A 144,179-nucleotide genomic window follows, 5' to 3' on the forward strand; every position below is an offset into this window, starting at 1 on the left:
AGTGCTTCCTAAAATCCGTTGATGCAATCGTCGATGATAATATTTAACAAATCAAATGATGTTTCACTCTTCATCAAATTGCAAGGCCATAAAAAGTGCGCTCATGTGAGAAAAAAGCTATGTAGACACAATCGGGTGATCTCTTCTTAAGCTCGTTACGTTAGCCAAATTTGTATATCTATAGCAAACACCAGAACTAAAAGATCGCACAACTATAAAGAATGAAATAAACCTTTGGCTCAATCAAAATCTCATGAATAAAATTCACAAGAATATGACACAATCAGGCAAGAATGACTACACTCCAAATGCGAACACCAAAAGCATTATTTTATTGCATAATAATAGCAACCCTTGTTACATTTTACAATGGGGTATTTATAAGAAATCATCTCCTCAATTTGTGTTGAGAGTGAGAGGTATCTTCGTGCAATAAAATGCTTTTAAAACATTAAAACAAACTAAATATATACAAACTAACAATCTAATTGGTGCTTAGAGGGACTCCATCCATATTTTATTCATTAATTGGATGCATGAGCCCTTTACATGTCAAAAATAATGAAAGCATGAAAGAGAAAGTAGGACGAAGCCATCCGTCAAAGTGGAAGTGAATGGAGGCACCAAAAATAGAAGCTGGCCCTTTACTAGGCATGTGTCGGAGTTAACTTGCCATAAAAATGTGCTCTTGATGCATGGAAAGTGCTATTTTTGGAACTGGCAGTCAACTGTTGGTGCACCTCTGAATTATGGAGCTACAGACCTATGGAGCTGTGGACTTGTAGAGCTATATGAAAATGAAAAGCTATAGACCTCGACTGTGTCAAAAACTCAAAATTTTGCTAAGTGTCAAAATTGAAATTCTGGCTTCTGGGTTTTGTTCATCTTCATGCCAAAGCTATGTTTGGATGTTTGCCCTTGAATTTCTCTATCATCTCGATAATTTTAGCAGCATCTAGAAGATCTAAAGCCTCATACATGTCTTTGACCTTCTGTCTATAGTTGTCCACCTCAATTCAAGTTTCTACAAAATCTTTGAGTTTGGTGTCCAACTCTAACAATGCTTCCTCTATTTTGAAGGCTTGTCTGATGTCTTCATTACTAGAAGCTTCCTCTAAAGTCTTCTTGAAATTATCCACTGCTACCTTGACTAGCAACAACTTCTCCCACTCTTCATCTTCAAAGATGTCCAAGCATGCATCACTATACAACTTTTTTGCTTCCAAAATTCGCTCTTAGGCTTGGTCCTTAAGTCTATGTATCTCATCATGCAATGTTTCCATCACTTTATTTCCATCTGCTATCTTCTCTATCCAATCATCTATCATGTCTAACTCTTCTCTGGTATATACATCAATTAGAATGCGGTACCTTTTCCCTTTTATGGCTTGTAGAGTTTGCAAATATTTGCTCCATGCCTGTACGTCATCCATGATACTGAAGTCCTACCTCAAAATTGCCATGATCTTATCCATGTTCTCTTGCATAGTATGCAACAACTTCAAACTTCCTGTGATTATAGTGACACCTTTATCCTTAAGGTTGTCTTTCCATTCCTAACAAGTTTTCAAAAATGGATTGAGCCATACACCTTCCCCTTCTCTAAGAATGGTATTTAGAGTCTCCTTGGGGTGCTCAGGATCAAGAGGACCAACAACTTTGGCTAGATATCCCTTTTAGGATCTCAACTTGCCTTTGAAGTGATCTAATTTCAATCTCATCCTATTCCATGTGCCTGAGAACCTCTTTGACTCCCATAGTTATCATCTATTTAGATGTACCTCACGTAGGCTTTCCTAACATAATATCTTTCACTTCATAGTCCTCAAGACTAAAAGCTTCTGCATCTGTACCTTCAAGAGGGTGAGCCACTTGTGTAAATAAGTCCTAGTTCCATATGGTAGTGATGAACACAAATGGTGTTGCATCATGTAATGGAGACTTAGGCTTGTTCAAGATCTCTACAATGTCACAAGTGTCATCCTCTAAAGCACGGAATAGAGGCTTAGCACTCCTCATTATCTCCTTTCAGAACCATCTCATGATATGTTTTTCCTGCGCATCTAGCTCTTAATAATGAAGGGGTGTATTCAACTACCTCCTTCCCTTTATCACTCTTGCTTAGAGTCTCCTACTATGAGGAATATTCTTCTGTAGTCTTAATATCTATAGATCTTATAGTTTGATCCTCAACTTCTTGAGAAGGTTGTTTCATATATTCTGCTATCTGTGCCTCTTTTGATGCCTCATCAGTAACCCTTAATTATGGTTGCTCTTATGATGATGGTTCATTTTGTACATGTTCCTCTTCTAAACTTGGAGGTGGGGGAGTTACTAAACCCTTATCTACCACCGTGACCTATGGTGGAGATGGGGAGTGAGATGAAGACCTTGTGTCTTTGGTGGCATCTGCGTCTAGTCTTTTTGTTGGAGTTCACCTATAGGGGTGTCCATGATCTTACCTCCAACTAACTCCATACCTATGGGCATGAAATCAAAATCCAAGATGGAGAGAACATCTTCACTTTTCTCCCTTTTCTCATTCACCCACTGCTGCACTTCGTCCTCCAAAGAAGAGAGCTCTAATGGTTCTACTTGGGTGGGTGGCAGGGTACTCGTAACACTCTTTCTTCTTTCCAACTCTGTGGCTTTTGCTAACTGAGTTCTCCTTTGTAGGGGCACTTTTTCTTCCTCCTCATCTGATTCTATTTCTTCCTCATTTGTTTCTTCCTCTGGAATGGTTTCAGGAACTAATGGATTAGGCACTAATCTCTTATTGACTCTTTTTCTTTTATTCATCCTAACCTTGATCCTCTTTTGTCTCTTTGAAACTGCAGGAGAAGTAGACTCTTCTAGCACAAGAGGAATATAGATCTCTAGAATTTCTCCCTCTTTAGGTTGTCTTGGAAAAATAGGAGGCAACTAAGGTTCATCCTACATTTGAGAGGCTCCAATACCTTGGGATTCTTGTGAGCTTTGTTCATGCCGCCAAGAAGACACATGTTCTATAACCTATTCTATCTGAATCCTTTGAGGAGAGGTTCTTTTCCTCTTTCCCTTCCTTGTAGGAGGGTGATAATATCCTACTAGGCAATCAAGATGGTAGACTATCTCTAGCCTAATAGGAGACTGGAGGGCAAAGATAGGAACTATGACTTTCCTTCCCTTATCCCTTTCTGGGCGAGCATGTGCATGGAAGATTATAGTATCAGGAATTGGATCAAGTGAAAAGAGTTTCTTAATCCAACTCTTTATCATTCAAAAGACATGTCTAGCTCAATGATTACTATCATCTCCTTCCTCTCTATCAACTTCTATATTCAGAATGGGTCTCTCACCAACTTTATCTATATTGAATAGGGGATCCAATAGTTCCTTGGAGTCCTGTAGCCTTATCTCATCAGGGATGGTCAAATGGAGAGCCTTTTCTACTAGATACAAAGTCATCCTACAATAGTCTCCGATGCAGACGTCGTAGTCTTTGGTGGTGTTCATCTAATGATCTTCAATGGCATCCTCATCATAGAAATTCTTCCCGACCAAGCTTTCCACTTTGCCCACATTGTCAAAATATGGTTGAGGAGAGTTGTACTCTTAAAAAGGATAGTTCTCCCATTCCCATTCAAATGTTAGAATATCCTATTTTCTCTTCACTTGATATGCTCCTATGACAAAATGCTAATCCCAAAAAGGTCTCCATTGTTTTTTGATCCTCTCATAAGCTGACTCAATCTGTCGAGATATTTCCATTAGGACCAACTTGTCACTTGGGTACCTCGAGAGTTTCTTTAGATTGATAGATGCACCACCTACCCAAATATATGTAAATGTCCTAAACTAGATGAAATATGCTCCAAGAGCTATGATTTGTGCCTTGGCTTCCTCAAAAAATCTCTTCCCATAGTCCCCTTCGATGAATCAAATGATCGCAAAGATGAAAGCATCATTTACAATTCTATACTCTTTGCTCTGTGGTGAGAGCTTCTTCTTCACCAACTAAGGATAGACTATGTATGGCCAAGCATTGAGGTCCTACATACTGCCTTGTATAACCCAAGATAGTTTGTTGCCCTTGCTACAAGTAGGTACACCACATAAGAAGTCATATAGAACTTCTTCTTGTCCTTTACCGTCCTCAACTACTCACACAAGTTTTCACTAAGTGTGGTGGCCCAATCCAGTGGTATCTTTGCATGCCTGATGGTCTTAATGAAGTTGACCATGAATGGATTGAGATGACTTGATCCAGGTAAGCCCATGACTCTACTTAGGAGAATAATAGAGTATTCAATGTCATCCTTCATATCTCCCCGAGTCATATCCACTTTGCTGATTATCTTTCCCCAAGGTGGCTTCTCAATGAAGTATAAGGAATGTATGATGTTGATGGCTTCTTGGTGATGATCTTTATACCATCTTTCAGCTACTTCATAAGAGAGTCAGATTAATTGATCGACTCTGGGAAGATGGAAGACCCTCTCAATGTTGTTAGAATGTAGATCTAAGACCACTTCTCCAATGATGCTCTTAACTACCCTTTCATTAGGAAGGACAAGGTCATGACCAATTTAGCTGATTGTGCTGACACAAGATGTGATGCTACATTCACTAATCCAGATCAAATCAATGCAAACACCAAGGTTGACCTTTGTGTTAGATTGTTGCAAACTCTAAAGAATTCTCCCAAGTTTATGTGTTCGAGGTCAGTATCTTTGATATCAGCGTACTTATCATGTAATATCAACTTTGGGGGTATGCCTTGGAATGTGAAAACAACTAGTTTCACTACTGCTCAGGATGTAGACACCATCTGATCATGTTACCTACACATTACTAGAGAAAAAAATATCATTAGTCACTAGATAGCGAGAAAAGAAAATAAATGATGTAAGAAAAAAAATGTCCCCCTTGGGGACTTATTTATTTATTTTTTTGAATTGTTTGGTTTTATTTTTTTTAAAAAATATTTATTATTATTATTTTTTAAACATTTTAATTTTTAAAACCCTTTTCAAAATAATAATAATAATAATAAAAAAGAATTTTAAAATGCAACATGTGGGCACATGCACCGAGGCATGCACGCACGAGCAACATGCAGTGCGAAAGCAACTAGCACTGTCACAGCGTGGGTCACGCACTTGCGCATGTAGCGCAAGCGATGACCAATGCTACTGCAATGTGGGCCATGCACTTGTGCACGTGGTGCGAGCGGTGTGCAATGCCACAAAATAGGCCATAGTGTAGCAGTCGGTGGCATGAGTAGTGCCTAATGCCACAGCATAGGCTGTAGCACCTGACGTGTGACATGGGCCAAAGAGCGTGCACTACTCTAGCACACAAGTGTGGGAGCATGAAAGAAAGGGGGGTGGAGTAGAAGCTCACCTCTCCCTTGGGTGAATGGAAAAAAAAAAAAGAAAAGGAGAGGGAGGAAGAAGGGGTTTTATAACCCCTCCTCCCTTGCGTGCAAAAAATAAAATGCTTCGCACCTCTGTGTGTGTGTGTGTGTGGGTGAGGGGAGGGATTTTTTTTCTTGCAAATTTGACTCTATGATGCAAACTCCTAAACAAATTATCCTCTCTTGACTCTCAAATTGTAGGTTTAGGAGTCAAAAAAAAGTAGGGGGTCCCTATTCCTAGTGAGGAATGGGGCATGTGTTGTGGACACCTCAATAAATAGCCTCAAAAAAAGGAAGAAATGACCAAGGCATTTCTTCACTATCAAACATTCATCCAACCTGTGTCAAACACCAACTAGAATTTGAACATTTTGAGCATCTTTTAGATGACTCTTCAATCAAAATGTCGTAACTTGAAACCTTCTAGCTCAGTGTGTGCATTATGTACTCATTCCTTTTGACATGCCAGAATGCAGTCAATCAAAGTTTTCTAACAAATTGAGATAATCTTCTGCTCCTCCTAGTCCATTCATTCAAAAACTCCATGAAGGCTTTTGTTAATCAATTGCTTGACCAAATGAGAGAATTGGTTTGAGGGCTCTTGGTGAGATGACCATGTTCTTTTTTATTTTTGGCTTTTGAATAATTGCTCCATGTCGTTCAAAATGTTACTTTTGATGGAACAATACTTTGAAAACAAGATACCTTATTTTAAGAGTGTATCTTTTGCCATTTTATATATCTTAGAATCCTTTAGACTTAACACCATCCCTTTTCTCTCTTTATTTTAATTTTTTTTTGTATCCTAACTATGCTTAGACTGTGTAGTCAGAACATCGGTGTCATTTCTCAGATTTGATGTCTTGTGAACATCCCTTGCATTCCTCTTTTAGAACTTTCAAAAAACTCTCATGGCAAATCATTGACCTTAGTAACCTTTCGAGGAGACCCCTCTTGTTTGAACTAGTTGAAATTTGGATCATCTCTCACCATCTTTGACTAAAAATCAACCACACCTAAAACAATCAAACCTTTAAATTTGCAAAGTGTTGAGAACTTGGTGGTTTAGGCCTTTGATTTCCAAACTGAGAGCTCCCTATTTCCATAAGAAATATCCATTGCTTAGTTGGTATAAGACACACAATCATATGAATGTTTTGACAAAGAAATACCTCTTCCTAAAAATGGAACCAAGAAGTGGTTAGTGAAATCTTAACAAAAAATCTCAAGTATCCCTTACCCCCTTAGGACTGACACAACTTTGAAAGGAAACACATGACTAAAAGCAAACACACAACATGAAAGAAAAGACACTTGCAAAAATAAACACACTTGCAGGAATGAAAATATAAGCTAAATGCAGAAATGAAATCTAACTTTTTTTTTCTTTTTTTATGTGTCTTTTAGGCCTCAAAATAATGCTTTAGAAATTGGCCATTTACAAGCAAAGGGAGAAATCCCCCCTGTAAGGAACTGAGCCTAAAAGTGTTTTCTTGCAAGATCTCTATGATTTGATAAGGACACATCCGCAAGTGTTGAAAATTGGTATGATTGCCCAGCTTTTCTTTTGCCTTATCATAGAGTAGAACAAGGTCAAAAATCCTGAATGATTTGTTCATGGCCCTCTTGTTGAACCATCTTTTCACAAAAGCTTGATGTTTAGCCATATGCTCCAATGCAACTTTTTGTTTCTCATCCATTTCTAGGAGATTCATCAATGTGATTTGAACTTTGTTAGCATCTTCAACATACCCACTCATGAATTTCAAAATCAAAATTTTGAGATTGAGTGGGAACACTGGTTCTTGTGCATAAAAAAGAAAATATGGAGAAGTCCCCAAGGTTTTTTTGACTCTCACTCGATTCGTCCACAAGGTGTATTTGAGTTGTGTATGCTAATCCCTAGGATTTTCCTTTATCAATCATTTTATCACTATGATCAAGTTCTTGTTTGTAGATTGTGCTACTCCATTTCCTTGCGGGTAGTAATTTGAAGAGAACTTGATAATGAATTTGTTTTCAAATGCCCATTAGTTCAAGAATGCAGATGCAAAAGTAGATCCATTATCACACACAAGGGCAAATGGCATTCCAAACTTGGTAACAATGTGTTCTTCTAGAAAGTCAGTCACTACCTTAGCAGTGCAATTTTTGAATGTCTCTACCTCCATCCATCGTGTACAATAATCTATAGCTGTAAGGATGAATGCATGTCCAGTTGATGAGGGTGGATTGACTGGACCTATGAAATCTAGTCCCCACTTTGCAAAGGGGTGCACCTTGTACATCGATTGTAGGGGCATTGCTGGGTGCCTTTCTTTGTTGGCGCTAGTTTGACATATATGGCAAGGACATACATGCTCAAAAGTATCCTTGAATATCGAGGGCTAAAAATAACTTGATCTTAAAATCATATGAGCTCTTGCTTCTGATGAACCATGTCCTATAGCATACTTTTCATGGATATGTTCCAAAAAATCCTTAGCTTCTTCACATCCTAAGCATTTCAAATAGATTGCTTTGTTGTTCCTTTTATACAACTTGTTATCAAGTAACATGTAAGACTCACATTTCATCTTAAGTCCCCTAAATTGTGACCTACTCATCCATTTGGGGCATTGGTCTTGTAAGAGATAATAAACAATGTCTTGGTACCACACATTTGTCACCACACCTTGGTTGATATCAACTTGTGATACAACCATCTTCTTTTGATCATCTTCATCTATCTCCTTATCGAACTTGAATTCCTTTTCATTTCCATCTTGGTTATCTGCTATCATTTTTGACAACCCTTTTCCTCTGACTAATCGCATAGATTGAATTTTGAGATCAAATTCTTGAAGTATGGCCATCCACTTTCTTCTCCTTTCACCAAGTTCATTCTGTATCAAAAGAATCTCTATTGCTAGATCAAGAACAATTGCATAGACCTTACTTCTAAGTATGTAGTGATGGAACTTCTTTACTACCTTGATCAATGCAAAGGACTATTTATCAAGGTTTGAATATTTCAACTCTGCATTCTTCAAAGGGAAACTCATAAAAGCAATTGGTTTCTCATCTTCCTTCTCTCTTTTTTGTGTTAGGATCCCTGCACAAGAATGTTTGGAAGCAAAGGAATAGATCTTGAAAGGTAATTCATAATATAGACTTACCAAAATTGGGGCTATGGAAATGGCAACCTTAATATCTTTGAAATATTTCTTTATTTCTAGTACCCATTATGTCTTAGCCCCCTTTTTGAGTAAATCATTGAGGGGACGAACTATCTTTGCAAATCCAAGTATGAATTTTCATACAAAGTTTATCTTTTTGAAGAAAGACTTCAATTCCTTTCGACTATGTGGAGGTGCTAACTTCAAAATAGATTCAACTCTATCTAGATCAATAAAGATTCTGACTTTAGAAATGACATGCCCCAGGAGCTTTCCTTTAGCAACGCAAAATGAAAATTTCTTGGGATTGAGGGATATGCTGTATTTACAACATCTATTGAATACTTGCCTTAGATCAGCAATATGGGTACTTCAATCTTTTGAGAAGATAGTTGAGTCATCCATGTAGATAACTATATGCCTATTAATCAATCCTTTTAAAGCTTCATCCATTAAATGTTGAAATGTAGCTCCTACATTAATTAGTTTGAAAGACATCCTTCTATAAGCAAAAGTTCCTCACTTGGTTGTGAAAGCAGTCTTTAGCCTATCTTCTTTGTCAACCATCACCTAATTATATCTCGAGTAACCATCCAAGAATGACATCATTTTTGAGCCATTAACAATTTGCAATACCTCATCTAGTGAGGGTAGAGGATAGTTATCCTTTTGAGATGCTAGATTCAAGTTACAAAAGTTGACACAAAGACAAATCTCTCCTATCTTCTTCTACATAGGAACCAAATTGGCCACCCATGTGGAATGACAGATAGGAAATATGATCTTAGCATCCAGTAACTTTTTTACTTCTTTCATGATCAATGGTTCAATGAGAGGATTTACCGGTCTTTGTCTTTGTCAGAATGGCTTTGCATCGGGTTTCAGTGGGATGTCATGTGTAATAATCTTTGGATCATAAGTCTTCAACTCTTCATAGCTCTAGGCAATGACATCCTTATACTCGATGATTAATTTGAGCATGCCCTCCCTTTCCTATTGGTTACATTCTTTTCCTATTTATACCATTTTTGATTCTTTGTCAGTACCCAAATTGTACAAATCACATTCTTTGATTCACTTTTCTTGAGTTTCCCTTCTATTGAGTGTCAATTCATCACAATCAAAGATGTGTTCAAGTTCAACCATCCTTTTTGGGATAGTGTTAGTTTTTAAATTTAGAATCCCATCTTCATCTTCAAGTCCATCATCTTTAGGTCTGTCATCTGGTGGTGCATCAATTTCTTGTCCCTCAAAATGATGACTACACATGATAAAATCATGTGAGTATATGTTGATCATCTTGAAAGACCTGAAAGTTTGTGATATTATTAGGGATGGATAAGATAGTGACCAATTCTACCAAAAATATTTTAAACTTGGCTCTTTCAACTGGTTGTAATGCACTAGCTAAGATGGCAAGAACATTTGCTACCATGTTCTTTCTTCTTGGAATGGACTTGATGTTTAAGGCCTCAATGTCATCCAATATGTCCCATACCCTTTTCCTATAAGCAAGTAATCTTTTGTCATTGCAAGAATATATGGATTTTACTTGTCGTATGACTAATTGGGAATCCCCTACAATTTTAAGAGCTGTGACTCCCTTTTTGAGTGCAAAGAGGAGTCCTTAGATTAATGCCTCATATTTCACACCATTGTTAGTGCATCTAAATTCCAATTGATATGCAGCATAGAAAGATCTACCTTTTGGGTTGATTAATTCAATACCTACACTGGCTCCCATCTTACACCTAGAACCATCAAAGTAGAATGTCCAAATTGCATTTTCCTTGGGTTTTCTAACTTTATGCTTATTCATCCTTAATTTCTCTTTCACTTGAGCCTTGAATGATTGTTTCTTAGGAACCCATTGTAACTTTCCTTACACAGGACTTGATGAGTCCCCTTCATAACTTGTAGATAGAGGAAGTGTGTGTTTTTCTTGTTTATCTTGAATTTCCCCTATTAGCTCTTTGATTTACTTAACTTTAGGTTTAGGATGAATGACTACTGAAGTCCATCCTTTAACTTTCACATATCATATTCTTCTTTGGACTTTGATCATCCTTGGAGGAGAAGAAGACAAACCTCCACCATCTAAAGAGGTATCACTATACGACACATTTAGATCTTCACTTTCCTCTTCAACCTTTTCAACAAGGTTGGATGAATTCATTGAATTTTGACTTTCAGTGAGTTCATCTATTGAGGTATTTTTACCCTTGTTTTCCATCATATGCGTCAATACCTTCGCAACTACTTCTTGACATAAGGAACATTTGAATTCTTAATGACTAATTTTGTGCAACCGAAAAAATCCTAGAAGAAGGAACATGATAGGATCAGCTTCTTCTCCTTAACATTGTAAATTAGTCACCATACTGTCTATGAACTATGTCATGGTTTCACTTTTGGGTACTAGCACCTTAGGTTCTTCATTCTGATCTTGAACCATATCCAATACCATCACTTTGTAAGAACCCAAATTCAATTGTAAGAATGTTATCTCATTCGGGGCATTGTAATTTGTGATCATTGCTTTCAATTTGGGCTCAACATCTATCTTGATTTGATTGTTCAATCCATTCCATGGCAACCATAGTTGAGTGAAGTCTGTAGAAAACCATCCTTTCAGACATTTTGTCCATTCTCTACTTAGAAGTAATCCATGTCTCCAGGATGTCAACCACATGTATGTCAATAATATCTTGGATTTGAGGATCAACTATTAACTGTATCTGCACATCTTTCAATAATCCAATGACTTTTACCTCTATTTTATCCAACTATATCACCACTCGATTAGAGGGTTGAGGACTAACTAGTAGCCTTTGGGCTATTAATAATGGCATTATGTTACATGAAGCTCCTGAATCAATGAACCAATTGTGAAGATTCTTCCCATATATCCTTATGCTCAGCGAAAATAAGGGTACCTCAACTTTGTCTTTGAACATAGTCGGCATCGCTTTTATAGTATTGTGGCACCATCTTCTGAGGGACAAAATTTGTATTGTGGGAAACCTTTGTATTATCCAATTTCTTCATGAGTGATTCTCTTTGTTGTGGACAATTCTGCAACATGTCAAACATGGACATATTGGCTTTAGTTTTCTTCAGATCTTCTACTGCATTGTACTTTTCAGTAGACCACGCGGGGTTCTTCAATATTGTTGGTATGTTCACTTGATTCTCATACTATCGTCCTCCCTGGGCTGGTCTCATTGGTGGTAGATTGTTACTTGCTCTTGGATTAGGTGAATTTGGTTGCAGACTTGGAGGAATCCCATCCATCAAGGGATCCTTTCTATTTTTGAGATTGTATGTATTCTACTTGTAATTTCGAAAGGCAAACATCTCATCATCTTGAAAGTTGGGTTCTTGACTAAATGGGAATGAGAATTCTTCACTTTCTTGTTGTTCCATTTGTGTATTCTGTGTAGAATCATAAGATTCTAATAGCATCACATTGAATTGAAGAGAAGGAGGGTTGTCATTTTCTTGTGAGTTTTGATTCACCTCATGATTACTATTGTAGTACGAACCATCATTGCTAGGCACATTTTGGCTACCATCATACTGATTGATAACAACATATTGAACATTGTTGTTGTTGTTATCAATAGGAATGCTTCCATTATTTAGTTGAGTGTTCCATTGTTAATTTTTCCTTTGGAAGCCATTATTGTGATCAGGAGGATTGAAGTTGTTTCCTCTGCCATTGTTTCCTACATTATTATTGTTACTATTATTGTTGAAGTTCCTATTGTAATTTTGACCAAAATTGTTGTTGTAGGGGCCATCATTATTTCTTTGGAAGTTTTTATTTTGTCCTTATGACAACCTAAGACATGTCAGCTCATTGTTCATTTGTGACATGGTCTTCTTCATTTGACCAACTTTCAAAAGAAGATTGTTATTTGTTTCCACAGGAACCGTTGCTTTCTATGCAAAGAAAGCTATTTTTGGAGGCTCATAACCTGGATATGTTATCGCTTGAGTTTGTAGAGTAGGCACCTGCTGCAATGGAATTGGGTTCAAAGGTATGAACTAGCTAGGCACGGTGGGTGCTCCCACAAGGTATGTTGGCATTGTAGGTACTGCTTGTGCTAGAAGCATCATTCCTCCTCCATTAGGATTGGCTTGCTTCATGAACATGATCGCTTTTGCAAAGACTTTGTCCAATGTGACAATATTTGCTGTAGGAAGTCTTCTCAGAAAGATCACAGTAAGAGGGTCCATAGCATTCAAATAAATTTGAAGGGTACCTTTAAATGGTATGGTGTATGGCATTTCCAACATGCGATAGGCCATATGAAAGTGATGGTTGAAGCATGAAATTATCTCAGCTGGGTCCCTTTTTATTGATATGAATTTTTGATGTATTATAGCTGGATTGATGAATGTTTTGAATTGTTCTAAAAATAATTTTTTGAATGTATCCCAATCTCCAATGCATCTAGGTGGCAAATTGACGTACCAATTGAAGGCAATTACCCCCAAAGAGTAGGGAAATAAATGAAGAACCATGTCCTCACTAGCCACTTGCTTTTGATTGCAAATTTCTTTGAAAACCTTGACATGATCTTTGGTAGTTTGTGTTTCACCATAGATGAATCTTGGGCAAAACTTCTCATGATTCTTTGGGAGGTTGTGGAGTGCACCTCTCAAGTTTATTGATAAGCCTACAACATTTGTGAAAAAGGCCATTGGAGGATTTGGTGGACCTAACGGTGGTTGTTAGGGAGTAGCTATCAGAGTATGTGGTGGTTCACCAGGTGGTTGAAGTGGAGGTGGAGTTGAAAAAGATGATGAAAGTTTGAAAGGAAGTGTTTGAACTTAGGATGTTCCCTTATCACTATGTGGTTTATGGAAGTGGGTAAGCTCGAGAAACTTGTGTGTACTTGGTGTAGATCTTAATGCTTGCTGAAATGGAGATTTTGGATCAATATCCTCTAGCTTGCATAAATTTTTGGAAAAAGCACACCTCTATAGAAGTACACTTTCTCACCTCTCTGAATTTTGTGCACCATAGAGTTTTGCGAACCTGTGGACCTGTGGATCTGTCAACCTGCATACTTGTAGACTTGTGGACCTGCGCACCTAAATTTTTGAAAATTTTAGAAGTACTTTCTAAACTTATACAAAGTGTAGATTATTGCAAGGGTGCAAATTTTTTGAAACTTTGTCAAATTTTCTTCATTTCTGGGAGTATGTTCTTTAGTTTGTGACCCTCCTTCTAGTGTCACTTCTACTGGGCATTCATTTTGCATGAGGTCAATGGTAGGAATCCATTGTGTAATTCCTTCTTGAAAAGAAAATATTTTTTAAGGATCCACTCCAAGGTTCAATGTTTGTCTTGTGACGTACCAAAATTTGCTCAATAGAAGATAAATGTGAGTGTTCATAAGGAGGCCTTTGCTAGTTCTTAAAACACTTTTGTCTCAAAATTGAAGCAAATCTATTCATTGTCTCAAAATAACACACCAAAGAGAACAATATTTTTGTATTTTCTATTTTTTTGATGAATGCAACCTTAACAATGTAGCTAATATGAGGTCCTATTATAACAAAGGGTTAGCAAAGAAAATAACGAAACTAAAAGCAAATAACATGAAATCAAATGACTTGAAATTGAAATTCCTAAATGGACATAAGCTATAAAACACAACACGTTGTGAGTTAAACCTTCAAAGAAATCGATAGGAAACTAATGAAAACAAGAGCAACGCTTCCTAGAACCCACTGATGCAATGATTGGTGAGAATCTTTAACAAATCGAATGATGTTTCACTCTTCATCAAACTACAAGGCCATGAAAAGTGCACTTATGTGAGATGAAAATCTATGTAGACACAATTGAGTGATCTCTTCTCAAGCTCATTACGTCAGTGGAATTCACATATTTATAGTAAACACTATAACTAAAAGATCACACAACTAGAAACAAGGAAATAAACCTTTGGCTCAATCACAATCTCATGAATAAAATTCATAAGAATATGACACATTTATTCAAGAATGACTACACTCCAAATGCAAACACCAAAAGCATAATTTTATTGCATAATAATAGTGGCCCTTGTTACATTTTAAAATGGGGTATTTATAAGAAATCATCTCCTCAATTTGTGTTGAGAGTGAGAGATATCTTTATGCAATAAAATGCTTTTAAAAAATTAAAACAAACTAAATATATACAAACTAACAATCTAACTGGTGCTTAGAGGGAGTCCATCCATATTTTATTCATTAATTGGATGCATGAGCCTTTTACATGTCAAAAAAAATGAAAGCATAAAAGAGAAAGTAGGAGGAAGCCATTAGTCAAAGTGGAAGTGCATGGAGGCACCAAAAATAGAAGCTAGCCCTTCACTAGGCATGTGTCAGAGTTAACTTGCCATCAAAACATGCTCCCGATGCATGGAAAGTGCTATTTTTGGAATTGGTAGTCAACTATTGGTGCACCTCTAAGTTAAGAGGTACAAACCTATAGAGGTGTGGACTTGTGGAGCTGCATGAAAATGCAGAGCTAGGGACATGCAGACCTCAATTAGGTCAAAAACTCAAAATTTTGCTAAGTGTCAAAATTGAAATTCTAGCAACTAGGTTTTGTTCATCTTCATCCCAAAGCTATGTTTGGATGTTTTCCCTTGAATTTATCTATCATCTCAATAATTTTAGCAGCATATAGAAGATCTAAAGCCTCATACTTGTCTTTGACCTTCTGTCTATAGTTGTCCACCTCAATTTGAGTTTCTACAAAATCTTTGAGTTTGGTGTTCAACTCTAATAATGCTTCCTCTGTCCTAACGGCTTGTCTGATGTCTTCATCACTGGAAGCTTCCTCTAAAGTCTTCTTGAAATTATCCACTACCTCAACTGGCAACAACTTCTCCTACTCTTCATCTTCAAAGATGTCCAAGCATGCATCATTGTACAATTTTTCTACTTCCAAAATTTGCTCTTGGGCTTGGTCCTTGAGTCTATGTATCTCATCATGCAATGTTTCCATCACTTTATTTCCATTTTCTATCTTCTCTATCCAATCATCTATCATTTCTAAGTCTTATCCAGTATATACATCAATCAGAATGTGGTACCTTTGCCCTTTTATGGCTTGTAGAGTTTGCAAATCTTTGCTCCATGCCCATACCTCATCCATGATACTAAAGTCCTACCTCAAAATTGCCATGATTTTATCCATATTCTCTTGTGCATCATGTAACAACTTCAAACTTCCTATGATTATAGTGACACCTTTATCCTCAAGGCTATCTCACCATTCTTGACAAGTTTTCAAAAATGGATGGAGCCGTACACCTTCCCTTTCTCTAAGAATGATATTTAGAGTCTCCTTAGGGTGCTCAGGATCAAGAGGACCAACAACTTCAGCTAGGTATCCCTTTAGGATCTCAAATTTCCTTTGAGGTGTTTTTATTTCAATCTCATCTTGTTCCATGTGTCGAAGAACCTCTTCGACTCCCATAGTCATCATCTATCGGGATGTATCTCATGTAGGCTTTCCTAACATAATATCTTTCACTTCATAGTCCTTGAGGCTAACAACTTTTTCATTTGTACCTTCAAGAGGGTGAGCCACTTGTGTAAATAAGTCCTAGTTCTATATGGTAGTAATGAATGCAAATGGTGTTGCATCATGTAACGGAGACTCAGGCTTGTTCAATATCTTTGCAATATCACAAATGTCATCCTCTAAAGCATGAAACTGAGGCTTAACACTCCTCATTATATCCTTTTAGAACCATCTCAAGATATGTTTTCCTATGCATTTGGCTCTTGATGACGAAGGGGTGTGTTCAACTACATCCTTCCCTTTATCGCTCTTGCTCAGAGTCTCCTACTGTGAGGACTCTTATTCTGTAGTCTCGATCTTTGTAGATCCTATATTTTGATCCTCAACTTCCTAAGAAGGTTGTTGCACATATTTTTCTATCTATGCCTATTTTGATGCCTCATTAGTAACCCTCAGTTCTAGTTACTCTTATGATGATGGTTTCTTTTCAACATGTTCCTCTTCTAAACTTGGAGGTGGGGGAGTTATTGAACAAATTTTCCTCTCCCAACTCTCAAATTATGAGTCTGGGAGTCAAAAAAAAGTAGAGGGTCCCCATTCCTAGCAAAAAATTGGGGCAAGTGTTGTGGACACCACTTGAACAGAAGGAATCAAAAAGATTATTAGAAAGATTTGTCAAATAAGAAGGATCTACCACAATTTCACTAGGATACAACAAGAAAATTAGAACTAGTTTTTGGGAGAGGGGCAATCAGTTTAGATGAAACCACAAGGGTAAATCCAATGTCAGAGATTAGTAATAGCTTCTCTCTAGCTCCCAAGGAATTGCAGAAGGAAGTACCAGAGGCTATGCTAGAAGATAAAATAAAAGAAAGACAAAGCATAGAAAAGGGAAAATATGCATTATGTGAAATCAACAAAGGAAATATTGATGGATTAGATACAAAGGAATCTAAAGGAATCAATCCTTTTTCAAAATTGTAGACTTCATGTGAAAATCAAAGCTCCAAAGTCCTTTGCAAGGATAAAAGAAATAATAATCAAGTTCTGGTCACTACAAGGCAACAAGGATTAGCTACTAACAACAAATTTTTTAAGGAAAATTCAATAATAGTCAAGAAGAATAAGAAAATTCATATATCAATGGAAGATGAAGAGTCACCAGAGAAATTGGAGAAACAATGAATTAAGAAGCCATTCAATAATGTTATTAACAATCTATAAGAAAATGAAAATAACCTTTTATTTGTGGGAGAAGATACATAATATGGGGAAGTTAAGAATACAAAAGAGGAATTGGGATCTCCACAGTATCAAGCAACAAATCATGTGAAAGAAATCAGAACCATTAGCAGAGAGTCAATCAGTGGGTTTACCAAATTTTGGTAGATGCCACCATCTAAGTCAGAAACCTGGGTTCCTTTTGATAGTAATCATAAGGATAAGTGCAACAAATAGAGTAAAATAAAAAGATCACTAACTCAAGACTTTCAAGAATTTTTGCACAATGATATGGTATGGGGTGAAGACTTGGAAAAGCTAAACCTAAATAAGAATGAAGTAGACAATCTAGAGTTATTGACTAAGGAATTAATCCAAGTTTTTAGCTTTAAGAATATTGATAGGAGTAGTGAAGCATAGAAAGTGAATCTAATTTAGAGAGTCTTAAAATTAGGAGGAGATAACTATACTTGTGAAGGTTTAAAAGAGATTTGCGTACTATAGAAGGGAATGATAAAGACAAGAAAAATTCATATCTAATAAAAAATGAACTAGTGGTAGGTCGGGGGAGGACTTGGAGGGGATTGATTTCAAGAAACCACCATCCATAGAGGATAGATCTATAAAAAACTAGTTAAGCATTGCAGACCAGATTCTACAAGAACTAGAAAGCAAAGATAATTTAGAAAAAGATTGTAAGCAATCTGAAATCATCTTAAATGTGTAGAAGAATCTTGAACAACTAGGCATCTAGATGAATCAAGAAGGAATTATGTCTCCTAAGTATGGCAAAGTGAAATCTAAAAGAGGAAGGAAATCCCTTAAGTTACTTAGAGAAGTAGATAGGCAAGCTAAAGCCACTTGGGATGCTACGTGAAGGGAAATGAGAGCATCCCAGAAATTCATCTGAGATCAGTATGAACATCTTGTATACAATAGTTTCTGGTACAACTTCTGATCAACAAATACAAGTGCATACTACTATGCCATAAAAGCAGAAACAAACATAGTTGATTTCCCACAATTAAAAACTTTAAAGGAAAGTGATTACAATTTACCAATCTAAACAAAATTCAGCAACATTACGACATACAGATTATTACTCTACAATCATAGAACTAGAAGAATTAGACAGAATAGAGAACACAGATATATGTGGGGAAAACCTTTCTAGGTAAAAAACCCCACCCTCCAAACCATCAAGCTAATGTATTATTCAGTAACAAGTTACAATACATTTTCAGCCTTCACATGGAGATTTACATCTTGCTCCATTCCGGTAGCATAAGCCTATGCAAATACAACATACAATACTACTTTTATGAACATCTTAAGACCCAACAAAATGCCCACAAAGGATTTGGGCATTTTTCATGGCTCAACCACCAAGAACCATGCACAATGCCACATGTACATGAAATACCAAGAAAAGGGCTTCCATCCCTTGAATAGGCAATGACAACTTGTCATAGAATCCACCAAAAATAGTGGTCACAAGAGAAGTGTAGGGAATCTGTCATACCAACCTATTTTTGGCATATTCTCTTACACACACCAACCACTCATTCTTGGGTGCCCAAATAGGCCTCATGTCATAAGATGCTCTTACACATGTCATAGCTCATTCCTTAAATAGCTCTTATGCGTCATAGGAATCTGTCATAACCATTTCAGTCATGATCTCCTTCACACACTTCAAGATGCTGACACATGTAAGTGATCAACATGCCAACTAGACATGTACACTCACATTTACATATTATTTGCAAAAATACATTTACAAAAAATAATAATAATAAGAATAGGAATTATACAAGGTTGAGACACCTTATTCCTAACATTCTCCCACTTGTTGAACACCTTGTAAGAGCAATATAACAGGAACTAACCGCTATAGGCCAAAAAGGCCCATAGACTCCAAACACCATTTGAACTTCTCAGTACCCACTGGTTTTGTTAATGCATCTAAAAAATTCTTCATAGTATCTACCTTCTCCAAATTTACCTTTCCATCTTCCACCATATCTCTCAGAAAGTGAAACTGCACATCAATGTGCTTCGTTCTAGCATGGAAAGTTGGATTCTTCACAAGGCAAATAGTACTCTGACTGTCACACCAAATAGTAATCTGTTTTGCATCAACACCAACATCAGAACACAATCTCTTAAGCCAAATGGCTTCCTTACAAGCATGAGTAGCAGCCATGTACTCAGCTTCTGTAGTGGACAAAGAAACCACAGGTTGTTGTTTACTCATCCAACTGATGGCACCACCAAACATAGTGAACACATAAGCACTAGTGGATCTCCTGCAGTCAATATCACCTGCCCAATCTAAATCCACAAACCCATGAATACAAACTAAATGCAGAGATCTAAAAGAGTTACCATGATAACATATGGAGTAGTCTGATGTACCCCTCAAATATCTGAATACTCGCTTAACTGCATACCAATGTACCCATCTAGGATTAGCCATAAACTGACTCAGGACTCCCACTGCTTGGGCAATGTCTGGTCTAGTACAGACCATAGCATACATAAGACTACCACCACTCAACTGTGCTCATGAGCTACACAGAAGCATCAAAAATATCAACTTCTTAGCCCAACAAAATTGTGAAGTCATCCTCCAGAAAACAAGATAAAACATCAGCCAGAACAATAACCAAACTGATTTGTCCAATCCAACTGATAAACCCACAAGATTGAAAATAGCATCCACAATAAATGCTAACTCATCCAATCACCCATACCTCAAAGGTATCGAACACCAAAAAACTCATGCCAACAACATAGCCAACCCATAACCTGCAACCTCAAATTCTATGTGCAAACCAATCGATGAAGACCAAACACATACAAGAACTCCCATTGCATGGATAATGTTGAATTTGAAAAATCAAAAGTATACTGAGTCTACTGATAAGAACAAAAATAAAGTAAAACCATGTAGTACCAAGGACCATCCACAAAGATATGCAAAACCTGTAGCAAAAACACTGCAAGAAACATCTCTCTCATCCAGTCTCCACAAATCTCCTATGTTCTCCACATCCAACAAAGACAAGAGATAAAGGAACTAGCTTGTCATCACCAAAAAATACTGAAGTACAAGTGATAAAAATTTACCACAAAGGAGTGACCACATAGCTCCAACAAATCTCAAAAAACAATGTTATGTGAATCCAAACATTCAAGAAGATAACCAAGACCAAAGAAAGAAGCTGCAAACCATAAGCATGTAGCATGTCCTTCTACAAACACTTCTAAGTGTCAACTGTGCCATGTATGATCCCCTTCAAAACCCTAATAGAAAAGCCACAACAACATCCAAAACCGTTCAACCTCAAGAGATCAAACATAACATGATATCATGAATCTACATGGATGTAAGCCTCTCAAAGAAGATCAATCAACTCTATTTCCCATTTTAGGAAATCAGCCCACTAACATCTCCTATTGTCATCATAAAGGAAAGTACACCTCAAGGAGATAATCATGTTATCCATCTCTCATAATGAATCCTCCAGAACCATCTAACTGCAGCTCAAGATCCAAAAATATGAAAGAAAAGATAAAGCACCTGAAAGTAACATTGGGCAATACCTCTCAAGTGATAAACTACCAAGTAGACCAAGAGTGGGGAATGAGAAAGCTCCTCCAAGATATGCAAGTCACCCTATGACTTATCAAAGAACAATCTCCTCATTGGTCTCTATTGAACTCACGTCCAACACAAGTGTAGGCTCCTCGGACTTTCTGCTGAAATCTCATCAAGAGTATACATCTCAACAACATGTCTCTCATCTCAAGAGAACTCTAGCCTCACCTAAGTCTCCAAGTATCCAAAAGCACCTGTAATCAATCACTCCATGCAAAACTCCACTAAAACATAGCATTGTCATGAAGTATCAAGAAAATGATCAAAGTACTTAATACTAAGAAACCAAAACAAGATCAATCTCAAAGCTCCAACCATGGAATCAGGAACATAATCATGACATCATGATCTAAACCATCTCCTCCAAAGAGATAACATGCTTCATGTGATCATATCAAATAATTGTATCATGTCACAACTCTAAACTAGTAATAAAGAAAGAACCATGATATAAAAGCTACCATGATAACATATCAAATAAAAGCATAAACAACATCTATACCAAGGACCCCTTGAATCCTAAAGATGTCAACATCTCCAATCGCATGAAGATACCATCTCCAACTAGTGAACCAAAAAATATGAAAGACCCTTTTGCAACAATAGGATCTAAGGCATCCTCCAACATCTGCAACACTAAAGAAGGTCATCCAGCACCATATGATGGAAAAAATACAGCCACTGCTAAAGCTCCCACTGATGCGTGATACCAAGCTCTCCAAGCATATGACACACCATCCTCCAAAACTAAAAATCATCCAGGTCCACACATCACATTGGGTGAAACCAAGATCTCCACACTAAGGAAATTCACCATGCTTTAGGACTCCATAACTGACTATCCAAGTATTCAAATATCATCCATCCTCTCATCTCAAATCAACCACACAAATGCACAAGTGACCACAAACAAGGTTAGCTAACAAGTCTGTACCAACACTGAATCAAATCTAGTGGATATAGATATTCCACATCCAAGTTATCCCACTACAACTAAATGGGTGACCTACCCACCTAACTGCATAACTTGTAGATCCAATCATTGCAACATGCAAAACCACTATCACATTAGTGACATATACAAATGAGATTAAAGAGAATAATCACGTAGAAAACATGACTTAAACACCAGATCAAGCAAAAATCTGATTTGCCAATTATGTCCACATCAAGCACCATAGTCCAGGAATCCAACAAAGAATCACCACAGAAATGCTGAGTGACTAATCACGTACCATCATCTCTATGCAGAGAAAGAAAAACATCTCCTCTCACCATGCACAAAGAATGCATGCATGTAGAACTAGAAACCATCTCATTTGGTACCACTCTAAAGGAACAAGAGTCCAGGAAATAGCTCTTTAGTAGATCTACAAAAAACCACAAGCTTTTTATTTCAGCATGCAAAACTTGAAAAAAACATTGTGTTTAAGAACACCTCTGCACATCCACACCCACTTCTCACCTAGAAGACTCAAAGTTTGAATAAAATACAAAACAACTAAACCTAGAATAATGGATTATCATAGATGAACATCACCATAGATTTTTTTAGGAAAATCTATAAACCCGTCGAATCCAATGAACAAGAATCCAAGACATGCATGTATAAACATTCAAGAGGAAAACATAGTACTAGAACTTCAGGCCCACTTGTAGACCAATCCCACAACCACTACTAATACATGCATCTGAGAGAGAGAGACTATCCAGAAGCTTCCAAATCATCCAATGATCAACTCCATAGTCTCAATGCATTCTAGGTAACAAAAGAGACACCTTCAAATACCCATGCATCAAGAGTTATTTTGCTATCAACCAAGAGCTCCAGATCAATGTCATTTCAACATGACCAACTCTATTTTCTCTATCTTCACCATCCTTCGAGAAATGTCTACTGTCTCCTGAAAGAATAAATCAACTGCAAGACTTCCACTCATCAAAGGATTAATTATCAGTTAATTTCTTCAAAACAAACTTCTTCAAGCTTTGCAAGCTAAGAAATCTTAAAAGAAGAAATACCCAGAACCAAAAAAATCTGTGAATCCTCCCATGCAAACAACATGCAATTCACAAAAATGGGCTCTGATACCAATTGAAGGGAAATGAGAGCATCCCAAAAATTCATCTGAGATCAGTATGCACATCTTGTATACAATAGTTTCTAGTACAACTTCTAATCAGCAAATACAAGTGCATACTACTATGCCATAAAAGCGAAAACAAACATAGTTGATTTCCCACAATTAAAAACTTTAAAGGAAAGTGATTGCAATTTACTGATCTAAATAAAATTCAGTAGCATTATGACATACAAATTATTACTCTACAATCATAGAACTAGAATAATTAGACAGAATAGAGAACACAAATATACGTGGGGAAAACCTTTTCAGGTAAAAAACCCCACCCTCCAAACCATCAAGCTAATGTATTATTCAGTAACAAGTTACAATACATTTTTAGCCTTCACATGGAGATTTACATCTTGCTCCATTCTGGCAGCATAACCCTATGCAAATAACTTCTCATCTCTCTCTTCCACTCTATTGCATTTACAACATGCAATACTACTTTTATGAACATCTTAAGACCCAACAAAATGCCCACAAGGGATTTGGGTATTTTTCATGGCTCAACTACAAAGAACCATGCACAATGACACATGTACATGCAATACCAAGAAAAGGGCTTCCATCCCTAAAATAGGCAATGACAGCTTGTCATAGAATTTGCCAAAAATAGTGGTCACAAGAGAAGTGTAAGGGAATCCGTCATACCAACCTATTTTTGGCATATTCTCTTACACACACCAACCACTCATTCTTGGGCACCCAAATAGGTCTCATGTCATAAGATGCTCTTACACCTGTCATAGCTCATTCCTTAAATAGCTCTTACGCATCATAGGAATTTGTCATAACCATTTCAGTCATGATCTCCTTTACATACTTCAAGATGCCGACACATGTAAGTGATCAACATGCCAACAAGACATGTACACTAACATTTACATATTATTTGAAAAAATACATTTACAAAAAATAATAATAATAAGAATAGGAATTATACAAGGTTGAGACACCTTATTCCTAACACTACGGGCTTGAATGCCCCTAGCAAAAAAAGATTACTAAAAAAAATATAAAAGTGTTTGAATCTAAAATAATTCTATTACAAGAAACAAAGTTAAATAAGGAAGAACGAACCAAGCTAGAAAAGAAATTAGGTAGCTAGAATATTAATCTGCATGAATCTAGAGGAGCATCGAGAGGTTTAGGCCTCATATGGAACCCTAGGAAATTATCTTTAGATATTTTAAACTCAAATAACAATTGCATTAGCAATATAGTCAAAAGCATTAAAACCAATCTTTAGTTTATTTTAGTAAACATATATGGGCCAATTTATAATTCAGATAAAAAATTTTTATGGAAAAAAATTAGTTTATTCATCAACAATCATACAAATGATCTTATCCTATTAGGTGGAGACTTTAACACTATATTAGACATAAATGAAAAATTTGGAGGTATCCAACAGTCCTCCCAAGCAACTAAAGACTTTAAAAATTGGTGTGATCTTAACAACTTGATTGACATCCCACTTAATAATGGGAATTACACATGGAACAATAAAAGGAAGGATTTTGCTTATATAGCTGAGAAACTGATGGGACACAACCCAACAACCAGAATAGACACAATAGAAAGGGGAAATTATATTAACTGAGAAAATAAGCTGGTACAAATAGTGCAGAGAAAATAAACTCAAAACATGCCCTGCGGGCTTACAATAGCATAAATCTGGAGAATATTTCTCCTTTTAGCACCCCCTCTCAAGCTCCAATCCGAACTGCCTTTTACAATGCCATAAACCTCCTTAAATAGACCCCGGAGGGTTAAGGACTAGGAGTACATTCTAGAAAGTGCTAGTGGGCATCCACCGACAAAATAGAAGGTTCCGGAAGCTGCGTTAGAAGTCGGTGCAATTCTAGAAGAATCCAGAAACGGTAGCCGAAGTTCCGGGAGGCATAACTTTTGAACTGTAACTCCGATTGACGAACCGTTTACATTTTCGGAAAGCTCTCGAAGCGCTCTATAGCCCTATGGACCAGCTTCGCTCGTCCCCCATTTTTCGACCCTTTTCGAGGCCATTTAATGCCCCAAACTTGACTCTGAAGCATTCTTAGGGGGTCTCCAAAACCCGAAAAATTGCAATAACTTTCAAACCGTGGGGCCTTTTGACCTGATTCTTTTTCTGGAATGCTCTAAATTTTGATTACATTCATCTGGCCAAGTCACACCTTCTAGGTCACCAAAATGATGGTCAAATTGCATGCTCCTATTTTTTCGGGATTTTTAAATGAACTGATAGTTGAAGTATGAGAGTTGGAACCTTTATTTGAGCCAAATGGGTATCCAAAAATGCAAAGACATAAAATAGAAACTAAGTCTAAGTACATTTTTTTGGGTGACACAGGATTGCCCTTATACCTCTGGATGCTCCTGCATCAGACACCCAGGGTAGATTGAAAAGTGACCCTGTCACTTTATGGATGGTAGAGGAAATCCCAAATGGGAAACCTCAGCTGCTGAAATCCAAGTTGAGTCTTCGATTGGTCGTCCTTTCCATTTGACCAAATACTCTTCATACTGCCTGTTTCTGGTACTCCTACCCACATGATGATCTAGAATGTCTTCTATCTCCTCCTTCTTAGAAGCAGGAATTGGACATGGCTCTAAAACCAGCTCCTCATCTGCACCATCATCATGATACTCTGTCAAGTCTGCAATGTTGAAAATGGGAGAAATGTGAATACCATCTGGCAGCTCCACCTCATATGCATTTCCTGAGTTATGTTTCTTCAAAATTTTGCAGGGGCCAAATTTCTTCATTTTCAGCTTGTTGTAGGTACCAACTGGAAATCTTTCTTTTCGTAAGTGCACCATGACAAGATCCCCTACTTGGAATTCCTTATGTCTTCTCCTTTGATCAGCCCTAGCTTTATACTCTTGATTCATCTTGATAATGTGTGCCTGAACCTCCTCATGTAGACGCTTGATGTGTTCAGAAAATTCCTCAGCTTCAGCACTTGTTCTCTCCCCTTGTTCTATCTTCCTCAATTCTGGTGCAGTCCTTGGGCTATTCCCATATACAATTTGAAATGGTGATTTTCCAGTACTCCTATTTACAGAGTTATTAAAAGCAAACTCTGCCTGTGGTAGAATCAAATCCCATCCCTTAGGCTTATCTCCAACTAAACATCTCAGCAAATTGCCCAGACTTCTATTTACCACTTCTGTTTGGCCATCAGTCTGTGGGTGATGCGTGGAACTGAATTTCAAGTCTGTTCTCAACTTCTTCCACAATGTCCTCCAGAAATACCCCACAAATTTAGTATCTCGGTCAGAAACTATACTTCTTGGAAGACCATGTAGTCTCACCACCTCTTTGAAAAACAAGTCTGCAATATGGACAGCATCATGAGTTTTATGGCATGGAATGAAATGTGCCATTTTGGAGAACCTATCAACCACCACAAATATTGAGTCATTACCCCTTTGTGTCCTTGGCAATCCAAGAACAAAATCCATACTTATGTCCTCCCATGGCCTTGATGGAACAGGCAATGGCTGATATAGGCCAGTATTTTGACTAAACCCCTTGGCAACTTGACAAACCTGGCAACTCTGTACAAACTTCTTCACATCCTGTGTAATTTGAGGCCAAAAATAATGTTCTCTAAGAATGGCAATGGTCTTATCCCGACCAAAATGTCCTGCCATCCCTCCACTGTGTTTCTCCTTAATCAGATTTTCCCTCATGGAACTCCTTGGAATGCACAATTGACTTCCTTTGAACAACATGCCATCCTGAATCAAATAGTCTAACCACTTGGTTCTATCTACAGCAACAGGTTCTTTACAAGCTTTCCATGCTTCAGCAAAATCAGGATCCTCAAGGTACAAATTCTTGAGTTCATCAAACCCAACTACTTCAACCTGCATTGTTGTAAGCAACAACTGTCTCCTACTTAATGCATCTGCAACCCTGTTAGATTTTCCACTTCTATGCTTTAACACAAATGTATAACTCTGCAAGAATTCTACCCACTTCATATGCCTCTGATTCAATTTACCTTGGCTATTTAGGTACTGTAATGCCTGATGATCGGTATACAAAACAAATTCCTTTGGCAACAAATAATGCCTCCATTTCTTTAAGGCCTGAACTATCGCATAGAACTCTTGATCATAAACAGAATACTTCTTCTTTGCATCATTCAATTTTTCGCTAAAATATGCAATAGGCTTACCTTCTTGGCTTAATATAGCCCCAATAGCACTACCACTAGCATCATAGTCCACCTGGAATACTTTTCTGAAATCTGGAAGTGCCAACACAGGCTGTTCAGTCACCTTCTTCTTTAGCAATTCAAAACTTGTCGCAGATGCTGCAGTCCATTTGAACTCTTTTCTATCCCCTCTTATTGTATCAGTTAGGGGTGCACATATGCCACTGAAATTCTTAATAAACTTCCTGTAAAAACTAACCAGACCATGAAATGATCTTACCTCAGTAGCAGACCTTGGAGTAGGCCATTCCAAGATGGCTTTTACCTTCTTTGGATCCATTTTGAGACCTTCAGGTGATATAACAAATCCCAAATAGACTAACTCCCTTTTTGCAAAGACACACTTCTTTAGATTAATTAACAATTTCTCTTCCCTTAGCCTTTCAAGGACACTACGAATGTGCAGTAAATGTTCTTCCAAAGTCTTGCTGAAAATTAAAATATCATCCAAATAGACAATAACAAATTTTCCCAAGAACTTCTTAAGTACCTCATTCATGAGCCGCATGAAGGTGCTTGGGGCGTTCGTCAATCCAAAGGGCATGACTAACCACTCATAAAGACCTTCCTTGGTCTTGAAGGCTGTTTTCCACTCATCTCCTTCTCGAATCCGTATCTGATGATAGCCACTCTTCAGATCTATCTTTGTGAAGTACTGAGCTCCACTCAAGCAGTCCATAAGATCATCCATCCTTGGTAAAGGAAACCGGTACTTGATGGTTATCCTATTTATAGCTCGAGAATCTGTACACATCCTCCACTCTCCATCCTTCTTTGGTGCAAGTACTGCAGGTACTGCACATGGACTCAGGCTCTCTCGAATCAAGCCCTTCCTCAACAGCTCCTGAACCTGTCTATTTAGCTCCTCTGTTTCAGTAGGAGTCATCCTGTGAGCAGCCTTATTAGGCAAACTAGCTCCTGGAATCAGATCTATTTGATGACTGATTTGCCTTACTGGTGGCAATCCATCTGGAACATTATCAGAGATAATATCTCCAAATTCTCCTAGTAAATCTGAAACTTCAAATGGTATTTCACTACTACCTTCTTTATCTTTTCTAGGAATCAAAGCATAGCACATGCGCTGATGTTTCATGCCATCTAAAAACTTCCTTCCATCAACAAGACAAATCCTAGCACTGCTACATACCTTTTCACCTTCCTTTTTCATGGGCTTCAATTTGTGGCGAACTCCATCCTTTGTCAGAGAGTATGTGTTTGCATGTCCATCATGTATTGCATGTCTATCAAACTGCCATGGTCTACCCAACAATAGATGGCAAACATCCATCGAAATAACATCACAGAGGACTTCATCATGGTAACTACCAATTTTGAATTTTACTAAACATTGTTCACTTACCAGGACCTTATGATCATCTTTTATCCAAGAAATTCGATAGGGCTGGGGATGTTTCTCCCTCTTGAGCTTCAGCTTAGAGACCATCTCTTCGGATACCAAGTTATCAGTGCTACCACCATCAATGATCACATCACAACATTTATCCTCACACTTGCACCTGGTATGGAACAAACTCCTTCGTTGTCCTGGTTCATTTTCACCACTTAGTAGGACTCTTTCATTTACCAAGGTCTCTCCTCTTTCTGCATCCTCTGAATGTGATGATTGTGCATCCTCATCCACATGAGCAACCCTAGCTTGGCCCTCAGTTCTCCTATCTGTCCTTCCTTGTCGTTGAGGGCATTCAAAGGCACGATGACCTTCTTCATTGCAATGGAAACAGGTACCACGGAAGCCTCCTCTTCCTTGCCCACGTCCTCTACCTCTTCCTCTTTGATTTCCAAAATCTTGATCACGGGAGCGATTGAAACCCTCATTCCTTTGGTTCCTGCTAGTACCCTCATCTTCATTTTTCTTTTGAGTTTCATTGCGGCCTCCAGATGATCTACCGCTTCCCCTTCCTCCTTGACCGCGCCCTCTTTGTCTTCCTTCAAACCTTTTACTCAGCTTCTCTTCAACTCGTAGGGCAAACTGGTATGCTTCTTCAACGCTGGTCATTCTTACCAGACTTAATTCCTCCTGGATGCTAGGTCGTAACCCACTAATATAACGAGCAACCTTCTCCTTATTTGCTTCTGCATGCCCCGCTCTAATCAGGAGTCGGTAAAACTCCTCTGTATATTCTTGGACGGATCTTCCTGCTTGCTTTAACCCATGCATTTTCTTAAACAGATCAAGCTCGTAGTCCACAGGAATGAACTGCTTCTTCAATTTGTCCACCATGCGATCCCATCTTGTGATCTTCTCCTTTCCTCTTCTAAGTCTTTCCAGTTGAACCTCTTGCCACCAGATTTTGGCATGGCCTTTTAGTTTGGCCTTTGCAAACTTAACCCTATCTGGGTCCCTTATATCCTCATATTCAAAGTATTCGTCCAGTTCATTGATCCAATCGATCAACTCATCTGGTTTCAAATTTCCCGAAAATATACCCACTTCAATTGTAGGTCTTTTCCCAAACCTAGAAATGGCCCTAAAAAGCCTTTCCTCTACAGGATTCAGAACTTCCCCATCAACTTCCATTACTTCCTCTTCATTGTCATCCTCACTATTGTCATCTGCGGCAATATTTGCTCCTCTACAAAGCTCCTCTTGCAATGCTTGTACCTGTCTCTGGAGGGCTCTAACCTCCTAAGGATCAACAGCTCTGGCCCTTCCACCATGCTCTCTTCGTGGAGGCATCTTCTAACTCGAACCCACAACCACACAGTCCTGGTGCAAACTGCCTCACAGTCGGCGCTCTGTCTACACACTCAGGAAAACTCGCTCTGATACCACTTGATGGGACACAAACCAACAACCAGAATAGACACAATAGAAAGGGGAAATTATATTAACTGAGAAAATAAGCTGGTACAAATAGTGCAGAGAAAATAAACTCAAAACATGCCCTGCGGGCTTACAATAGCATAAATCTGGAGAATATTTCTCCTTTTAGCACCCCCTCTCAAGCTCCAATCCGAACTGCCTTTTACAATGCCATAAACCTCCTTAAATAGACCCCGGAGGGTTAAGGACTAGGAGTACATTCTAGAAAGTGCTAGTGGGCATCCACCGACAAAATAGAAGGTTCCGGAAGCTGCGTTAGAAGTCGGTGCAATTCTAGAAGAATCCAGAAACGGTAGCCGAACTTTCGGGAGGCATAACTTTTGAACCGTAACTCCGATTGACGAACCGTTTACATTTTCGGAAAGCTCTCGAAGCGCTCTATAGCCCTATGGACAAGCTTCACTCGTCCCCCATTTTTCGACCCTTTTTGAGGCCATTTAATGCCCCAAACTTGACTCTGAAGCATTCTTAGGGGGTCTCCAAAACCTGAAAAATTGCAATAAATTTCAAACCGTGGGGCCTTTTGACCTGATTCTTTTTCTGGAATGCTCTAAATCTTGATTACATTCATCTGGCCAAGTCACACCTTCTAGGTCACCAAAATGATAGTCAAATTGCATGCTCCTATTTTTTCGGGATTTTTAAATGAACTGATAGTTGAAGTATGAGAGTTGGAACCTTTATTTGAGCCAAATGGGTATCCAAAAATGCAAAGACATAAAATAGAAACTAAGTCTAAGTACATTTTTTTGGGTGACACAGGATTGCCCTTATACCTCTGGATGCTCCTGCATCAGAAACTGGATAGGCTTTTCCTCAAAGGAGACTTAGGTGAAATCAATATTAATATTCAATCTTCTATTCTTCCAATAGTTGGATCTGATCATTTCCCAGTTAGAATTGAATTCTCTAAACCTTGTAAACTAGTGAGAAATCCTTTCAAGTGCAAAAAAATGTGGTCTTTAGACTCAATTTTTTTAGAATGCATTTAAGAGTGGTGGAATCAAGGCAATTTTAAAGGATCTAGAATGTTTTTTTTGTCTCAAAAATGAAAATGCTCAAAGAAAACATACTCAAATGAAATAATGAACACTTCAATAATAAATTCAAAGAAAAATTAGAAATTGAGGAAAGACTAAAGGAACTAAATGTAGAAGTAATTAAGAAGGGTATGAATAATGATAGCTTTCTTCTAGAAAAAGAATTACTTGCTAAACAAGAGAATATATTGGCTAAAGAAGAAGTCTTTTGGAGACAATAGTCAAGAGAGAAATGGATAGATGAGGAAGATTAGAATATGAAATTCTTCAACAATTCCACCCTCCACAACAGAGCTAAAAGAAAAATAGTTAAAATTAAGGATCCTCTGGGCACTACCACTGAAAATACAGATAAAATATCTGAGATTTTTGTGAGTCATTTTTAAAATAAATTAAATAACTATAACTATACGAATAGGGTATCTTAGTCTAAAATGCTTGAAGTTATTCCTAAAATAGTCTCATTAGAAGATAATATATCTCTAAATTGGAAGAAGTCAGATTGATGCTATTCAATATGAATCTTGACAAGTCTCTAGGTCTCGATGGATTCTAGACTTTTTTAATTTAAAGTGTTGGGACATTATTGGTATAGATCTTTGGAAAGTGATTGAAGCATCAAGAAATGGTGGTTCATTGTTATCTAAAACCAACTATACCTTTCTCTCTTTGATCCCTAAAAAGGAGGATCCTGAAAACCTAGGGATTTTAGACCTATGGCTTTATGTAACACTATTTATAAAATCTTATATAAAATTTCAGCAAATAGACTCAAATTAATTCTCCCTAAACTTATATCTGAAGAACGAACTAGTTTTGTTCCAAGTAGATCAATTCTAGATGGAATACTTATTATCCAAGAAACAATACATTCAACTTACAAGAACAAAGGGGCAAGCATGTTCATGAAATTAGACATCCAAAAAGCATATGCCATGGTTGATTAGAGGGTCCTATGCAAAACCTTAGAAGCTTTTGGTTTTTTCCATCAATGGATCAACCTCATATATCAATGCATTTCTACAAGAAAAAAAATTCAGTTCTTATTAATGGGACCCCCAAAGGCTTCTTCAAAACATCAAGAGGTATTAGATAGGGAGACCCCTTATCCCCATTTCTTTATATCATTATGGTAGAATCCTTTGGGAGAGCACTCAATGAGGCTTACAATAAAAGGAAAATAAAAGGTATAACTGTAATAGAAAACATTCCCAACATTACCCACCCACAATATGAAAATGACACCATTCTGCCTAGTGAAAGTACAGCTAAAGAGGTGCTAAACATCAGGACTATCATCTAGCAATATATGGCAGCATCGGGTCAAAAAGTAAATGCAACAAAATTAGAGATCTTTTTTATTAACACTAAACTGGAAATGGAAAAGTAGATTTGTCATATCATGGGGTATAATAAAGGTACATTTCCATGTAAATACCTTGGTATTGAGTTAGAAAAAGGTAGTAAATCCAATAAGGCATGGCAGAGTATTCTGAATAGATTGGAAGCCAGGATAGGTGCTGGAAAGATAAATGGCTCACACAAGCTGGTAAAATCACCAAGATAAAATTGGTATTGTTTTCTATTCCAACTTATCCACTTTCCTATCTTTCCCATCTGTGCATATCAATAAGAAGCTTGAGGAAAAACTCAGAAACTTCCACTAGAATGATTGTGAGGATTCTAAAATATTGGCCCACATAAGATGGGAAAAAATTTGTAAACCTATGGACTCTGGAGAATTAGGTATAAAAAACTTATATTGGCAAAATTAAGCATTAGGGGCCAAGCTAATATGGTGCCTCTTTGTTGAAAGGGATAACAAATGGGCTAAAATTATGTATAACAAGTACCTTAATAGTAGAGATCCTTTCTCCATTTTTGAGATGAAGTCTCTTACCAAAGGTTTTGAGAGTTGGAATTTTATTGTTAGATGTCATTCCCTAGTTAGTAAATATCTTTCTTGGGACATTGGTAAGGGTGATAAAGCCTTATTTTGGGAAGATTCATGGGATGGGCATCTCCCAATACATAACTTGGAGATTCCTACAAATTTCAAAGAGAAATTAGTCAAACTATGGGGTAGCAAGGTCAATGATTATTAAACAAAAACAATGTTGAATGGAAGCATCAGTTGGGAATGGAAACCTTTGAATGATATAGAAGTGGAACCAACAGAAAAAAAAAAAGGTATATGAAAAGATAATCCAAAATAGGAAAATTAAGTAGTTAGAAAGAAACGATAAGCTCATTTGGGCTACATAAAAAGATGGCAAGTATAGTGTGAAAAATGGATATAAAGCTCCCATTTATTCTGAAAGATGGGATGAAATGGAAATCCCACTTAAAATTTGTTGGGATCCCCCTTGTCTACCAAAGGTAGGTTTCTTTTTATGGATGAAATTTCAAAATATGATCCGGACGACTGACAGATTCCACAAATTGGGTTTTGAAGGCCCCTCCAAATGTGTGTTATGCAAAAAAAATAGTGAAGATTTTAATCACATCTTATATAGATGTCCCTATACTCAATATTATTGGGATTGGCTCAGAAAGATGTTAGGTTGGAACTCCCCCATGCCTAATTCATTAGCTAATCTTCTCAAAAGTTGGCCCACAAATATTTATAAAGGTATCTACAGTAGAATTTGGAACATTTTCCCATCTATCCTCATGTGGGAGGTTTGGAAAGAAAGGAATAGAAGAATATTCTATGACCAGGATATGCAGCTAGAAGAGATAGTTAAAAAAAATGGAAGCAAGTATAGTTGAGACTTTAAATTCCCACCTTAGGAATTCCAAGAAAGAAGAAGGATCATTCTCAAGATGTGATGGATATAGTAAAAAGAAATGGACTAACCTGATTAATCCCCCTCTTACCTATAACAAGAGGAATAAAGAGGCAAGGGAAAGCTATAGATGGATTCCCCCTCCGAAGGGATGGGCTAAGCTAAACTTTGATGGAGAAACTAAAGGCAATCTAGGTGTAGTAGGTATCGGTTGCATCATTACCAATAAGTCAAGTAATTGGATTGCTAAAAGGGATAAATCTATTAACCCAACAACTAATAATTTGGGCAAGGCAGAAGCCTTGGAAGAAGGACTTTAACTTTGCCTAAATTTAGGATTATCCAAAATCATCATTGAAGGAGACTCTCAGATTGTATTAAACACAATAAGAAAAAAAACAATGCCCACTTGGGTTTTAAACTCAATGTTAGAAGAAGTTCTCAGTATTCTAGATTGGTTTGTGAATACCCAGATTTGTCATATTTTTTGGGAAGGTAATAGGAAGATAGACTAGCTGGAAAATAAGGGGACTGATGGTGGAAATTCTTTGGTTATTAATGATTGATAGTCATAAAAAGAGCCATCAACATTTATGATATATATCTTTAATTTAAAGTTTCTAAAATCAACTCTATTAAGTTGTCGGTTATTACTGGATTATGTTTTATTCCAACCTCTAGGAAGTGTCGGCCTCTTGGATCCTATTTTAAGTATCACTGGGCTAGTATATTTTTTTAGAAAGCAATATATCCTATGGGGAAATGTTTGCCCCTATTGTAAGACTAGAAGGAGTAAGAACACTACTTGCATATGCTGCTTACAAAGGTTTCAAAGTTTACCAAATGGATGTAAAGTCTACTTTTTTGAATGGTATATTGGAAGAGGAAGTCTACATAGAACAACTAGAGGGATTTGTTGATGAAAAAAACAAGGATATGGTTTTCAAACTGCACAAAGCACTCTATGGTTTGAAGCAAGCACCTAGAGCATGGTATAAAAGACTGCACAAATATCTTCTGAAGATACGATTTGAGAGAATAGATGACAACAACAAGCTATATATCAAGATGGAAAAAGGTAAAGAAATTTTGATATCTAAGATCTTGGTTTATGATATAATATTTGGAGGAAAAGATGTCCTATGCAAAGATTTTGCTGACCAAATGAAGCATGAGTTTGAGATTTCAATGTCTGGAGAAATCAAATTCTTTGTTGGATTGCAAGTACATCAACTGAAGCATGATATATTTGTGACTCAATCAAAATATATCAAGGATACACTCAAGACATTTGGTTTAGAAGACTCAAAACTAGTTAGTACACCAAGAATAATGAATCTACTAAAGTGAAACAAACAGTGTATAGATCAATGATTGGAAAGTTGCAGTATGTTGTGCATAGTAGACTAGACATTGCATTAGCTATTGGAATAGTGGCAAGATTTTCTTCAAATCCAAGAGAAAATCATCTTATGGCAATGAAAAGAATATTGAGGTACTTAAAATGAACTGATGAGTTTGGCTTATACTAAATAAGGAGTAAAAAGTTTGAGTTGAAAGCCTACGCTAATGTAGACTAGGGAGGTAATGTTGATGACAGAAAGAGCACTAGTGGAGGAGCACCTTCCTTAGGCAAAAGATTGGTCATTTGGACCAGCAAAAAGAAGAGTTGCACCTCACAGTCCACAATAGAAGCTGAGTATGTTGTTGCTACTATCAACTGCACCAATATTGTATGGATCAAACATCTACTACAAGGTATGAAGGAAGAGGTAACTAAACCTATGATACTCTATTGTGATAACAAAAGTGCCATCAACATATCAAAGAATCTTGTGATGCATGCAAAAACAAAGCATATTGCAATTAAGTATCACTATGTACGATAATTGGTGGAAGACAAGAAATTGACAATGGAATATGTCAGTTCAAAGGAACAAATTACTGACATCTTCACCAAAGCATTACCTAAATATGCATTTGAGTATCTTAGGGGTAAGTTAGGGGTGATACTCCTATCCAAGGCTATTTGAACAACAACAAAGTTTTCCTTGCATCAAATGAATTGATTGTTGAAATGTTGTGAATTGATGTAGATAATACTTACTTTAAGATTTTTTCCTAAAGTATTCAAAGTGCTGAAGTTCCAAATTAGTCACAAAGCAAGGTGATAGAGGGAGAAATTGAAAGTTCTAGAAAATTCTATACTTGCATAATAAGATGCTAAAATAATATGTCTTTGGCATTGTTGTCAAAGGGGGAGAAGTAGCAAGAAACTGATCAACAACATTCAATTGGATAAAGGGAGAAGTAGCAAGAAACTGATCAAATCTATAGGATCAAAGGGAGTAGTTGATACCAAAATAGTAGAACATGATCAATGCATATGAAGGGAGAATAGTAGTTAAAAAGAGAAGAATGATCACATAGATAAGCTATAGAAAAGAAGGAGTCATATAGGAATTGACCAGACAAGTAGAAGGATAAGTAGTAGAAAGGAAAAAGTAAGAAAACAATAGCTAAGAGGGAGAAGTAGAAGTAAAGTAATTAGGATAACATATCAGAGAGGGAGATGTGAAAATTGATGGTAACACATTTTTCTTTTTTGCATTTGATTTACTATTTTAACCTAGTTAGCATTTTGATAAGTTGGTTGATTAGTTTGGTCTGCCATCAATGCCAAAGAGGGAGATTATTGAAAATTTGATTGAAAAAGAGTACTATCAAAGAGGGAGATTGTTGGAAATCTGATTGAAAAGATCATTGTTGAAGAAGATTGATTGCAGAAAAGGAGATTGTTGATGAAGAACATTTTCAATCATTATTTTGTCACTGATGTCAAACCTGCTATTTGTTGGAATGTCATTTCCTTATAAGATCCAAGTACTATCACTTAGTTGATTGATGAAGAGGATTTAATCAAAAAGATGTAACAAAAGTACCTAAGGGAAAGGCTAAGTTATGGTTTTGTAATGAAGTACAAGGATTAGTTAAGACAATGGTAAAATGATGTATTGATAATATACTTGAATATACAGATGTTGGCCACACTTAGAAACATTGGAAGAATAATTTGTAACAAGGCTATCTGCAAGGCTTAACTAAGTTCATTAGTGAGTGCCGAGTAAGCTAGTTCATGTAGAGTAGATTTTCAATAAGTGCCAAGAAAATGAAAAATCTAGTGTGTGCCAAGTGATACAGAAGGAGCCAAGAAAATTTTAGGTGCTAAGCATCAGAAAAACCTAGTGTGTTCCGAGCATCAGAAAAATTTAGTTGGTGCCGAGCAACACGGTATGTGTCAAGCACTAGAATTTCAATAGTGTTAAGCTGCTGCATTATGTGAAAAGTCAAAGATTTTCCAAATTTGAGCTGACAAGGCATAGTAGGTGCCAAGCATTAGTAAAATTTAGTTGGTGTTGAGCAACAAAATATGCATTGAGCACCAAAATTTCAATAGTGTTGACCTGTTGCATTATGTGAAAAGTCAAAGATTTACCAAATCTGAGCTGACAAGGTTGTTACCTTGAATTTTGTGAACCAAATGGAGGATAAGGATGATGAGCTGGAGGCATAGAATTTTAGATAAACTATTTTTAGGATAATTCAAGAGGATTCTTCATGATATTTCTAGAAGGAACAAGATATGGGTTAGATTCAATGAATTCTACCTAATCCATTAGAACTAAAATTAAGGGAAGCAATAATCAAGTGGAAAGAGGAATTTTAGACTTCTATTTAAGGAGTCACAAGCTAAGGATCTAGAGTTGCTGGTGTGCCAAACCATGAAGTGGTTGAAGGGTGTCAAGAGGAGGGTATCAAGGTGAAGAAAGAACAGATCACAAAGACTTTGCTTCAATAAGTGGTCATATAGGATATTGTATTGGTATATCAAGCATAGAGATTCAAGGAGACAAAGCTTGAAAGGAGGACAAGCTATCAGAGCTACAAAGATTGAAAGCCAATAAATGTTATGAGCTAAACAGAGATCTAAAATCTACAAGATAAGTTGTGAGTTGTATCAGGTCAAAAGCCCTTGTTGTTACTCTCTAATAATTGTGTCAGCTAAGGTAAAATCCTATGGACTTAGTTGGTTTGATAGCCATTTGTAAATCCTTTAACAAGGTGGTATTTCAAGTGAATGTTGTAAATTCCTCTAACTAGGCCCACTTCTAACAAGGTGTTTAAATCCTTTAACCAGGTCACATTTAACAGTGTGTTGTAGCCTTTAACATGGCAGGCCTTTCACAGGGCATCACTTCAGAAGAATGAGAATTGAGTAGCATGTTACTAGTGGTTTTTCCCAAATCGGGTTTCCACATAAATCATTGTGTTATGTGTTGATTCTTCATGTTATTCTTACATGTTGATTTTCAGTAACTTGCTAAGTAGGAAAGTTTAAGCTTGGATGAATGAATAGTTTAATGGACTTATTTTACTTGTTAAAAGTTTTATTAAGACATTTGGACCTTGAATAATTGATTCACCCCCCCTCTCAATTATTCTAAAGCATTTCTAACATTCCATGCTTTCAAACTACATACTATGGCTTTCCATAATAATGTGAAGCCAGAAAGGTGGAATCATGTGTTAGAACTAGTAGATAGCTTGAAAAGAATTATGGTGAGCCATGCCCAAGGTGAAGGATTTTTTAAATATGATTTTACATGGAGGACAAAAAACAATATTATAAGGTTATTTATTGGGTGTATGGCTAGAGCTAGAATAGACAAATGGGATATGGTAAGACTCTATCGAAATATATTTGACCCTGTTTGGTGTGGAGGCCTGGAAGAAGCCATCATGAGCTTAGATGAGAAGCTTAGAGTCCCCCTCCCTAAAATGTATATGGATCATCTCCTAGGAAGCTTTGATTTGGTTATAGTACCAAGGGGACCTTCACTAATAATTCATGATCTTATAGCTTTTAACCTAGTGTGGAAAAAAATTGAATCGAGCATACAATTCATCATTAGATGGAGATGGATAGTGGTAGATGATGAAAAGGAATAACTCAAAAATTATCTTGGTTTGTTCAAATCTTACATTCACCTGAGTGTGGAACTAGGTAATTTGGATGCTCTAGATTTTGGTACCCCCAAAATTGAAAAGTTAAGTAAGGAAAAGAATTATTTTGAATTCCCTCCACACTTCTAGTCTAAAAACCCCAATGATATCGCCAAGGTGATTATGGTCTTTTAGAAATAGCAGTGTGTGTAAGGATCTTGGTTCTTATTTTCCTGCAATCTAGTCGATGCTTTCCCTTATTCTGCCTATGGCTTGGTGTCCTTGCTCAAGTTCTTCTTGTCTCTTTCTATAGTTGATGTTGAGCCATCATTTTGCATGATGCTTAATGACAATAATCCTTTTGAACTCCTCTCTTGAAAAGTTGATCTTTGTGGATCAACTCCAAGGTTCTAGGTGATCTTCCAACCTACTAGAATCCACTCAGTTGAAGATAAATGTGAATGTTCACAAGGAGGCCTTTGCTAGTTCTAATAACTTTAGATAAGATGTGAAATTTGTATGCCGCTTCAAAAAGAATGAAACATACAAATGAAAACTATGTTTTTTTAATTTTGTTTTTGTTTTTTAATGAATGCAATCTAAAAATGCAACTAATATGAATTCCTAATCTAAAAATGGGTTAATAAAGCAAATAAAAAAGATAAGGTAACTAAAAACTTTAAGAAAATAATATGAAAGTAAAATCCTAATAGACATAAGCTACATAAACAACATGTCTATGAGTTAAGCTTTCAAAGAAATCGGTGGCTAACTAACGAAAGTAGGAGTAGTGCTTCCTTAATTCCACTAATGCAATTGTTGATGGGAAGTTTAGTAATAGTATGATGTTTCACTTTTCATCAAATCACAAGGCCAAAGAAAGTTCACTCATGCAAGACAAAAAGTTATGTAGGAACAATTTGGTGACCTCTTCTCGAGCTAGATACATTAGTGAAATTTGTCAAACCATAACAAACACCAGAATTAAAAGATTGCACAACTAGAAATAATGCAATAAAGTTTTAGCTCAATCACAATTCCATGAAAATATATTCACAAAAATATGACACATTTAGGAAAGAATCACTAGACTCCAAATGTGAGCACCAATAGTATATATTATTGCAAAATAACGGTGGCCTTGATTGCACATTACAATCTAGTATTTATAATAAATCTTCTCCTCAATTTTTTTTGAGAGTGAGAGATATCTTCATGCAATCATATTCTTTTAATTTAATAAAAAAAACTAATTATGTACAAATTAACTATCTAACTAGTGCTTAGTAGGACTTGCTCCATTTTTATATCATTAATTGGATGGATGAGCCTTTACATGTCATAAAATAAAGAAAATATGAGAAACTAAGAAGAAGATAGCCTTCAGTCAATGTGGAAGTGTCAAAAATAGAAGCTAATCCTTCACTGAGCATCTATCAAAGTTAAGCTATAGTTAGAATGCATTTTTGATGCATGGAAAGCTCTAATTTTGGGAATTGGCAGTCAACTGTTAGCACATCTTTAGAAAAGTACACACTGAAAGAAAGTGCATCAACACACCTATGCACCTGTGACTTCTTGAAAATTCTTCCTACACTTTGTGACAAAAAGTGCACCAGTGCACTAGTGCACCTTAAGGGTCCAAAATTGCAAAAGTTTACTGAGTGTCAAAAATGAAGTTCTGGCTCCTGGGTTTTGTTCCCCTTCATACTAGAGCTATGTCTAGATGTTTTCCCTTGAGCTTCTTAATAATCTCAGTGACCTTTTCTACATACAATAAATCTAAGGAATTAAATTTATCTTTGACCTTTTTCCTATAATTATCTACCTCTATATGGGTCTTAGTAAAATCCCCGAGTTTGGTATCCAACTCTAGCAAGGCTTATTCTATTCTAAAGGCCTGCCGAATGTCTTCATCATTAGAAAATTCTTCAAAATCCTTCCTAAATTTCTGCACTACTACCTCTACCAATATGAATTTCTCCCATGCATTGTCTTCAAAAATGTCTAGACATGCATCACTATAATATTTCTTTGCTTCCAAAATTTTCTCTCAGGCTTGGTCCTTGAGTTGGTGGATCTCTGTGTGTAATAATTCCATTACTTTATTGCTGTTTGGTATCTTTTCTATCCAATCATCAATAAAATCTAACTCTTTTTTAGTATATACATCCATAAGCATTCTATACCTCTGGCCTTTTATCACTTGTAACACCTATAGATCTTTCTGCCAGGTATGTACCTCATCCATAAGAGTGAAATCTTGTTTCAAAATTGCTACCATTTTATCCACATTCTCCTACATAACATGAAGTAGCTTCAGATTTCCTTGGACGATAAGAATGCCCTTCTCCTCAAAAATTTCCCACCACTGCTGACGTGCATTCAAAAATGGATCCAAATGTACCCCTCCCCTATCTCTTCTTTTAATCACTACACTTGAAGTATCTTCAGGGTGTTCAAGATCTAAGGGACCAACAAATTTGGCTAAATATCCTTTTAGGATTTCATTTTGCCTTCAAAGTGTTATTAGTTCTACCCCTTCTTATTCCAAACTTCTAAATACCTGCTTCATCCCCATTGTAACCATTAACTTAGCAGCCTCTAATGTAGGCTTCCCAAGCATAACTTCTCTGATTTGATGATCTTGTGGATCCAAATCTTTTATTTCTGAGTCAGGAGGATGGATAACCACTTATGCAAATAAATCCTAGTTCTAATCACTGTTAATAAATGTTAATGCTCTTGCCTCTTTTGATGGGGACATAGGTTTCCTTAGAACCTCAATCAATTCTATCATGTCCTCTTCATTGACATTGAATTATTGCTTTTTACTCCTTATCATTTCTTTTCACAACCATCTTGGGATTTGCTCCACTGAAGGCTTTCCTTTTGATGATGAAGGATTTGCTCTACTACCCCTTTCCCTTATGACTCTTTTCTAGGGTTTTCTCTCTTTGTGATGGCTCTTCTCCTATAGTCTTTGTTTTAGTGGAGCCCACAGTTCTCACCTCTATGTCTTGGGAGGCTTGCTAAGGATATTTAACCATTTTTCCTTCTCCAAACACTTCATCAGTCGATACTTGTTGAGGCTGTTCCTCCTACTCCTTTTGAACTTTCTTCTTCCATACCTAGTGGCAAAGGAGTAGCAGTCTTTATCTACAACAATCATGACTTATAATGGGGATAAAGGAGGAATCTCAAGACCTTGTGACTTTGGGGGCATCTGAGTCCAATCTTCTTGTTGGGGCTCGTTAGTTGGTGTATCCCTAATTTTATCCCCAATTAATTCAGTTCCTAAAAGCATGAAATCAAAATCCAACATCTTAAATATGTTAGTGCCCTCTACATCCTTCTCATCAATCCATTTTTGCATTTCATCCTCTGATGTGGTTTTTTGCAGAGGTTCTTCTAGGATTGGTAGTGGTGTAGCAATAGAACTTCTTCTCTTTTCCTACTCCATGGCTCTTGCTAGTTGAGTCCTCCCACTCAAAGATACATTGTACTCATCATCCTCTTCTTCATCTTCCTTAGGAATAGGTTTTGAGATTGATGGGACAGGGACTACTTTCCTGATCACCCTTTGCCTCTTCTTGACCGGAGTCTTGACCTTTCTTCCCTTTTTAGGTGCTAAAGGGGATGCTCATTTTGTTTGCTAAGGTGGATATACCTCTTGAATCTCAACTTCTATCTCCATTTGATTAGGTTTAATAGTTGGTGGTAGTTGAGAGTCAATCTAGACTTGTGATGCCCCAGTATCCTCTAGTCCTTGTACATTAACTTTTGCTTGCTGTGTAGGTGCTAAGATTTCACCCTCTTTTGGTTCAATTCTCTAGGGAGAACTTCTTTTCCTCTTACCTTGACCTCCACCCTTTTGAGCTAAATAATAACTCACTGGCCTATCAAGTTCATGTACTATTTTTGGCCTCACCAATGATTGAGCTGCAAAGGTAGGGATAATGACTTTCTTCCCTCTACCTTTGGTTGAGCAAGCTTGTGCATGGAAGATCACTATTTTTGGTATTGGATCAAGTTCAAATGGTTTCTTGATCTAATTCTATGTCATTTTAATGACATGCCTCACCCTATGGTTGATATTTGAATTTTCCTCCCTATCAACCTCAACAATCATAATAGGCCTATTGCCTATCTTATCCCTATTGAATAGAGGATCAAACAACTTCTCAAATCTTGTTGCCATATATTCATTTGAATTTTTATCTTTAGGGTCTTCTCTACCAAGTACAAAGTCATCCTACAATAATCCCTTATTTGGACATCATAGTCATTTGTAGCATTTATCCAATGATCCTCGATGGCTTCTTCATGGGTGAATGTTTTGCCTACTAAATATTGTACTCTCTCGATGTTGTCAAAACATGGCCATGGAGAGTTGTATTCTTCTAAGGGATATTGATCTCATTCAAATTCAAAAGAGGGGATTCCTTGTCTCTGATCTACTAGAAAGGGTCCTATACCCAATGGCCAAGTCCAACATTTTTTTATGTTATTTCCTTACTCTGTCATAAGCAGACAAGATTTGTCGAGAGATTTCCAAGAGAACAAGTCTATCACAAGGATACCTTGGGATCTTCTTGGGGTTAACTATTGTACTTGCTACCCTAGATATGTAAATGTTCTGAATTGACTATAGTATGCTCTGAGTACTAATATTTGTACCATTGCATCATCTGATAACCTCTTTCCATAATCCCCTTCTATGAATTAGATTATGGTAGATATGAAAGCATCATTCACAATTCTGTACTCTTTGATCTACTCTGAGAGTCTCTTGTTCACCAATTGAGGATAAAAAATATAGGGCCATGCATTAGGATCTTCCATGTTGCCTCTCTTGTATAGCCCTAGATAGTCAGTTGCTCTTGCAACTAAAAAGTATACTAGGTATGATGTTATATAAAACTTCCTTTTTCTTTTTGCCACTACCAGCTGCTCACACAAATTTTGACTCAAAGTGGAAGCCAAATCTAATGGTATCTCCACTTTCCTAATTATTTCAATAAAGTGTACCATGAAGATGTTTAGGTGCGTAGCTGCCGATAGACCCATGACTTTGCTCAAAAGTATGATTGAGTACCCAATGTCTTCAATCATATACCCTCTAGTAATGTACAATTTACCAGTCTTCTCTCCTAAAGGAGTCTTCTCTATGAGTTAGGATGACTAAATGAACTCAGAGGCCTCCTTGATATGTTCCCAGTACCACCTTTCTGCTTGTTCATAGGTGAGCCTGATGAACTGGTCTACCCATGATAGATGAAATAATTTCTCAATATTCTTTGGGCATAGATCAAGGACAATTTCTCCTTTTAATACTCTTCACCACCCTTTCCTCAAGGACTAAGTGTTATGCAAGTGTCATAACAAGCTCTAAAGATTGCACTGACACTAGGTGTGAAGTTGTGTTGACCAACCTAGATCAGATGAGCATTGAGACCATTTGTGACCTCTCAGTAGGTTTGTTGCAAATCTTCAAGAATTCCCCCAAATTAGTATGCTCCAAATTTGTATCTTCAATCTCCAAGTAGTCATCTTGGAATGCCAATTTTGTTGGAACACCTTGGAACTTGAAGACTATGGGTTTCAATGCCATTTTCTCACCCAAGGACGTTGAAGAGGATGCCATTATATCTGCACAATAGGACACTTATTAGTTCAAAATTGAGGGAAGGTCATACAACAAAACTAAACATTTGATTGCTTGAAAAATTCAAAAAATACTTAAAACCCTAAGAATGAGGATTAGTGCACTAGGTGCACCTAATAGGTATGCTTGATGTGCAACCTTTTTCAAAATTTATTTATGTTTTTAAAATGTGTAGTAGTGCACCTTACTAGGTGTAATTCTATGCACCAAAAGACAGTTATTTTTCGGAGATACGGGTGCACATCAACGCACCCAAGAAGATACACTTGGTTCCCACCTGTCCCTAGGTGAAAATCATAAAGTTCTAATTATTTTTAAAGGCTTGAGTGAAAGGATTGGTGTGCATCAATGCATCCAAGAAGGTGCACTAGTGTGCACCATCCTTTATATTGATTTTGCTTGCCATGTGTAGGGTTTTCTAAGGAGAGGAAGGTGAAAGAGCTGCACCTTTCTTGGTGCAATGCAATGCTTGAAGGGTGTGGAGAGTAGCACCTATTTAAGTGTAGATCTATGTGAAGGATGCTGGTGTAGAGTGAAGGTGAGATGATGCAAATGAAAGAAGTAAGGAATGGAGACCCCACTCCCATTTAAATAGGTTGCCAAACCTTTAGCACAACTACGTAGGTGCACTAGTTGTGCTACTATGTAGCTGTGCATTGATAATGCATAAAAGCCCTCTTCAAATTTTGGGTGCACTAGCGCACCTTGAGAGGTGTGCCTAGTGTGCCAAATTCTTTAATTCTAAGCTTTTCTTTGAATTCTCTTAAATTTTTGACCTCTAGGCTCTTCTGTCAAGACCTGTACACAACTTTGGGGACTAGGGGAGACCTCAAAATGGCTCAGATCCTAAATTAGGAGTCCAAAAGGCCAAAATTCAAAGTAGGGGGTCCCCATTTCTATTAGAAAATGGGGCATGCATTGTGGAACCACAAAAAATAGCTCCAAAAAAGGAAGAAATGATAAAGGAATTTCTTCATCAGCGAAAATTCCTTCAACATGTATCAAACACCAACTAAATCTTGAACATTCCAAGCATATTTTGGGTCACTCTGCAGTCAAAAATTCAAGATCAAAGACCTTCAAGCTTAGTGTGTGCTTCATGTATTCATTCCCTTTGACATCTCAGGATGTAGTCTATCAAAATTTTCTAACAACATGTAAACAATCTTCCACCCCATTTGGCTCATCCATTGGGAATCTCCATGAAGGTCATTTATTGATATTTTGCCTGACCAGATGAGAGAATTAGTTCGAGGACTCTTAGCAGGTTGTCACTTTTCTTTTAAATTTCTTGGCAATCCTTTGAATAATTTCTCCATATAGCTCATAATGTCACCACTTGATTCTTCAATGAAGCAATTTTTTGGTACTAGATAACTAATTTTGTATCTATTTATCAGATTATGATTTTAGATCTTTTAGAATCCTTCATTCTTAACACCATTCTTTCCTTTTATTTTTCTTCTATATCCTAACTATGCTTAGACTGTGTAGCAAAGACATCGGCGTCATTTCTTAGATTTGATCTTTTGTGAACATCCCTTGTGTTCCTCTTTTAGAAATTTTGGAAACTCTCATGTCAAATAATGATCTTAGCAACCCCTTCAAGAAGACCCTTCTATTTGAACTAATTGGGGTTTGGATCTTCCTTTGCTATCTTCAACCTTAATTCGATAATACTTGAGACAATCGATCATTAAATTTGCAAAGTGTTGAGGACTTGTTGATATACAATCCTAAATTCAAGATTGTAACTAATTTTTTTTGGTTCTTCTAGGCTTCAAAAAAATGTCTCAAAAATTTCCCATTGCTTGGCAATAGAACTAATTCCCCCTGTAAGGAACTGAGCCTAAAAGTATTTTCTTTGAGAATCTTCACAATCTAATAAGGACCAATCCACAAGCGTTGAAACTTAGTGTGGTTTCTTGGCTTTTCTTTTGCCTTATCTCAAAGTAGAACAAGGTCAGAAATTCTAAAGGATTTTTATCATGGCCCTCTTGTCAAACCATCTCTTTATGATAGCTTGATGTTTAGCCATGTGTTCCAATGCAACTATTCATTTCTCATCCATCTCTAAAAGATTTATCTATCTGTTCTGTACTTTGTCAGCATCTTCAACGTACCCATTCATGAATTTCAAAATAGGAATACTGAGATTAAGTGGAAATACTAGCTCTTGTCCATAGATAAGTAGATATGAAGATGTCCCCAAAGCATTCTTGACCCTTACTCAGTCTATCCATAGAACATATTTGAGTTGCACATGCCAATCTTTAGGATTCTCCTTTAGTAAGCACCTTATTATTGTGATCAAGTTCTTGTTTGTTGATTTAGCTATCCCATTTCCTTGCGGGTAATAATTCAAAGAGAACTTGATAAAAACCTAATTTTCAAATTCCCATTGGGTCAAGAATATTGATGCAAAAGTTGATCCATTATCACATACTAAGTTGAATGGCATCTCGAGTCTTCTAACAATGTGTTCCTCCAAGAAGTCTATTACTACCTTAGCAATGCAATTTCTAAAAGTTTCTACTTTAGTCCATCATGTAAAGCAATCATTGGGTATGAGAATAAAATTGTGTCTAGTTGACAATGTTGGATTGATAGGACCAATGAAATCTAGCCCCCACTTTGTGAAGGGGCACACCTCATACACTAGTTGTAACAACATTGCTAGGTGTCTTTCTTTGCTAGCACTAGTTTGACAAATATGATATGAATGTACCTGCTTAGAAGTATCTTTGAATATCATGGGCCAAAAATAACCTGATCTTAAAATTAGATGAGCAGTTGCTTCTATTGAACCATGCCATGTAACATACTTATTGTGAAAATGTTCCAAAACTTCCTTTGCTTCCTCATGTCCTAAGCACTTTAGTTAGATTCCTTCATAGTTCCTTTTGTACAACTTGCTATCATATAGCATATAGGATTCACACTTCATTTTAAGTCCTTTACATTGTGAACTATTCATCTAGTTGGGGAATTAATAGTAAACAATATCCTGGTACCATACATCTATTACTACACCTTAACAAATCTCAACTTGAGATACTATTAGTTTCTTTTGGTCATTGTCATTTGTTTCACTGTCAAACTTGAATTTCTTTTCATCTCCAATTTGGACATCAGCTATCATTCTTGATAACCTTTGATCCCTGACTAACTTCATGGGTTGGATCTCTAAATCAAATTCTTGTAACATCGCCATCCATTTACCTTGTCTTTTGTTGAGTTCATTTTGCATCAATAATGTCTTTATTGCTAGATTAGGAACAATAGAATACACCTTGCTTCTTAGTATGTAATGGTAGAACTTCTTTACTACTTTAATCAAAGAAAAAGATTGTTTATCAAGGTTGGAATAATTCAACTCAGCATTTCTTAGGGGGCAGCTCATAAAAGCAATAGGTCTTTCATCTTCCTTTTCTTTCTTATGTGTTAGGATCCCAACACATGAATGTTCTAAAGAAAAGGAATATATCTTAAAGGGAAGCTCATAATCAGGACTATAGTTCTTCATAAGCCGTTTAGCCTATAGATACATCTAATAGGTAACACATTTTTGTGGTATGTTCTCTTCTTGACACCTCTTTTTTGGTATGTCAAAGTTAACACATTTAATCCAATTATACACGATCTTGTAGGTCTTCAGACAAAGAGTAAATTTGCATGTCTAGTTTGTGGTCCAAAGATGAAATCTCATCATTCAAAAAGTTTAAGAAAGTAGGTGTTTGATGAGAATAGACACTTTCTGTACAAAAAATCATAAGTACCAAATTATCGAAAAGCATCTTTTCAATGGTCTAGAAGAGACTACGTCAAAGCCACAGAGAATGACACCTCACCTATGGAAGTTGGCATACAATAAAACAAATTGTCGAGGTAATGTCATTCCATTTGATGGTTTTTGTTTCAAATTTATATTTTGATATTGTGTTTTGTTTACTGATGATGTGATTGATGCTTGTGAAGGTCATCAAGACATCAATGACCAACTTCCAAAAGGACTAAAAATTTATGCTACGCAATTTACTAGGTTTTTGTACTATGAGAAACTCCGAATTGTGCATTTGTTTAATCCTATGCATATTGGAAAGAATGTAGCAGAGACATTATGGAAAATCTTGGATGGAAGGTGTGACAAAGATCAAATTGTCAAAACTTGTAGTGACATTGAAGAATCCAACCATGCAATGAAAAATGGCATTCGATCAAATAACAATGGAGACCAGATTAATACAAGTGCCCTTAGTTGGTTATTGTCAGAGCAATGCTATAAAAGAAGTCATAAAAAAAATACGATTTCCCACAGGATTTGCTGCGAACATAAACAATGTCATATCAAATAAAAGTGAATTTGGGCTAGGGTTGAAAACACACAATTAGCATACATTTATTAAGGTAATTCATGTTATTTTGTATTCACTATATATTTATATACTGTATGTAGTTTCAATTGCATTCTTTTATAAAATATTGACAAGATCCTTTTACAAATATTGTAGTACATTCTACCTCTATCTCTCCCACGCCACTTTGCCAACAATGTCAAATAGGTTATATATGATCTTGGAAAATACATGAGGTGGTTGTCATCTAAAGAAATCAATAAAGAAGATATAAAATATTGGAAGAGAAAAATTCCTCTTCTGATGTGTGAAATGCAAAAGTGGCTACCTCCAAGTTTTTTCAATGCACAAGAACACTACCTCATACATCAAGTTGAGGAGATTGAATTGTGTGGACCTATACCAACCAGGTCAATGTGGATGGTTGAAAGGCACTTGAAATTTTTGAAAGCCTTGTTTTGATAGAGAGCACATCCTGAGGGTTCTATGATGGAGGGATATATGGTATACCAAACCATGGTGTACATTAGTGAATATCTTCTTAAGTTTGCAGCAAAGATCCATGTAGATCGTATTTGGGATCCCAACTCAATTAACAAATTTGAAGGGGAGTACTTGATGGGAAAAGGTAGATCAAGGAAAGTGAGAGGTAAATCTAAGATGTTATTGTAATTAATTAATTCTTATAAATCTTCAATATTAGTTATTTTTAATTGGTGTATTTTTTTGAAACAGGTGGTCGAGAATGGGATGCAATACAATTGTATATTGTGAACAATCTTGATTGGATGATGGAATGGATTGAACAATAACAAAAAAATGGTTTCTCATTAACATGGGAAGGTGTTGCTTCATTGGCTACAGAAGCTCATCATAATAGAGATTCCAATGTTATGCCGATGGTAGTTGATCTAGTAAAGGGTTTAAGAGGTGGAGAGGTACATAGAAATTTATTAATGATCATAACTCGACGTATGTTTTGTATCAACTCACGATGCAAATAATTTACACACACTTCAAAAATTATAGGTCAAGCACCACAAAGCTATGTACTATCATGGCCAAAAATTTTGCACAAAAAGGTTGGATGACACAAAGAAAGCCTATGATTCTGGGATAACTGCAGTCTTTGAGGTCACCAATATATCATCTAGAAATGACATACATCCTCAACAATCTCAAAATAAATACTATGGCATCTTGGATGATATAATTGAGTGTGAATTTAACACCTTAAAAGTAGTTCTATTCGTCGTCAAATGGTATAGGTTATGATTAAATCAAAATGATCCAGATAGAAGGGTTATTCAACATGATAATGGATTTACAATGATCAATACAAGGTCATTTGAGCCAGTTGGAGATGAGCCCTATGTTCTTCCAAGCCAATGTGAGCAAGTATTTTCCTTAGAGGTTCCACATAAACAGGGTTGGTCATTTGTTGTTAGACATGATCCAACAGGAAGGCCGATAAAGTATAATGTTATGGAAGAAGAAGATATTGAAGATGATGAAGAAGCAGATGATGAAGATCAAGATGATGATGATGACGATCATGGTGATGGTGATGATGACGATGACGATGATGGTGATGATGATGATGATGATGATGATGATGATGATGGTGATGGTGATGATGGTGATGATGATGGTGATGGTGATGATGGTGATGATGATGGTGATGATGGCGATGATGGCGATGATGATGGTGATGATGGCGATGAAGAAGAAGAAGAAGAAGATAATCAATGACTACAAACATCGTCACCCCTTCTATTGATGATCTTGCATTCCATATATAAGGTAAATTTGTTCATGTTTACGATGTTGCATATTATTCATGTTGTCTTCTAAGTTATTTGTAGCATACACGTATCATGTAATTTTTAGCTAACTTAAGATAAATGATTAACATATGCAGGAAATTTGATTACATATTTATTGTATTCATTTCTAATGATTACAACATATGCTATTTATAGTTACCAATGTTTATGTTGTGTTTGATTATGACCCTTTTTGCAAATAGTCAATTGACTACAAGTACATCATCACCCCTTCTGTTGATGATCTTGCATTCCATATATAAGGGAAATTTGTTCATGTTTGAGATGTTGCCTATTGTTCATGTTGTTTTCTAAGTTATTTGTAGCAAACGTGTATCATGTAACTTTTAGCTAACTTAAAGTAAATGATTAACATATTCAGGAAATTTGATTACATATTTATTGTGTTCATTTCTAATGATTACAACATATGTTATTTATAATTACCAATGTTTATATTGTGTCTGATTGTCACCCTTTTTGCAAACATTCAATTGACTACAGGAAATTTGACCTGTTTGGCGTGGATTGTGCACAGTGACATGGATCAACAGGTATAAGTCAATAAATAGACATAATTTTCTTATATTTTTCTTGTTTATCATTGAGCATGTATGTTATAAATAGACATATTATATAACCATATAATGTATATATAGACAAAGAAGCTCCGTATAGAAATATAATTGTATAATCACTTTCAACTTACTACATTTTATATTTGTCACTTTCACTTTCCATTTGATGGATTGCAAGACCCACCAAATAGGGAGATCAACTAGGGAAATGAGGGAAATGAGGAACTGGTAGATGAAATCTCTACATGTAGTATGGCTAAAATAGGGAGATCAACTAGAGGTCAAAAGAATAGAAAAAAAATTGATAAACACATGCAATTTTTCCTTGCTAATGGGGGGTCATGTTCTTATGATGATGAGACCAAAGGCGACATTAAGGTGCCCTTTCAGTACTCACACATTGAGAAAGAATAGGTACCCAATGAGCTACCTCCAATTAACACAGATTTTTATGTTAATGAGAGGATATATTGCATTGCTCCATCCTCATTACATGGTTTGGGCCTATTTTCCATGTATGGGATAAAGGTAGGTTACAAAAAAGTTGTCGAATTGTTCAAGTATGTCGGTCCATGTTACAATTACAATGATTGGATGCAGATTGTTTGGTATAAAAAAGTATGTGTAGCTATGGGATATCAGCTAATTATATACAACGGAAAGAAAATGATCAAAGTAAAAGATTTGCTATGTACATTGATGGGAGACCAAAAGCAATAGGTAATATTGCAAGTTTTATAAATAGTATGTGACCTTCTTCAACTAGTAAGCAACCCAATTGCATATTTGAGGCGCGTGAGGGGAATAAAGTTTTTGTTTGTGCAATAAAATCAATAAGTGCAGGGGAAGAACTGCTAATTGATTACCATTTAAATCATATAGATACAAACAAAGTTACTATCACGAGGGCTGTAAGTACTCTTTACCATTTTGTTAATAAGTTTTTTTTTTGCTATCTATTGCTTTCAGTTAGCTGAATTTTTTATGTTTAATCTTTATGACAGGATGATATGGATCTGACAGATGATAGAGGTCACCAGGATGCTACTTCCACCCCTTCTTCAGCAAGGGTAAACCTTTTTGAAATTGTACAAATTAGATAGTTGAAAAATGTTATATTATTACATTATTTTATTTATGGTGTAAGTACTATTTACCATTTTTTTAATAAGTTTTTTTTGGCTGTCTATTGCTTTCAGTTAGCTGAATTTTTTATGTTTAATCTTTGTGACAGGACAATATGGATCTGACAGATGATAGAGGTCACCAAGATGCTACTCCCACCCTTTCTTCAGCAAGGGTAAACCTTTTTGAAATTGTACAAATTAGATAGTTGAAAAATGTTATATTATTATGTTATTTTATTTATGGTTTTTTAGTTTTTATGATAGTTTTACTGATATTTCTCTCACAATTTGATGTTCAAGATAAGGGTAAAGCAACATCAATAAGTGCCAAGCCACTAGCTACACCTTCTAATGAGGATATTGCTGAAACTCCCGATTTCATAAAAATGTTGAAGAAAAAATTTAAAAAAATTAATTTAGAAGCAATGAAAATTTTGGATGAGGCAAATATGGAATCTGAGGAGATGATGAAGAGGCTATCAGATTTGAGAGCGCAAGCTCATCATTATGAAGTAAGCTCCAATGAATATTTAGTTATAAGAAAAGTTTAATAAAGATTTGTATTTTATAATCTTTTATGTTGTGAAGTAAAATATGTAATGTTGGCAAAAATACTTTATTGATGAAATTTTTTTAAAGAGTTGTAAGAAACTTTAACTACTAAATTCTTGTTATACAGGAATTTTTGGCAACCGGTCCACAAGTTGGTCAAGGACAATGCGGTGAGGCTGGTAGTAGCAGAGCTCCGACTGCTACTGGTAAAATAATCTTTTAGTTGACAAGTTAGAAGGAATTTTTTATTTCAAACATTCAAAACTTCTTAACTCTTACTTTTATTATTTCAGAATGTCTTTGCTAACAATGTATTGTTCAAGTCATCCAGTGCAAGAGACTCCTAAGAGGTTGACAGATGCTTGTACGAGATTCTTGACTGCAATGTTGGCAACAAGTTGACGTCTAGCTAGTAAATCCTTGCTTTTCTATATTTGGTTTTGTGTTAATTATGAGTTGATAATATGTACTTTAATCTTGGGTGCATCACATAGTGTATTATTTTTTTGTGGTAGGAGATGCACCATCTGGTACTCTGCCAAATGCAGATCATAGTGCATGTATTGGTGATAATTCACCATCATTTCTTAGAGCTACCTGTATTTCTAGCATGAGAGCTATGCAGACATCATTGTTGATTGACAATGATGAATCAATGCCTTTGAAATGTCCTAAGATTCTAGGCACTTTAAATAATATTGTTTTATATTGTAATAAGGATTTTCTTGCAAGACGTAAACATGATAGGAAGTGGTTTGGTAGGATCATCTGAATTATTAATGACCTTTTGTCTATACTAGTAATTCTCTAGTTTAGTAATTTGGTACATTTCAATTTCATGCTTTCAGTAGAAGATACTAACCAATTTTTGTATAGAGAACCAAAAGTGGGAGTCTTCTTTCATATTCAATGTTCAGTTTTCAATGATTTCCCACATCATTGCTATTGCCTGTTAGAGTTTTAGAGTGCTCACTTTTAGCTTCACTATCTATTTTAGCAATATTTTTTTTCCATAATATCCAAGTATGATCAGTGACAATATCAATTAAGAATGACAAAAAATGAAGGTCATGGCAAGTTATATGTATTATGCACTATATTTTTTTTTCAAGGTATACAAATTAATATAGTCACAGTACATTTTTTAGTTTTAGAACATCAGCAACATAACCCTGGTAGAGTTTGACTAGTTTTAGACATTTTAAATTTTTTTGCAAACTTCTTTTTTGGTTAATTTTGGTCAAGTTGATCCTCCAACCCTGAAATAGATCACTAAAAAGATGAAATGTATCTCATTTTATGTATTTATTATTCACTATAAAAAGTATTCTTCGAATGATTCATTTTAATGGTTCTTACTATTAATTATCCCATGACATTTTTTGCAAGAAACGATACATTTTATAAGAGGCTTTATGACCTCACGTTGCGAAGATTTGGGCCCACCATATGTAAAAGGTGGAACATCATAACTGAACTAATTTTATCCCACTATTTTTTTCATATCATTAATTGGTGCAACATTTTTCCTTTCATTTGGGTCTTTTCTTATACTAGCTATATCTAACAATCTTGTGTTTTTTCTTAAAAGGTGGAACTACCAAGATCAAAAATTAAAAGATGAGCTCATCAAAGATATAGAGCATGAGTTTGGTAGTAATATTTTTGATCATAATAAATTGTTACAAAAAGCTTCCAAACATCTTAATGTTGTGAGGGACACATATAGAAAGAGCCTCGTCCTAAACTCGAAGTACGAGCATCCTCCCTTTGTTTCAGTGAGGGACTAGAATGAGTTCATTTTGGATGCAAAGGAGAAAAGGGAAAGTCAAAAGAAAGTACACCAACAAATCTAGAAGAAAGTACACCAACAAATCCAAAAAGGTATGCAATAGTATTAACTACTAGTACATTAATGAGAAAATTTAGGGTTCAACTTTAGTATCAACAATTTCAACTAGCTCAATTTAATCTATCTATTGATGAAAGGTATGTAATTCATATGCTAACACAATTACTTATAAATATCATCTCAATCTGGGCATAAATAATATACAAGATATAATTGACACAACTGCTTATAAATCCTAAATTCATATGCTGACACAATTGCTTATAAATCTCAATCTCAATGCTAACACAACTGTATGTATCTCAATCTAGGCATAAATCCTACATAAGATATAAATAGTGCACTTATAACTTCACATATAGCTATATTATGTCTTGAAAATATAGTAATTCTCAATATCATTTACCATAGTTGTATGTGTTAGTAGTATAGGTGATAAATGATATTTAGTAATTGTAATGACAAGTACAATTTTTTTGAAAAACTTTGCAAGAATTTTACTAATGGTTAGTCTCATAAAAGTAATAAGCATCATGTTCAATGACAAAAATACAAGTTAATGACAACAATCACATTCCTATCCTTGAGGACTGACAACAACCCTTGTAGATTTATATTTATTGGTATTGTGGAGAGATGATCCAGCCTACACTAGGTAAGACAAACTATTTGAGACTTCATTTGGATGACATGATGTATGTTACCTATAGACCATGGCTAGGCATAGAGCCATAAGATGATGTCTTCTCCTAGCTAGGATTCATGTTGGTATCTTAGCCACTGAATGGCAATTCTTCATTGAAGATAGAGAGATTTCCACTAACCCATGTCTAGAGATAGTTCAACTATCAATACAATATATCACATGAGTACTATAGTTACAACTGCTTCACCAAGGAGGTAAAGAAAGGTTGTTCTCCTAGATTGGACCCAATTAGATGTATGGAAGATGTTAGTGGCCTTACCATTTATAGGTGGGACTACTTTCTAGATGTAGTGAATGATGGTGTCACTCCCTAGTACATAGAGCATTTAGCCACACATTCATTTCCTCATTTAACTGATCCTATAGGGGTAGTTAGTTAGGCACCACACCTTGATGTTTAGCAACCACAAGAACATCCTTTGAGGGAGGAGAGCCCATTATAATGGCCACTGGTAGTTCTTGTTACAATTCCTTCTCATACTATTAGATTGGATCTTAGATTGAGCAACAATGAATACACACATAGGCCTACTCATGTGAGAACTCACATAGAGATGAGCACCATGGGTGTAGTAGGAGGTGATGCTAGGAGACATAGGGTAGAGGAGCCACCACAATAGGATGTGGGTGGAGGAGGGGATGATGACATGCCAAATTAGCCTCCAAAAGTTTCACCCATAGGAGATGTATTAGCACAAACTCAAGATTCTCTATGACATGTGAGGGAGAGATTAAGGACTTCTCAGAGGTAGGTGGGCAAGTTACAGGTGCAAGTTATAGTTAGAGATGCATGACTAGCTAGAAGACGGGAACTGTGAGATAGTAGATCTATGGTCTAAGATCATAGAGCTAAAGAGATAGATAGAGTTAGAGCAATATGAGACCTATCATCATACCTCTTGGGCTGCTCATGTCAATGATATATATATGACACTGGATGTGAATTTTCAATGATATATAACTTCACATATAGCTATATTATGTCTTGAAAATATAGTAATGCTCAACTACGTGTACCATAGTTGTATGTGTTAGTAGTATAGGTGATAAATGATATTCAGTAATTGTAATATATAATGATATATAATAATTGTAATATAATATAGTAATCATACCTAAGACCTATAGTTAGAGCGAGATGAGACCTGCCATCATACCTCTCGGGCTGCTCATTATTATGTAGTATATGAAAATGCAGTACCTCTAGCTCAACATGTCTCAAGGTTCTTTGATTATGCTTGAGCTTCTAATGGTGTAGTGCCTCCTGCACATGTAGATGTTACTCCTCCTCCTCCTCCTTGTGATGAGGGGGAAGGCTATAGTTAGGTCCATGCTATCTTTTTTTCCTTTTTGTATCTTTATATTGATCATGAGATTCATTGTATATTTGATGTATCATTTTGAGACTTGAGATATTGATAGTGCTTTGATTAGCACTTAGTTTTGATCTTTTAATTGTATCACCCCTTCGACACGTCAATGATATATATATGACACTAGATATGAATTGTCCATTCTTAGAAAGCATTAGAATTATTGATTTCAGTTTGCCTAGTAAGATAATGGTGAGCTTTTGTTTACCTAAATGTCTCTATTTGGAAACTAACACTCAACTTTTGGAACATTTTGAAAAAGTGAAATCGATCAAGAAAATCACCTGTTTTAATGATGAAGATTTTGCTAATGACAAAGTTCTACAATGCTTTCCTTATTTGGAGGAGTTGTGCATGTATTCTCCATTATTGGCCGTGTCCGCTACAAGTGTAAGCATTTATGTTATTTTAATCTGTATGAAAGCATTTGTTTGCAAGCATTTAAAGTTATGAATTTTTTTTTGGAAAACTCTAACCCAAATTTCATTCTTATAAATAATGCTGATAATGTTTGCTATTTCTTTCCACTCTATGAAATTTACTATTTCTTAAACTCTTATACCTTATTTATAGGATCAAAATTATGTGGCATTATTAAAGAGAATGGTTTAAACATGATCACATACTAGTTTTCTTAATTTCTACAATAAAAGTGTTAAAGTTGAATTTTTATTTTTTTCTATCCTTAATTCTTCTTTTACTGTGTGACTTTTAAGAATACTTGAAGCTTATCTAAACAATTTTCTATCCAAGTGTCAGCTTTGAAATTGTTTGTTGTGGATGTAGACTATATGAAACATCCTCCAAACTATGATGTAATGTTTCTAATCTTCTCAAACATTCTGAATGGTGCTCCACTACTAGAAGCAATCAAAATGAACATAGATTAAGACAAATCTTAAGTCGTGAGTCTTCTATTGGAACAATGCTAGGTAGTTCCTGTTAGTTGCTAGTTATCTTAGCAAATTAGTGGGGATTTTGTTTTAGTTACAACCACCATTTATAAAATCAGTTCCATGCAGTGTGGAGGCTAAAGAAGCACTTGATGCACAAAGGCGATGTCTTTTAAATTGAAAACAAAAAAATACTTACTTTTTAGCTACGGGTAAAAAGGAATGCTACTAAAACAATCTAAAATATGACATTTGCCCTGAAGTTTATACCTATTGCAGCCTTGGGGATAAAAACACTTTGAGTGTGGAATGTAGGGATACAAATTTAATCTATAAAATCTACTACCTATTTCAACTTTTGGCTTATCATTTACTTTGTGTGACAATGGATAATATAGATTGTCAAAATTGATGTGTAATTTTATGGAGAGGCATGTCAGAATATGGATAAATACTTAGCATGAACTCCATGGATAAATAGCATGATTACACATGTCAATTAAAGGTATGATGCTATAATTTCTTCCCTTTTTTCATATTTTTGGTGGAACATGCTACTTTATGCTAAAACCTTCATACCATATAATAATCCACTATTTAGTACTGATATTTATATCTATATCATCTAACATATTTCACACTTTTCATAGGTTGTAGGACACATCAAAGGCAACAAAGGTGAGGCTGGAAAAGGTTGGGTAGCACAGACTTGGCTCTAGGGGATATTCAAAAATCAAAGCACGCATTGTAAGTAGCAATAAATAAATTGCAAAGAAAAATGATTTATAAAATAAAAATAATTTTGTTAATTAATAAAAACATGTAGGGAGATGATTTTAATTTGGAGGCCACAGAAGAACACAAAAAAAATTGCCTTCAAGCAAGGCTATGCAGCGGTGGCTAAATGCCTACGGAAAACTTCCATTGCCCCAATCGAACAGTCTCCTGCATCATGTGCATAGGTAAATATTCCAACATATATATTAGAAATTGAATACTTGAGCAACAATTTATTTGATAATAATGTGCATGACATTGCAATGTAGCCTGTTAATCGTGACATAGATCATATGCAGCATCATGAAGCCCCTGATGTGCATTGTACTATTGATGGAGGTGCTCATTTGTTATTTAAAACTAATTATATAATTATTAATACAATTTAACATCTTTAATTGAACTTGGTGTAACCTTTTTGTGTTGAGGATATAGAATCATGTCATGTTGAATGAGTGCCGGAGGATGTTCAGACTGATCATCAGGTAGATCATGTCGCACATTCAGGTAAAAAAAATCTATCTTTTGTTCTTTTAAATTAATTTATTGATTTATAGTTCTTTTACTTAAATAAAAAATTGTAATTCACTAATATAAAATGGTGCGAATTTAACTCATGGAATACTTGTTATTGCAATGGACCCCCCTGTGGTACAACAGCCTCATGATGTTCCTGAACGGATGAGGAGGAGACATGTGTTAGAACCAATATAGGAGGGGGATGACGAGGACATTGATATTCCTCTTAGAAATTTTACGAAAAAAAGAAATGGCAAGAGAGAAAAAAAGAAATGATTATTCATGAATGACTTACTCTTGAATATTGTTAATGAATATTATTCATTAATGTTGGGTGCTAATGAATTATTTAGGAATGACTTACTCTTGAATGTTGCGTGTTAATGAATTATTCATGAATGTTACGTGTTTATGAATTTTATGTGTTAATGAATGCTATCATGTGATTATAATGATTGAATGTTATATTTCAAAAATGGATGAATTGAATGTTATTAAATGTTAATGGGGATGACGAGGACATTGATAATGTTATGAAAAAAAGAAACGACAAGAAAGCAAAAAAGATATGATTATTCATGAATGACTTACTTTTGAATATTGTTAATGAATATTGTGTTAATGAATATTATTCATTAATATCAGGTGTTAATGAATATTGTGTTAATGAATTATTCATGAATGACTTACTTTTGAATTATTCATGAATGTTGTGTGTTTATGAATTTTACGTGTTAATGAATGTTATCATGTGATTATAATGATTGAATGTTATATTTAAAAAATGGATGAATTTAATGTTATTAAATGTTAATAGGGAATTTAGAGTGATGTTGGGGGGGGGGGAGGGGGAAAATGAGCTTCCACCTTCACGTGGTTGGCCCTATTAAGTAGAGAATATTTAACTATTCTCGAAACCAAGTGAAGCTCAAACTTTAAAGATAAGCTTATAGTTAATAGTGACAACAATTAGCAAGTCAAAATGAAGTTTTTTGTTACAGGTGTAACACTACCACTATCCACAAAACCAATAAAAAGGAATTCCAAAAATAAGTACAAAGTACACAATATTTTTATTATTTAACTCCTCTTATTACAAGTACAAGTACATAGATTGAAACATTCTCAAACTGAAAACCTCAAAATACATGAAAACATCATCCAAATATGATTCCATAAAGATTCTAAAACATATTGAGTTTAGTACAATCTCATCCTTAAATGCCTATGTCTAAATATGGACCCTACAAGAAAATGAATAATGATTCAGGAAGAACTTCATTAAGCATCTTTAGCTACTTATAAACTCAAAGCACCTGGAAACACACAGGAAGCAACACAAAAAAAAAGAGGGCTTAGTACACACAGAGTTGAATAGCGTAATCCACCTGCATGCATGTTAGACCAAACATATACATAACCATAATGCAAATATCCATTTTACTACAACATAGTGTAGTTCCAAAATTAATATGCAAGAAGTAAACCTTTACTTATTATTGCAAAATTAAACTCGCACTAAGAATAACACATAAATGAAACATATATATACTGAGGTGTCATCGTTATGGCACTAAGATACTGCATCCCTGTATGGTATGCTCATAGTCAACACATAATGGGTTTCTCTATTATACTTGTCAATGAAAGAATAGAGATATGCCTTGTTCTCCGTACTTAACCATAAAGGTCTAAGTCATAGGTAAGGCCAACTATCTTTTATATATGTAATTAACCCACCCAATTCATTTTATAGTTATCACTGAATTAATTAACTGAATAAGATAAACCAAATCCAGCCACCTCGATATACGTTCATCACAACTATTCTTAAAATACACATCAAATTGATTTTCTAAGAATGTTCATGTTACAAATATAATTCAGTATTCAACATGTTACTACATCCTTTAATCTATTCGAACATATCTTAACATTGCCTAATTCCAAGGTAAATTTAGACTACTACAAAAGATACCTTTGTTTTGAAACTGAATTCCATCAACATATTTCATAATTGAAACTTAAAATGAATCAACTTTCCATTTCAATAAAATCTAGAAAACAGCTCTGACTCTCATTAAAATAGAGTATAAACTTTAATATAAATTATTTTTTTTGTGTTTCAACATTATGATTGAATTGTAATACAACATTCTAATACCATTGACAATTTTCTTACAAGTTCAGATCCCATCATTGTTTGAACAAATGACCAATAACAATGTTGTCATTACGTTTTTGGCTATCCAATGAAAACAATATGACTTCTTTTCTAATCATAGTCAAATTTCTAAGTTTATAAAAACTGTTATTGCAGTATTCTAAGCAATTGTCAACTAAGACCATATTTTCCAAATATAAAAAATGATCTCTTTTGACATTTACAACTCCATTATTCAACAATACCTGCTGATTCTCAAAATCTAATTTATATTATTTTATTTTTTTGTTCTGTCTTTTACAATACTATCCAATCTACTGTGAATAAAAGAATAAAATAAAAATATCCAAAGAATTGCTAATATTAAATTAAACAAAATCTATTGTTTTATCAAAGTGAATCGATTATCAACTTATTATCATTTGTTCTCAAAAATTCGCAGTCAACTTGGGGTTTTCCCATTATGATACGACAATCATTTATGAACATAAACTGTTTTCTATCTTATCTAATATAGATAATGTTTGGCTATCAGCTCATGATTGAAGAACAAAGAAACACTACAGATAAGCTATTACGACAGCAAGTTCAAACAATTAAATCGATAGTTTCTTGCATCTATCACAACCAAATCACAAGTTTCCTTATTACAGAGATAAACTATAAATCCTAATTTAAAACCTCATATATCGAATGAGATTGAACTGTTCATCAAAACCCAAGAACTTACAATATATGCCAACTGTTTAACAAAATGACAACGACAAGTCCTTACTATCGACTGTCAACTTTCTATGAATTAATGCAACCAAAAATTGATAGTATGCTGTTAACCATCCAAAGTATGGATTATGACAATCAAAAGATTGAAAACTTAAGATATTCCAAATTTTCCAAATTTGACATCTCTATGTTGCCCCCTATACTTTACTTCACGCAAACTGTTTGACAAAAAGACTACGCCCCAAATTTTATAGACATCCCTTTTGAATTAAATCTTAACCCTCGGTCAAGAAAGGTTATACATTCACAAGTATAAAACATACAAAAAAACTCAAAATATAGCACCATACCTCACATTTAAGTATGGATACATACAGAGCTGCAAGATGCATATAACCCAACTTTGTATATACCCATGCTTAAGTGTTAGATACTCAACATATCGCTGTTAATCCATATTTAAACAAACATATTGAAATACATGCAATTATAAAGAGAGGGAGATTAGGGTAAGAAATCGCCCCTACTTGAGAAATAGTAGAGGGTAATTGCTCAGCTCCAAGAACTTTAGCAACTCACTGAGAAAGCCAAAGCTTAAAATAAATACCACACTTCCAAAATGTAGAGACCCAAATACTGGCTTGCAATGGTGGATACGATGATCAACAACATAATCCAAGAGAAGTTTATCAAAATAATAGGCTAAGAGCAACACCACAATGCTCGACCTTAAAAACTCAAGATCATTTTCAACAAATTCCTCCATGAACCTGATTACATAGCATCAAGGGTTACAAATGTTCTTCAATCAAAGCAATGCGGCCAAATTTCTGGCCCTTACTCAACAGATAACTCAACTATCAACACGAAATGGCTGACTATACTAACAGTGCCATAAAACCCCATAACTTCTGCATTCAATGATCTTTCATTCAAAACAGGGCCATGTATACGGCAAGTCCACTACCTCTGCCATATTTTGGCTAAGATAAAAGAAAATATCCCTTGGATAAATAAGCATGTGAATCCCATTATGTTTGTGTTATTCAAACCTCATTTCAAACATCTATAAAACCATATGATGTGAGCTAATCCACTAGAGAATGTTAATAGCCACGGGTTAAAGCCCTAAACAAAGAAAAAACATCACATATACATATTGATGCCTCTTATTAAAACCTGATAAAAACAAAAGAATGTATAAATATATATGCAAGTTACTCTTCTAAGATAAAATTACAAACATATAAGATGAATACCCCCACCTTTTTCATAAGTCATCAATAATTTAAACCCAAGGTTATAATCCCCAAACAATATCAATTGAATGATTGCTCAGCGGTAACATAAAAAGCTAAATAAGAATATATATATGTTTCCTTAAGCTGGTAACATTAAATAGAACTTTTTTATTTTAAAACAATTATACCTAGGCAAAGAAAATTGATATATCATAACCTGAATATAACATTGGCCAATAAATAGCTCACAATGTTCACAAATTTGTTTCACCAAAACAACTGAAATATACTTTCTAATATTAATCCAAAAGTATAGTGCATCACAAAATCAAAGAATTCAAATATAGAATCCTGAAACAAGCTAAATGTTCAGACATAAAACACATGTCCCAAGGACATTATCACCAAGTTCAACAGATGAAATGAACATAATATCAGAGAAAAAAACTTATAACCACAATTTCCTAATATGCAGTAAAACCAGAGAAGTGGTCAGGCATGACATCCTTCCCCACTAGGATTCGACTTTCTCCTGGAAGTCAGCAAACAAGTGCGGATGAGCTACTCTCATCTTTTCAGTGTCCTCCTAGGTAGCAGATGTTTCATCATTGGGGTCACATAGGACCTTTACCTGCTTTATTTCTCTTCCTCTTAAACTCAAAGTTCTACTTTGCATGATCTGCTGGTTCCAGCATGATTTGATCATCCAAAATTTGCAAATTTTTCCAATCAAGCATGTGAGCAATATCAGATATATACTTACATAATACTAAAATATGAAATACATTATGTACACGTGAAAGACTCGGTGGCAAGGCAAGTTTGTAGGCAACAGGTCCAATCCGTTCTAGAATTTCAAATGGACCTACAAATCGTGGTGCTAACTTGGATCCATTTCCATAATGAATTGGACTCTTACGTGGCCTTACTCAAAGAAACACTTTCTCACCAACCAAGAATTGATGGTCAATCCTATGCTTATCAACATATTTCTTTTGTCGGTCCTAAGCAGTAATAAGGTGTTCTCAGATCCTCTTCACTTGCTGCTCCAAATCTTGCAAGATATTAGGTCCTAAAAGAATCCTGTTATCCAAATTGTCCCAACTGAGAGGTGTCCTACAAGGTCTACCATACAATGCTTGGAATGGTGCCATACATATGGAACTATGATATCCATTATTATAAGTGAATTCTACCAAATGTAGATACTCCTCCCACTTATTCTGTCTGCCCATTACGTACATCCTAAGCATGTCTTCCAGAATCTAGTTGACACATTCAGTTTGTCCGTCTGTTTCTGGATGATAAGCTGAACTGAAATTCAGCTGAGTACCTAACTCTCACTGCATGGATCTCCAAAGAGATGAAGTAAACACTAGATCCCTATTGAAAATAATCTTTTTAGGAATTTCATATAACTTAACTATCTGTTCCATATATACTTTGGCAACCGTTGCTGCATTATAGGATGATCTAACCGGAACAAAATGAGCAACCTTTGAAAAATGATCTACTACCACCATAATAGCATCATGCCTACGAGTTGTAATAGGAAATCTAGTCATAACATCTATAGAAATGGTTTCCTATTTCCATTCTGGAATATTATGTGGCTGCAATAGTCCCGCAGGGTGCTAATGTTTAGCTTTAACTCGCTGACACTCCAAACATCGAGCCACAAAATCTACTATGTCTCTTTTCATTCTAGGCCAATAATAATGTTGCTTAAGGTTAGCAAGAATTTTCTTGACACTCGAATGAGCTGAATATGGTGCTTTGTGAGCCTCCAACATAACTAGATTTCTCAAATCACCCAACTCAAGAACGTACACACTGCCTCTATATAGCAGAAAACCTTTAGGGATTCACTAAATACCCCTCAAAATTCCCTTCTAAGATGCTACCGCTATCAATAACAGCCTTAACATCCTGAAACCAATGATCCACAGAAAGATTCTAAAGAATCTTATCCCTAAGATCCACTATTAAGATCAAAGAAGATAATTCATGTCGCCTTCTGCTAAGTGCATCAGCAACCGTTTTCTCCTTCCCTTGCACATACTGAATCTCAAAGTCATATTCACACAGGAACTCCATCCATCTTTGCTTCCTAGCATTGAGGTCTAGTTGTGTGAAAAGATACTAAAGGATTTGATGGTCAGAATGTAACTCAAAACATTGACCCAGAAGAAAATGCCGCCACTTAGTCAAAGCATGCATAATCAAAGCAAGTTCAAGATCATGAGTAGGGTAATTCACCTCATGACTCTTTAGTTTTCTAGATTCATAAGCAATAACATGTCCATCCTACAACAACACTACCCCTATGCCATCCAAAGATGCATCAGTGCAAACCACAAACTCCTTAGTAGAATTTGGAATTGCCAGAACTGGTGCACTAGTCAAACATTCCTTAAGTTTCTGAAATGCTACCTCGCACTCTTTTTTCCACACAAATTTCTTCCCTTTTCTCTAAAGGGATGTGATTGGATGCACTATTTTGGAGAAGTTTGACACAAATCTATAGTAATAGCTTGCTGAACCCATGAAAATTTGAACCTCAGACACATTCATAGGTACTGGCCAATCAACAATAGCCTGAATCTTGGATAGATCTACAGAAATTCCATCACCTGAAATGATATGTCCTAAGAAGCAAATCTCCAATATGAAGAATTCACACTTCTCAGGATTGGCATATAGTCTATTCCTACAAAGACATTCCAAAAATTTTCCTAAGTGCTGCTCATGCTCCCCAACAGAGTTAGAATACACCAAAATGTCATCCAAAAATACCACTATGAACTTGTCAAAGTAAGTTCTAAACACACCATTCATTAGGCTCATGAAGACAGAAGGTGCATTTGTCAACCCAAAAGGCACTACTGTGAATTTGTAGTGTCCATACCTGGTACAAAAAGCTATCTTATGAATATCAGCTTCTTGGATTCTAAGTTGATGATACTCAAATTTTAGATCAATCTTCGAAAAGACTTGGGCACCCTTGACCTGGTCAAACAAATCATCAATTCTTGGCAAAGGATACCTGTTCTTAACAGTGACCTTGTTCAACTGTCTATAATCTATACAAAGTCTTAAAGAACCATCTTTCGTCTTGAAAAAAATTATCGGAGCACCCCAAGGTGATACACTAGGATGAATCAAACCTTTCTCCAAAAGCTCCTCCAACTAAAATTTAAGTTCAACCAGCTCTTGAGCTATCATTCTGTAAGGAGTCTTGGAAATTGGTTCCGTTCCTAGCACTAAATTGATCTGAAAATCAATTTCTCTTCTCAGTGGTATTCCTGGAATCTCTTCAACAAATACATTCGAAAAACTCTGCAAGACTGGATGATCGTGAGAAGAACCCTTATCCATGGAATCATTTAAGTCGTTTACCGATATGGAAAACAAACTATAGCCTTTTCAAGCACACTTTGCTAGTTGCTTGGCAGAAATTGTCCACAAAGAGATGGGTCTCTTGATTCCCACAATAACTCTAGCAAAACCAAGATCATCTACACAACTGATTGATTTAACCTTGCAATCCAAAATGGCTTGATGCTATTCTAACCAATCCATACCCAAAACTATATCATACGATCCTAAAGGTATAACCCTAAGGTTCACTAAAGTAGTGAAAGTTTTCATATGGATCTTATAGTTAGGAGCAACAATATCAACGTTCACCTTGGATCCTGATGCTAACTCCACTTGCCATCTGTCCCTTGCCCTAACCACAAGAATACCACTATTTGTGACTAAAGTAGAAGAAATAAATGAGTCTATAGCTCCAGAGTCAAATAAAATAGATACTTTCTTACCTTGAGTATTACCTTGAGCTTCAATAACCATGTTCTGGTGTTCGGCCTACTTCTGATCCAGGGTTGCAAAGATACGGTGGTTCCTGGTAGAATCACCAACTGTTACTTCAGACCTAGCTGGCTTAGGTCCTACCTTTAGCTTGTCCCAATTAGGACACTAAGATTGGTAATCACCCAACTAACCACAATGAAAGCACTCAACAAATTTCTTGAATCCCATATTCTGACCAGAAGGATTAGGAAATGGCTTATTACTCTGCACACTCTAAGATGGTTGACATGGTTTAGGCTGTTCTGAACTCTTGGAGTTCTTACCAAACTTTATCTTCTTGAATTTCCCACCTAAAAATCCTGATTTTGAACTGCCTTGAGGAGGCTTTTGATTCCTACTGACATCCAGAGTAGGTGGATTCATGCTGGTTTTGTATGAAGCCCCATGATATCCAGACTTTATCTCAATCAACTTTTCTCGTTCTGAAGCTTACTACATAGTCAAAGGTCGAAAAGTTCTCACTTCCTCCCCAATCTTGGGCAAAAGTCCTCTGATGAAGTGCTATATCATGGCCTTATCATTTTCAGCCCACCCAAAAAACTTCTTAAGCTCGTAGAATCTATGTTCATAAGCTTCCACTGTAGAGCCATATTGCACAATCTAAAAGAACTCATCTACACTAGCATGACGCCAATATTCAGACATAAACCTCTCCTCAAAGAGCTCCCAAGTAACTAGAGAGATATCAATGCCCAACTTCTCCAACTCCTACTCCCACCACAAGGAACCAAATCCTGTCAAATGCATAACTGTCTATCTTACCTTCACATTACTCAAGTAACGATGTAAGACAAAGCATCGCTCAATGTTTAGCAACCAAGCTTCTACTGCTATACCCTATTTTGTACCATAGAATAATGGTCCTTTCATCTTGGAAAGATCCTTGAGCTAAGCTCTTGCCACTGGATCTTCCTCGATAGGAAGGTTAATACCAAGCACAAGAGGTCTCCTATCATTCACTTCCCCACCAGGAATCTGGTTATTAGCCTCAATATTATCAAGACATTCCAAAATCCTCTGAAGTACCATAGCTTGATCTACTTGATTTTTTTGGTTGTTTCCAACACCAACATTCTGATCAAACTGATCATTCCCAGCAAAATTTTGGTGCCTAGGACCTCTACCACAACCCTTGCCCCTACCTCGGCCTCTACTAGCAAGGTTATCCTCAGGAATACTGCATCCTCAAGTTCCTCTAGTGACAGGAGGCATGATAGCAACCTACAAACAAAAATTATTAATACGCAACAATGAGGGGTTGAACCCTAAAACCCAAGAGTCCTGGTTATTCAAACCATGCTCTGATACCAAATGTAACACTACCACTATCCACAAAACCAATAAAAAGGAATTCCAAAAACAAGTACAAAGTACACAATATTTTTTATTATTTAACTCCTCTTATTACAAGTACAAGTACACAGATTGAACCATTCTCAAACTGAAAACCTCAAAATACATGAAAACATCATGCAAATATGATTCCATAGAGATTCTAAAACATATTGAGTTTAGTACAATAATGAAGTACAATCTCATCCTTACACACCTATGTCCAAATGTGGACCCTACAAGCAAATGAATAATGATTCAGGAAGAACTTCATTAAGCATCTTTAGCTACTTATAAACTTGAAGCACCTGGAAACACACAGGAAGCAACAAAAACAAAAGAGGGCTCAATACACACTGAGTTGAATAGCGTAATCCACCTGCATGCATGTTAGACCAAACATATACATAACCATAATGCAAATATCCATTTTACTACAACATAGTGTAGTTCCAAAATTAATATGCAAGAAGTATACCTTTACTTATTATTGCAAAATTAAACTCGCACTAAGAATAACACATAAATGAAACATATATATACTGAGGTGTCATCATTATGGCACTAAGATATTACATCCTTGTATGGTATGCTCATAGTCAACACATAACGGGTTTCTCTATTATACTTGTCAATGAAAGAATAGAGATATGCCTTGTTCTCCGTACTTAACCATAAAGGTCTAAGTCATAGGTAAGGCCAACTGTCTTTTATATATGTAATTAACCCACCCAATTCATTTTATAGTTATCACTGAATTAATTAACTGAATAAGATAAACCAAATTCAGCCACCCCAATATACGTTCATCACAACTATTCTTAAAATACACATCAAATTGATTTTCTAAGAATGTTCATGTTACAAATATAATTCAGTATTCAACATGTTACTACATCCTTTAATCTATTCGAACATATCTTAACATTGCCTATTTCCAAGGTAAATTTAGACTACTACAAAAGATACCTTTATTTTGAAAATTAATTCCATCAACATATTTCATAATTGAAACTTAAAATGAATCAACTTTCCATTTCAATAAAATCCAGAAAATAGCTCTGACTCTCATTAAAATAGAGTATAACCTTTAATATAAATAAATTCTTTTTGTGTTTCAACATTATGATTGAATTGTAATACAACATTCTAATACCATTGATAGTTTTCTTACAAGTTTAGATACCATCATTGTTTGAACAGATGACCAATAACAATGTTGTCATTACATTTTTGGCTATCTAGTCAAAACAATATGACTTATTTTCTAATCATAGTCAAATTTCTAAGTTTATAAAATTTGTTATTGCAGTATTCTAAGCAATTGTCAACTAAGACCATATTTTCCAAATATAAAAATGATCTCTTTTGACATTTACAACTCCATTATTCAACAATACTTGCTGATTCTCAAAATCTAATTTATATTATTTTATTTTTTTGTTCTGTCTTTTACAATACTATCCAATCTACCATGAATAAAAGAATAAAATAAAAATATCAAAAGAATTGCTAATATTCAATTAAACAAAATCTATTATTTTATCAAAGTGAATCGATTATCTACTTATTATCATCTATTCTCAAAAATTCGTAGTCAACTTGGGGTTTTCTCATTATCATACGACAATCATTTATGAATGTAAACTGTTTTCTATCTTATCTAATATAGATAATGTTCGGCTGTCAGCTCATGATTCAAGAACAGAGAAATAGTATAGATAAGCTATTACGATAGCAAGTTCAAACAATTAAATCGATAGTTTCTTGCATCTATCACAACCAAATCACAAGTTTCCTTATGAGATACACTATAAATCTTAATTTAAAATCTCATATCTCGAATGAGATTGAACTGTTCATCAAAACCAAAGAACTTGCAATATATGCCAACTATTTAAAAAAATAACAATGACAAGTCCTTACTACTGACTATCAACTTTCTATGAATTAATGCAACCAAAAATTGATACTATGTTGTTAACCATCCGAAGTATGGATTATGACAATCAAAAGATTGAAAACTTAAGATATTCCAAATTTTCCAAATCTGACATCTCTATGTTGCCCCCTATACTTTACTTCATGCAAACTATTTGACAAAAAGACTACGCCTCGAATTTCATAGACATCCCTTTCAAATTAAATCTTAACCCTCGATCAAGAAAGGTTATACATTCACAAGTATACATCATACAACAAAACTCAAAATATAGTACCATACCTCACATTTAAGTATGGATACATATAGAGCTGCAAGATACATATAACCCAACTTTGCATATACCCATGCTTAAGTGTTAGATACTCAACATATCGCTGTTAATCCATATTTAAACAAACATATTGAAATACATGCAGTTATAGAGAGAGGGAGATTAGGGTAAGAAATTACCCCTACTTGAGAAATAGTAGAGGGTAATTGCTCAGCTCCAAGAACTTTAGCAACTCGCCGAGAAAGCCAAAGCCCAAAATAAATACCACACTTCCAAAATGCAGAGACCCAAATACTAGCTTGCAACAGTAGATATGATGATCAACAACATAATCCAAGAGAAGTTTATCAAAATAACTAGCTGAGAGCAACACCACAATGCTCGGCCTTAAAAACTCAAGATCATTTTCAACAAATTCCTCCATGAACCTAATTACACAGCATCAAGGGTTACAAATGTTCTTCAATCAGAGTAATGCGAACGAATTTTTGGCCCTTACTCAATAGATAACCAAACTATCAACACAAAATGGCCGACTGTACTAACAGTGCCATAAAACCCCATAACTTCTGCATTCAATGATCTTTCATTCAAAACAGGGCCATGTATATGGCAAGTCCACTACCTCTACCATATTTTGGCTAAGATAAAAGAAAATATCCCTTTGATAAATAAGCATGCAAATCCCATTAGGTTTGTGTTATTCAAACCTCATTTCAAACATCTATAAAACCATATGATGTGACCTAATCCACTAGAGAATGTTAATAGCCATGGGTTAAAGCCCTAAACAAAAAAAAAAAAAAACATCACATATACATATTGATGCCTCTTATTAAAACCTTATAAAAACAAAAGAATGTATAAATATATATGCAAGTTACTCTTCTAAGATAAAATTACAAACATATAAGATGAATACCCCCACCTTTTTCATAAGTCACCAATAATTTAAACCCAAGGTTATAATCCTCAAACAATATCAATTGAATGATTGCTCAGTGGTAACAGAAAAAGCTGAATAAGAATATATATATGTTTCCTTAAGCTGGTAACATTAAATAGAACTTTTTTTTTAAAACAATTATACCTAGGCAAAGAAAATTCATATATCATAACCTGAATATAACATTGGCCAATAAATAGCTCGCAATATTCACAAATTTTTTTCACCAAAACAACTGAAATATACTTTCTAATATTAATCCAAAAGTATAGTGCATCGCAAAATCAGAGAATTCAAATATAGAATCCTGAAACAATCTGAATGTTCAGACATAAAACACATGTCCCAAGGACATTATCACCAAGTTCAACAGATGAAATGAACATAATATCAGAGAAAAAAACTTATAACCACAAATTCCTAATATGCAGTAAAACTAGAGAACTGGTCAAGCATGACAATAGGTACCTTTTTAGTTTTTAGAGCACAATATCACTTTTAATATTGTATAGGTTTTTTTCTTAAGTTAAAGTATTCTTTTACTATAAAAACATAATTTATGACCATTTTAGTAACTATTCTAACATCGCTTTATGAAAAATCCTATTTTGGCAAAGATGGCAATACGTGGTGCTATCTATTCCTTGGGAGATTGGATTGCATAGGTCTGTATCTCAACATCAACATGGCAAATGGTGTGAAATTGCACTTTCCTTAGTTGTGGTTGCATACCTACTACACTCTTTCATTTGAAAAATGAATACAAATACCATATCTAGCAGCTTCTCTATGTTGTATTCATTTATTGGTAATGATTCAATGACATGCCATTTGATGGTAGCTTCTAGAGTTTCATTTAGTTGTAAGGTGTGTCTTATCTTTTCAAGTTTGTATACTCCATTTGGTAGTTTGGTATTAATTGATGATGTCTAGGATCTTCTACCTTCACTGTAGTCTTCATCATCATCTAACTTGTTGTTTGGTATTTTCCATGTTATCCTCTATTTCCATGGTCTTTAGCACGGTTGTGTATTTTATCTATCTAGTTCAAAGACTCTATGCACCTAAGGTGGAAGCAATTTAGAACTAACAGTTGGAGAGATCATGTTCCCCCATATAAAACTAGAAAATGTCACGAGTTTAAGGTCAAGAAGGAAGAAGTCATAACATTTTGAGTAGAAAAATATGCTTAAAATTACATATTTAGTTGATTCTTTGGTGAAGTTTCTTATTTTAATTCAATTGATTTTGGCTGTCAACCAAGTTCCTAACTCCAATGTATATTGTATTTCAGTGCTACATTTTCATAGGGATCTAAGTAAATTGATAGTTGACTATTATTTATATTTGAGAATTTGTGTTGTGCCTTACTATGATCCTCTAATAACAGAGGACAAATCAATTTGAATTTGTTTCTCATGTCCCATGTTCGATGCTTCTTCTTGTGTAACTAACCACTTTTGATGTGGGTTATGAACTCTGATGCTAGTATGCTATTACACTTCCATTTATTATAGAGTAGATATAATAAATATCTCTGAATATACTGTAAGGGTCTCTAAACATGAGTAAAGTAGTATTACATAACATAGATGCGAACTCAAAATTCATGATGTTTTCCACTCTAGAGAAAGAGGGGAACTTAATATACTCATAACACACCCCATCAGAAGAGATCCATTGGATGGTTTTTGTTGGGGTTTGACTCTCTCGGTCTAGCACTAAGCTAGGCTTCTAGGTGCTAGGATATTTGCTATTGTTGGTGGTTCTAGACCCGTTGAATGCTCTAGATAATTGTCTGTCAAATTTTTGTTGAAGGAGCTATGCTTGGGCTGTCAAATCTTATGCAAAGTTTGTCCTATTTTGTGCTGATAACATGGGCTTTTATCAGTGCAAAAGTATGGTCTATAAATTCTTAGAGTCTCTAGTGCCTCTAAGATTTACATCGTTGGGTGACTAATTCTTTGAAGTCCCTAATGTTTGGTACATTGAGCTATACCTATGTGAGTTATTTTTGGGTTTTCCTTCCTCATCTTCATTTCACTTGTGTGAGTTGTTTTGCCCGAGGCCATTGGAAATTCCCTTTGCGAGTTCCTAAAATTAGATTGATCTAGTACAAATTTGGGCTATTCTATGTTTGTATTCTAGTTGAAATAAAGATCTCTTCACTTCAATCATGGTTGATGAGAGGCCATGGTTGAAGCATTGAATATGAGGGTCTTCCATTTTGTTGTAGAGATTGCATCTCTATAGGATACATGCCTAATGATTGCCATTTTGTGTTGGAAAGGTGCTGTCACTTGATGGAGGGTCGTGAAAAATGACCATTTGAAAATTAGAGCTTCTAATTTTGTTTTAGATCTTCCTTTTGAGGACTTGTTTTCTAATGAAGAAGAAACTTTTTTTGATTATATTGATGCTTCTCATGCTGTTGGTCTGAGCTAGACTTCTATCACTTCCATTCTTGTTACAATTTTGGATGTTAGATTGTATTTCAGGTGCGATGCTCGCTAGCCTTGTGGCCTATGTTGTTGAAGTTACTACTCCCACTTCTATTTTGAACAAAATTCTACTAATAATGCTGAATGTTAAATAATCACTCTTGGGCCTTGTTGATAGGTTGTAGTGGGGTTTCCTTTGTTACAATCCTAACAATAGCGTTGCTTAGACTTTTGTCCAAGTGCATAGGAAAAAGGTTTATTTTTGTGTGTTGTTGATGCCCTATGTTTATGCTTTCATCCCTTGTTTGTGTAAAGGTTAACAACCCCTTGTTTTGGCTGTTATAGAAAAACAACATATCAATATCATCCTTTTAGATTGAACAATACTAGATGAGTAATGATACTATCTTGAAAAATACAAGAAGCCAAGACTACAATATAAACTCATTTGATGAAGCAAATAAAATCCTTCCAAAAATAATTAGTCAGAACTATAAAAGTGAATTTTTAGGATTGTATAAACACAATTGGAAAATGGATAAAGAAGATTTCATGTCTTTCTCATGGCAACTTCAGTTATTATGTGTAAAATCGGCCTCATTCTTTTAACAATTATTTTCATGTTATCCGTAGATTTTTTTTTTATCATTTAAGTTTCTTGTTCTTGCAAGATGAACTACGAGATGTAGTGTTACTGGTGTTTGCAAATAAGTAGGATATTCCCAATGCAATGAATGCTGCAGAGATCATGTTAAACTTGGGTTGCATTCTCTTAGGTAGCGACACTTGTGAGTATTACATTATTTATAATTTTCAGTATTAAAAATTGTAGATACTAATCATCTATTATGTTGCACTATTTCTACATTGCATATAGTTTATCATCACTCTAGTAAACAAGAAACAAATTGGAATGTTTAGTGTTTCTTGTGAAACAGCTTGTATCGTTTCCTAAGGTATATACAAAGCATCTGTGATAGTTTGTTAGAAATAAATCCTTCTATTTTAGTTCTTATGGCTTTTGTTTTATTTTGCAGGTTTGAAAGATAACAGTCGAATAGGGTTCAAGAATTTTGTATTACAAAAATGTCTTATTTCTTTATTGATACAGATAGATTGAGGAGGTAAAAATTCAGTTTTGATGCATACTCATATGTAGGATGCAAACTTATTTTGATGTGACATTATGTGTGTTCTCTTTCACATTTTACTATCAATTTTCTATCCAATTTAATGACCCAAAACTACTGAGAAAAACTGTGAAGGTCACAATTGCTATTAAAATCTTGTACTACCTTTTTATGTTTATCACTTACCTATCTGCAACTCCACAATCAATATTGACAGTCTCTTGTCCTCTCCATGCAACTGAATTACTTTAGTTTTATTGATGCAGCTAAACTATGAGTGCCTTTTGTGTTCTTGACAAATAGTAAGCTTTCAACTTTTGTGAAGCCATTAGAACAACTGGTGAGGTGTCAATTTTAAGGCAATTTTTTGTTTCTATAATGTACATTTCAATTGCTAGAAATATTTCATCTAGATTGTTAATTGATAGATTGTTAACTTTTCATGTCATTTTCTACTTTGGTTGGGTAGTTCTCCTTGCATTTGTAAATCGTAAATCTTGTTGCAGTCTTTAGCCTAATGACAGTTTGGTATGAAATCCAAGGCGATAACATAGTTGACTTAAAACTTTGCATTAAAGAAAACATCAAAGGATAATATTTGAATTGTGGATATTTTTAAATTATGTTGGTTTTAGACATAGTTATAGTTATCTATGCACTCTTATGATGATGTGATTGGGACTGTAAGTTTTTTTGTCACATTTATCTGTTTGAAAAATAGATGAAATTATTCGCTTTCATTCCTGATAAATAATTCTTTCCTAATTTTATTCTTCCTTGTAGGAACCAAAATTTAGACATGTTGTGCCAATTATTGCAAAGGCTTTGCTCTCATAGGAGCCTTTTAAACTGCACAAAATTTGAGTTGTAAAGCATAATTGCTTGTGGAGACTCAGGATATCATGCACATTTCTTCCTCCTTCCCATTGTTTTGTATGAAATAAATCATGTGAGAAACAAAACAATGGTGTGGAGGTAGAAATGTGCACAATACCCTGACTCTCATGCAACGAGAAATTATGCTTTAGAATCAAGTTTTGTGCAGTTTAGAAGGCTCCTATGAGAGAAAATCTTTTACAATAAATGGGATAGCTCATTAAAATTTCTACATATCTTGGTCTCAATTTTGACACAAATGCAATATTTTGGTCAAAATTTTGATGCAAAACTGGTTGATTTTGGCATCACTTATATGGCACCAATGGAGAAATGTAAATTGCTTTCATCACAATTTTGACGCAAATGCAATATTTTGGTCAAAATTTTGACACAAAACTGGTCCACATTGGAGTTGTGTGTATGCCACTATAGAGAAATGTAAATTGGATTTGTCACAATTTTGATGCAAAATTCTAAAGGTTTAGGTCAAAATTTCGATGAGCACCGTTGGCAAATGAGGAAATACCACTTCAGCTTGGACCAGGGAAATTGACGAAATTCGCATCGGTAAGTCCACCTTTATGTAGTCAAAATTTTGATGCAGAATGTATGTGGCAAAAAATTGACCAAAAAAGACTGACAACAAGCTTGGTTGCCTTATCGACCTACTCTTGTCAAAATTTTGACCTTTTTGCATCAAAATTTAAGCCTAAATTTACTAGTGTCTAGACACCTACATAGAGACACCACTGGTGAGGCCTAGAAATAGCAATGGTGGAGAGAGTAGTCACTCCATACCCCCACCATCTAGAACTTTTAGTGACGTCCAAGAGGGAGAACAAGGTATGAAATATGAGATTTTATTAAATATGTAATTTTATTTGAAAAAAGTGCTAAATTGATAAATGTAATTTTTATTCTATAGCTAGTGTAGTAGAGTGGAGAAGCTTTGTATCTAAGATTCTAAAAGATACATGCATATCCTACTGACTAGTAGCAAGCAAGTGAGAATCCTCTCTTGGCAATAGAGATCATGATAGACATACCAATATCTTTGCATGTGTCTAATGAGAGCTAAGGATGTGTAGAGAGAGGGAGGAGAAGTTGATAGTATAGTTACAAAGTGCCCAAGGGTGTTCACATAGTATAAGCATATTAAGGAGCCATACAAAAACACACAAACCTACATCTTCCTATTATAGGCTAGATAGATCTAGAAGCCATTGGCCATCAAAGCACAATGATAGATGTAGGGATAAATATGTTGGAATTTACAAGTGGGAAGATTTACTTTTGAGAGGGGGGTGAATCAGAAGTAACTAACTTTAACCTTTTCAAAACCTTTTAACTAAAATTATTCACATGCATCTAATCCATCTAATAAACATGAAAGTAAAGACATGCATGAAAACAAATAAAACCAGAATTTGGTAACCCAGAAAACCCTCCAGAATGAGAAGGTAAAACTGGGGTGTGGATGACACCCACAAAGTATCACTGCAACAATATGTAACTATTCAAGTTTACAAAGTTTGACCACTTCCAATGGTCTACCCTATGGAAGGCCTATCCTATTAAAGACTTTACACCCTGTTAAAAGTGACTTGTTTAAAGGATTTACAAGAATTCACTTGGAATTCTACCCTATTAAAGGATTTACAATCTTGTTATGGATCTACAATATGGCTATTAAACCTATCTAGCTGTTAAGCCAACCTATCATCATAGGATTTCAATTCTTGCAATACAATGGTTAGAAAGTATAGTAGAATTTCTTGACCTGATGACTTGCAATCTTCAATTTTTGATTCCAAATCCTTGTTATGCTCTTTCTACTCTGATCCTTATTGATTTGATAAGTCTCTTTTCAAAACTCTGATTGCTCTATTCTAATCAACTAAATTCTGCAATGTTGTTCTGTTCTTTCTAAGTCTTTACACCCCTCTACACTTTTCTATAATTCACCCATACACTTCTCTCATTCTTACATATAATGGGGTCTCATCCTCCTTTTAAATGTTTTAAAGACTTAGGGTTAGGTATGAATCTAAGATCCATATTCACTCTTCATTTCTTGCTCAATGCATTCAAATTTCCTATTGGTTGCATGCTTTCTCCATTTTTCTTATTGGCTACATTTAGATTTTATAGGAAATGCAAAAGATTTGATCTTATCTTCAAGATCCTTTGAGATTCATCTTAAGTCAGCTTCAAAAATGGTTTACATATGAGTTTGTGAAGGCATAAACTCATGTGCTGATTTTGTGTTACTCGTCACTTACTATTTGCTGATGCTCGACATATATAGGAATTTTGTTTCACTTGGTTCCTATAGTAACTCTATTTCAATCAACATCTATACTTTGCTCGACACCTATATTTTTCTCAACACTTATTATTTTCTCAACACCTATAGTGAATTAGCATCACTTATCACTTGGCACTTGAATCTTCACTTGGCACTTGAAGTTCACTCGACACCTATTGAATCTCTAGCTCATCACACACTATAGCTTGACATCTATAATATACTTGACATCAACTAAGAATTGATTAAGTGTGTTGACACTCAATTGTCAAAACCAATCTGAGACCATCAATCTCCCCCTTTGACATGAGTGGCAAAAAAACTTAACCAAACATTATTAATTTGATCTCCATGAGTATATTACACATTCTGTTCAGCATTTGTACAAAACTTCAAAAACTTGTTCAAATTTTTGTAGAAGTTTATATACCTCAAAATTTTTGTAACTCCCCCTGAGATGATGTGCCAATTCTGTTACCAAAATTCCATTCCTGTAACCAAAGAATGTTGTGCTAAATTTGTCTCATGCTAAAGTGTTTGATACTCTTTGCCTCCATTTTTGTGTACCCTGTTTCTAGTTTGTGTGTACTCTCCTTTTTTTGTTTCTACTTTGTGTCTGCTCCTCCTTTCATATCTTTTTGCAATTTTTTCATCCTTTATCAAAGAATTTAGTATCTCCCCCATTCTTATTATATGCACAATGTTTATATCTCCACCTTTTATTCACGTAATGCAATATCTTCTCCTATCCAAAAATGAATATCTCCCCCTTTTTGAAACTTATGTCAAAGGGTCTAAGAATGAATGAAATATTTTGCCAAAAATGTTTTATTTACCTCTAATATCATCTTTAGAGAAGCATCCCAGTTGTCTAGGGAAATTTCTAGTGATTTGAGTTGGATGGTTGTCTCTGCTACTAGATGTACTAGGCCTTCTAAGGTAGAAAGATTAGGGTCTTTCTTTAGAAAATTTTCTAAATAGGCCACCTCTTTATGTATTACTTCTAGGTGTGGGGTAATAGTAGATTGAATTTGCATCAATTTGGCCTTAATATTAGTTTCTTCTACTATTAATACAACTAACTCCTTCTGAGTGTGAAGCGTTGTGGTAAAATGCTTCTCACTTTGAGCTGGATCTTTGTGTAGTTGTGTGCTGGATATCTTAAGATTTCTCTCCAAGCTCATTATTCTCCAGCTAGTTTCTTGTGTGAAGTTTGATGAGTCACACAATTTAAATTACAATGAGAATATGCTCCCATGTACAATTTTCACCTTCTCTATTTTCTTAGCCAGTTCAACTTGTGAAAGTGCTATCTCACTAGATATTTTCTCATTGAATTTCATTTGAAATTTCTTTTTAGACCATTGTAATAATTTAACATTATTGTCAAGTTCTTCATTTTGTACCCGGTCCACTATATTTGACAATTTCTCCATGATGGGCATTGTTTCATCAAGTACAGGCAAGCTGAATGTATCAAGGAATATGTCTTTTATTTCCACCAATGCTTGCTTCTATCTATACTCATTTCTAAGTATCTTCTACTTCTTCTTCTCTCTAGTGCCTCTTGCACTTCATTTATCTATGCTAGGTTCATTGTCTTGGAGTCATAACTTGGAATGAATATTTCCTCATCAAGTTAGGGTCTCCATAGTGAAGTACCCTTGCTACCTTGGTGGAGCCTGAGCTTGGTGCTAAAACTTATAGTGGTACTGCATTAGTGCTCAACTATTTGGTAGGAGTCCCTGTAGTAGGCAAGTTCACCAATTTTTGTATTGCCTCTTGCTCCTTTTCCTTTGGGGTTTTCTCCTCTTCATTATCCTCTTCTCTTCTACCTTGATCAATGATAATGATTTGAGGAGGTGTACCTTGGCTTTGTCTAGTAGGAACATCTTGTCCTGTTTGCTCCTTTGTTGACTCCTCGGTAGCTGTTGTCACTTATACTGTAAAATCAACCTTAGTTATTGTATCATGTGTTGATTGTTCTTTTGGTTGATTATATATAGCTATGAGAGGTTGTGAAGGTGGTTCTTATGTATTCACCTTCTCCTTTTTTATTTTAGCTACAACTTTCTACAAATCTTCCACACTCACCAAAATAGGATTTATACACAATTGTGATTGCAATGTGGTTTGGTGAAGGATCTTTTTGAGATCCTTTGTAGTTAGTGGATTGATGTTCTAACATTAGATGTTAGGAAAATCCTTGATAATTACAGTTTCTATAGGTGTAGATGCTATATGTGGAGGACTTGGTGGTGGTAATTGGGTGTCTTGGACACTCTGTTTTGGCTGTTGCTCCTCAGCTGTTGCCTCTTAACCTTGCTATGTCTTCTCCACTATTTCCTCTTCTTTTTCTTTCTCTCCTTCCTCCTCTTTTTCATTTTTCTCTTCTTCTTGTTCATTATTCCTTCCTTGAAAGGGATCTTCTTGCCTTTCCTTAATATTTCTTAGCCCATAAATCAATTTCCACATTTGTGTGGACTTTTGCACAACATCTTCAATTTGATTTTTCAAAATTCTAAAGGCTTTGTATTTGGGTGCAAATTTTCTCCCATGTTTCTTATTAGCCTTGCTAATTTGACCTTTTGTTAGGTTAGGCATTACATGAGCCAATGTTAACTCTCTTATTTCCTTTTCCATTTTAAGGCAATAATGCCATTTATTTTCTATAATGGAGCTTAGCTGCTTAGGCATTGAATTGTCTAGTTCAAGTGGGGTAGTCTTGAACTTAGCCATCATAGTGTAGATAGATTCTTCCACCATGTTCTATTCTTCTCTTGAAAATTTATTGAAATCAATGGTCTTTAAACTAGTTAGATTTGCATTATCTCTAATATTATTACAGATATTTTCTAATTTAGACTTGGCAGAAGTTTTACCAATTTGTATTATTCATTATCAGACTCTGTCTTTTCTTTGTTTGACTCTGGAGGTGCAACATATTTTCTTCTCTTCTTTTATTCTATAGGCCCTACTTGCTTTGTGGCCTTTTGTTTCCCTTGTTCCTTTGCCACTTGGGTTGTTGCCCTAGTATTTTCCCTTGTAGTTGGCTTGGCTTGACTTAGCTTTGCTACAATTTGCTTCTTTCCCTTTTGCTGTGCAACTAGCTATTTCTGTGCCTTTTTCTTCTTTGGCTCTAGCTTTTTCTTTGGTGCTTCTTTCTGAGCACCTTCTTCTTGTTCTACATCTTCTCCCATGCCTTGGGTTAAAGCAAATGTTTCCTATCCTTGTTCTTCTTCATCATCTTTAGCTTCTTCGTCTTCTTCTTCTACAGTGCCCTCACCACATTTGGCTTTTAACTTCTTTACAAATTTATCCTTCTGTTTCAATGAAGATGTTGTCTTCAACTCCATGTCAACTTTTGATCTGATCACATCAAATGGACCAAAATGTGGTGCACTTTTGTCCACTTCCTTAGCTAATAGTGTAGTTATAGCTGTTGATGCCTCATCTATATTTATTTCATATCCAAGAGGTCTTAGCCATCTAACTCTTGGTGTGGCTTCTTTTATACAAGTATAATCAATATCTAAAAGAAAAAAAGCATCAATTACATTCTTTTCTACTAATGAAACTGGTATTCTTAGCCTTTACTTCATAGTCTTCTTGAAGTCTTCAAAATAGCTAGTCATTAGGGTTTCAAAATTAGCTTCCATTTGTTCAATGTACTCATTAACTTGAGCTATAATATACCTATTTATCTTCTAATCAACTTTACCAAAAGATGGAAATTCATTCTGCACATAGAAAATATGCAAATCAAAATTGTACCAAACTTGCATTGGGCTCCGTTGGTTCTCCTTATTGCTACTAGATTCTCATTGATTTGTTGCAATTGTAGTTCTGCAAGATCATAAGTATGATCCTTCTTCACCAATTTGTAACCCATATCTACTACAATGCATGGTACACTATTAAGTTTGTTGGATTGGTAGAATTTTTTTGCAATGACTCTAATAGCAAAGTCAACAAGAGGGTCTTGAATGGTGTCAATTTTCATTCCTCTCTTGTTCAACTTAGCACTAGTATTCTTTTCAATAGCTTCCTTAGAATCACTCCTATGGGTCTTTGGCTGATCTAGGGTTGGGTACCTATTACTCTATGCACAATTCTTTTGGTTATCCTCACTAGACCATCCTCCAACCATAAGCTTCCATCATGAATTTTGCTTAGTACTATCCTGATCCATTTAGTTTTGAAAACTATGGGGGATTCTAGGGCATGTGTCAAACCCTTCCTTTTAACAAATTGATATTCCTATTTCAAAGTTCCATTATTACACAATCTCTCATAAGCTTCCCTCATCTCCATGTCTCCTATGGCTCCAATTTTATAGTTGTAACACTTCCTAACATCTTGAACCATAACTACCTTAGGGGGTATGATAGATAGGGCTCTAACTGGGGCATTTTTATATGCCACTTCAGGGATTGGCCTAAAATTAGGTTGTTTTAATTCATTGGATACTAGTTGAACCTCAAATCATTCTTTCCCTTGTGATTTCCTAGATCTAGAAGCCATTTGTGTAATCTAGGGTTTTAACATGAAGAAAATGTGAAACTGTGTAGCTTAGCACAAATGTAAATACCTTGAATTTGATGAAAACTATGTTGACTCATTGTCAAAGCTGGCTCAAATGCTAGATTCTCTGCTTTTAAGTTGTTCTACACTCTTCTTCATCTTTTCTCTTTGTTCATGATGAGGAAAAATGATTTAAAATGCTATAATATACCCTATTTTCATTGCATTTACAACTATTCACTCAACTTCTTAAGCATTTTTGCATTACTCAGCTTCCATAAAAGTATCCTTTACCCAGCTTCTGCTACCAACTTGGCTCCAACTAGTCATTTGGCTTCTACTATCTTTGGCAATCAACTCGGCTTGTATAGAAATAACTCAACATCTGAGGGAGACTCAGCAACACTTATGAAATCTTGAAATTTTATCTTTGCATCTCTCTTCATGCTAATCACTTTGTTTTAATACTTGCTTGTTTAGGAACTGATGTATGATAAAGCTTTATTTATCAATTCCTCATGCCTTCTCTTTGCTTAGTTTGATGAAGTGTGATCACTTGACCTTTTAGGTGAAGTGATCCCTATATTTGATGTGCTACTTCCATCTTTCTTCTTCCATGTCTTACTCATTTCTCCTCTGATGTGTTCAACATCCACCTTTTCTTTTCCTTTGCTAATCTCTGAGTTGGGTACCTTTGACCTTGTTGGGCAATTCTTGCTGATATGAGTAGTCCTTAAACAACTGAAGCATGTGGTTTGATTGATCCATTTGCTGTAGTTTTCATTGAAATGTGTTCTTATGCAATTTTTAGGAATGTGTCCATATTCTTGATAGTAATGACAGCTATACCTAGTGTTGTAGTCCCAATTTAGTGATGTCCATGGTTATTTCCTCTTGCTGGATGATGAGATGTCCACATAGGCTTTGATCTGCACTCAAAAGCTCTATGTCTATACTTCTTGCAGTTGTAGTAGTAACCTTCAAATCTTGGTGTTTTGATAGTCTTAGTCCTATAGTTATGTGCTTGATGTCCTTGCTTTTTGCAATTGTGATAGTAACCCATATTCTTATGTTTCTCATGTTGATGGGCATTCTTGCTTCTACATACATTAGAGGGATGTTCCTTTTTACCACATAAATGATAGGTAGGTTTAGTGTTCATACCTTTGTTACTCCTTTCTTCTGTAGTCTTGGATGACTCTCCATGTTTAGTGCTGATGTATCCTAGTCCTGAAGTATCATTCTTCACCCTTGGCGATTTCAATAGCTACTCAAAATACTTGATGGCTTCATTGGGTTTGTTGAAGCTCTGTGCAATCTCCTTTTCTCTTTTTAGGTCATTTTGCAATTGTTCATTTTGCATCATTAGTGTAGAGATCTCAATATCCTTGACATTCAATTCATGATGTGCACTCATCATCTAGCTTAGAGTGTCTAGCTGCATGTTTGAAATTCTTGCAAGCCCAATTGATTTTTCTCCCAATCTATTGGCAAGGTTTCTCTTGTCTTCTTCTAGCATAGCCTTATCTTCAATGGCTCTTTTCTTCTATTTAGTCACTTTCCAAAGCATCATGGCTTGTGATTCTTGTTCAAGCTTGAGTGTTCTAATTTCTTCTACTTGAGATCTATTATTCTCCATTAGGTCTGCTATTACTACATGAAACTCTTTGAAATGTCCATTTGTAAACAATTTTGTGGTGTCAATATCCTTGTATTGTGTATCATTTTCAACTAAGGCAATCTCTATCTTCTCTTTAAGGATTTTCTCAGTTCCTCCCTAGCTTCTTCCAAAGTGTGTAGAGAAAGTTGTATATCAATTTCCTAATTCTCTATGATCTTCCCAAGCTTGTAGACTTCCATTTCCAAATCTTTTGTCCAAGCTATAAGGCTCCTTCTTGTGAGAACTTGGCTCTGATACCAATTGTTGGAATTTACAAGTGGGAAGATTTACTTCTGAGAGGGGGGGGGGGGGGGGGGGGGGTGGGGGTGAATCAGAAGTAACTAAAATTAACCTTTTCAAAACCTTTTAACTAAAATAATTCACATGCATCTAATCCATCTAATAAACATGAAAGTAAAGACATGCATGAAAATATATAACACAAGAATTTGGTAACTTAGAAAACCCTCCAAAATGAAAAGGTAAAACTTGTCTGGGGATGACACCCACAAAGTATCACTGTAGCAATACGTAATTGTTCAAGGTTACATATTTTGACCACTTCCAATGGTCTACCTTGTGAAAGGCCTATCTTGTTAAAGACTTTACACCCTGTTAAAAGTTTCATGTTTAAAGGATTTACAAGCATTCACTTGGAATGCTACCTTATTATGGATCTACAATATGGCTATTAAACCTATCTAGTTGTTAAGCCAACCTATCAACATAGGATTTCCATTCTTGCAATACAATGGTTAGAAAGTATAATAGAATATCTTGACCTGATGACTTGCAATCTTCAATTGTTGATTCCAGATGCTCGTTATGCTTTCTCTACTCTGATCCTTGCTGATCTGATATATCTCTCTTTGAAACTCTGATTGCTCTATTCTAATCAATTGAATTCTACTATGCTATTATGTTCTTTTTAAGTCTTTACACCCCTCTACACTTTGCTATAATTCACCCATACACTTCTTACATACAATGGGGTTTTGTCCTCCTTTTAAAGGTTTCAAAGATTTAGGGTTAGGTATGAATCTAAGATCCATATTCACTCTTCATTTCTCGCTCAATTCATTCACTTTTCCTATTGGTTGCATGACTTCTCCATTTTTATTATTGGTTGCATTTAGATTTTACATGAAATGCAAAAGATTTAATCTTATCTTCAAGATCCTTCGAGATTCATCTTAAGTCAGTTTCAAAAATGGTTTACATTTGAGTTTGTGAATGCACAAACTCATATGCTGATTCTATGTTACTCGACACTTACTATTTGCTGATGCTCAACACATATAGGAATTCTATCTCACTCGACTCCTATAGTAACTCTGTTTCACTCGACATCTATACTTTTTTCAGCACCTATATTTTTCTCTACACTTATTATTTTCTTGGCACCTATAGTGACTTGACATCACTTATCACTCAGCACTTGAATCTTCACTTGGCACCTGAAGTTCACCCGACACCTATTGAATCTCTGGCTTGACACACACTATAGCTTGGGATCTATATTATACACAACATCAACTAAGAATTGGTTAAGTGTGTTGACACTCAATTGTTAAAACTAATCTGAGACCAAAAAAATAGGGTCATTGGCCACATATGTATCAAAACTTGAAACAACTTTGATGAATGAAAAAAATTCTCTACTAATTAGTTCTATGTTTGATTAATATAAAACTTAATAGAAAGAAAGAAGGTGCATAAATATATTCAACATGTAATTTTTCTAGAACTACATAACCCATAAAACAAATTTTATAAGGAATACATAAATGCACAAGAAAATAAAGAATGAACTTAAGGATAAAAATGTTTGAGATGAATAATATTAATAGGTTTCTTAAAAGAAACACCATCCATATCAACAAGGTGCTTATCAACAAGTTTATAAGCACCTAAACCAAAGTCTTCAATGACAACAAAATGTTCAAAGTCAATTAGGGCTAAACCTTCATTTTTAGCCAGGCAAATCATTCACATTTTGTTGATTCTCATATAGGACTAAATCACCAACCAAAAATATTTGTTCAATTACCTTATGATTATATTTCTTATGTATAGATTTATGATAAGCTTTTATATGTTCTAACACATGTATTCATTGTTCATCCAACATTTCTAACTCTTGTAAGTGTTGTTCTTGAAAAGTATGTTGGATATAACAATGGAAAAGTAAACTCTGAGAGGTGGGGGTGAATTAGTACTTTAAAATTTTAACTATAAAACATTCACCACACAACCATCTCAAAATTTTCATATAAGCTAAAATAGCTAACTACACATGTTGATCCATCTCATGAAACAAGTAACACATAACACAATAATTTTGTTACCCAGAAACCCTCAAATGAGAAGGTAAAACTAGAGTGGAGATGACATCAATAAATCTTCAATACTATAGTTGTAAAGTGTATCCAATTAAGGTTACAATTTTTTGATCATAAACTATGATCTACCCTATGAAAGGTCTACCCATTTAAAGGCTTACAAAGAATGTTAAATCTTACCCTATTAAAGGATTTCAACACCTTGCTAAAAGTGTGCCTTGTTAGAGGACTTAAACTTGCAATAAAACAAGCACTCAGTTAAGAGATTTACACAAGCCAGTTAAGACTACTCTATTAGGATATTTTCTCTACATCACTTGTTAGAATGATTCAACACCATGATCCTTTAGTTAGCACTCTAATACTAGATATCAAATCTTCTCTTTCTAAGTATATCCTTGATCCTCTTGATTAGATATGTCTCCTCTATCCTTTAGCTACTTTTCTCTATTCTCTCTAACTAATTCTAAAATTCATATCTTTTCCATAAACTCCATAGTCACCATGAATGCTATCTCTTTGCACTTAACATTCATTCTTCTCCTCTCATACACACATGCAAACTCTTTAGGTTTTTCTGTCCTTAAGAAGACTTAGGTGAGCTAGGGTTAGGTAGGAATCAAGGATTGTGATTCATCCTTTTTTCTACTTAATACATCCCTTATTCTAATTGGTTGTATGTATTGCATAAGAATTCTCAATATACCTTTGTATATATCTTCTAGAATTGTAAAATAATCCTTAAGTCAGCCCAAAAATGGTTTACATAGGAATTTGTGCCATTAGAAACAACTATGCAAAAAATATTTACTTGAAACTTGAAAGCTATGATGCTTGACATTTATTATATTCTTAATGTTGCAACTTGACTCCTAGAGGCCTCAACATCCACCATTTTACTGAGCTCCTAACTAAATTGGAATATATGACTTGCTTGATGCTTGAGTTACTTGAATATACCATCTACTCTACACATGCTGGTGCTCGACACTATGTATATTTCTTGACCTACACTACTTACTTGACACATACTGCGTTCTATTAAGTAATGACTTAAGTGTTTTTTCATTGCCTTGTCTAAACCAAAATGAGATTAGAAATCTCCCCCCTTTGACATGAGTGGAAAAAACACTTTGTAATGCATATACAACCTACCTTATGTACATAAATTAGATAATGTATATACATTACTTGGATCTCATACAAAATTACAAAATTTGCAAAACTAATGACATAACTATCATACTTTATTACACTAAAATTTTATAACTCCTCTAGAGTTGATATTTCATTTTTGTAACTAAATTTTTTCCTCCTATTGAGTATTTGTGTGATCTTTTGTTGTTCCCTATTTCTACATGAGTAACCCTCCTAACTCAAAACTATACTCCCCTGCAAAAACCTTTATAATCCCCCTTTTTTGACACTTAGCAACATGGACTAGATACTAATCAAGGTAGCTCTTATGTTTGTATCTTTTGTTTGTAGCTTGGATAGCTTACCTTGAGTAGATAGTAGTATCTAAAAATGAGTTTGGCTTTGACTAGGAGATAGTTTCAATGTTGTACCTATGGACTGTAGATCTCCTTATAGTTATAGTGTATTTGTCCAAAAATGTTTTTTGGACCTCCATTATTATTTTCAATGGTACATTCTAATTATTGCATGTTACCTTTGGGGAGTGGTATTGAACTTCTAGCTGGGCAACAAGGTTAACTAGGTCATCATTTATTGGAATTTGAGTATCTTTCTTCATCAATGTTTTAGTGAAGGCTAGTTCCTTATGCAATACTTCCATTTGTGGGGCAACATGGACTAGATACTAATCAAGGTAGCTCTTATGTTTGTATCTTTTGTTTGTAGCTTGGATAGCTTACCTTGAGTAGATAGTAGTATCTAAAAATGAGTTTGGCTTTGACTAGGAGATAGTTTCAATGTTGTACCTATGGACTGTAGATCTCCTTATAGTTGGTTAATATCCCTTTGTACTTCTTGTGTGAATAAATTCACATCACAAATCTTTGGGTATAGAGAAAATATATTCTCTAATACATTTTTCACATCCTCCATCTTGGTTGCTAAGTCAACTTGTCTTAGTGCAATAGCACTAGAAATCTTTTCAAGAACTTTAGAGTGAAACTTCTTTTCAAACCATTCTAGAAGTTTAACATTGTAATCTAGGTCTTCATCCCTGATCATATCAACTCTGTTGACTAGTTGCTCAATGATTGGTTTTTCCTCACTCAACTCTAGTAGACTAAATGCATCAATAAATATATCTTTGATTTCATGAAGTACTTTCTTCTAATTATGCTCTTGTCTAAGAAACTCTTGTTGTTTCCTCTTCTCAAGAACTTCCTATAGAATACTCATTTGTTCTATGGTAATTGTTGTAAAATAAAAATTTGGTAGTTCAATCATCTCATCTAATTTTACATCTCCATAAGATGTACCTTCAACATACTTAGATGTGCTATGACTACACCTTAATATTTGTAGGGGTGTAGCATCTATATTTAGTCATTGAAGAGTATGACTAGTAAGAGGTGATACAAAAACTGGTAGGGTAATCAAGGTCTATATAGAAATTTGTTCCTTTGTCTTAGTAGTCAAAACTAACTCTTTAGTCCTATTTTGATCCTTCACTTTGTTTTCATCTTCACCTTTTAGTTGGGAGATAGGTGTAGGGTTGGCTTCTTGACCTATGTGGACTTCTATCCCATCCTTATCAATATTTAATACCTATTGCATTAAAGGATTTGGCTCTAATGTGCTAATATATGGTGTCACTACATACTTTGCATGATATAACAAAATGGGCATTGCAATTTGTGTATTAATTGTAACATTTTCCTATTCTTTATCTTCTATAGATTGAGGGGGCACTTTGGATATTTCTTGTGATTTCTCCCCTATAGATGCCAATTTTTCCTTCTCAATCTCATCTACTCTCACCAATATAGGATGGCTGCATAATTTAGGTGCAATGGTGGAGTCAATCAAAATTTTCTTCATGTTTTCATACATCAAGGGATTTTTGAGCAGAGTTGTCAGGAACATCCTTAATTTGTATTGAGTCCCAGTGACTAGCACTCGATACTTGTACCTTTGGTACATTTTGATCATCCTACTACTCATCATTAGTTGTGGCCTCTATTATTGCTGATATTTTACACCTCCCACATGACCATCCTTGACTTGGACTTCTTTTCATTGTTCATCTTTCTTATCTCCAACTTCCTCAGGAACTTGATCACTTGGCTTTGCTATTGTCAATCCATAGATGACTTTCCATACCTAGGTGCTCTATTTGACAAATTCTTCAATGTTATTTTGCAACATTTAGAAGATCTATATTTGGGGGAAAATCTACCCTTGAATTTATTCATTTCTTTTTTCATCATTTCATTATCCAAAGAAGGCATAACTTTGGCAAGTGTAGTCTCCCTAATTTGTCTTTCTGTTGTTAAACTATACTACCAATTCTACTCAACTAGGTCATAAAGACTCTTTGGAAATCTCTATAGGTGTGATCTTACATGTATCCATCATCTTATATATAGCCTCTTCCACCTATTTTGACCAATCTTTCCTAACTCATCAAATACAACATGTGAAAAACTAGACAAATATGCATTATTCTTAACATTTTCATGCAAGTTGTCTATATCTAATGAGGGATTATGGCTTGCCACCTAAAATTGATTGATGTCATCTGATTCTATCCTCTCCTCATCTGACTTAGCTACTAGAGTGTATTTTCCTTGTGCATATGTCTTCTTTGTAGGAATGGTTATCTCTTTTGAGGCAATAGTCCTCTTTCCTTTTGGTTTATCTACCTCCTTCACTTTCTTGGTGGTTGCCATTGTGTTTGACCTAGTAGTCGGTACTACTAGCTTATATTGTGAAAGTTTCACAAGCTTATTCTTGGGTTTCTCCACTTTAATCTCCTTTTCTTTCCTCTTCTTCTTTTCAATTGGCTTAGGTGCTTCCTTGACTTCTTCTTCCTTGGCACCTTCTACATTTTCTACTTGATCTTCTCCTTTGCCTTAAGTGAGCACCAATGGGCTTCAGCTTGATGTGATTCTTCATCATTTTCATTTTCATCATCTTCTTCCTCTCCCCCTTCACCAAATCTCTCCTTAAGCCTATTTTTCTTTCTTATCATAGTATCTGTCTTCAAATCAATAGTGATTCTTGATTTTTCTTCTTCATAGTTTCCAAATGAGGTGGCACTCTTGTCAAATTACTCTATTAGTAAAGCTATAATAGTAGTAGATGCCTCATCTACATTAATTTCATAAGGAAAGGGCTTCAACGATCTAACCCTTGGTATGGCTGCCTGCATATATGTGTAATTTACATCAACTAAAAAGAAAACATCATAGTGGTATTATTCATTTAGTGATACAAGAATCCTTAGCCTCTATTTCATAGACTTCTTGAAGTCCTCAAAGTAGGTTGCCATTACTATTTCAAAATTGTCTTCAAACAACTGAATTAGATCTACAATTTGTAATGTCAATGGCTTGTTGGTCTTCCACACTATTTGACCAAATGTTGGAAAATTATTCTACACATAAAAAATAGGTAGATAGGTAGTGAACCAAATTTTCATTGTGCACTCTTTTTCTATCTTATGGCCTCCAAGTTTTATGATAACTGTTGAAGTTGTAACTCGACAAGGTCATAAGTGTGATCTTTCTTCACTATCTACAACCATGCAATATACATTGTTCAATATGATCGATTGAAATATATTGTAAGCAATTAATTTCACTACAAAGTCAATTAGGTGATTTGAAATTGTGTCTATGGACATCCCTCTCTTATACCATACTACCATTGTATTTCTCTTAATTAGCTTCTTTGTATCACTTCACATAGTTTTAGGTATGTCTAGAGTAGGATACCCTATCACTAAATTTATGATCCTTTTAGTGATCTTAATGGGTTCATCTTCCAACCAAATGAAATTGTTATGAATATGGCTCTATTCAATGTGTATTTAATCATTCTTAATGACTTGAGGATAATCTAGGGCATGATTTAACGATTTCTATTTAACAATCTTGTACTCTTCCCTCAATACTCCACTATCACATAATTTATTGTACGCATCTCTTATTTCCATGTCTCTAACATCACCTATCTTTCAAGTGTAGCAACATCTAACATCTTGTATCATTAAGACTTTTCATGGTATCATCGATAGTGCACCAAATGAGTCTCCCTTATATGTTATCTTAGGAATAGCTTAGAAGGGTGGTTGTCTAACTTCATTAATTATTAATTGCGCATTAAAAATTTATTTCCTTCATTCCAAACATTTACAAAAGAGCTATATTCCATTTTATGTAACTAGGGTACACAAAAATTCAAATAGTGAAACTCAACACTAGTGAAATACCTTTTGAATTTGATGAATGATAATGAGTAGTAGCTGAATCTAGTTTGCAAACACTTGAATCTTCATTCTTAGTTCTCCTTATACTCTTCCTGCACTCTTTGATCTTTGATGAATGCAAATGAGTCAAAAATTGATTATATAACCCTTGATATTCAACAATAAATTCTTAATGCTTATACAACTATAAGCTTTGTTATCATAGGATTTCCCACTCACTTGTCATATACATGATTTCCACTATGCTCTACAGCCAAAGAGAGTTTGATCACTACTAACATAATTCCATCACTCTGAAACAACATGAAATCTAACAAAACTATAGGTTTCTTCTAGGTTCTAACTAGTACATTGCATCTTAATTCATACATATATAATTTTTTTAGAACTTAGATTCTTGGAACCGATGTATGGAATAACTTTGAAATATCAGTCCCACACATACCTTGTGATTGCTTAGTTGGAGGTGATGTGATCACTTGATCCATTGGATGAAGTAACCTCATTTGAAATTTATGTGCTACAATCTTCCTTCTTCTTCCATGATTTGGTCATCTACACTTTGACCTTCTCAACATTGGCCCTTTATTTTCCTTTATTATTTCCAATACTAAGTTGTAGTTATCTAGGTGGCCAATTTTTGCTGATACAACCAATCTTCAAATAGTTAAACTATGTAGTCTCACTCAATAATCTATTGTAGTTGTCTCTAAAATGTGTTCTAATGTGATTATCAAGAACATGTCCATACTCTTGACAATAGTAACTACTATACCTTGTGTTGTAATCCCAATTCTAGGATTTTCCATTTTTTTGTACCTTTGTCTATTTATTTCATGTCCAATTGGAATTAGATATGAATTCATATTCTTTATGTCCATAATTTTGATAATTATGTAACTATTCTTGAAATCTCTATGTGCTTGAGGTCTTATCCTACATTCATGTGACTAATGTCCTTTCTTATTTCACTTATGAAAATAACCCTTGAATGTTTTCTTAGGGTTCTAATTAGCATTGTTTCTCTTGCAAACATTTTCTGCATGACCTAACTCTCCACAATTATGACCAACGGGTTTGTAGTTCTTACCTTTGTTGTTTCTTTTTTCACCACTTTTATATGATTCTCCTTCCTTAGTATTGGTGTATCCAAATCCATTAGTATCATTGTTGGATCTAGGAGATCTCATCAATCTCTCAAAGTGTTTGATCACTTCACTGGCTTAGTTGAAAAATTCAATAAATTCCTTTTCTTTTCTTAATTCATTCTTCATTTGTTCATTTTGTAACTTAGGGTTGTGATTTCAATGTCTTTTCTATTCAATTCATGATTGGAAATCATCACTTGATTCATTGTTTCTAGTTGCATATGAGAAATTCTATTTACCTCTAATGTCTTCTCTTCTAGTCTATTGGTCAATGTTCTTTTATCATCTCTAATCATGAATTTTTCTTCCTCATCCTTCCTTTTTTTCTCGATCACCTCACATAGAAATAATGATTGGACTTGTCCTATCTTAAGATTTTTTACCTCTTTACTTAGGGAACCATTCTCTTCCATCATATCTACAATTGTTACATCAAACTCACTTGAGTTCCCATTTTCAAACAATTCACTAGTGTCTTCCTCCTGGTAATGCGTGTCATTTTATTCAATAGCTATCTCTTTCCTCCTCCTCAATAAATATTACAATTCATATCTTACTTCCATGAGTTGGTGCAGGGAAAGCTAAATTCCAATCTTTTAGTTCTCAATAGTCTTTCCCAACTTGTAGACTTCCATCTTCAAGATCTTTCCTCAAAGCTGTAAAACTTTCCTTTCCAGAGAATAAGGCTCTAATACCAATTTTTGGAAATAACAATGGGAAAGTAAACTCTTGGGGTGGGGGGAGTGAACCAGTACTTCAAAAATTTAACCATAAAACATTTACCACATATCCATCTTACAATTTGCATGTAAGCTGAAATTGCTAACTACATATGGTCATCCATAACATGAAACAAATAACGCATAACACAATAAGTTTTATACCCAATTTTTTTTTAAATAAGAAGGTAAAACTAGAGTGCAGATGACACCCACAAATCTTCACTACTATAGTTGTAAAGTGTATCCAATTAAGGTTACAATTATTTGATCATAAACTATGATCTACCCTATGAAAGGTTTTCCCTATTAAAGGCTTAAAAAGACTATTAAATTTTACCTTGTTAAAGGATTTCAACACCCTACTAAAAGTGTGCCTCATTAGAGCACTAAAAATTGCAATAAAAAAAACACAAGGTTAAGAGATTTACACAAGTCTATTGAGACTAATCTATTAGAATATTTTCTCTACATCACTTATTAAAATGATTTAGCACCATGATCCTTCGATTATAACTTTGTTGCTAGATATCATATCCTCTCTTTCCAAGTATATCCTTGATCCTCCTGACCAAATATGTCTCCTCTATCCTTTAACTTCTCTGCTCTATTCTCTTATTGATTATACAATTCACATCTCTATCATAAACTCCACAGTCACCATGAAAGCTCTCTCTTGCACTTAGAATTCATTCCTCTCCTCTCATACACACATGCAAACTCTTTAGGGTTTTCCCTCCTTAATAAGGCTTAGGTGAGCTAGGGTTAGAGGAATCAACGATTGTGATTCATCCATTTTTTTCTCTTAATACATCCCTTATTCTAACTGGTTGCATCTACTACATAGGAATTCTCAATATACCTTCATATATATCTTCTAGAATCATAAAATAATCCTTAAGTGAGCCCAAAAATGTTTTACATATGAGTTTGTGCCATTACAAACAACTATGCCGAAAACTATTTACTCAACACTTGAAAGCTATGATGCTTGACATTCACTATATCCTTAATAATGTAACTTAGCTCTTGAATGACTCAGCATTCCCTATTTTTCTTAGGTCCTAAATCACTTAGGATATATGACTTTCTCAACACTTAAGTGACTCAAAACATACCATCTACTTGACACATACTAGTTCTTGGCACTAACTATGTATATTGCTTGGTATACACTACTTACTCGACACATACTAAGTTTTGTTAAGTAATGACTTAAGGTGTTTTCTCACTACCTTGTCAAATCAAAAATGAGATCAATAAAGTATCTTTTTCAATTATCCCATAAAATTCAAATGTAAAGAAGGTATTTCTAATTCCAAAGGCATAAAAGCATCAGTACCATAGAAAAGATTGTAAGGAGAAGTACCTATGGTAGTACAAACACTTGTCTTATAAGTCCATAAAGGATAGGTAAGTTGAGTATGCTAATATTTCACATATTTGTTAACTATTTTTCTCATAACTTGTTCAATGATTTTATTTGATGATTCGGCTTGACCATTGGTTTGAGTATAATAAGGAGTTGAAAATATATGTTGAATTTGATATTTCTCTAAGAACTTTGTGACTTCTTTGTTTTTAAAAGAGGCAACATTATCCAAAACTATCATTGAAGTTAGACCAAATTGTGTTATGATATGGTTAAGGATGAAGTCACAAATAACATCTATAGTTATTGAACAAAGAGGGACAATTTCTACCCATTTCATGAAGTAATCTGTAGTAGTCAGAATGTAAGTATGTCCTTGAGAAGAAGTTTGTGAGATTTTTTAAATAAGGCCAAAACCCCAAATACTAAAAGACCATGGGGAAACTTGGGTACGAAGCTTAGGATTAGGATCATGAATCAAATTACTATGTTGTTGACATTGAGAATATTTCTTAACAAACATGAAAGAATCTTGCTCCATCATTTGCCAATATATACCATTCTAAATAATTTATTAACCAAAGATTTTCCACTAAAATGCCCTCCACAAGAACCAGAATGAGCTTTTGCCAAAGCTATCGAGATCTCAGTTCTATTGAGACATCTTAATCATAATCCTTCATAAGAGTGTTCATAAAGTGTATCTCCTAAAATAATGTAATGTGCTATAAGCTTTCTAATATGATTACATGTGTTTCTTGTTGATGATTTAGGAAAAGTACCATCTTTGAAAAAATGAAAAATATGGTAATACCATTCATCCAAATGCAAATTGAAACAATCAGAGGTAATATTTTTAGAAATTGTAGGGATTTTAAGAGTTTCTATAATAAATTGAAAGCAATATTCTCAAGACATACCAAAGAATTTATGCTTTCCATGGCGTCCACATGTCGATTATCTTTCCTAGGTAAGATTTGAATCGTATAAGAAGAGAATTGTGAAAGCACATCTAGAGCCAAATCTCTATATTGTGTCATTTTATCTTTCTTAGTTTGATAACCTCCTTTTATTTATTCAACAATCAATTGTGAATCTCCATATATTTGCAAGTGTTTGATGTTAAGGGATTAAGTTTCTTGTAGGCCAGCTATAAGAGCTTCATACTCTGCAATGTTATTAGTACAAGGAAAGATTAATTTGTATGATAAAAGGATTATATTTTTCATCAGAGAAATTAAAATAATACCAACACCAATACCTATCTTACATTTAGATCCATCAAAATACAATTCCAAAATATCATCTTGTTGAATAACTAAAATATTATTGTCAAGAAATTCTATTGAAGTAGAACATGTATCCGAATGAGGACAAGGATCTTCAGCTAAATAATCTATTAAAGCTTGTTCGTTGATAGATTTCCAAGAAATAAAATTATGATCAAATTATGTAAGTAACATCACCACTTTCCCAAATGGCTAGAGAGATAAGTTTGTGAGAAAAGATGTTTCAAAGGATTAAACTTGACAATCACATTGACTTTAACATAAGATAATGCCTAAGTTTCTGACATGCATAAACTATAACTAGACATTATATTTCCAAATCTATGTATCATGTTTTTTAACTAAGTAAATTCCAACTAATGTAATACATAGGTCTTTCCTTACCATTATTATTATTTTGAGCTAACAAGGCATTAACAACCTTTAGAGTTGCTGAAGTATACAAATGAAATGGCTCAAATTGAGCTAGATACAAGATAGGAGGATTTGCAAGGTGCTACTTAAATTTCTCAAAGTTTTGTTTACATTCATCATTCTAAGAGATAGTGGTATCCTTTCTAAGAAAGGAAGTGAAATGAATAGTTCAATCAGTTAAATTAGAAATAAAGTGACGAATAGCTTGTATTTTTCCTTGTAAACTCCATAGCTCAAAAATATTATTAGGAGGAGGCACATAATAGTAGCATCAATATTTTTAGTATCTACTTCTATGCCTCTCTTAGAGATAACAAGTTCTAATAATTAACCTGAATCTAGTCCAAAAACACATTTCTTAGGATTCAATCTCATGTTGTAACTTCTAGTCCTTTCAAATATTTGTCCTAAAATAGTAACATGATCTTCTATTTATATAGATTTTGCTAAGATATCATCCACATAATATTCAAGGATCTTATGAATGTAATCATGAAAAATCAAAGTCATAGCTCATTGATAAGTTTCTCCCAGATTATTTAATCCAAAAGGTATCATGGCCCAACAAAATGTTCTCCAAGGTGTTATAAATTCAGTCTTAAATTGATTTTTGGTATGAATAAAGATTTCAAATCTAGAAAAAACCATCCATAAAATATAATAAGGTATGACCCACTATTGAATCCACAATCATATCAATATTGGGTAATGGTAAATCATCCTTTAAGGATGCCTTGTTTAAATCTTTGAAATTAATACACATCCTTATCTTATTTTCTCCTTTTGAAACATACACAATGTTTGAAATCCAATTTCAGTAATAAATAGAATGAATAAATCTAGAATCCAATAATTTTTCAATTTCACTTTTAACTAATAAAGCAATTCATGGATTCATCTTTCAAATTTTTTGCTTCATAGGTTTCATATTTGGTTTTAAAACAATATTATGAGTAATGGTATTAGAATATATACCCAACATATATGAATATGTCCAAGACAAAATATATTTGAATTCAAGTAAAAGAAAAACTAACTAATCACGGTCATACTAATTCAAACATTTCCCAATCTTTATCATCTTTTTAGGATTATTTTCATCCATTTGAATATCAAAAGTCTCAGTTATTAAAAAATAACTTTGTATTAGAGGATCCATTGGTAGAGGAAGAATATCCTAATTACCATGTTCTCCAAAATAAGCATCGATACTTAAACAATAAGGCTTTTGTTGTTTGTGATGGAACTTAGAAATATCCAAAGTAGGCACTTGATTAATGTCAATGAGGAGTGGGTTAACCAATTTCAACTATCCATCACTTATATAATTAACATTAAGAGGAAAATCCAATGGTTTTCTATAAGGATTAAATCCCAATCCATATGTATGATCATAAATTTTATTGTCCAAAGGTACCTTTATACCTTGCTCATATTTACCACATCCTTTTCCATTAGATCTTGATTTCTTAAGCAAATGATAATTGAAACGATATAGATCAACCATATTAGATGGAGTCCAAGGAGCAACATATGTCACCACATCATAACAATCAAGTTTTATTGTTTCAATCATTTCATTAATTGAAGTGACAACAAAATTACTTTTTATTTCCTTAGAAAGTAGGAAAGGAGTAAAAACTTGTTTCTCAAATTCACTTTGTTGCTTCATGAATTCCAAATTAGAGACCTTATATTCTCCAATAAAAGTAGGATTAAAATCTAATATCCCTCAATCATCCTCAATCAATGAAGAATATGAAGCTTCTAGTTGTTGAATCTTAGGTTGTTGTGTCTTAGGTTATTTTTCAATCTCTTTACTTTGTTGAAGAGGCTTAGAAAATTTATCATATTTTGCATTTAAGAAAGGATTTGGCACATCATCCACATCTAAGGTATACATTAAGTTATTATAAATGAACCTACCATTGCAATGAAGAGTAGAAGGACCTACATGCATAGTATGTAACTGTGGCCTCCCTAAAAGAAGGTTATAATGGAGAGGTCTACGCATAATATGAATATGTATATTTAGAATAATTGGACCAACTTTAATAGGTAAAGTAATAATGCCCAAAGTTCTCTTTTCAACATTCTCAAATCCATGTGTTGATAAACAAATTATTCTATTATTCTACCCTTTGAATGCCCAATATTCTTGAACAATATTTGGTTACAACAGTTGGGAAATCATATCTAAGTGATTGACTTCCCTCTAAGTTCTTAGGTACAACTCCCTTGGATTATGTGATTTGAAATGAATCTTTTTTATTTCTAAATATAAATGGGGTTTGTTCTTGATTACAGAACAAGAGAGGTAAACCAAGTTAGGCCTAAATAGGAACTACCTCAGGTGAAGATTTGGGTCATAAAACTAACCAAGTCTATGAACTCACACATCTTATGAACTCACAAAAAATGATGAAATGTTAATGGATTATATCTATGAGTTAGCTACTTAACTAAAAGATTCTAACTCTAATAAGGAAGAGACTAACTTTAAGAAAAACACAAAACATAATCTCTTTAAACTTTCAATAACACTACTATTATCTATAGCTTGTTGCATTGAATAGGGGAACAAAGCTCTATTTATTCCTTAATTCAATTCAATGAAAAGAGATATCCTAAGATATCAAAAGACAATAGAATAGTAAATAATTGACACAAAATACATTTAATTTGTCTCTGCAACATGAAGTATTTTATGCCAAAAATTAACTGGTCATCTATTAATCTTTCAATTAGATACATATAGGATTCTAAGATGACCATTACAAAATAAGATTCAAATTGGTTCATCTCCTTAGAATTGATAAATGAAAAGGAGCCAATTATTAGTTATAATCATTACATTGGAAGGGAAGGATAAGAATCACTTTGCCTTCTTTCCTTTTTCTAACTTCACCTTATAGGCTTTGGAAATGTAACAATGATTGGGATCAACTCTTCATGTCTATGAACGTGAATGTTAGTGTATGTTAAGATCCACTTGGAATGCTCTATGGCTAGATCTTTGATGGAATTCAACCATTCCTACATTTCCTCCATAGCTATGTGTACACACCTGCCAAGATTTTAGAGCTCCAACACTCTATTTTGGTGATCATAATATTTCTCTATTAAGCTATCCAAATAATTGGAGAAATTATTTTTACATGAAAACAACTCCAAATATCCCTTTTCCTTGTTCACTATCTTGGGAATCTATATGTAGACCTCTTAGTAATTCATAGTCTTTGTCCTGATCCTTTTTAACTTTAACTTCTATTTCCTTTAATCCTTATTTTTCTACAAGGATCATTTTAGATTTGAATTGCATACTCTATAGCGATTCAAATAAGGGCTCATCTGCCTTATGTAGAATATTTTCCTCTACTTCTTCCTTAGCCTTCATGTGGATGATCATTTTCAATAAGGAAATGTAATGTTTGCTCTTGGATTTCTCTACTGATAGGGTAGCTTAATTAATTGAGATATTATCTTTCTCTATTTTGAGTCTCAATACTGTATTTTTGATTTTCTCTATGATTGCAAGTCCCTCAAAATTGAGTTCTCACTCCAATCCCTACCAATTTTTCCTAAGTTCTTGTCTTCTTGTAACTAGGAGATGATAGCCTAAATGTCAATGGCTATATGATTTCTAGTGGTTGACACTCTTGAGATGCTTTCTAGTGGGGTGACTAGTTCCTGATGAAGCAATTAAGCCCATGAATTTTTGCCTTCATTCTGACCTTAGCCAATTTGAGACTTTTGAGTTATCTTTCTATCAAATCATTTGTTGATTTCCATAGGACCACCTTGGTGTTATGTCTAACATCTCTGAGGTCTAGAGAATGCAATGCAAAGTCCTCTTTATACATGTCTTCAATTCTCTCTTCCTTAGTGGGCTTAACAATCTCCATATTCAAATTCTTTGTATCAGGATCTTGTCCAAGAATTGATAGGGTATTTTGCTTCTTAACTTTACTCTATGTTGATCTAGAATGGATAACTAGAGATAAAGTTTCTTTGTTGGGAGCTCCCTCTTCTTTTCTCTTTCTCTTTCTATCCAAGGTGTCTTCTAGCCATGATTTTATGCCAATAACCTTAGGTGTAGTTTTGAGTGTGTCTACATTGAAAATTTTGCTTTTGAATGGAGTTAATATCATCATAGCTAAAGAGAAAGGGTTCTTTAGGACCTAGAAAATAAGTTTTGAAACTTTGAAACCCTTGTCTATTTTTGTAGTCTTCTTTGTAGCTTTGTTAGATTTAGTAGACTTGCTCTCGCTGCTTCCACCATCTCCAAAGTCCACCACTTGTATTTGGGGACTACTTGGTAGGAGTAATGCATCATTTATAGATTGAATCAGACTACTATGGGGTGAGAGAGCCACTGTGACTATGATATCCTTCAATTCCTCTACCTTCTTCTCAACCTCCATATCAGTTTTGATCACCGGTAGTAAACCATCCTGACAAGTCTTATCAAGGGGGTATTTTTTTCAAGAGGTTGGTCACCTCCACCAACTAATTGGGTGGGCCCTTGAGTGATGGGAAATATTGTGCCTAAGGAACCACTTTGAGAAGATGAGGCTACTACTACATTCAAATATGCTTAAGCAGTCATGCCTTTGCTCTTGCTTTGGTGTGCAGTGGTCCAGTCAACCCATTTTCCAATTCTCTTGTAGATTTTAGCCATCATCAAATCTAGGTCATCCACAATTTCTTCATAATGTTCTAAACTGATGAGAGTACCTCTTATCTTGGTCAAGTATGAATTGCTATACATGTTTTGAATGCAATCTTCAACTTCTTCTACATCAATGTTAATCTTATACATCTTCACTTGGTCAACTATCAATCTAATAAAGGCTCAATCATGGCTTTTGAACTCATCTTTGCAATCAACTAAATAGTCCTCAATGGTATGATGTAATTGATCATACTTCCTATTTAAAAAACATCTATGGCATACCCATATCGGTTGAACATGGGCCTCATGACTTCATACATGTCTAGCTTATATTTCTTCTCAAACACCTCCATCATGTTTTTGGCATTAGACTGGGTGTCACAACTAAAGGCTCCAGCTTTCATGGGGAATTCATATCCTTTCTTATTTAGGCTTCCAATCATTATATTCACTTGTAGGAATTTTCATATGATCTTGATCAACACAATCATGTTGCTTGGATACCTTCATAGCTTTAAGGGAAATCTGCCAAACACAACAAGACACAAATAAGAAAATGATGGGAATTGAATGAAGTGACTTCCAAATTGACTAATGGTGGCCATGAATTTTGGGCTAAATATTCTTTCCAAATATCCCTATAGCTCCCAAAAAATCCTTATAGTAAATGCATCTTTCACCTTAGCATAATCCACATAACTATTTTGTAATTGTAGACATGGAGAAAACTCATAAAATTTAACATCATCACGGAAATTCTCTACTCTTGGGAGGCCTGAACATAATTTCAGTGATTCAAACATGTAAATCAAGAAGGAAGAAATGTATAATGTATTCTATAACTTAGCTACTTGGAAAGCATTGGACATAATTTTTCTTACCTCTTGACCATAGTCAATGTATTGGGTATTTGAGAAAATTACGTGAACTAAAATGAAATAGTACTCGATGAAATTCAAAGATTCTACCTCACCTTTCAAACTATGTAGGAGGACCAAAATATCAATAATTTTTGGCTTAAGGTTGGTCCTAAAAAAGGTTTTGGGAACTTTACTCTTATCACTCCATTGTTTCTAGAACCATGTCCTCATGATTTCTTTCCTCCAAATCATCCTTTTAGATGAGAATTTTGAGATGACTCTACCAAAGTCTAAATTGAAGAACTCCTCCCACTCTAGCACATGTGAAAGTAGATCACCACTATTTGCCTATCAATTGAGATTAGCACCCTATCATCAAGTAGCACAATTTGTTTGGTTTCTAGGTTGTAATGATGTTCATGCATTCATAATTCAACTCAGGGGCTTGGACCGCAACTACAAAACTAGTTGACTCAACTAAACCACATCCACAAAGATCTCAACCCTTTTTGGAAGTTTTATATGTCAAAGAAGTGAAGATAAGTATTTGTGAAGTTCTGCAATGTAGACTTGATACCATTTAACCCATCAAAACCCATAAAATTGGTTGTCATGAGTTGGTGAACAAGATTTTAAATCAAGAAAGTAAATGAGACAATGAATGCAATAGTCACACATTTTTCAAAATCTAATTGTATTGATAGAATGAAAAATCAAAGGGAAAAAGTGGTAACTTATTCAACTTCCTATGCATCTTAATATGAGAGCCTTAATTCATCCATTGGTCTTTATAGTTTGTGCTACACGAATGAATTTAAGAAAATACCCAATGGGTAGTAAATGCAAGAGTTCTATTAAACTCAATAGTAACTTTCTATATTTCCACTACTTTCTTTTCCATTTTCCTTTAAGTTTTGAAAAGCTACCATTGGGAAACCTTGTTGAGGAAAATCTACTAAATGAGATTCTTGATATATTCCCTCTTCCTTAATGATATGATCTATTATAATATCATTTTGACACACTATAAGTTTAGTACAAGAGTTAAACATAACCATTAACTTGATTTTATTGAAAAATCAAAAAAATGTTTTTATGGGTTGGGAACCTGCCGAGGAGAAGTCACTTTCCATTTTTCTGCCATTACTTCCTTGTAGACCAAATCTTTGACAACAAAATTTCTAGAAGTTTGGGTTGCTTGTCAAGGTGTAAGGACCTATTTGAGAGTGATTAAACCTCTTGGCTTTTACCTTAACTCATTTTTCAGAAAACTATCTTCATGGGTTGAAAACCCATAATGGAGAAGAAAACTTTAGGTTTTTCACCACGGCTTGAATATTTAAGTAAAATTGAATCTAAAAAATGCTTAGAGATCTTAACTTAGATTAAAACATTAATATAGTGTAGGACCCTTCACCTTTTCCATTTTTTAAATCCATATATGTCTTCAAGTGGTTATTATGGGAAATCACCTTCATAGGTCCAAAACCTGTTGAGGAGAATATTATTTTCAGATTTCCACCAATGCCTACTTATCTTGAGTGGTACATTGATAGTGAATAAGGAACATTATTGATCACCAAATAAGAAATTTTGATCTCTATCAAACTAGGTACTAACTTACCCAACCAATCACAAGGTAAAACATACACCCACCCAACAAGAAGGAAACAAAAAGTGAAATGGGAAAATTTGATAGAGATCATCTAACCTTAGGGACTTAGACCTAGAGTCAAACCCCTCTGAGGACTATGATCACTTCTCCTACTACAAAAAACTCACTTTTTCCAATTGGTTAGAAAACAAAAAGTGGGGCAACACCATGTATAAGAACATTATCAATTTGAATAGTGGTGAGTTTAGCCTTAATTACTTTAAGCATATCCATGCTACAAACATTAAGCCCAGATCTATTATTAATTAATCTTTGTCAAATGATACTCCAATTAATAAAGACAATAACCATAAAAGCATCATATTGATTTTGCACTTTAGGAGAAGGTAAATCATTATTAGAAAATACAATAGAAGGTACAAAAGGCACAATATGCATGCAATCTATAGAATGAATGTTCTCTTGATTAAGAGGCCAAGAAGGAAGAGTGGATAAAGCTTTTTGCAATGCCTCATGATATGTTAGGGAAGTTTGAAGTAATTCCCATAAAGATATCTTTGCCAAAGTAACATGTAATTGGTCAACTGTCATAAGGTAGAAGGAAACCTAGGATCTTGAGGAAGCATAGGTCGAGAAGGTGGTAAAGAAAATAGAATAGTAGGCTGAGCATTATTCCATGTGTGATAAGCATGTGAAATGAAATTAGTGTTATCAAAGAAATCCAAAGTATCTCTAGGTTTACCCTTAGTTGTTATTCAAGGACATCCTTTTACCATCATCAAAGGTGTAGGATATATCATTTTAGGTTTATCAATGTTACATATGGTGTGACAAGAAGGTAATCATGCACACACCCTATGGTAAAGGTAAATTGGAGAGGTTGTGGAGGAAAGTGAAATAGGAATAGGATCAATGGAGATCTTACCTAGACCATTTTCATCCTCACTACCATGTACCTCATTAGGGAGTCTATCCTCTTTTTAAATACAAGCCTCATCAAAGTATTCAAAACAAAAATCACACATATTGAAATACTAAAAGCATGAAAATGTAATTTTTTTTGAATTTTAAAGAGATTTTGCAATTTTAATTTTTATTGCTGAAATATAAATGCAAGAAATATAATGCAAGATTTAAATCTAACACCAAAAAAGAGAGTTGTTGTAAATGGGTTCACCAAAATGAATAGGTGAAAAATGGAGCTTTAACAATGCATCTAACATTCCCACTATTTATTTTTATTTTTGAGTTAAAATTAAATAAGTAATTTAAATCTAGAAATGCTTGAAATTAAACAAGATAAGATACATGCCTCATGATGGAATTAACTTGGAAATACCTATTTTTTGATGCTAGTGTATTATCTCAGGAAATTATGTAACCAATCCAAGTCTAGTAAATCACAATAGAGATAACCTAGAAAACTTTTGTCTTTTTGTAAGTAGGTTGACTTTGACCTAGATAGTGAGGAACAATCTTACCCTAGAGCATAATCTTACCCCTCACTAAAGGTCTTCCTTGATCCAAAATGACTCCCATAGAAATTTTGTTCACAGATCTTGAAAGTCTGTTGAAAAGGGTACTCAAATCTGCACTTTGATTCCTAAATCAATGAATGTATAGATTTGAAAATCGTGTTTTGGCATCTCTATATAGGGTTTTGACTTATTCAAACCCCCATTTGGTGATCTCCACCTCCATGAATAGTTGACTATAATAGAATATGTGTGTGTATTGAATGTGTAATGCCAATATCTAATCCTCTAGATTGAAACCCTAGCATGAATATGTATGATAAAGTAATACATAGAATTGAATAAGATAAAAAAACATACCAAGACCCCAAGGTTAAAATATCCATACCAAAATCATAATCTATAATTGCTACCCTATGATTGTATCTTTGAATGCTTGAATATTTATAATGGTGGATCAAGGAAGATAGGATCTCTTTTTCTCCAAATAGATGTTCATAATGGTGTGTTTATAAAAATTCTTGATATCAACAATGGCTTGATATTCTAGATATCATCCTCTTGCAATCTTGTATCTTAATTTCATCGTCACTTGCTTGCTTCTCATGACTTCTTGTTTGTAATTGAATAGAAATGTGAGTCTTAATATAGAGGTTTCAAGGTGAGACTCCTAGAGTAATGTTAGGACCCACAATTCAAATTTCACCTTGAATTATGGTCCAATCACAATAACCAACTAAGGAGGGAAAACAATGAAATTAATTTCAAATCAAAACCCTTTCGTATTCAGATCTAAAAGCATGTCATTGATTTTAGGGCTCTCTAGGACCAAAATTTTAAAGGGGGATCAAATCCTAAAGGAGGTCAAAAATGACCTTGATTATAATTTAGGTTAGGGTCAACCTTGACCTTGACCTAAGGGTCCAAATCCAACTAGAATAGGAAATAGGAGTCCCAAGGTCACCTAGAGACCTAGAAATGATATAAGAACATAGCAGAGTGCCATAAATAGGCACAAAATCCTATGATGAATATGATGAAGGAAAAGAGGACCTATGTCTAAGTCCTACCTAGAAAATAGAGCCATAGAGGAGGGAAATTAAGGAGAATCCTCAAGATCCTAAGCCTAATTTCACCTAGAATGAAGGAATCAAGAGCAAAATACATCCTAAATGAAAGTATATCATGATAAATGCACTAAAAGAGGGTGCTAAACCTATTAGGGTGGAAGTGAATCCATTTTAAGATGATATAGTATCAACTACATCATCAATAACTATTTTCATATGATGAAGATCAAAATGATGATAGGATGTGCAACATGATATTAGATATTGAGCATATGAATTTGAGGAAGCCATCTAGTGAAGAAATGGATAGTATAACTATTAAAATGGTGGTCCAAGTTTACAACACCTAAATCTTAGAAAAAAATAGTAAACAATATTGTTGGGAAAACATCTAGTATTTTCATCAAGGACATAACTCATAAAATTGATGATGCAAACACAGAAGATAATCCAATGATAGTCAAAATCAAAGACAAAAATATTAAGAAATAGGAACCTAAAAAGAAAGTGTAGTTCCAATTTGTAGAGGGAGTCAAGATGAATACACAAGAAAATAAATCAAATCTTGATGCCATGAGACAAGTGGAGGAGCCTACTATTCAAGTATAGGTAGACAAAGGTAATATATTCAAATCTCTTGTATATGATCTTGATGACATGATTTCTATATTCTCACAAATTACTATTAAAGTCCCTCTATCTGAGATGTTTAGGATAGAAGAACATAAGAGTAAAGCTCTCTCTTCATTAGGAGGAATTGGGCATAATAATATTTTTGAAAGGGAGTCATAAATAAAGTAGGAAGTGCCACTTATAGTAAAAGAAAAAGAAGATAAAGGAGCCATGTCCGAAATACCTCAGATATATTTAGATAGTTCATCTACAACCTATATAGAAAATCTTGACCCTTTCTTCCTTAGCCTAATCATAAATGGAAAAACCTTTAAAAATTACATGATTGATTCAGGATCCTCTAACACTATAATTCCATTTAAAATCATGGCAACTCTTCGTTTGAAGGTAGATACAAAGCAATGTAGATGTAGGCTATTGATGCCAGAGAGGCCCTATCATAGGAATCATTAATGCATTGCCTTTTAGACTAGTTGCTTATCCTAATGTTGACTTAACTTTGACTATCTTAGTAGTTGATATTCCTCCACAATATGGAATGCTGCTCTCAAGAAACTGGAGTGCTACAATGGGAAATAGCTTGCAATGTGAATTTTCATTTTCCACATTTCATATAGGAGATAAAGCTATCATGGTCAATAAAGAACCAAGAGTTATTCACATGCTTGAGGATAATATTGATACGAATGCTACTTGTTTTCTAGACACAGAAGTAAATGCTTTTAGAGCTAAAATCACCATTCAAGAAATTGAAAAGACTATCCCATTAATTTCATAAGAAGTCAAAAAATGCGTAGATTCTCAGAATCTTTGGACTATGTATTTTGATGAGGCTAATTATAAAGAGGGATCAAGAGCTGGGGTAGTCTTCATATCTCTAGAGAAAAATACATTTAGATATTCACTCACCCTGAACTTCACTCATACTAATAATATAGAAGAATATAAAGTACTTTTACTTGGATTAAAAGTATATATAAACCATGGTATAAAGAGGTTTCATGTTATTGGTGATTTAGAGTTGGTTGTGTCTCAGGTTAAGGAGACATATGCATCCAAGAACAAGAGGTCAAAATAGTACATGAATGTTGTTTGGTATCAGATTGAAGCATTTGATGCTTTTGGTATATCTTAGATGGATAGGAGTAAAAATACTATGGCTGATCTGCTGGCTAATGTAGCCATTATGCTCAATGACATATCATTTTCTGATGTTTCTAAGATTGAGATACAAAATATGACATCCATTCCTGATAACATAGAGAACTGGCATGTATTTGAAAATGATAAAGATATTTTAAATTTACTTTTAAATGAAGATAAATACCATGGCTAGAAATTATATTTCAACACTTTGGTTCAAAATATAGATGGCAAGGAGACCATGTTTGGTCAAGAAATTTTGCAACTAAAAATAAACAAAGTGCCCAAAGGATTAGTGGTGTTAGAAAGTGTGTTTTATAGTAAGGATAGAGTGCACTTAGAATTTAAGGATAAGAAACCATAGTAGCTTGAAGAAGTCAACCTTTGAACAACTAAATCACCTAAGAAGGTGTACATAGGTAAAAATCTTCTCCTACCATTAGAAAATCTCTAGTTGATTTGTTAAGAAAATTTAGGTATGTCTTTGCTTGGTCATATGATGACCTTAAAGCTTATAGGGAAGACTTATTTCAGCATGTTATACCACTCAAAGAGAACCTCAAACCTTTTAGATAGAAGAAAAGACCTTTTAAACCACATTAGCCGCCAAGATGCAAGAAGAGCTTATGAAGCTAAGGGATGGGGGAATTATTAAACCCATCACACATTCTTCATGGGTATCCAATCTAGTGCTAATTAGAAAGAAAAATGGTGACCTTAGGTTGTGTGTAGACTTTAGGAATTTGAATCTTGCCTCGTTGAAGGATAACTATGGCTTGCCAAACATGGAAGTCATGCTGTAGCAGGTTACTAGTTTTGAAATAATGTCCATGATGGATGGTTTATCTAGATATAACCAAGTATTGGTTGATGAGAAGAAGTAGTTTAAGACAACTTTTAGAACTCCTTTGTGAACATATGTATATGTTCAGATGCCTTTTAGTTTAATTAATGCAAGAGCTACATTCTATAGAGCTATGGATGTAGCCTTCAAAGAATACATAGATAAGTTCATGGCTATATACCCAGATGATCTAACAAGTTATTCCAAGAAAGCTGAAGATCACTACAAGCATTTAGAAAAAATATTTATAAAATCTTTGGAATATGGAGTTTTACATAATCCAAAGAAGTGTACCTTTGGAGTGATAGAAGGAAATTTTCTTGGCCATATAGTATCTAAAGATGGAGTAAAGATTGATCCAGAAAGGGTGGCAACAATGGATAAAGTTCCTAAGCCTAAAAATGTCAAAGGTATTTAGTCCTTCTTTGGACAAGTCAATTTCTTGAGAAGGTTTGTGACTAATTTTTCTTAGAATAGTATACCTATTTCTAAAATTCTTAAGAAAGGAGCATTGATTAGTTGGAAAGGTGAACCATCAATTTCTTTTCAAAAGATCAAAAATTCCATAAGAATGCACTAGTGCTGAGGACATTAGACTATGCAAAACCAATGCATATTTTTTCATTTGCATCTTTCCATACCATAGCAATATTTTTACTAAAAGAATGAAGAGGGTTATGAAAAGCCCATTGAATTTTTAGCAAGTCACTCTAGCATGCAGAATTAAAACATGAGGTTAATGAGAAGTAGGCATATGCCCTTATCAAAGTTGTGAAAGATTTAAAATGTTATCTAGTTGGTACCATTATTATTTTATTTGTGCCTAATGTAGCAGTCAAAGATATATTTTCTCAACAAAAGGTGTCTAGTAGAAGGTGCAGATGGATTAAAACAATCCAAGAGTTCAACATTGAAATTCAATTTACAAAATTGGTAAGAGGTCAAGGGTTAGAAAAATTGATGGCCCAGTCAAATTTGGATGCTTACTAGATAAATATTATAGATGAAGACAATAGATCATAAATATGTGATAAGGATGGATGTGATTGGTACATTAATGTTATATACTATTTGCAATATATGAAAGCTCCATCTCATTTGATTGATAATGAGAGAAAGTCTTTGAAATTAAGTCTATGGTGGAAAATTTTTAAAGGGATATTGTTGAAATGTATTTATTATAAAGAATAAAAAAGGATACTCACTGAAATGCATGTAGGAGTGTGTAGAGGTCATTACATGGAAAAGACTATTGCCCATAAGGTAATTAAAACTAGCTTTTGGTGGACAAGCTTATTTAAAGATGCACATACTCTAGTTAGGAGATTTGATCCTTGTCAAAGATTTGTTGGGAAGTTAAAATTATTTGGAAATACCCCTTTAAAGTTAGTAGAAGTGAAAGCACCTTTCCAACAATAGCGAATAGACTTCATAGGTGAAATATCAACTAAATCTAGTGTTGGTTATTCATGGATTCTAGTAGCAACAAATTACTTCACAAAATGGATAGAGGCCATTCCTACCAAGAAAGCCACTAGTAAAGTGGTAAAAAAATTCTTGTTGAATAATATAATAACCAAATTTGTGTGTCTTGAAAAAATAGTAATAGATAATGCCATGTGTTTTGGATTAGAGGAATTCATAAAATTTTGTGACAAATATAGCATTACAAGGTCAACATCATCTCCTTATCATCCACAAGGGAATGAGTAGGCTAAATCAACTAATAAAAGTTTATTAAAGATCATTAAGAAGACATTAGATGATAATAAAAAGGCATAGGATTCCAAGCTTCACTTGGAAATTTGTGATGATAGAGTGATAGTTAAAAATGTGATAGGTGTTTCACCATTTGATTTAGTATATGGAATCCAAGCTAGAATGTGCCAACATAATTTAATAGCCCTTTACAATTATATCTAGATGTATGATGATGATATCATAGATGACATGTAGAAGAGAATGAGTGAATTGGTAGGGTTGACTAAAATTAGAAAGGAAGCCTTTGCTAGAAATGCCAAGTTGTAGTTATAATTAAAACATCTATATAATAAGAAGGTAGTGGCTAGAAAATTTGAGCCTGAACATTTGATCCTAATGTGGAATGCAAGGATTGAAGACAAGGGCAAGCATGACAAGTTTGTTCCAAATTGGCCCATAACTTATTTAATCCACATGGGGTGAGGATTCATATATTTTGAAAATATTATAAGGTGATATTCTTGAGTTGCTAGTTCATGGATAATTCTTGAAGAAGTACATCTGTTGAAGATACTTTTCTTTCAATGAACAATATTTAGGGTTGAGTACAAATTGTAAATCCTGTATATATGTGTCTACCTCTTTGTATATATTTTTTGTCTCCCTGTGTGTTGATTTCTCTCTAAAAAGTTATCATTATTCAAGTGTGTGGTCTTCTCAAACTAGAAATTCTAAATCCTTGTATGGATGTTAGCTATCCATCATCCCCAGATAAAGCCATTGTTGGCTTTTATTTTTTACCTGGTTCTAAATTCTAAATTTTTTTGTGAAAAATCTAGTTCTTATCCTAAGTAGTTAAGGTTTGCAAAGTTTACGAGAAAAAATACTGTAAAAAAACCCTAGTTCATAGTCTGTACCCTTGTTTCCACAAAAGAACCCTCCTCTCATTTGAATTTTTTTTGCGCTTTCAAAAAAGAATCTTTGAAAATTCTTAAGGTGTGACCATACAACCAAGGTAATCACATGGTCATACCATATTTTTAGCTATTAGTATTTTATGGTGCAACTGTACAATACAAAAAGGATCCCTTTGATCACTTGGTCATAGTGGTTAGTTGAATGAGGAAATTTTATACAATAAATGGGTAAAGCAGTTAAGGAAGTAGCAGTTGTGTGGTTGCATAGTGAAAAGTGATGAGATAAGTCCAAGCTACGACTGTGTAAAATGAGGTTATCACTCAAATGTAACCTTCTTATAGTTTAAAGAGCTTTCCATGTGGAGGAATTTGAGAAGACATACATGTTATAAAATGAAGTTATGATGTGACTATGTTACCAAGGTTAAAAGGTGCCAGTCATTGTTTCACTTCTTAAGAATCATAAGATTAAAATAGTGAAGCAACTTAGTGATCAACTTTAATCACACAATTGAACCCTAAAAGGTACATCATGTAGAGGTAACTATAAAAGGTTAAAACTATTAGTGTAGATAGTCAAATCCTTTGACTTTTTAGTTGTAGGATTGAGAAGATAAAAAATATATAAGCTGCAATTCAGTGACAAGGTTAAGAGCATATTAAATATTATTCATTCATGTAGTCGAAGGAAAGAAATTTTAATTTCCAACTTAAGACATGACTCGGTAAAAAATATAAAAGCTCATAAGAAATCACATGATCATAGAATAGCATAGATAAGAGCTTAAAAAAGAGTGAAGGTAGTGATGCTTTGAATTACTTGTTTTAAAAGGTTTTTGCATGGTTGCAAGTAAGAAGTGATAATGATAAGATTAAGGCATGACCATGAGATGCAATTTAGAAGATGCCAAAGTTCATGAAGGTACTCAGTTGCATGGTTAAGTGCTTAAAGCATGAAATAAGCTATGAAGTAGTGATAAGGTTTAGAAGAAGTGATCATTGCATCATAGGATATGAGGAAAAGCTAAAAAATAGACCATGAAGTGGAAACCAATGGAAATTATAATGGTCACAAGAAAAATTATAGATTGATAAAAGAGCCTTGTGAAGTTGCAAATAGCCAAATATCTTGTAATGGTTGCAGAGTCACAACATAGGTTATTAATATGAAAATGACTATTGAAATATCATGCTAATTAAAATAGAGATGTACTATAAAAAGTGCAAGGAAAGATTTTGAAAAGTTGGCAGTACAAGTAGATTTCAATACTTTTGGATATTTTGAGAAAACTCATGCATGCTGAAATAAAGAGACCATAAATTTTGTCATATTGCTCAAAATGCTATTAAAGAACTAATGTAACAATTTTTTTAATTATAGTATTCACAAAATTTAGAGCTAAGATATTGAGCGCAAAGAATTTTTAGAACTTTCAAAATTTGCAGTTGAAGAGAGATTGTTTGAAGAGTTGAATTCCAAACAATGGTGAAAGAAGAAGGAAACATAATTTCTCAAATGAATGCAAAAGAAACCACACAAAGTGTTGAGAAAAGGTAAACCTGAATTGGCCAACTTATATGTTGAGGAGTGGGTATATTTCCTCCTAGGTTCATCCCATACTCAAACAATGAAATCTAACATCTTCAAGGATACGTAAAACTTTTGTAGAGATTCCATTATGCCTGAGACAAATGCAAACTTGTTGTTTTGGTACTTCTAAAATAACATATTTGAAAAGCCACCAATATGTAATCCTTGAATCAGGAACCTAGCAAAATTGATTATGCAAGAGGTCATAATTGATGTGGACCTAATGAAAGATTTGATCAAATATTACAATCCCACTACTCATTGGTTCCATAGGAAAGACATGAGTGTGCTGTCAAAAATTGATAGAGAGAGACTATTATTGAAGTCTTTAGCCTTGGATGACCCATGAAAAGGCCTATTGAGAAAGATAAGATGAATGACACTTTTAGTAGCTAGAAAATATTTTTCACTAGTAGGGCTATGAGAAGGCATATCCCTAAGACCAACAAGGAAAGGGGTGAGCTACCAAATAAAGTAGGGGAATTCATGCCTTTGGATTTTTTTAGTAGGTACTTCCAGTTCACAGTGTTCAGGCTTGACAAAGTAATTGGGTTGTATGGCACCATGGATGCTCCTAGATATATCTATACCATAGCCTTGGAAGATTCACATCACAGTGCTAGATATGACTCTGTGAAACACATAATTAATGTTATGCACAAGAAAATTGTGGCTTCCCAGAAAGGAGATATGAGGAACTTCAAGTTTTACCACTATTAATTATTGATGCACATTATTCTATATAAGAACATAGGGAACAGCAGTTCAAACTTCATTAAATTGTCATTTCTTTTTATAATGATTTTTTTTTCCCCATTACTAATATGCTAGTAGATATAATTGAAAGGGTCCCTAGTGGGGTAAGAATGCTAATAAGACCATTTGCACAACCAAATGGGGATAGAAGACCGAGTCATGATTGGGCTAGTCTTTTTCTTTTTGATAATTTTTTTATTAATAAGGGCTTTGGATGTCCCCATCCCCTCCATGTGTTGCCTAGGTATGTCCCATAAAGGTTGGAACAATTCAAATTTTAGTGGAAAATGATTATGATGAATAGGGAATACTTAGGTCACATTGTAAAGAGTGATTTTATTATAGGGAAAGATGCAACAAAAGCAATAGATGCATGTATAAGTGAATTCATGTTTCCATTTATCTCTTCTAGAACTTATGACCCAAATGATTTGGTGAGACATGCCCTCAAAAAAATGAGGAAGTACACTCTCCTAGATAGCAAGCATTGTTGGGATGAGGTTGTAATAATGAACTATCTAGAGATAAAGGATTATAGAATTAGAACCATAAGATGGAGATAAATAATGAGTGTAGAAGAGGAAATGAAGGTGACATATCCATCTTTTAAGGGTTTTTACCATGAGGCAAGATACCTAGATAAGTACAATAGAATCCTAGAAATTTTTGATGAAATAATGTCATAGCTGCTAGCAAAGATATTGGATAGAGTAGAGCCCCAATCCACTCAACATGAGGATGTGACTGAAATAAATGTTGAGGATGATCAACCAAAAAGTTCCTCATGGGCCCTAGGAGGTAGAAAAAAGCAAAATCTTATAGAGATCCTAGACAAGACTAGGGAAAAGACATTATAGATATTGCCAAGAGGCTCACAATACTTTGATAGAATTACACACAATTTTTTGATCAAATAGGCTAGCCACAATGAAAGAGTCCCAAATAAAAATGAGTTACAAATAAAAATGTTATATGAGAGAATAATCCAAGCTCATGAATTTATCAAGGCTTATTAATTCATAAATTTAGAGGAGTTTAAGTAATTATTGTTTAATAAATAAAATAAACTCACACTGTAGATGCAACTAGGAGATTCACCTAAGAAGAGTACTGAACTGGTGTGGAGACTGTAGGATTATGACCTTAATAGTGAGACACTCATTATAGATAAAGCTAGAGATCTAGTGTAGGTAAGTGGAATGCTACTCTTTCTAGGATGGGGGCTCATATCATCATTTATGATTGATTAGATAAGAAGACAAGATAAATTAATCTCATTTGAGGAGACCAAAATATCTAGGGAGCTACAAGGGTCAGGGTTTAATGTGGACTACAAAATAATGATAGTGTGGAGCATTGATCCTAAATTAGATAAACAAACTCTTATGGAGATAATAGATTCACCCCAAGGCAATGTGATATTCTAGAATGTCACTACTATCTCAAGTGACTAGATACAAGACCTAATGAATACAACATCATTGATGGAGAAAAGAAAAATGGATATTCTTGAAGAGCAGCTCTACTAAACATACAACATATCTGTTGATGCTAGGAAAAATATTAAGAGGATCTCAAAATGACATATGCACTAGAAAAGAGAGTGGCTACCCTTGAGGATGAGGTAATAAATTTGAGGAATGTGGCAAGGCCTATTATAGAGGTCAAGGGCCAAGAGACCCAAATAGAGGTTGATATAGCAGATGAGGGTATGGGTCAACAAATGGGGATTAATGAGCTATATCTTGGAAAGGACATAGAAGTCAAGACAATGGAGACCATGCTCTCACACAAGATAAGTATTCTAAAATTGGCTTCTCAAGACATTCATAGTAGTCACATTGCACTATAGGTTGAAGAATACCAATGTATAGAGGCTCTATCCATTCTTTTCCTATTATTTATTAAATGGGGTACTTATATACCATTTTTTGATAAGGTGGTCCCACTTTTTCCTCATTAGAAGGAATTACCCATGGAAATTATTATTTCCACCAAGAAAATGGTGAACAGAGTAAAAGAATTAAATGGATTCTTTTTTGGAAAATTACAAGTGATAAATAATAAAATAAAGACCATTTCCAATGGTACACCTAGTTTTATCCAAAAGATAACTGATGATGAAAATAAGATAAGGGATTGGTTGGAATGGTTTGATTCTTTTGATTGTATCCTAAAGCCGGAATTTTTTTTTTGCTTTTAGTGATGGGGAACATATATTGTAATAGTATTTGATATTTTTGATCTTCTATATAAGCTAGAAGCAGATATGAACAAAATAGTTGCAGAGGTAAGTGACCAAATACAAAACCTGATGAATGCAACATCACTGATGGGGAAAATAAAAAGGGATATGCTTGAAGAGCAGCTATACCAAACATACATCATATCCATTGATGCTAAGAAAAATATGCAAAAGATATCAAAAGGACATATGCACTAGAGAAGAGAGTGGCTACCCTTAAAGATGAGGTAAGAAATTTGAGGAATGTAGCAAGGCCTATTAAAGAGTTCAAGGACCAAGAGACCCAAACAAAAATTGATATAGAAGATGAGGGTATAGGTTAGAAAATGGAGATTAATGAGTTGGATCTTTGAAAGGACATAGAAGTCAAGACAATGGAGACCATGCTCTCACATAAGATAAGTATTCTAAAATTGGCTTCTCAAGGCATTCATAGTAGTTACATTGCACTATAGGGAGAAGAATGCCAATGTATAGAGGCTCTATCCATTCTTTCCCCATTATTTACTAAATGGGGTCCTTACATACAATTTTTTGATAAGGTGGTCCCACTTTTTCCTCAGAAGAAGGAATTACCTAAGGAAATTATTATTTCCACCAAGAAAATGGTGAACATAGTAAAAAAATTAAATGGATTCTTTTTTGGAAAATTACAATTAATAAATAAAAAAATAAAGACCATTTCCAATGGTACACTTGGTTTTATCCAAAAGATAACTGATGATGAAAATAAGATAAGGGATTGGTAGGAACGGTTTGATTCTTTTGATTGTATCCTAAAGCATGAAAGGTTTCTTACTTTTAGCAATGGGGAATACATATTGCAATAGTATTTGATATTGTTGATCTTCTGTATAGGTTAGAAGAAGATATGAAAAAAATAGTTGTAGAGGTAAGGGCTATAACTGATGCAAAGTGGACTAAAAGACTAAATGAACTGAATGTAATTAAGGAAGCCACTAGGGCAGATAAAGAGTTTGACATTATTATCTAGGAGGTGATTGCTAACATAATGGTTATTCCATTTGGAGATAGTGATTGAGTATGTAGAAAAATTTAAGCAACATCAAGAGGAAGGACAACTATCTTATAGAGACACTTTATCTTTGTAGGTTACTTGTTGCAGGTGTGCTCTCATTACAAATCATAGAATTGATCTTGAACATTAGAATTAATAGCTACTTAAATTTTGGCCATCTCCAACATTCCTTTTGTAACATTTTGTCTTATATGTGAAAGTTGGTGTAGCTTGATTTTTTTGCATGTGTCCTCCCATGTGATTCTTATTGCAATCCTTGTTTCTATAAAAGGATTTCCAAGATGTGGAGTGAGGGTCCAAGTTTTATATTGGCTACACTAAGTCTATATTCTCTAAGTTAGTCCATGCATATTGTAATTAGGTTTCAAAATTATATATGAAAGTTAATAAATTTTGGTCTATGTGTGTTATTTTTTGATGGGGATAACCATTCAATTGTATATCAATTTCAAAGAAATTAATATAAATGAAAAAATCTAGTTGTTCATCATAGATCTTGTATCTTCTTTATATCCATTCTATTTTATGAGATTTAATAGAAAAGTTTATTAAGTTTAAGTTGTAATTTATTTTAAATTATATTCCATTTTTTTTGCTGAAAATCTAATGGGGTATATAAATACTAAATATAAGTTGGAAGAACTTCATGTTCTTTATTGAAGATATGATAACTATGAGATCTAGAAATGACAACACTAATATTTTCACAAAGTGTCAAGATAAGATCCAAAAATAGATATAAAATCTCTGTGAGTTAATGGCCCAATGAATAAGGCGCTGGCCATTCTTAAGAGTTGATCTATTTGGGATGTTTGAAATAATACATAAATTAATATTAATAAATATTTTACAATTATTTCATTGAAACTTGAAATTTTAGCCTATGCTTGACTCATGAAGTTTTATGGTTTGATAGAGTAGCTTTTCTCATCTCTTTACTATTCTAGAGTTTAGAAGAAAGAAAGCTAAACCATTTTCTATTTCTAGATTTCATGTTGAGAATCTAAATACTAAGTGAATATGAATAAATTCCTAGGTAAACCAACCTACATATTATAGAATTTGAAGTGGAGAAGACCTTAAAGTCTTGTTAGTTGATCTTTTTTTCTTCTTCTTAGAATACCCATAATGATTTTCTAGCTAATTCCTATGTTTTTTGGTCTTGTAAAAGGTTGTTGAAATTTTGTCAAATTGGAAGCCAACATGATCCTCCCTGACCATGTGCTGGGGATTGACCTAGACTTAGAGGAGTGTCCTAAATGACCAAGGCACTTGAATAGGTGCTTTAAAATGATTTTGAAATTAGAAAACCCATTTTGTGGCTCAAAATGGGGTGTGTGTTGTGAGACCACAAAAAATAGCCCTAAAAAAAGGGAAGAAATGACAAAGGCATTTCTTTATTAGCAAGCATTATTCTAACACATGTCAAGAAACAATTGGATTCCAAATGCTACAAGAAACTTTCAAGTACTTTGGAAGCTAAAACTTCATAATCTTGAATCCTCAGGCTCAGTGTGTTTTTAGTGTTCCAATTCCTTTTGATGTCTCAAGGTGTCATCTATCATGTGTGTCTAGCAACTTGAAAAAATCTTTCTCTTAATCAAAGTAGACATTAGAAATCCTCATAAATCTATTTATTCATCACTCTATGACTAGATGATAGAATCTAATTTGAGGGCTCTTAATGAGTTATTGATCTCTTTTCTTTGAGCCTTAGGTAATCTTATTTAACTTTCTTTGTAGAGCTCACATGTTTCCGCTTGATTTTTCCTCAAAGTCTTTTGTTCATTGTCCAAAATATGATATCAATTAAAAAATGTGTATCCCTATACTCGATTACCTTTTACAATTGTCTAGAATATTTATATGTGACACCTTTGTGATTCTTTCTTACTTTCTTTTCTACTTTGACCATGTTAAGATTGTGTGGACAAGGCATTGGTGTTCTTTTCTAGATTGATATTTGGAAAACTCTCATGGCAAATAGTGATCATTATAGATCTTTGGAGAGATCCTCTATTTGAATTGGTAAGTTTTGAATTATCCCTTGTTACTACCAACTCAGATTTGAAGACAACCTAGATGATCAATACTTTAAATTTAAAAAGTGTTGAGAGAAATCAATCTTAGATTTTGAATTTAAGGCAAGAAGTCCTTTATGAATGGAAGTAATACCTATTTTTTTAGTTGGTATAAGAAACAAAGTTATCTAAATACTTTGATAGAGAAATACATCTTCCATAAAATTGAAACAAAAAGGGATGATCTTGGTTATACATCAAGGATAAATCTTGATTACACCTAACCCCCAAACTAAAAAAAACACATACACACCAAACATAAAGGAAACACCCCCAGACTAAAAAATAAACACACCAAACATAAAGAAAACACATGACTAAAAGAAAACAAACAATTAACAATTTTTATTTTTAAAATATTTTTAAAGAATATTTTCTATGTTAGGCTTCAAAAATAATGTTTTAGAAACTGGCCATTAACTTGTAATGAAACCAATTCCCCCTGTAAAATACTCATCCTAAAATTATTTTCCCCTAGAATCTCTACAATCTGATAAGGACCAATCCACAAGTGTTGAAACTTGGTATGACTATCTAGTTTTTCCTTTTCCTTAACCCAAAAAAGAACAAGGTCTAAGATTTTTTGGGCGTTCATTTTGCACGAGGTCAACGACAAGAATCCATAATGTAATTCCTCTCTTGAAAAGAAAATCTTTTTAAGGATCCACTCCAAGGTTCAATATTTGTCTTGTAAAGTACCAAAATCTGCTCGGCAGAAGATAAATGTGAGTGTTCATGAGGAGGCCTTTGTTGGTTCTAAAAAAAGGTCTTTTATCTTGGAATTGAAGTAAAATCTGTTCGTTGTCTCAAAATATCACACCAAAAGAACAATATTTTTGTATTTTTTTTTTGTTTTTCAATGTATGCAATTCTAACAATGTAGCTACTATGAGGTCCTATTCTAACAAGGGGTCAGAAAAAAAAATAATGAAACTAAAAGTAAATAAAATAAAATCAAATAACTTGAAATTGAAATTTCTAAACAGACATAAGCTACAGAACACAACATGCTGCGAGTTAAACCTTTCAATAAATCGGTAGAAAACTAATGAAAATAGGAGTAGTGCTTCCTAGAATCCACTAATGCAATCATCAGTGAGAATCTTTAACAAATTGAATGATGTTTCACTCTTCATCAAATCACAAGGCCATAAAAAGTGTGCTCATGCGAGACAAAAAGCTATGTAGACACATTCAGGTGATCTCTTCTCAAGCTCGTTATGTTGGAAGAATTCATATATCTGTAGCAAACACCAAAACTAAAAGATCAACATCTAGAAAGAACACAATAAACATTTGGGTCAATCACAATCTCATGAATAAAATCCACAAAATAGTGACACATTCAGGCAAGAATAACTACACTCTGAATGCTAGCACCAAAAGCATAACTTTATTGCATAATAATGACAACCCTTCTTAAATTTTAAAATGGGGTATTTATAAGAAATTGTCTCCTCAACTTGTGTTGAGAGAGAGATATCTTGATGCAATAAAATGCTTTTAAAACATTTAAACAAACTAAATATATACAAACTGACAATCTAACTGGTGCTTAGAGGAACTCCATCAATATTTTATTCATTAATTGGATGCATGAGTCCTTTACATGTCAAAAATAGAGAAAGCATGAGAGAAAAAGTAGGAGGAAGCCATTAGTCAAGGTAGAAGTGCATGCAGACACCAAAAATAGAAGCTACCCATTCACTAGGTGTATGCCGGAGTTAAACTGCCATTAGAATGTGCTCCCAATGCATGGAAAGTGCTATTTTTGGAACTAGTAGTCAACTTTTGGCACTTTTCTAAATTGTGGAGTTGCGGACCTATGGACCTTGACTGGGTCAAAATCTTAAAATTTTACTAAGTGTCGAAATTGAAATTTTGGCATTTGGGTTTTTCTCATCTTTATCCTAAAGATATGTTTGGATGTTTGCCCTTGAATTTCTCTATAATCTCAGTAATCTTAGCAACATTCAGAAGATCCAAAGCCTCATACTTGTCTTTGACCTTCTATCTGTAGTTGTCCACCTTAATTCGAGTTTTTGCAAAATCTCTGAGTTTGGTGTCCAACTCTAATAGTGCTTCCTCTGTCCTGAAGGCTTGTTTGATGTCTTCATCACTGGATGCTTCCTCTAAAATATTTTTGAAAATTTCCACAACTACCTCAACTGGAAAAAGCTTCTCTTGCTCTTCATCTTCAAAAATGTCCAAGCATGCATCATTGTACAACTTTTTTGCTTCCAAAATTTGCTCTTGAGCTTGGTCCTTGAGCCTGTGTATCTCATCATGCAATGTTTCCATCACTTTATTTCCATTTGAAATCTTTTCTATCCAATCATCTATCATGTCTAACTCCTCTCTAGTATCTACATATATCAAAATGTAGTACCTTTGCCCTTTTATGGCTTGTAGATTTTGTAAATCCTTTCTCCATACTCGTACCTCATCCATGATATTGAAGTCCTACCTCAAAATTGCCATGATCTTATCAACATTCTCTTGTGTGGCATGCAATAACTTTAGACTTCCTGTGATTATAGTAACACCCCTATCCTCAAGGCTGTCTTGCTAATTCTTACAAGCTCTCAAAAATGGACTGAGCCATACACCTTCCCCTTCTCTAAGAATGGTATTCAAAGTCTCCTCAGGGCATTCAGAATCAAGAGGACAAATAACTTCAACTAGATATCCCTTTAAGATCTCAACTTTCCTTCAAAGTGTTCTAATTTCAATCTCATCCTGTTCCATATGGGTGAGAATATCCTTGACTCCCATAGTCATCATTTTTTGAGATGTATCCTGTTTAGGCTTTCCCAACATGATATCTTTCACTTCATAGTCCTAAAGGCTAACAACTTCTTCATCTGTACCTTCTAGAGGGTGAGCCACTTATGCAAATAAGTCCTAGTTCCAGGTAGTAGTAATGAATGAAAATGGTGTTGCATCATGTAATGGAGACTTAGGCTTGTTCAAAATCTCTACAATGTCACAAATATCATCCTTTGAAGCACGAAATTGATGTTTGGCACTTCTCATTATTTCCTTCCAAAACCATCTTGGAATATGTCTTTCTATAACCTTGACTTTGGATGATGAAGGGATGTGTTAAACTACCTCATTCCCTCTATCACTCTTGCTGGGAGTCTCCTGTTGTGAGGGTTCTTCTTCTATAGTCTTAGTTTCTGTAGATCTCGTAGTTTGATCCTCAACTTCCTGAGAACATTGTTGTATACATTCTACTAATTGTGCCTCTTTTGATGGCTCATCAATAACCCTCTGTTCTAGTTTCCCTTGTAATGACAGTTCCTTCTAAACATATTCTTCTAAACTCAGAGGTGGAAGCATTACTGAAACCTTATCTATCATCATAACCTGAGGTGAAGATGGGGGAGTGAGATGAGGACCTTGTGTCTCAGGTGGCATCTGAAACCAATATTTTTGTTGAAGTTCACCTATAAGGGTATCTCTAATCTTATCTCCAACTAATTCTATACCCACTGGCATGAATTCAAAATTTGGGATGGAGAGAACATCATCACCTAGCTCCCTTTTCTCATTCACCCATCATTGTACTTCATCTTTCAAAGAAGAGAGTTCTACCATTTCAGCTTGGGTGGGTGGTGGGGTATTTGTGACATTCTTCCTTCTTTCCAATTTTGTGGCTTTGGCCAATCGAGTTCTCCTTTGTAGAGGCACTTGCTCCTCCTCTTCATCTAATTCTGTTTCCCCCTCATTTGATTCTTCCTCTTGAATGGTTTCAGGAATAGATGGATTAGGCATTAATCTTTTATGAAATCTTTGCCTCTTGTTCATTCTAACCTTGATCCTCTTTTGTTTCTATAGAAAAATAGGAGAAGTGGGTTCTTCATGCACCAAATAAATGGATGTCTCTAGAATTTCTCCCTCTTCTTGTTGACTTGACAAAATAGGAGGCAATAAAAATTCAACTTGAATATGAGGAGCTCCACCATCTTGGGGATCTTGGGGACTAGATTCATGTCATTGGGAAGGGGCTTGTTCTTCAACATGCTCTGCCTGAAACCTCTAAGGAGAGGCTCTCTTCCTCTTTCACTTCTTCTCTGAAGGATGGTAGTATCCCACTAGACAATCTAGCCATTAGATTGTTTCTTGCCTGATAGGAGACTGGAGTGCAAAGATAGGAACTGTGACTTTCTTTCCCCTTCCCCTTTCTATGAAAGCATGTGCATGGAATATCACTGTAACTAGAATTGGATCAAGTGGAAAGGGTTTTGTGATCCAACTCTTTATCATTCTGATGACATGTCTCACTTGATGATTAATATCATCTCCTTCCTCTCTATCAATTTCTACATTTAGAATGGGCCTTTCACCAACTTTATCTATATTGAATAGGGGATCTAGTAGCTCATGCGAGTCCTATAGCCTTATCTCATCCTGGATGGTCAAATGGAGAGACTTCTCTACTAAATAAAAAGTCATTTTATAATAGTCTTTGATACGAACATCGTAGTCATCTATGGCATTCATCCAATGATCTTCAATGATGTCCTCATGGTATAACTTTTTTCCTGCTAGGTTTTTCACTTTACCAACATTATCGAAGAATGGCTAGGGAGAGTTATATTCTTCAAGAGGATAATTCTCCCATTCCCACTCGAAATTTGGGATATCCTACTTTCTCTTTACCTGGTATGCTTCTATTACAAAAGGCCAATTCCAACAAGGCCTCCATTTTCTTTTGATCCTCTCATAAGCTGACTCAATTTGCTGTGATATTTCCATCAGAACCAACTTGTCACTTGGGTACCTTGGGAGTTCCTTTGGATTGATGGATACACCACCAACCTGAATGTATGTGAATGTTCAAAATTGGATGAAATATGCACTGAGAGTTGTGATCTGCATCTTGGCTTCATCACACAACATCTTCCCATAATCCCCTTCAATGAATCGAATGATGGCAAAGATGAAGGCATCATTCACAATTCTATACTCCTTGCTCTGTGATGAGAGCTTCTTCTTCACTAGCTGAGGGTAAACTATATACAACCATGCATTAGGGTCCTACATACTGCCCTTCTTGTACAACCTAGGATAGTTAGGTTCCCTTGCTGTAAGTAGATACACCAAATAAGAAGTCATATAGAACTTCTTCTTGTCCTTTACTATCCGCAACTAGTCACACAAGTTCTCACTAAGTGTTGTGGCCCAATCTAGTGGCATCTTTGCATGTCTGATTGTCTCAATGAAGTTGACCATGAATGGAGCGAGATGACCCATTGTAGGCAATCCCATAACTCTACTTAGGAGAATGATTGAATATCCAATGTCATCCTTCATGTATCCTTGAGTCATATCCACTTTGCTGATTTTCTTCACCTAAGGTGGTTTCTCAATGAAGTATGAGGAATATATGATGTCGATGGCCTCCTGGTAATGCTCTTTATGCCACCTCTTAGATGCTTCATATGAAAGTCTGATGAACTAATCGACCTTGGGTAGATGAAAAACCCTCTCAAGATTATCAGGTCACAGATCTAATACCACTTCTCTAGTGATTCTCTTTACCACCCTTTCATTAGGAATGAAATGCTGAGATATGTTCATAATCAATTCAGTTGACTGCATGGTCCCAGGATGTGATGCTGCATTTAGTAATCCAGAACGGATTAGGGCAGATGTCAAGGATGACTTTTCAATTGGATTGTTACAAACTCTCAAGAACTCTCCCAAGTCCATGTGTTCAAGGTCTATGTCTTTGATCTCAAAGTACTCATCATGTAATCATGATTTTGGGGTTATGCCTTGGAACTTGTAAAAAATTGGTTTTGCTACTGATCTGGATGTGGATGCCATCTAATTATATTACCTGTGCATCACGGGAAAAAAAAAAAACATGATTAATCATTGGATATCAAAAAATGTAAAAAAGAAAAAAAAAGTCCGCCTTAGGGACTTTTTTTTTTATAAAAAATTAAAATTAAAATTTTTGTTAAATTTTTAAAAAAAGGTTGATGAAGTGGGCATGGGTGTGAGTGTTTGTGCGAGGGCATGGGTGCCTTACATGCACCCAAAAAGGGGCACGAGAAGCACTAGCATGCAGGTGCCACACGACCCAAAGGGGCATGCCATGTGTGCACCCAAATAGGGCACGAGTGGCACTAAGCAGGCGCTACGCTACATGCCCAAAAAGGGCATGTGAGCGGTGTTGCCATGTAGGTGTCACACACGGCCCAAAAGGGCATGCACCACATCATTCTATGTGCACCCAAAAAGGGGCACGAGGCACAAGTGCCATGCAGGCACTACATGCACCCAAAAGGGAACTGGTTGTGGCACGTCGCTCAAGTGCAGCCCTCACGTGCACCCAAAAGGCTGCTGCACCCTACCTCTCATGCATGTGCCATGCACTTAGCTTAAAAAAATGGGGGAGGGTGTGTATCCATACCTCTCCCTTCTTGCTCTTGCTAAAAAAATAATGAGAAAAATAAAGGGGGAGGGAGGGTTATAAAAAACTCTCTCTTGTGCAAAGTGCACTGTGCCTCGATGCACGTGTGCATGAGATTTTTATTTTATTATTATTATTATTTATCTTCAACTTTAAAATTATAACTATAATACTAATTTCTTCTCCTGACTCTCAAACATTGAGTCCGAGAGTTGAAACAAGTAGGTGGTCTCCATTCCTAATAAGGAATAGGGCATGTGTTGTGGACATCACAACAAATAGCCCCGAAAGAAAGGAAGAAATGACCAAGGCATTTCTTCATCAGCAAAAATTCTTTGATTATTTGAGTTCTAATATTCATCTTCAAAAATGTCCAAGCATGCATCATTGTACAACTTTTTTGCTTCCAAAATTCACTCTTGGGCTTGGTCCTTGAGCTTGTATATCTCATCATGCAATGTTTCCATCACTTTATTTCCATCTACAATCTTTTCTATCCAAACATCTATCATGTCTAAATCCTCTCTGATATATACATCAATCCGAATGCGGTACCTTTGCCCTTTTATAGCTTATAGAGTTTGTAAATCCTTGCACCATACCCATACCTCATCCATGATACTGAAGTCCTACCTCAAAATTTCCATGATCTTATCAACATTCTTTTGTGTGGCATGCAATATCTTTAGACTTCTTATGATTATAGTAATGCCCCTATCCTCAAGGCTATCTTGCCAATCCTGACAACCTCTAAAAAATGGACTGAGTTGTACACCTTCCCCTTCTCTAAGAATGGTATTCAAAGTCTTCTCAAGGCATTCAGAATCAAGATGACCAATAACTTCAACTAGATATCACTTTAAGATCTCAACATGCCTTCAAAGTGTTCTGATTTCAATCTCATCCTATTCCATATGGGTTAGAATCTCCTTGACTCCCATAGTCATTGTCTGTCAAGATGTATCCAGTGTAGGCTTTCCCAACATGATATCTTTCACTTCATAGTCCTGAAGGCTAATAGCTTCTTCATCTAAACCTTCTAGAGGGTGAGCCACTTGTGCAAATAAGTACTAGTTCCAGGTAGTAGTAATGAATTCAAATGGCATTGCATTATGTAATGGAGACTTAGGCTTGTTCAAAATCTCAGCAATGTCACAAATATCATCCTCTGAAGCACATAATTGATGCTTGGTGCTTCTCATTATTTTCTTCTAAAACCATCTTGGAATATGTCTTTCTATAACCTTGAATCTAGATGATGAAGGGATGTGTTCAACTACCTCCTTCCCTCTATCACTCTTGTTTCGAGTCTCCTATTGTGAGGGTTCTTCTTCTATAGTCTTGATTTCTATAGATCCTATAGTTTGATCCTCAAATTCCTGAGAAGGTTGTTGTATACGTTCTACTATTTGTGCCTCTTTTGATGGCTCATTAGTAACCCTCTATTCTAGTTTCCCTTTAATGATGATTCCTTTTGAAAATATTCTTCTAAACTCAGAGGTGGAGGCATTAATAAAACCTTATCTACCATCATAACCTAAGGTGAAGATGGGGGAGTGAGATGAGGACCTTGTGTCTCAGGTGGCATCTGCGTCCAATCTTGTTGTTGAAGTTTACCTATAGGGGTATCTCTGATCTTATCTCCAAATAATTCTATACCCATTGGCATGAAATCAAAATCTGGGATGGAGAGAACATCATCACCTAGCTCCCTTTTCTCATTCACCCATTGTTGTACTTCATCTTTTGAAGAAGAGAGTTCTACCATTTTAGCTTGGGTGGGTGGTGGGGTATTTGTGACACTCTTCCTTCTTTCCAATTTTGTGGCTTTTGCCAGCCGAGTTCTCCTTTGTAGAGGCACTTGCTCCTCCTCTTCATCTGATTCTTCCTCTTGAATGGTTTTAGGAATAGATGGATTAGGCACTAATCTTTTATGAACTCTTTGCCTCTTGTTCATTCTAACCTTGATCCTCTTTTGTTTCTGTGGAACCATAGGATAAGTGGGCTCTTCATGCACCAGATGAATGGATGTCTCTGGAATTTCTCCCTCTTCTTGTTGACTTGACAAAATAGGAGCTAATGTAATTTCAACTAGAATATGAGGAGCTCCACCATCTTGGGGCTCTTGGGGACTGGATTCCTATCGCTGGGAAGGGGATTGTTCTTCAACATGCTCTACTTGAAACCTCTAAGGAGAGGCTCTCTTCCTCTTTCCCTTCTTCTCTAAAGGGTGGTAGTATCCCACTAGACAATCTAGCTGGTAGACTATTTCTTGCCTGATAAGAGACTAGAGCACAAAGATAGGAACTGTGACTTTCTTTCCCTTTCCCCTTTTTGGGTGAGCATGTGCATGGAATATCACTGTATCTAGAATTGGAAGTGGAAAGGGTTTTATGATCCAACTCTTTGTCATTCTGATGACATGTCTTGCTTGATGATTAATATCATCTCCTCCCTCTCTATCAATTTCTACATTCAAAATGGGCCTTTCACCAACTTTATCTGTATTGAATAGGGGATCCAGTAGCTCCTGTGAGTCCTGTAGCCTTATCTCATCTAGGATGATCAAATGGAGAACCTTCTCTACTAAATACAAAGTCATTTTAAAATAATATGATATGAACATTGTAGTCATTTGTGGCATTCATCCAATGTTCTTCAATTGCGTCCTCATGGTAGAACTCTTTTCTTGCTAGGTTTTCCACTTTACCAACATTGTTGAAGAATGGCCGAGGAGAGTTATATTCTTCAAGAGGATAATTCTCCCATTCCCACTCAAAAGTTAAGATATCCTACTTTCTCTTTACTTGGTATGCTCATATTACAAAAGGCCAATCCTAATAAGGCCTCCATTGTCTTTTGATCATCTCATAAGCTGACTCAATCTGCCAAGATATTTCCATTAGAATCAACTTGTCATTTGGGTACCTTGGGAGTTCCTTTGGATTAATGGATGCACCACCAACCCAAATGTATGTGAATGTCCAAAACTAGATGAAATATGCACTAAGAGTTGTGATCTGCATCTTGGCTTCATTGGAAAACCTCTTCCCATAATCCCCTTCAATGAAATGAACGATGGCAAAGACAAAGGCATCGTTCACAATTTTGTACTTATTGCTCTACGATGAGAGCTCCTCTTCACTAGATGAGGATAAACTATATATGGCCATGCATTAGGGTCTTGCATACTACCCTTCTTGTACAACTTGGGATAGTCAGTTGCCCTTGTTGCAAGTAGATACACCACATAAGAAGTCATATAGAACTTCTTCTTGTCCTTTACTGTCTGCAATTGGTCACACAAGTTCTCACTAAGTGTTGTGGCCCAATCTAGTGGCATCTTTGCATGTCTGATGGTTTCAATGAAGTTGACCATGAATGGAGCGAGATGACCTGTTGTAGGAAATCCCATAACTCTACTCAGGAGAATGATTGAATATCCAATGTCATCCTTCATGTATCCTCAAGTCATATCCACTTTTCTGATTGTATTCCCCTAAGGTGATTTCTCAATGAAGTATGAGGAATATATGATGTCGATGGCCTCCTGGTAATGCTCTTTATGCCACCTCTTAGCTGCTTCATATGAAAGTTTGATGAACTAATCAGCCCTGGGTAGATGAAAAACCCTCTTGAGATTATCACGTCGCAGATCCAAGACCACTTCCCTAGTGATGCTCTTTACCACCCTTTCATGAGGAATGAAATGCTAAGATAGGGTCATAATCAATTCAGCTGAGTGCACGGTCTTGGGATTTGATGCTACATTTAGTAATCTAGAACAGATTAGGGTAGATCTCAAGGATGACCTTTCGGTTGGATTGTTACAAACTCTTAAGAATTCTCCCAAGTTTGTGTGTTCAAGGTTTGTGTCTTTGATCTCAAAGTACTCATCGTGTAATTATGATTTTGGGGTTACGCCTTGGAACTTGTAAATAACTAGTTTTGTTGCTGATCTGGATGTGGACACCATTTGATTATATTACCTGTGCATCATGGGAAAAAAAAAAAACATGATTAATTATTGGATATCAAAAAACATAAAAAAGAAAAAAAAAATCCCCATTAGAGACTTATTTGTCTTTTTTTTAAAAAGAAATTTTAATTTTTTTTAAATTAAAAAAAAAGGATGAAAAATTAGGTGTAGGTGGGAGAGTTTGTGTGAGGGCACTGGTGCCTTACATGCACGCAAAAAGAGGCATGAGCAGTGCTACTATGCAAGCATCATGTGGCCCAAAGGGGTGCACTATGTGTGCACCCAAATAGGGCATGCGTGACATCACGTGAACTGCACCAAGCAGGCACCGTGTTGCACACCCAAAAAGGGCACGTGAGTGGCATTGTCGTGCAAGCACCACGCATGGCCCAAAAGGGCATGCGCCAAGTTGTGCCACACGACCCAAAAAAGGGGTGCAAGGTAAGAGCACCATGCAAGCACCGTGTGCACCCAAAAGGGCACTGCTTGCAGTGCGCTACTCAAGCACAACATGCGCACACCCAAAAGGTTGTTGCACACTACCTTCCATGTGCATGTTGTGCACTTAGGTAAAAAAAAATGGGGGAGGAGGTGTATCCATACCTCTCCCTCCTTGCTCTTGCTATAAAAAATTGAGGAAAATAAAAGTGGGAGGGAGGGTTATAAAACCCTCTCTCTTGTGCAAATTGTGTCGTGCCTCGATGCACGAGCATGTGAGATTTCTATTTTTATTTTATTATTATTATTATTATTTTTATTTTTTCTCTTCGACTCTAAAATTATAACTATAATACTAATTTCTTCTCCCGACTCTCAAATAGTGAGTCTGAGAGTTAAAACAAGTAGGGGGTCCCCATTCCTAATAAGGAATGGGGCATGTGTTGTGGACACCACAACAAATAGTCCAAAAAAAAGGAATAAATGACCAAGGCATTTCTTCATCAGAAAAAATTCTTCCGATGTGTGTCAAACACCAACCAAACTTCGAACACCTTGAGTGTATTTCAGATGACTTTACAGTCAAAATCTCAAAATTCAAAACCTTCAAGCCCAGTATGTGCATTGTGTATTTATTCCCTTTGATGCCTTAGGATGCAGTTTATGCAAGTTTTCTGAAAACTTGAAAATGATCTTCCACTCCTAGCTCATTCGTAAGAATCTCCACAAAGACTTTTATTGATCAATTGGTTGACTAGATGAGAGAATTAGTTCGAGGGCTTTTGGCAGGATGTGATGGGGACACAACCCAACAACAAAATGGATAATAGAAAAGGGGAATTATATTAATTGAGAAAATAAGATGGTACAAACCGTGCAGAGAAAATAAGGATTCAAAACATGCCCTACAGGCTTACAATAGCATAAATCTGGAGAATATTTCTCCTTTTAGCACCTCCTCTCAAGCTCCAATCCGAACTGCCTTTTACAATGCCAAAAATCTCCTTAAATAGACCCCGGAGGGTTAAGGACTAGGAGTACATTCTAGAAAGTGCTAGTAGGCATCCACCGACAAAATAGAAGGTTCCAGAAGCCGTGTTAGAAGTCGGTGCAAATCTAGAAGAATCCAAAAACAGTAGCCAAACTTTCGGGAGGCATAACTTTTGAACCGTAGCTCCGATTGACGAACCGTTTACATTTTCGAAAAGCTCTCGAAGCGCTCTATATCCCTATGGACAAGCTTCACTCATCCCCCATTTTTGACCCTTTTCGAGGTCATTTAATGCCTCAAACCTGACTTTGTAGCATTCTTAGGAGGTCTCCAAAACCCAAAAAACTACAATAACTTTCAAACCGTGGGGCCTTTTGACCTGATTCTTTTTCTGGAATGCTATAAATCTCAATTACATTCATCTGGCCAAGTCACACCTTCTAGGTCACCAAAATGATGGCCAAATTGCATGCTCCTATTTTTTCAGGATTTTCAAATGCACTAATAGTTGAACTATGAGAGTTGGAACCTTTATTTGAGCCAAATGGGTATCCAAAAATGTAAAGACATGAAACAGAAACTAAGTCTAAGTACATTTTTTTGAGTGACACAGGATTGCCCTTATACCTCTAGATGCTCCTGCATCAGGATGTCATGCTCTTTTAATTTTATGGCTTTTTTTTTTTTTTTGAGAAAATTGTTTAGTTTCGTTAAGAATGCTAGTTTTGATGAAGCAATACTTTGAATATAAGATATTCTATTTTGAGAATGTATCTTTTGCCTTAGATTTTTGGAATCCTTCAATCTTAATGTCATATTTATTTTTTCTTTTTTTAATCTTTTGTATCCTGACTTTGCTTAGGCTATGTAGTCAGGACATTGGTGTCATTTCTTAGATTCAATCTCTTGTGAACATCCCTTGTGTTCCTCTTTTAGAAACTCTCACACCAATCAATGATCTTATCAATCTTTTGAGGAGACCCTTCTTGTTTCAACCAATTGGAGCTTGGATCATGTCTCATCATCTTTGACTTGAATTAAACAACACCAAAAAATGATCAAATCTTAAAATTTTCAAAGTGTTGAGAACTTGTTAGTCTAGAGTCTTGATTTCTTTACTGTAAATCCCTTATTTCCACAAGAAATGTCTATTTCTCGGTTGGTATAAGACACACAATCATCCAAATGTTTTGACAAAGAAATACCTCTTCCTAAAATCGAGACCAAAGAGTGATTAGTAAAATCTTGAGAAAAAGAATCCCAAGTACACCTTACCCCCTAGGACTAACACAACTTTGAAAATGAAACACACGACTAAAAGCAAACACACAACTTGAAAGCAAACACACTTGCAGAAATAAACACACTTGTAGAAATGAAAATCTAATCTAGATATAGAAATAAAATCTAACTAATCCTTTTTTTGTTCCTTTTAGGCTTCAAAATAATGTTTCAGAAATTTCCCATTTACGAGCAAAGGTAGAAATTCCCCCTTTAAGGAACTTAGCCTAAAAGTGTTTTCTTTGAGAATTTTCACAATCTGATATGGGCTTGTCCACAAGCATTGAAACTTGATATGGCTGCCCAGATTTTCTTTTGCCTTATCCCACAATAGAACAAGGTTGGAAATCCTAAAGAATTTTATCCTGGCCCTCTTGTTGAACCATCTCTTAACAATAGCTTGATGTTTAGCCATGTTCTCTAATGTAGTTGTTCATTTCTCATCCATTTTTAGAAGATTCATCAATCAAATTTGTACTCAGTCGGTGTCATCCGCATACCCACTCTTGAATTTTAAGATAGGAATCTTAAGATTGAGTGGGAATACAAGTTCTTGCTCATAAACAAGTAGATATGGAGAAGTCCCCAAGGCATTTTTAACTCTAACTTGATCCATCCATAAGGCATATTTCAATTGTGTATGCCAATCCCTAGGATTCTCCTTCAACAATCATTTTATCACAGTGATTAAGTTCTTGTTTGTAGATTCCACTACCCCATTTCCTTGTGGGTAGTAATTTGAGGAGAATTTGATCTTACATTGTTTGACACCTCTTTCTCTCTCTTCATGATGATGGATCACGTAGTGTGATTCAAAACTTTGATGAAAAATCTCTACACAATCTATTCCAGAAACTTAGCATTATAAATCATGGATTGTGGAAATCTGATTGCATTAATGACTTTGTTTTCAAATACCCATTGTGTCAAGAATGCAGATGCAAATGCAGATCCATTGTCACATACAAGAGTGAATGGCATTCCAAATCTAGCAACAATATGTTCTTCCAAAAAGTTAGTCAGCACCTTAGTAGTGCAATTTTTGAAAGTCTTTGCCTTTGTCCATTGTGTGCAGTAATCCGTAGCTGTAAGAATGAATGCATGTGCAGTTGATGATGGTGGGTTTACTAGACTAATGAAATCCAGTCCCCACTTTGCAAAAGGGTGCACCTCATATACTGGTTATACTAGAATTTTTGGGTGCCTCTCTTTGTTAGCATTGGTTTGGCATGTATGACAAGAACACACATGTTCAAAAGTATCCGTGAATATCAAGGGCCAAAAATAACCCGATCTTAAAATCATGTGAGTTGTTGCTTCTGCTGAACCATGTCTCGTACCATACTTGTCATGAAAATGTTCAAAGACATCCTTAGCTTCTTCATGTCCTAAGCATTTCAAATAAATCCCTTCATAGTTCCTTTTATATTGCTTGTTATGAAGTAACTTATAAGACTTGCATTTCATCTTAAGTCCCCTACATTGTGAACTATTCATCCATTTGGGACATTGATCTTGTAAGAGATAATAGACAATATCCTGGTACCACACATCTATCACCACACCTTGATTGATATCAACTTGTGATATAACCATCTTCTTTTGATCATCTTCATCTATTTCATCGTCAAATTTGAATTCCTTTTGATTTCCATCTTGGTTATCAGCTATCATTTTTGATAACCCTTAACCTCTAACTAATCTCATAGATTGAATTTTGAGATCAAATTCCTAAAGTATCACCATCCACTTTCCCCTTCTTTCACGAAGTTCATTCTGCATCAAAAGTTTCTTTACTAGTGGGTCTGGTACAATTGCATACACCTTACTTCTGAGTATGTAGTGACCAAACTTCTTTACTGTCTTGATTAATTTAATGGACTATTTATAAAGATTTGAATATTTCAACTCAATTTTCTTTAGAGGACAACTCATAAAAGCAATTGGTCGCTCATCTTCCTTTTCTCTTTTTGTGTCAAGATCCCTCTGCAAGAATGTTCAGAAGAAAAGGAATAGATCTTGAATGGTAATTCATAATTTGGACTTACCAAAATTGCGGCTATGGAAATGGCAACCTTAATATCTTGGAATGATTTCTTTATCTCTAGTACCCATTTTGTTTTAGCTCCCTTTTTGAGTAAATCATTGAAGGGGTAGACTATCTCTACAAAACCACTTATGAATTTGCATACAAAGTTTATCTTTCCAAAGAGAAATTTCAATTCCTTCTCACTGTGTGGAGGTGCTAACTTCAAAATAGACTCAACTCTATCTAGATCAATGGAAATTCTGACTTCAGAAATGACATGTCCCAGAAGTTTCCCTTTAGTAACACCGAATGAACATTTCTTGGGATTGAGGGATATGCTATACCTATGACATCTATTGAATACCTGCCTTAGATCAGCAATATGAGTACTTTGATCTTTTGAAAAGATAGTCAAGTCATCCATGTAGATGACTATACACCTATTTATCAATCCTTTGAAAGCTTCATCCATTGCTCGTTGAAATGTAGCTCCCGCATTACTCAATCCAAAAGGCATCCTTCTATAAGAAAATGTTCCCCACTTGGTTGTGAAAGTAGTCTTTAGCCTATCTTCTTCATCAACCATCACTTGGTTATATCCTAAGTAACCATCCAAGAATGACATCTTCTTTGAACCATTAATGATTTGCAATACCTCATCTAGTGAGGGTAAAGGGTAGTTATTCTTCTAAGATGCTAAATTCAAGTTACAAAAGTCAACATAAAGATGAATCTCTCTAGTCTTCTTCTGTACAGGAACCAAATTTGCCACCCATGTGGAATGACAGATAGGAAATATGATCTTAGCATCTAGAAGTTTCTTAACTTCTTTCATAATCATTGGTTTGATAATTGGATTTATTAGTTATTGTCTTTGTCAGAAAGGTTTAGCATCCAATTTCAATGGGATGTCATGTGTGATAATCTTAGGATCATAAGTCTTTAACTCTTTGTAGCTCCAAGCAATAACATCTTTATACTTGGTGAGCAAATTGAGCATGGCATCCCTTTCTTGTTGATTGCATACTTTTCCTATTTGCATTATTTTTGGTTCTTCATCAGTACCCAATTAATAGGAGTCACATTCTTCAATTCCTTTCTCTTGAGGTTCCCTTCTATTGAGTGCTGATTCATCACGATCAAAGATGCGTTTGAGTTCAACCATTCCTTTTGGAATGGAGTTGGTTTTAAAATTAAGGATTCCATCATCATCCTCAAGTTCATCATCTTCAGGCTTGTCCTCAGGTGTATCATCAATCTCTTGTCCTTGAAAATGGCAACTGCACATAATAAAATTGAGTATATGTTGATCATCCTGAAAGTTAGTGATATTGTCAGGGATGGAAGGAACAACAACTAATTCAACTGAGAATCTTTTTAGCTTTGTCTTTTCAACTAGTTGCAAAGCACTAGCTGAAATAGCAAGGGTGTCTGCTACCACATTCTTCCTTCTTGGAATGGATTTGATGTTTAGAGCTTCAAAGTCATCCACTATATCCCATACCCTTTTCCTATAAGAAATTAATCTTTTGTCATTGCATGAGTATATGGATTTTACTTGTCATATAACTAGTTGAGAATCCCCTTCGATTATAAGAGAGGTGACTCCATTTTCCAATGCAAAGAGAAGTCCTTGAATCAAATCTTTGTATTTTGTAGCATTGTTAGTACATCTAAACTACAATCAATATGCAGCATAGAAAGACCTACCTTTTGGGTTGATTAGTTCAATACTTGGACTGGCTCCTAATTTGCATCTTGAACCATCGAAGCGAAGTATCCAAACTGCATTTTCCTTGGGTTTTCTGACTTTGTGCTTATTTGTCCTTAACTTTTCTTTTACTTGAGCCTTGAATGACTATTTCTTGGGAACCCATTGTAACTTTTCTTGTATAGGGCTTGATGAATCTCCTTCATATCCTATGGATAGAGGAAGTGTATGTTTTTCTTGCTTCTCTTGAATTTCCCCTATTAGCTCACTAATTTGTTCAACTTTAAGCTTAGGATGAATGACTACTGAAGTCCATCCTTTATCTTTGACATATCATCTTCTTCTCTAAACTTTAATAATCCCTAAAGGAGGAGAAGATAAACCTCCACCATCTGAAGAGGTATCACTATATGATACATTTAAATCTTCACTTTCTTCTTCAGTTTGTTCAATAAGGTTGGATGAATTCATTGAATCTTGACTTTCAATAATTTCATCTTTTGAGGTCTTTGTACTCTTGTTTTCCATTATTTGTGTCAACACCTTTGCTACTGCTTCTTGGCACACTAAACATTCAAACTCTGAATGACTAACTTTTTGCAACTAGAAAAATCCTGGAAGGAGGATACTAGGGTCAACTTCCTCTCCTAAACAATGTAAATTAGTCACCATACTCTCTATGAATTGTGTCACAGTCTCACTTTTGGGTTTCGACACCTTCGGTTCTTTATTTTGATCTTGAGATGTATTGTTTAAAACCATATACAATACCATCACTTTGTACGAACCCAAATTCAATTGTAAGAATGCTATCTCATTTGGGGCATTATAATCTATGATCATTGTTTTCAATTTGGGCTCAACATCTATCTTGATTTGATTGTTCAATCCTTTCCATGGCAACCATAATTGAGTGAAGTCTGTAGAGAACCATCCTCTGAGACATTTTTCCCATTCTCTACTTAGGAGTAATCCATATGTCTCCAGGATATCAACCACACGTATGTCAATAATATCTTGGATCCAAGGATCAATTGTTAACTGTATCTGCACATATTTTAATACCCCAATAACTTTTACCTCTATTTTATCCAATTGTATTACCACTCGGTTAGAGGGTTGAGGATTAACTCCTAGCCTTTGAGCTATTGATAATGACATCACATTACATGAAGCTCCTAAATCAATAAGACAATTGTGAAGATTATTCCCATATATCCTTATGCTCAACAAAAATGGGGGTACCTCAACTTTGTCCTTGAACATAGTGGGCATTGCTTCTACAACATTTACTTGTGGCAGCATCATCTTTTGAGTGACAACATTCATATTATGGGACACCTTTGTATTATCCAATGTCTTCAAGAGTGTTTCTCTTTGTTGTGGACAATTCTGAAACATGTCGAACATGGACATATTGGCTTTCATTTTCTTTAGATCTTCTATTGCATTATAATTTTTAGTAGACCAAGTAGGGTTCTTTAGTATTGTTGGTATGTTCACTTCATTTTGATACTATTGTCCTCCTTGGGCTAGCCTTATCGATGGAAAATTGTTGTTTGCTCTAGGATCAGGTGGAGTTGGTTGCAAAATAGGAGGAATTCCATCAGTCAAGGGATCCTTTTTGTTTTTGAAATTATATGTATTTCAATTGTCATTTTGAAAGGAAAACATCTCATCGTGTTGAAGATCGAGTTCTTGACTAAATGGGAATGAGAATTCCTCACTTGCTTGTTGTTCCACTTGTACATTATGTGTAGAATCATAAGATTCTAATAGCACTACATTGAATTGAATAGGAGGAGGATTATCATTTACTTGTGAGTTTTGATTCACCTCCTGATTACCATTATAGTATGCACCATTGTTGCTAGGCATATTTTGGCCATCATCATACTGATTGATATCAACATACTGAATGTTGTTGTTGTTATCGGTAGGAATGCTTCCATTTTTTGGTCAAGTATTCCATTGTCGATTTTGTCTTTGGAATCCATTTTTGTGATTACGAGGATTGAATTTGTTTCCTCTGCCATTGTTTCCTACATTGTTGCTACTATTATTGTTAAAGTTCTTGTTGTAATTTTGACCAAAATTATTGTTGTAGGGGCCAACATTATTTCTTTGGAAGTTGTTATTTTGTCCTTGTGACAATCTAAGATGTGTCAACTCATTGTTCATTTTTGACATGGTCTTCTTCATTTGACCAATTTCTAAAAGGAGATTATTATCTTCTTCCACAAGAACCATTGCTTTCTATTCAAAGAAAGCCATTTTTGGGGGGCTCATACCCTAGATATGTTATCACTTGAGTTTGTGGAGCAGGTGCCTACTACAATGGGACTGGGTTCATAGGTATGAACTGACTAGTTACGGTGGGTGCTTCCATGGGGTATGTTGGCACTATAGGGACTATTTGTGCTAGAAGCATCATTCCTCCTCCATTAGGATTAGCTTGCTTTACGAACGTGATCACTTCTACAAAGACTTTGTGCAATGTATCAATATTTGCTGCATGAAGTCTTCTGAGAAAGATTGCAGTAAGAGGGTCCATAGCATTCAAATAAATTTGGATGGTAGCTTCAACCGGTATTGTGTATGGTGTTTCTAACTTGCGGTAGGCCATATGAAAGTGATGGTTGAAGTGTGAAACTATCTTAGTTGGGTCCCTTTTTATTTATATGAATTGTTGATGTATCATTGTTGGATTGATGAATGTTTTGAATTGTTCCAAAAATATTTTTTTTGAAAGTGTCCCAATCTCCAACACATCTTGGTGGTAGGTTCACATACCAATTGAAGGCAATTTCCCCCAAAGAGTAGGGAAATAAGTGAAGAACCACATCCTCATTGGAAATTTTCTTTCGATTGCAAATTTCCTTTAAAACATTGACATGATCTTCAATGGTTCTTGTTTCTCCATAAAGGAATCTTGCACAAAATTTCTCAGGATTCTTAGGGAGGTAATGGAGTGCACCTCTCAAGTTAATGGGTGACTCAATTGCATTTGTGAAAAAGGCCATTGGAGGATTTTGTGGACCTGAAGGTGGCTGGGATGGTGATGGGAGTGTTGCAATATGTGGAGGTCCACCTAGTGGTTGAACGGGTGGTGGAGTAGAAGAAGATGAGGAAATATCAAATGGAATGGTTGAATTCAAGGTATTCCTCTACCACTACGTGGCTTATGAAAATGAGTAAGCTCTAGAAATTCTTGGGAACTTGGCAAAGATCTTAACACTCACTAGAATGGGGATCTTGGATCAATAGCAATTCCTCACTTCTTTGAATTTTGTGCACCACAAAGTTCTGTGGACCTGTGGACCTGCAGACCTGTAGATTTGAATTTTTGAAAATTTTAGAAGCAATTTTTGAACTTTTACGGAGTGAAAATTATTACAAGGGTTCAATTTTTTTTTCAACCTTTATCAAATCTTTCTTGTTTCCAATAATAGGTTCTTTTTTTTTAGTCCCTTCTTCTAGTGCCACTTCTGTTGGGCATTCATTTGGCACAAGGTCAATTACAAGTATCCATAGTGTAATTCCTCTCTTGAAAAACAAATCTTTTTAAGGATCTGCTCCAAAGTTTAGTATTTTTCTTGCAACGTACCAAAATCTACTTAGTAGAAGATAAATGTGAGTGTTCAAGAGGAGGCCTTTGCTAGTTCTAAAAAAAAAGTCTTTTATCCTAGAATTGAAGTAAAATTTGTTCGCTATCTCAAAATATCACACCAAAAGAACAATATTTTTGTATTTTTGTTTTTGTTTTTCAATGTATGCAATTCTAACAATGCAGCTACTATGAGGTCCTATTATAACAAGGGGTTAGCAAAGAAAATAATGAAACTCAAAGAAAATAACATGAAATCAAATGACTTGAAATTGAAATTCCCAAACAGACATAAGCTATAGAACAAAACACATTGTGAGTTAAACCTTTGAAGAAATCAGTAGAAAACCAATGAAGATAGGAGCAACACTTCCTAAAATCCACTAATGCTATCATCAGTGAGAATCTTTAACAAATTGAATGATGTTTCACTCTTCATCAAATCATAAGGCCACATAAAGTGTGCTCATGTGAGACAAAAAGCTATGTAGACACAATCAGGTGATCTCTTCTCAAGCTCGTTACATTGGCAGAATTCATATATCTGTAGCAAACACCAAAACTAAATGATCACACATCCAAAAACAACACAATAAACCTTTGGTTCAATCACAATCTCATGAATACAATCCACAAAACAATGACACATTCAGGCAAGAATAACTACACTCTAAATGCTAGCACCAAAAGCATAACTTTATTGCATAATAATGGCAACCCTTCTTACATTTTACAATGTGGTATTTATAAGAAATTGTCTCCTCAATTTGTGTTGAGAGTGAGAGATATCTTGATGCAATAAAATGATTTTAAAACATTTAAACAAACTAAATATATACAAACTGACAGTCTAACTGGTGCTTAGAGGAACTTCATCCATATTTTATTCATTAATTGGATGCATGAGTCCTTTACATGTCAAAAATAGAGAAATCATGAGAGATAAAGTAGGAGGAAGCCATCAATCAAGGTAGAAGTGCATGGAGACACCAAAAATAGAAGCTGCCCCTTTACTAGGCATGTGTCAGAGTTAAACTGCCATCAGAATGTGCTCCCAATGCATGGAAAGTGCTATTTTTGGAACTGGTAGTCAACTATCAATGCACCTCTAAATTGCAGACCTATGGAGTTGCAGAGTTGCAGACCTTGACTAGGTCAAAATCTTAAAATTTTACTAAGTGTCAAAATTGAAATTTTGGCATCTGGGTTTTGCTCATCTTTATCCTAAAGATATGTTTGGATGTTTTCCCTTGAATTTCTCTATAATCTCAGTAATATTAGCAACATTTGGAAGATCCAAAGTCTCATACTTGTCTTTGACCTTCTGTCTATAGTTATCCACCTCAATTCAAGTTTCTACAAAATCTCTGAGTTTGGTGTCCAACTCTAACAATGCTTCCTCTGTCCTAAAGGCTTGTCTGATGTCTTCATCACTGGATGCTTCCTCTAAAGTCTTTTAAAAATTTTCCACAACTACCTCAACTGGAAAAAGCTTCTCTCACTCTTCATCTTCAAAAATGTCCAAGCATGCATCACTGTACAACTTTTTTGCTTCCAAAATTCACTCTCGGGCTTGGTCCTTGAGCCTGTGTATCTCATCATGCAATGTTTCCATCACTTTATTTCCATTTGCAATATTTTCTATCCAATCATCTATCATGTCTAACTCCTCTTCGGTATATACATCAATCATAATGTGGTACCTTTTTCATTTTATGGCTTGTAAAGTTTGTAAATCCTTGCTCCATCCCATAACTCATCCATGGTACTGAAGTGCTGCCTCAAAATTGCCATGATCTTATCAACATTCTCTTGTGTGGCATGCAATAACATTAGACCTCTTGTGATTATAGTAACACCTGTATCCTCAAGGCTATGTCGCCAATCTTGACAAGCTCTAAAAAAATGGACTAAGTTGTACACCTTCCCCTTCTCTAAGAATGGTACTCAAAGTCTCCTTAGGGCACTCAAAATCAAGAGGACCAATAACTTTAGCTAGATATCCGTTTAAGATCTCAACTTGCCTTCAAAGTGTTCTGATTTCAATCTCATCCTGTTCCATATGGGTGAGAACCTTCTTGACTCCCATAGTCATCATCTGTCAAGATGTATCCTGTGTAGGCTTTCCCAACATGATATCTTTCACGTCATAGTCCTAAAGACTAACAACTTTTTCATCTATATCTTTTAGAGGGTGAGCCACTTGTAAAAATAAGTCCTGGTTTTGGGTAGGAGTAATGAATGCAAATGACATTGCATGATGTAATGAAGACTCAAGCTTGTTCAAAATATCTACAATGTTACAAATATCATCCTCTAAAGCATGGAATTGATGCTTGGCACTTCTCATTATTTCCTTCTGAAACCATCTTGGAATATGTATTTCTATAACCTTGACTTTGGATGATGAAGGGATGTGTTCAACTACCTCCTTCCCTCTATTTCTCTTGTTTGGAGTCTCTTGTTCTGAGGGTTCTTCTTCTATAGTCTCAGTTTCTGTAGATCTTGTAGTTTGATCCTCAACTTCCTAAAAAGGTTGTTGTATACATTCTACTATGTCTCTTTTGATGGCTCATTAATAACCCTCTGTTCTAGTTGCCCTTGTAATGATGGTTCCTCGTAAATATATTATTTTTAACTTAGAGGTGGAGGCATTACTAAAACCTTATCTACCATCATAACCTGAGGTGAAGATTGGGGAGTGAGATGATGACCTTGTGTCTTAGCTGGCATCTGCGTCCAATCTTGCTATTGAAGTTCACTTGTAGGGGTATCTCTGATCTTATCTCCAACTAATTCATTACCCACTAGCATGAAATCAAAATCTAGGATGGAGAGAAAATCATCACCTAGTTTCCTTTGCTCATTCACCAATCAGTGTACTTTATCTTTCGAAGAAGAGAGTTCTACTGTTTCAGCTTGGGTGGGTGGTGGGTTATTTGTGACACTCTTCCTTCTTTCCAATTTTGTGGCTTTGGCTAGCTGAGTTTTTTGTAGAGGCACTTACTCCTCTTCATCTAATTCTATTTCCCCCTCATCTGATTCTTCCTTTTGAATGGTTTCAAGAATAGATGGATTAGGCACTAATCTTTTACAAACTCTTTGCCTCTTGTTCATTCTAACCTTGATCCTCTTTTATTTCTGTGGAACCATAGGAGAAGCAAGCTCTTCATGCATTAGATGAATGGATGTTTTTAAAATTTCTCCCTCTTCTTGTTGACTTGATAAAATAGGAGGTAATGGAAATTCAACCTGAATATGAGGAGCTCCACCATCTTAAGGCTCTTGGGGAGTGGATTCCTGTTGCTGGGAAGGGGCCTATTCTTCAACATGATCTACCTAAAACCTCTAAGGAGAGGCTCTCTTCCTCTTTCCCTTCTTCTCTGAAGGATGGTAGTATCACACTAGATGATCTAGCTAGTAGACTATTTTTGGCTTGATAGGAGACTAGAGCACAAAGATAGGAACTGTGACTTTCTTTCCCTTTCCCCTTTTTGGTTGAGCATGTGCATGGAATATCACTATATTTGGAATTGGATCAAGTGGAAAGGGTTTCTTGATCCAACTCTTTGTCATTCTGAATACATGTCTCGCTCGATGATTAATATCATCTCCTTCCTCTCTATCAATTTGTGCATTCAGAATAGGCCTTTTGCCAACTTTATCTGTATTGAATAGGGGATCCAGTAGCTCC

This window comes from Cupressus sempervirens, chromosome 10 (assembly GCF_028749045.1).
Source record: "Cupressus sempervirens isolate cs-2001-9-10 chromosome 10, ASM2874904v1, whole genome shotgun sequence".
NCBI classification, from domain to species: domain Eukaryota; kingdom Viridiplantae; phylum Streptophyta; class Pinopsida; order Cupressales; family Cupressaceae; genus Cupressus; species Cupressus sempervirens.